Source organism: Salarias fasciatus, chromosome 18 (assembly GCF_902148845.1).
Source record: "Salarias fasciatus chromosome 18, fSalaFa1.1, whole genome shotgun sequence".
Classification (NCBI taxonomy): domain Eukaryota; kingdom Metazoa; phylum Chordata; class Actinopteri; order Blenniiformes; family Blenniidae; genus Salarias; species Salarias fasciatus.
The window spans coordinates 26,452,163-26,594,719 of record NC_043762.1 but is presented as its reverse complement, the minus strand read 5'-3'; the positions used below and the strand labels follow the sequence as shown (position 1 = coordinate 26,594,719).

At 44.3% G+C, this 142,557-nt stretch overlaps 5 protein-coding genes, 1 long non-coding RNA gene and 1 pseudogene across 8 annotated transcripts; 3 read left to right on the top strand and 4 right to left on the bottom strand.

Moving 5' to 3' along the window:
- LOC115406128 (GREB1-like protein) overlaps positions 1-15,005 on the bottom strand; it is a 20,928-nt pseudogene extending 5,923 nt beyond the window's left edge.
- A 33,662-nt stretch (positions 15,006-48,667) lies between these two features.
- Positions 48,668-84,939, top strand: LOC115404998 (rho-associated protein kinase 1-like). 3 transcript variants are annotated; one of them, XM_030114383.1, is made up of 33 exons: positions 48,668-49,521; positions 65,140-65,221; positions 68,870-68,970; positions 69,090-69,227; positions 69,305-69,480; positions 70,456-70,540; positions 70,627-70,771; positions 70,857-70,995; positions 71,702-71,793; positions 73,228-73,387; positions 73,503-73,575; positions 73,654-73,742; positions 73,858-73,906; positions 74,081-74,216; positions 74,876-74,967; positions 75,037-75,283; positions 75,363-75,469; positions 75,574-75,724; positions 76,440-76,600; positions 76,686-76,870; positions 77,333-77,402; positions 77,474-77,577; positions 77,692-77,857; positions 77,969-78,062; positions 78,139-78,227; positions 78,306-78,497; positions 78,626-78,791; positions 81,204-81,274; positions 81,353-81,441; positions 81,525-81,603; positions 81,699-81,960; positions 82,059-82,266; positions 83,589-84,939. In XM_030114383.1, exons 1-33 carry the CDS (start codon positions 49,429-49,431, stop codon positions 83,590-83,592), a joined length of 4,095 nt encoding a protein of 1,364 aa, XP_029970243.1. In that variant the 5' UTR covers positions 48,668-49,428; the 3' UTR covers positions 83,593-84,939. The 3 variants fall into 3 exon arrangements, with proteins under 3 accessions (XP_029970243.1, XP_029970241.1, XP_029970242.1); XM_030114381.1 differs by having other exon boundaries at positions 83,215-84,939; XM_030114382.1 differs by having other exon boundaries at positions 83,095-84,939.
- A 2,257-nt stretch (positions 84,940-87,196) lies between these two features.
- LOC115405000 (ubiquitin carboxyl-terminal hydrolase 14-like) lies at positions 87,197-92,517 on the top strand. Its single transcript, XM_030114386.1, has 16 exons — positions 87,197-87,366; positions 88,131-88,276; positions 88,990-89,022; positions 89,110-89,214; positions 89,374-89,477; positions 89,553-89,611; positions 89,696-89,826; positions 89,913-89,993; positions 90,093-90,169; positions 90,723-90,837; positions 90,913-90,978; positions 91,057-91,149; positions 91,232-91,360; positions 91,451-91,511; positions 91,892-91,999; positions 92,079-92,517. Exons 1-16 carry the CDS (start codon positions 87,351-87,353, stop codon positions 92,222-92,224), a joined length of 1,470 nt encoding a protein of 489 aa, XP_029970246.1. The 5' UTR covers positions 87,197-87,350; the 3' UTR covers positions 92,225-92,517.
- A 170-nt stretch (positions 92,518-92,687) lies between these two features.
- On the bottom strand, positions 92,688-96,811 carry LOC115404999 (THO complex subunit 1-like). Its single transcript, XM_030114385.1, has 21 exons — positions 96,702-96,811; positions 96,417-96,490; positions 96,266-96,326; positions 96,119-96,188; positions 95,879-95,997; positions 95,747-95,795; positions 95,576-95,671; positions 95,397-95,479; positions 95,253-95,326; positions 95,068-95,176; positions 94,855-94,989; positions 94,601-94,701; positions 94,452-94,518; positions 94,259-94,309; positions 94,080-94,150; positions 93,904-93,999; positions 93,742-93,807; positions 93,572-93,655; positions 93,335-93,482; positions 93,164-93,248; positions 92,688-93,078 (listed from the first exon to the last, which is right to left on the bottom strand). Exons 1-21 carry the CDS (start codon positions 96,747-96,749, stop codon positions 92,801-92,803), a joined length of 1,965 nt encoding a protein of 654 aa, XP_029970245.1. The 5' UTR covers positions 96,750-96,811; the 3' UTR covers positions 92,688-92,800.
- On the top strand, positions 96,766-99,568 carry LOC115405001 (uncharacterized). The gene is made up of 3 exons (XR_003933407.1): positions 96,766-96,896; positions 97,470-97,630; positions 99,070-99,568. It is a non-coding gene; the product is annotated as an uncharacterized LOC115405001 (long non-coding RNA).
- Positions 99,569-107,689: 8,121 nt separating this feature from the next.
- Positions 107,690-111,152, bottom strand: LOC115405397 (aquaporin-1-like). The gene is made up of 4 exons (XM_030114964.1): positions 110,798-111,152; positions 110,551-110,709; positions 108,196-108,276; positions 107,690-108,118 (listed from the first exon to the last, which is right to left on the bottom strand). The coding sequence occupies exons 1-4, from the start codon at positions 111,149-111,151 to the stop codon at positions 107,924-107,926; spliced, it is 789 nt and encodes a 262-aa protein (XP_029970824.1). The 5' UTR covers position 111,152; the 3' UTR covers positions 107,690-107,923.
- A 7,869-nt stretch (positions 111,153-119,021) lies between these two features.
- Positions 119,022-121,121, bottom strand: LOC115405398 (aquaporin FA-CHIP-like). The gene is made up of 4 exons (XM_030114965.1): positions 120,636-121,121; positions 119,986-120,147; positions 119,824-119,904; positions 119,022-119,628 (listed from the first exon to the last, which is right to left on the bottom strand). Exons 1-4 carry the CDS (start codon positions 120,996-120,998, stop codon positions 119,449-119,451), a joined length of 786 nt encoding a protein of 261 aa, XP_029970825.1. The 5' UTR covers positions 120,999-121,121; the 3' UTR covers positions 119,022-119,448.
- Between the last annotated feature and the right edge of the window lie 21,436 nt (positions 121,122-142,557).

Genomic DNA, 142,557 nt, shown 5'->3' with positions numbered 1-142,557 from the left:
GCAGCAGGACAGTATTATACGGTGTGGTGAATTGTTGCACAGTGTATTCTAGTAAGGTGCCGCATGGTGTCGTCGGTTTGCTTTAAAGTTAATACTTTGTATTAATTCTTGTGTTCACTTTTCCTTCTGATCAAGCTGATTTCAAAAAGTAAAAAAGTAAAATCAGCATCAAGCAGACACTGATACCAAGCATGACTTGTCGCTTCTGAGCTAAACTGAGTGAATAAAAATAGGAATATGTTGAAAATGTATAAAGAGCTTCAATTTCAGCATGAAAGTTAGACATTTGAAACTGAATGTATTTAACCTGCACAACAGTTTGACCCTAAACTGTCAGAGTGGGCTGACTGTTGGACAGTAGCACAGTCAAACACACCTGATCCTGTCCTCTAATATGTCTCTACTGTAGTCTGAAGGTAAAGAAACGGCACTGTCTGACTCAGGGAACCACAATACACCCCACTCGACCTGCTGTGACTTCTTGTTTGACCAGAGTGGGTCACTAGCATCCAGTCTGTCTTCACATTAAATCACTCAATGTGTGCAGCATGTCTTTATATTTGGACTAAAGACACACCGGGTGGCTGGTTGGATTTCTACAAGTGTTTGAAACACAGGTGTGATTGTTGTTTCTACACAGCACGTCTGTGTAGAATCCACAAGAACTCAGGAGGATCGAGTTTCTTCGCATGAATATTTCACTCCCTGACGAGGCAAGGCGTCTCCCGTGTCTGCGGTCTCCCGTGTCGCTCACCCTGAGGAGGCTGGTGAAGTTCTTGGGCAGGCTGAGCTCGGAGGCGGGGCTTCCCAGCAGCACGGCGAAACACAGCTGGAGGCCCAGCTTGTCCCGCACGTCCTCCAGCCGCTCGCGGGCCAGCATGGCCAGCTGCAGCGAGGGGACGCGCACCAGCAGCATGTGTCCGCGGCCCCGCGAGCCCTCCCGGCCCGGCGCGCTGATCAGGTCCTCCACCATGGCCAGGGTCTCCGGGGTGATGTGGTCCCTCAGGGACGGGGACGAGGTCAGGGCCATCATGGCCTCGGTGTACTGCTGGATCAGCAGGTAGCTGCGGATCACCATGCTGTGCAGGTGGGGGTGTCTGGGTGGGGGGAGGAGGCGGAGGGTGGGAGAGTTCAAACCCCTGGAGGACTCTGTCCGGTGCAGTGGCGGGAAAGCGGACCCTCACCTCTCCAGCAGAGTGTGCACCATCTTCTCGAAGGCGTCGTCACAGCGCAGGATGGGGCTGGCCACGCCCCACTGCAGGGAGCTGCTGTAGTCCCTCAGGCCGAAGTACACCAGCTCCTGAGGAGACTGCTCCCCCTGCTGGACACCACGCACACACACAGACACACATTCAGGTGGAAAACTGGAACTAGGCCACTTGCAGCTGCATTACTGCACTCTGCACGGAGTGGAGCAGGCAGCAACTAGAAACACAACTCTTTGCTCCATTTTAAATGTATTAAATTCAAAAACCCGCTAACAATATAGTAGCAACAATGCATATTACTTGTCCTCAATTTGACCCCTATGCCATCTACTTTACAGATTTTGGATAATTTAACTGCACAAAAACTGCAATAAAATATGTTATTTTGACACGATACTCAATCTACACTTATTATTACATTTCTGGCTGCAGTTACTACCCTTCAAAAGGATTTCTAATACTGCTTAATAGGAATTACCAGCAAACAGTGTCATAACTTATAAAAACTATTTTCAAAATGTGACTACACCTAAGGGAAGTCATCTCATTGGCTTTATTATCTCTAAAACTGCTAAAGAAAAATGCTGTTTACAGGCATTATTTGCTGTAGTGATTAAATTTTCATATGATTTCTACTGCTACTCTAATTACAAAAATACACAGCAAGTTGGTATAATAATTAAGTTGACAAAAATCTCTATTTTCAATTCTCCAATGGGCATTTTATATGTTATTACATAATTGGCTTTGTTACATCTAAAATGGGAAAAAAAAGGGTTAAAAGCAGATATTACATTATTGGCTGTGATTATTACTCTTCCAACAGATTTGCAATGCTACCTTAATAAAGGAATAACCAGAAAATAATACATTCACTCATGAAATTGGCTGTATTGTTATTTAAGGTGTAATGTCAGCAAGTGCCCAGCAGGTGGAGTAGCACCACCACACACTGTGTGCTGCCAGTCATTCTGAACCCAAACATAAGAATAAGAAAAAATAAAAACCCCAGCCTCCCAGCAAAGCTTTTCTGCCGTTTTAACTCTTCTTGTTTAGACCTTGAAGGTGATGTTTGGTTTGACAGGAACGATATTTTAGGATCTTTAGGCCTCAAAACATGTTGAACTGAAAACTAACAGCACAGCTTAGAGAGCTGGATATAATCTTTTGTTGCATTTGCAGCTTAAGTCGAATTTAAGAACTTTAATTACAAATTGCTGACATTTTATTGTCCATTATAAGTCATTTTAATAGTTTTAAGCACTCTCAGATATTTAGAAATTGAAGCGACGTTAGCCATTATGCTAAATGTGGGCCTTTGTTCACCTCATTTGAGGATTTTAGCAATGTTGTTTTAGCAATTTCAGGAATTTTCTTGTTCTTAGCTGCTTAGACCAATTTTATTTAAGTTGAGGAGCAGCCCGACTTCATTTTGAGTGGATTGGACCGGTGAAATAACGCCATAATAATATTCAAATTGTAAAAGTTTTCTATGTTGTGGGAAAGAGTAGACATGAAGAAAATGTCTCACTACACTAATACCATCAAAAATGACTACAATTTCAACATGAAGCCAATTTAAATGCAACCTTCTAGTGGAAAATACAGTGAAATGTTTTAGAAACATCTCCTACAGCTGTTGCATTTTGGGTGTTTTTCCAAACTCACCCTGACAGCATGGCTTTGAGGCTAATGCTAGTTTGCTAGCTTTCATGGCAGCATCAGCAACATAACAGCTATCGAGCAAACCAGTTCACTGTTGAAAGAAAACCTCGTCTTTTCCTCTAAGATGTTTCTCTTTTCATTTATTTTGATTCATTCGAGCTGCGAGGCAGCAGTGAAGGAAAACATTCTGAAAAGGTTTATTTCCACCTGGGTTTGTTCAGGATGCCGCACTCACCAGACTGTCGGCGGGGCGGCCAGTGCACCTCGTTGTGCGCGCTGATGCGCGGACTGGCGGCTCTGCAGCGTGTACGGGAAGCAGCTGACCTGCAGCACCAGCAGGTTCATGGCCTCCAGGACCTCCTGGCAGTTGACCACGCGGTCGGCCAGACCCTGCAGCTCGCCGTGGCACACGGAGCCCGACAGAGCGCTGAGCACAAGCGGGACAGAGTGTTTAAAGATGTTTACAGAAATTACAAGGTTGGAGGAGACTGCCTTGACTGCCCAGTGGGCCGCGGGTCAACCTCAAGATAAAGTGGAAAACAGGAAGGCTTCTCAGTCATGTAAAGCAAAGCAAACAGCAGTTTCTGCTTTATTTAAATGTAGAATCTCCTCCAGGATCGCTGCGACCCGAGAGTGGAGAAAAATAAAAAACAACCTTGTGCCGTCTGGTCTAAATTCAGCCGTTATTTCAGTCAAGGTTCCAGATTGTGGTTTTTTTTTTATCTGGCAGCTGTCGCGCTGCGTCCGCACGGAGGACACGGAGACGTCCGCAGTCTAAACAACAACACCTCGCGGAGGTTGCCGGCTCGATTCCCCCCTCCGATTCCCCCCCTCTCACCTGGTCAGGTCGACGTGCGAGTTGTCGTGGATGAGGACGAACAGCGTGTAGGGGTTCTGCTTGACCTTCTTCATGAAGGCCTCCATCCTGGCGTGGACGTCGGCGTCCAGACGCACCACGTACTTGTCCGACTTCTGCTGGGCCGCCGCCGCGTCTTCGTTCCCCAGGTCCACGAGGACTCCTGAAGCGAGAGCACGGCGGGTGAGCGGAGGTGGACGGGCGGGGGGGTCACTTCACGCCGCGGTCCTCTACCTGACTGCCGGATGCGCTGTGCCGTCTGGTGCACTAGGACGGTGGGAGGGCGGGACCAGAACCAGGAAGTCCACCTTGCAGAAGCGCCCCAGGTCCAGGTTCTGGGTCCCCGAGTCGGCGATGGAGCACACCTGAGAGAGGAGGCTGCGAGCCACATTGAGCTGGGCCGGGTAGATCTGGAAGACCTTACTGAAAACCTCTGCAGCGGGAAAAACGGAAAGACCGAACGGAATCTCTCAACGTACAGCAGAAGATCTGATAATGACTCCAGCATATGGTCTGTCCCTAATCCAACTAGCTCCAATCACTGTTTGAGATTTTTACTATAGATTTTTACAAACTTGAATAGACTTAATTCACCACCTGGTGGTAAACAGTGGTATTACATGATAATTACATTTTAGCTGCAAATTTCAACATATATCAAACTCTTCTCTTCCCACATATAATTTTAGTTTGTAGCTAATTCAATGAGATTCTCCATAATCAACTATTTCTGATTGATTTCTGAAAGATCCACGTGAGTCTGTTTGAGCAGCCTTTCACCTGAAATTGAAAAGTCTGTTCTGGGAGCAAACAGAGGAGTCGGCCGGTTCGGGGGCGATCTAACCTGCGTCCGAGGGTTGTGACATGCTGGCGGCCTCCTGCGAGTGGATGTGGTCAGTGACATCGACCTGAAAGGGCTGGATGACCTGTCCTTTCCGTCTGCGCTGGTACCGCGTCAGCTGCTTGTCCAGATTGTCCCCTGGAAACCACCAGTCACCGTCGTTACACACACGCACACGCACGCGCACGCGCGCGCGCACACACACACACACACACACACACACACACACACACTGATGCAAGCAGAGGCAGCTGGGCGCGGATCGGATCTCAACATACTTCATTTTAAAGACCAGATCGGGTTATTACGGTCCAATTCGTGTGCTTTCAGCAGAACGCACCGCAAAATATGTCGGGACAGTTTAGATGCTGCTGAGATACAACCGGACATTCGTCAACAGAATTATAATGAATTTGATGCTTGTGTCAAAAAAGATGGGACAGCAGACGCTCACTCGGTAGGAACTGATTTTTGTGAAAATATCGACTTCGTCATCAGGCATACCCTCCTCCACAGCAAACAAAAAACCTTCACTCTGAAGGGTATTAGACAATATTTTACCAGACAGTAACAATGCTGGCAGTTTCGCACCCAGACTCTTCCACTATGAAGCCTTTCTGGTAAATACTTGCAGAATTAGTTCCTAAAATAAACACAAGTTTGTCTGAAACCTGGATTCCAGCATCTTTTCCTCGAAAACCTGTAAATGACTCATGGAGATGTTCCAGTTGTGACAGTAAAACCTGTGTTGTGTTTTATGTAGTACTTTTGCATGCATATGTAAATATTTAACTGTTTTCTAAATGTCCTTTTGTGACTAAAATAAGCAACTTTAAATGGTTCATCCAGTTTTAACTGACTTCCACTCACTGTATTTTCCAATCATCGCACCATTCAGATCCCCTCTGAAGCACCATCTGTCTTTGACGCCAGATTGGATGAGCTCCGATTCCCCCCAGAAGAGGAGATAACGCCGTGGACCTACCCAGAGACGTGGTTTTGAAGTGAGACGCCAACACACTGACTTTCCCGGTGATCAGCTCGTAGCTGATCTCCTTCAGGAACTCGTTGGTGGTCAGCATGCCTTCGGCTAGAGCCCGGGCCTGGTATTTCCCTGCATCGGACGGGGAGGTTCGGACCGTTACTCTCAGTGTGACGCATATTTGGCAGACTTGGATCAGAGCGCCGAACCCACCCAGAACCAGAACGCAGAACTCGTTGCCGTTCATCTTGGAGGCACATATGATGACCACGTAGGTGGGCAGGCACTGCTGGTGCTGGGGCCCCTCGCTGAGGGAGCGCAGCGAGTCGAAGATGCCCTCGCCCAGCGTGTTGTGGGTGACCACCACCTGCACGCTGCCGCCGGAGACGCTGGCCTCCAGGCGGGCCAGCCAGGGCAGCTGGGCGGGGGTGATGGCGGGGCCGCCGGGGCAGCACAGCATGGCCTTCAGGGCGATCTGCTCCAGCTCCTCCCTCAAGGGTATCTGCTCCGAGCCTGCGGGGAGACACCGGAAACCTCAAACGCTCTGCCAAACAAACGGCAGATAAGCCCGGGCCCTGTTTTTTCCAGGAGAGGATTCAGTGTTTGGACAAGTCAGCGCCGCCTCACGGTCATCCACCCCGCCCCGCTACGATAACGGCACGCGACAGCGCGCACGGCGGCTCACCCAGACGCGCCAGATACTGCAGCGTGAGCAGGATCATGGTCTCCACGCTCAGCAGCTGGCTGCTGCTCAGGCCCAGACTCTCCAGGGTCTTGTCGGTCAGCTGGCTGCTCTTATAGCAGCTGACCAGCAGGGGGCTCACCACGATGTCGCCCACGTTCCCGTAGAAGTACGGTAAAGTGCCGTGCCCTAAAAAAACCAGAGGAGAGGGTAGTGTTACTTTGTAAACTGAAATTTAAAAAAATGTATCCAAACAGAAGGTCCAAAAAGAGAAAGAACACTGTTATTTGGCAGCGCTAATCCAGAAACATTCACAACAACAGGAAGTTTGAGAAGGTCGTACCGATGAGGATGACGGGCGGACGCCAGCCGAGGCCAGCAGGTTGTCGGGGACGATGACCGTCTCCCCGGGGACGATGGGCTGAGGCTGGATGACGCCCCCTGCTGGCGGCTGAGGGGAGGACACCAACACGGAGCCTGCACACATCACAGTCAGGAAATTAAGAAAATAAATAAAGAAAGAAAGAAAAACCCACCGGAGTGGCGTTTGAAGCTCCTGCAGCGCTCTCATGTAAACCAACAGTTATTTGTAACGTAGGAAAAACTGCAGCTGCATGACGCGGCAGGAATTTTCTGTCATCATCCGATTTAGAAAGAAAAAAAAAAATCATTTCTTCGCTGCTGTGTCCGTCTACGTCTCCATGGAGACGGCGAGTGAATCATCCCTGACAACCGTCAGGGACGGAGGTAAACAATGTGTGGTGATGAAGGAAACACAGACACACACACACACACACACTAACCTGGAGAGCAGACGATGGGACGGATGGCGGGCACGGGGACGGCGGTGGGAGGGACGGGTACCAGGGCGCTGGGGTGCCAGCTCCGGTGACGCTTCTTCGGAGGCCCCGAGTTCATCGCAGAGGCCACTGAGGACCACACACACACACACACACACACACACACACACACACACACACACACACTGTTACGGTGGGGAGGAGAGGGAAGCGCCAGTTGCTCGAGGAGGGCGGCTCTCACCCGGACTGTCTCCCAGCTCCGCAGAGCGAAACGCCGCCGCCTGGGCGGCCAGCGACATGTGGGACGGACTCAGCAGCGGAGGACAGCCGTCCGCGGCCAGACCGTTGGCCGGCCCGTTCACCCTGAGAGCCGTGGGCACTGAGACACACACAGAGGTTACAAACGCTACACTGAAAGATTGTAGATATTATAACACGAAACATGTGATATCCCATCATCACTAACATACCTCAATACTGTCTAATCTAAGCTTTTCCAGCATCATGTTGTCCTGCAGCATTAATTTCACACATAAGACACATCTTGAAATGCACATTTCATTCAATTTGCATTCAAATTTTCTCAGTTATATAGAACCGTATGCCACCGCTGCTGTGATCCAGCCGGGTGTGTAAACCCTCACTGAGTAATCTGATTAGTGAGGAATAAAAACATTTCCTGCAACGATAAATTACGACGCGTCGGTACGGCGGCCGATCGATCCCCCTCCTGCGTGTGAGCGGATATTTTCCTAAGACGGCGCGACTGCAATACACTAAAATATCGAGCGTCATGCGTAGCCTCTGCCTGTCAATATCACAACCTTGTAAAGAGGCTAATGGATGGCGAGGCCTTAAAAAGTCATTACAGCCATTCTTCTTTGGGTATTGATCGCTCTGTGTGTGTGTGTGTGAATGTGTGTGTGTGTGTGTGTGTGTGTGTGTGTGTGTGTGTGTGTGTGTGTGTGTGTGAACAGTGGAAGCAGAGGTTAATCTCAGCTGCCTTATTCTGAATCATGCGCGCACACACACACTCACAAAACTGTAGCTAGGCAACCTCCTTCCTGATGGGGTCAAGGCTGTTTTAAGAGTCACTTGGAAAGTGTGGCAGCCTGGGTGTGTGCAGGCGGCTCCTCCCTCCTCACCTATCGGCAGAGTCTTGCTCCCCGGCGTGGAGGCCAGAGGTTTGAGGAAGCTGATGTCTCGGCCGAGGTCCTGACCGCCGAAGAAGACGCCGGGCGCCTGCGTCGACCTGGTGGGCGGAGAGTCTGGAAGTGGAAACGAAGCGGCCGACGTCAGGCAAACGCACCGTCACCTCTCTGCTGCCGTTTTCTTTGACGTTTTCACCGTTCTGTTGGTGGTTTGGTGGTTCTCAGTTCATCGCGACTTTAATTAACCAGATGTTTTTTACTCACTGGGGAGTTAAAATGACAGCAGGAGCTTGGACATCGCCGTCTCTTCTCATCTCGATCGCAGATCCAGCTCAGAGAGCTGCACGGCTGTGGTTCAAGTACCGGTCCATACTCGGAAAATTACCCATACAGACAACCCGTCGCTATGGCAACAGCATAAGACATGAGCCCAGGCCGCTGCGGTGGGATAAATGAAGTGTTTTCCTCTAACTGGACGTACCGCGGCCATGCGATCCATCTGACAGTCAGAATATTGAGTTTTGGAACAAACGTCTTTCCTCTGAGGGAGAGACGGTCTGGGCCGGACTAAAGACAGCTTTATGAGTTAGAAATAACTCCACATTTACTGTTTTTTGTCTGAATACAAAGGGATTTGAGTACATTCAGAAATTCTACATGGAATTTCACATTTTTCCACCTTTATTTTGCTTTATTGTGCTTGATATTTTCTATATTTTTGCTCTCAGACTGTTTTTTCTGTATAATCAACACATTTTTTTTTTTTACCAGTAAAAGTGTTTTAACTGTTGAAATATGAGCTGATCTGACTCGACTTTAGACGCCGGGAAAAGGTCGTGATGGGGAGTGTGATGGGAGTCACCTGACAGTGAGAAGGGGGAGGAGCTGTGCGCGCCGGCGCCGGTGCCGCCGTTCTCTTTGCTGCTCAGGGAGGAGAAGGGGCTGGGCTTGGAGGTGGAGGTGGACGCGCCGCCGGGGAACGGCCGGGTTTTACCGTCTGGCGGCGCCGGGAGGGGGAGAGAGAGCACAGTGAGAGGAGGTGATGGCGGCAGAGCAGGATGAGGAGGAGGAGGAGGAGGAGGAGCTTCCGGTCTCACCTTTCCAGCAGATGAGCGGCCCTTTGCACAGAGCACCCTGAGCGTTCTTCACCAGGTAGTACTTTAAGTGCTTCTGCTTCTTGGGCTGGGTGGATAACTTCAGGTTGATGTGGTTGGAAAACTCGGTGAAGTATCTGAAGCCCTTCTCGCCACAGCCCACGCAGTTTCCTGAAAAACCTGTCGAGATGGAAGCAGGCGATGTTTTCATTTTGTGTTCGTTTCATTTTGTGTGGATCGTTGCCGCCGCGGCGAAATCGCTCTGACCTAAAAGTGCATTCTTCCCGTTCTCGTCAGGCAAAAAGCGGCGGTCCACGGCGCACACCAGGATGTGCTCGGGGACGCTCGGGGACTTGGCGCCCACCAGCTCGAAGCCCGCGGGGACTTCGATGCTCTCTGTTGCTATGGAGACCAGACGCAGGTCCTTTCCGGCCTGGCAGAACCCTGAGAGGAAAAAAAACATCATCATCATCTTCTGATCCGATCAGACGGCCTGAATCCAGAAAGACGAGCGGACGGGTCCGGTTACCGTCCAGCGTGCAGCAGCCGTCCGGGGCGGGCGCCTGCAGGTACGGCAGCGGCGGGCTGCTGCTGTCCAGCTCGTCGTCGTCCTCCAGCTCCTCCGGGTCGTTGGAGGAGTGGCCGTTGGTCAGCTCGGTTCCCGGGGGGTCGGCGCCGTGCGGCGCCGCCTCGGCCTTCGGCTTCACGTCTGCCGGACACCAACACAAGCGTCTCAACGACCCTCAATGTGATCACGGGTTATTTGTCCGAATTGTTCTTTTTTTCTTTTTTAACTTGACCACTTTAATCTCAACGCGTTCCGGTAAAAACCAGGCGGGCTGCAGTTCCCCCACCTTCCATGCCGGCGGGGTAGGAGTCGGGCTCCAGGTAGAGCTGGGTGAAGATGGGCTGAGGGTCTCCGCTGCTGGAGCGCAGCGACGCCTCAATGGAGTTATGGAGAGCCTCTTCGAATCGAGCAGACTTCAGCTGGCCGGCGTACGAATTCCCCATTTTCTGCTGGACAGAAGAAAAACCACACTGTTATGATTTATCATCATCTTTAATCATCTCCTTAAATATAAAAGTTGACAGGCCTTCAAGATTTATTTGCATGTAATAACTTCTCTGAAATCATGTTATTCTGCTACTGTTGGCTGGATGCGGCTGGTTTAGTCTTGGACCCCGGTTTGATTCCTGATCGCAGCAGAAAGTTGCTTTCTGACACTGCAGTGAGCGATATGAGCTACTGGACTGGATGATGGTTTATCACCATGTTCTGAGTCACACCGTGTTACCGGCAACACACAGTCCTCGTAGTGACACGGGTGTGTTTTATTGGAGTATAAACACACGGTGAAGTGGTTTATTTATGCAGCAGGAAGGATCCAGGCCCATTCACGCCACGGAAATCACGCAGAAATCCTAAGCAGTTCCAGAAAGTTGTGTTTCAACTCGTTTACACGCAGCATTTTTGGAAAAGTTCCACCTTGGAGCCGCTTTCAACAGACACAGAAACGGAGTCGTACTCTGATCTGCAGCTTTTCCAAAGGAAACTTCGTTAAGACATAATTTCCTGTAACGGTTTGATAAATGAAAGCTCTGCAGGACTTCAAACTCTCCAGTCATCAACACCAATAAGGAGGCAATCTCTAGTTCTAGGATACATTCAAAAAATAAAGATAAAAAATGGAGAGGGAACCTCAGGATAAAGCATAAAGAGGGGACAACATGCAGATTAAAAACAAATCAGGAAGTGACATAATAAAAGAATGAAAATACAAATAGCTGTGCTAAAATATTACAACTGGAGAGTTAGAATAAAAGTTCACACAAAAAAAGGCAATAATATCTATGCGAGTTACATCAATACGCAAAACTATATGTCACATATCAATGTTCATACAAAAAAGCCTAATTCAAACGAAACGTTTCACTCTGTCCTCAGAGCATCAGGTTCAGAGGTGATTTAAGGACGCCTCAGACTCACAGATTAATGACCGCTGATAAAAGAAAGTCAGTAGGACCACTGAGACATTTATAAGCTCATAAAATAAATGCTACAGGTGATATGGATATACAGCCACACCAGTCGTGTGAGGGGAAGTCTGGTGGCTGTAAACACTGATAAATACTGACTTAGTGACTTAGTCCACATCATTATTCCCCACATTTTAACAGAGGAACACCTCACTGCACCTTGATGTGTGCTTACAGGTCAAATTATTAAACATATTTGAAAAAAAAAACCTTCTTTTCCTTATAATATGAGCTTTGAATGAAAACATTTATCCAGGTGAAGTGAATCAAAACTCTGTAACTGAAAATATAATAACCAACAATGTTCTTGTAATGAACAGTGCTCTTTGTCTTGCCCCTAATTCAGACCTGCTTTGTTCTTTTTTTCTTGATTTTCGTTCTTTTGCTGAACAGCTGCGTGCATGAAAACTAAATCTATCATAGTTCAGTCAGTGGCTAATGATACCAAAATAATTAAGCCGCAATGTTTGGTTTCAAAAAACTTTTGACCATAAAAAAGCTGGAATATGTTTTTACAATGCAATAAGTGTATATAAACACAATTTGTAAATGTTGGAACTACACTGACATTGTAATAATCTTTGGCAACTACCACTAAATCCAGCTCTCAAAATGCACATTACAATAAAACGTACAGTTATCGTCATTCATTTTAATGTATTTTCTTTATCAATTTTGCCCGATTATCAAAAGCTGCTCAACATTTTTTTAATAACTATTGTTTCTCGAAGAGAAAACTTGAAAAGTAAAATCACTGAGGAATGAAAAAAGACCTCCGTCCTAAAGACCCCCAGGTTTAGTTATTCCTTTCCTCCTGCAGCTCTGCAGTGGCGCCCAGAGGAGGAAAACCCTCACATTTGTGCGAGCGAGAGCCACAAACTCACATGTGGACTTTGGCAGAGTCTGTTGCTTTAATACAATCAAGCAGATGTTTGGTTTACACACACACACACACACACACACACACACACACGTACACACACACTTTGTCTATGTCAGTCACAACATGGGGGCCAAGGTCAGTCACTCTTTAACTGCTCATCTTTGTTTCTTTCTATCTGTAATGTAGAGGGACTCTGCCTGCTTTTTGCCCCCTCCTCTCTCTCTCCTGCCCCCTCAGAGACATCTGCTGAGGTCGGCCCGGACCCCGGTGGCAGGTGGCAGCTGGATCGGGGGGGGGGGGGGGGGGGCTTCAGGCATGTGGCCTGAATGAAGAGTTAAAAAAGAAGCAGCAGCAGCAGCAGCCGTGTGCGATGGCCGACGTCTGCATTCAGTCCTCAGAACAGACGCACACTTCCACTCCCTTCCTATCAGCCCCGCAACACATCTGTGTTCAAAGCCCAGGCGGCGCTGGGGAAAACAAAGCAGCGGCGGCGGCAGCGGGCCGCTCTACCGCTTCACCATTTGTCCTTGGACGACTCGCTGCCGGGTGTTGTGGTCAACGCCACTGCAGCCGGGTTAAAGGCCTCAGCTGTGCAGGAACCGCGACGGCTCGCAGCTGCCGCCCGACGCCCGGATCCGCCGCCACCGCAAGCTTCAATGTAATAATTCAGCTCATCGCAAACTTTCCTAATCTTTGTCCAACTCCACACGACAGCACCGAAATGAATTTATCAATAATTCATTCAGAGAAAGATGATAAAAGGTAAATATAATTTTGTTACAGACAAAATAAGCCTCATTTTCAGCTCCAACTTTAACTATTTTAGAAAATAAACTTAAGCAACAGTGAGCGGACAGTGCTGCAGGTATATCCTAGAAGTTACCCGGCCAGCTCGCTGCAAGGATCTGGAAATTTTGGAGCAAATGAGGCACTGTGATGATTTTCCATCAAATAAAAATTGGCTTTAATTATCTGAAAAGAAGAAAAAACAGAGAAAAAAAGTTCTCATATAAAACCGAGGTTGGATTCATGTATTCTTATTGCTACTATTTAGAAATACTCAAAAGATTTCAGAGATTTTGAAATAATTTTATGCATCATGGCTTTTTTAGCCTTGTTAGCAGTTCAGCTGTTTATTGCATTTCCTCATATTTAGGAGCAGTTTAAGCAATACAAGCAAATGTTTCTTTTTCTTGAATTTGTATTAATCGTTTTAGTTTGAACCTTTTTTCCTGTTTAAGTTTTCTTTATTTGGTAGTTTCAGCTGTTTTATCTATTTTCAGAAATTCTACCCTGGCTGGAGAGTCAATGTGGCTCCAGACCCCTGAACGAGGTCCAAGCCTACGATCTAGTACCACTATCTACCACTAGGTGGTATATTGAGTCGGAAGAGCATAGGATACTACACTTAAATTATTCAATATAACTAATCAGATTAAGTAAATATTTACCTTTCATTGTGTCCTGTGCAGCGTCATTACCACTTTGAGAACACATCATACCTTTTAAAGATCAAACGGTGCTCTTTATGTATCGACTCTGGAGATGTTCAGCATGGTACTTTAGCTAGCTTTGTCATTTTGGATTCAGTAAGTCAGCTCCGTGTATGATTACTGAGTTTTTAACACTCTTTGTATATCTCCGTCTCTGTTATGTCTGCGAAGCTAGCTAGCATTCTGAATGAAACTAAGAAAAAGGCATTGGCTACTTGTGCTAAATTTAAAGAAAACTGCATAAAACACCTGAGTAGACAACAGTAGTATTGTAGTAGTATTTGATTCTTCTGAGATCAAAAACTAAAAACTTTTAGGATTCAAAACACTGACTATACAGTTGTAGCATGTTTTCTGTGCTCTTATTCCAGTTTTCTCTCAAGGTTCTGCTATGCTTGCGAGCTAAATACCATTTTAAATGAAACCAGAAACCCGACAGAAGGTTAAACTGCAACTGCAAGCAACATTGAACAACTATGCAATAATGACTCGTCACCCAACGTTCAGATGTGACACAGCTTACATCTAACTACTGTATATTTAAAGGTGTACATTGGTTAATAACAGAAATTAATAGCACATCCACTAATGGCACTTGGTTTGAATCATGGATTCTCCACACACAAACCCTCGATCTAACTTTTTTAACTCGTCAGACTGAATCTGGAGCTGCGTTTTGCCTCGCAGGGCTCCGCTGGCCCGAGCCTGAACAGGTTCCAGCCCCTGTGTTTACTTAACAACCTTCCTGGGTGAAGAATCTAACCAACTCAGACAAAAGACAAGATTAACAGCGCCTGACTTTGCTGTCGCAGAGATAAGCAGCTTAGGAGAACCGGGCTTCAGTGTTTCTCGGTTAACTAATGGAGGAAAGGTGGCTGCAGGGGCGACCGGAGGGCGCCCCGGGGCATCTGTACGGCGCTGCCGCCTGCTCCTCCGGGAAGTGGAAAGGAGGCTCCGGAGGCCTCCGTCAGGGCGCAGCACATCCGTCATCGAACTGACACCCACCTTTTACCACCTGCGCTACTGAAAACAAAGTGCGGCGGAGGCGGAGGTCGGCTAACGGATGTTTCTCAGGTGAGGCTCAGGTGGGGTGTTTGGGGTCAGTCTGACGGACGACCAAACGTAACGAAACGACACCGCTGGGAAGAAACAGTTTAACCTAAAGACCCGTCAGCTCCTGGGTGGCACCAACAGAGGGTCTCAATCAGCCAGTGGCTGGAGAACATGAGAAGACCGACCGAGGCCGGATCTCAGCCCTTCATGAAGACACGTCACTTTACAGTTGGGCCACTTACATTGTTGAAGTGTTCCCAGGCGTGAAGGGCTTGTTGGCCACTGCTACATGCTGGGTTGCTACCACACAGCGGAAACTCTGAGCCAAGGCATGTCACTGTGTGGCTTCAACACCTGGGAAGACGGGGACAGAAAGACCTCTCATTAGCTCAGCACGTCTCAGGCTTTGAATTTATCACCACTGTCCTAGTTTTTTTGTCCTAGATTAATCACGAAAATCGACTTTCCAGAACCAAATCGATGATACCTGCTTGGATTTTGGTTCCATAGCTACTTGGCTTGGCTCAGGCACCAACTGACAACATACTTGGAGCTACTCAAATTTTGTCATAATATCAATTTAAACAATATAAACGTCACAATGAAAGATGACAAAGCCTTGACAAATTACTACTATTCCATCCACTGTGGATTCACTCTACATATTCAAAGCAATGACTTTAAATATGAAACAAAGTGCAATTATTTGCGAAAGATTCCAAATAATTGTGAATTTAAAAATGTTATCGTTTGGTTCCAGTCCTTAATGAAGGGTCAAGTGAAAGAGCACTGTTACTTAGAAGGACGCACCCCAGAGACAAGATATTCACACGTTCTATGGAAGAGTTTTTTTTGCAAATGACGTTGCAATACTCGACATTATCAGTTTTTCCTGATATCTTGCAGCAAGGAAAACCAAACCTGTTAAAATTAAGCTTTACACACATAACAGCTTTTAGGAAAACCAGTGTTTGTGATTAGAAGAAAGTCAGAAAAATTTGCCTACAAGAACTTCCATAGATTCATTTTTGTGACAGTGCTGTTGCTCATACAGCTCAGGTTTATCGCCGATGACTGCGGAAAAACTACCAATTAGAGAAAAGTTAGAACGAAAAAAATAAATGCCATAAATACCATAAACATGGGAAACTAATACACTTTGTACCAAAAGCCTAGAAACTGTAGCTGTAGTTGTAATAATTTTGACTTTTGCTGTTTCTCATAGCAGTGAAACGCTGCAGCATTTAGACATTTAGAAAAACTCAACGGCCGGATTTGATGGTTAACTTACTTTACTACCAATAACATAAGTCACTATCGATTACCGATTGCATCTGCCGTTCAGTTTAAAGTCTGAGTGAGGTGTTGTGTAATCTACTCCCAATGAAACACTGCGACCCCTAATGGACAAATCAGGAACTACTTTCATTTAAAAAAAAAAAATCGATTTTTTTTAAAGACTTTTATACTTTGAAAAGTCAAATCAGAATAAAGAAATAAAAGCAACAAAGGCTTAAAAAACTAAATTGCTAAAACCACTAACAAATGAAACTAAAAATAAAAAACCCCCCAAGCTTATAAAATGGTCATGAGAACTGTTGGTGAAAGAAGCATAGCACCTCAAAAATCACTAAAATAACTAAAATGTAACTTCAAAAATCTACGAGAAATGGCAAAAAAACAAAAGAAGAAAATGTCTTCAAGTCTAAATCATAGTAACGCATAAATACTCCAGAAGATGCAGTCTTTGTATCAATACACACAACTTTACCGGCTGCTATCTTGATTTTAAATGTTATTTTGTGGCTCAAGACTAATTTTATGGGTTTGAATTTTCAAAAACAGCTCTTGTGAGCATGTGGGTTACAAACTCTCACAATAACGTCCACATTAGACGACATATCAGAGGGAACGGTAATTCACTGTTACCGTCTCTTCCATCCAGACATCACACTGAAACGTCACCATGTGACTCGCTGTGATATAACAGAAGCAAACCCCCCACACCCACCCAGCTTCAAAAACACACAGAGGGGCAACGATCCCGCTCCTCCTGCACCGTGTGGCTGATCCGGGGTCCAAGTCCTCCGGACAGCCAGTGTACATAAGACCAGTTCAACCTGAATCCTCGCACTGTGAATCATTAGCGGAGAGCTCAAAAACATCAATATGGGGCACAAACGTGTGCTCGCTCAACTGGGTCATGTTTTCCTCTCAAACCTCTCAAATCAATCACTACATCGCACCATACTTCGTTTCATCGGGTTCTGGCCACCGTCTCCTCCGGTGTCCGTGCCGAGGCTCTCCCAGGCCGCCGATCGGCCGGAGAGCACAGGCCTGAAACATTTTGATGGTTATCTGGTGGCGGAGGGGAGGTGACACAGAAGGAGAGGCAGATGGCTCTGGAGATGGAGATGAAGGAGCCATAAATCTAGACGGCAATACAAGCCGAGCCCGAGGTGCTTAATGAGGTCCTGTTTTTCCAGCGGCGAGGCGGGAGGGAGCGTCAGGGCAGGTTTGGCCTGGCTCTGAACGGGAACTTCACCTCGCTGGAGGTGAAGATTAAAGTACATTTCAAGCAAATGCTGCTATTTTAATCTTGTTTTAACTGAATACTGCAGGGTTTACCTTCCACAAAGAAAAAACTGTTTCAACTGTTTGAAAGGAGGGAAAAAAAATCTTTATGTAAATGATGGAAAAAGCAAAAAAAAAAAAAAAAAAAAAAAAAAAACCCAAATCCCATGGTCCTAAACTAGCTGCCCAAGCTGCCCAAGAGGGTCCATCACCTCATAAAGTCAGAAAACCTTCATTTTTTCAGAGAAGAAAATGAATGTTTTTAATAGTTAACTGGAGACAGCACAGTTTTACAGCATAAAAGAAAAGTTAAAATGAAAAATGCTGAATTAAAGCTTGTATAGTCACTGTGTTTGCAGAGGAAGCATGTTGCTAAAGTTCTTATTTGCACTAAAACAACAACAAAAAAAACTCTTAAAGCTGTCCAAAAATGTGAATTAAAATCAAGTTTGGGACTAAATGAAGATCAGATTCAAAATGAGCTCAGTTTGTAAAGGAATACTTATTTTTTTTTAGTCATAGTAAAAGTTTAATATAAATGCATTTCGGTGGACTTCTGAATTGAGGAGACATATGTGCAGTAAAACGAGGTTTCAGATCATATATGCAGCCATTAGCTGGTTGCATATGTCCTTCTTTGGGCGAGATAATGAGAGTTTTGAGCCGGCCTCCCTTTGTTTCTGCATAATTACGTTACAGGGTTTACAATAGAGGGGCAGAGGCAGGATTTGGCTTATCTGCAACCTGAGGCTTGGGAGCATTGTCATTCAGCACATGCTTCATATCAAAGTCAGATCAGCCAGAAAAACTGGAGTTTCTCTCTCTCTCTCCCTCTCTTTTTTTTTTTAAAGATAAACCAAATGAACAGGCTCACGACTTCTGGGTAAACCTGTGGTATTTACATAAAAATGAAGCAATCCAACTAAAGCAACCAGCTTTTTAGCTGAATGTGCAATTCTGACTAAAAAACAAGTTGAGATTAAACATGCTCAATTATCAAAAAGGCTCCACAAACAAGTAAATAAAGGGTTTTTTGCTTTATTAATTCTTTTTTTTTAATTTTGATGGTGTTTTTTTCCCTCTATCTCTTCACCCTTCATGGGAAAAGTGGCCATATTTATTTATTCTTCTGCATTTGCCTCTTTCAAACTTCATCAAACTGTTTTATCAAACACGGACAAAGGTGCTGTAGCTCATGTTTTCCTTCTGTTTTTTGAGTAAAATACGTTTCCCTGTCTTATTTAACTTGAATATATACTAAAGTAGACATAATGAGTACACATGAAAGTAGTGCAGGTTTACAAACACGCTGTTAGAAGGTCATAATCGGGCCATTTGTTTAAAAATAATAGATTACATAACAGGAGAGTGGTGCTAAACAATCTAAAAAAACAATAGTGGGAGAAATTTGTTGAGAAAATCTTTTGGTTTAGAGATTTATCACAATAAAAGAGAAGAAATGTGATTTCATTCCGTTTCACGTATAAAAGTAGTTACAGCTGCAGGTATTGGATAATCTGTAATAAAGGGCTGATGTTCAGCTTTTTTTTTTTTTGTTTGCTGATGTCAGTTAAAAAAATGCCAAGTCACTAATGCAAACATCTTGAGGCAGATATTCTTCTATTTAAAACCTGGGTCACAGTTGAAAAGTTAATTCGGCCATTCCAGAGGAAAAAGGTCAACCTAAAAGAAGCCAGTCTTTCATTAATCCAAGTCATAAGGATTCAAATGCACCACAAATGTAGCCGCAAAGTCAAATAACCGGATGAACATCTGGGTATAATAACACTCTCAGATGATCTGTGATTGGGATCGAAACCCACTCAAAGTAATTAAATGATCATTTTTTGATAGAAACTGACTGAAGTTGAAGCATTAAGTTAAGACTACTGAGTCAAATCGACTTTTTTCACTCTAAAATGTCATTATTAGTTTGTTGGACTTTAATGTAGTTCGCAAAAACCCAGTATTTTAATGAATTAAAGTAAAACACAGCATTTATTCTGCTCAGCAGCAGAACATGTCGTCACTTCTACACTGTTTCGAGGAATCTTTCATCGTCCTGTTCGATACAGCTAAACTGTCCACAGTCAGGTCAGTGTTGATGTGTGAAGCTCGTCGGTTTAATCTGAGCATTTCGAGGCGGTCAAGTGCCGAATCAGCAACTTCTCATGTTGACAGGGAGCCTGAATTTTTCCTGGGGAGGGGGGGCTGAAAATCGTGGTTTTCGCTGCACTTAAAGGTCAATATCGGAGCGTTAAGACGCAGGAAGAGGGCCGGGCACACTCCTCAACATTAGGAAACACACTGCCTCATCACACATGCAGGAGAAAAGACAGGGGGGTGCTGGGGTGGGGGTGGGGGGGGGGGGTGGGGGGGGGGGCAAATGAAGGAAACGCAGACAAACATCTTGGTAAATGAGGTGCTAAAAGCCTGTATCATTAAAGCTGCAGCTGGGTGGGGGGGGTGGAGGTGGGAGGGGGGGACGCAATCACACTCTCCTGTACCTTCATGGCTCCTCCAGCAGCTGATGGGAACCGTCAAACCCCCCCCCCCTTCCAAAAAAGAATAAATAATAATCCCGGTAAATCCCAGATCTCACAGCGAGCCCATGGTTTTAGAAAGTTAGATCCTTGGAGGTGAGGAAGCGGGAGGCTGCTGGCGGTCCACGGCGTCAGTCCTCACTGGTGGTCATGATCCTCTACGGACAAGGAGTGGGAATCCCACTGTCTGCCCCCTCGGCTCAGCACAAACCCTGCCTCCCTCGCTCTCCCTCCCTCTCTCTCTCTCCCTCTCTCTCTCTTTCTCACTCACATGCAAACAAACACACACCCAGACCCCTCCCCCTTCCCCCTGTGCCATTTGCCGAGCGGAGGGAGGGAATCCACCGGGGGCTCATTCATCTCGGCCCTGCTGACCCCCTGTGGTGACAGATGCTCTTGGAGGAGGAGGAGGAGGAGGCGAAACAAAGACGAGGAGCCCACATCGTGCACCGCTGCCACGCGTGACCTTCCACGGCACGTCAAAGGCGCCCCGCCGCGGGCACGGCGCGGCGTGGAAGCTTTCCATTTCTCCTCCGAACCACAGGAATGAGGAGGAGGAGGAGGAGGAGGAAGAATCAGAACTTTCTCTCTGCTTCTCTCGGCCACACCCGACTTTTTATTGGGGGGCCAATTGAGAGAATCAGGCAAAATGGGGACAAGAATGTCAGGTCAGCTCCAGCATTTTGTCTCTGCAGCTTTACCCGGGGTTGACCCCGCTCTCCGCCGCTGTCTTTTTTTTTTTTTTTTTTTTTTACTCCCGCTATAAATACCAGGGGCTCATCTGGTCAGAATAAATAAACGGAGATGCACCGCAAATCAACGGGAGCTGGCAGATGTTGGGGATTATGTGTCATGATGGGCCGCTGATCAGCGCCGGCACCTCGTGGAGAAGGAGTCCACAGTAAAGGAGATAACGAAGGCAATAGAAGACAAATCAGCCCACTTCTTATCTGCAGCCTTTAAACCGTCACACACATTTTAGAAAAACGAAAAAGTTTCATGGCGAAAACACTTCAGGAGGTAAAGTTTGATCATTAAACACAGACAAAAAAAAAACAAAACAAATTTGTCATCAAAGAAAAAATGTCTGGGCTCATGACATTTACTCTACTTTAACACAAGTTTCTTCTCATTTTTTGTAACTTTTAAGCTTAAGATTGCAAATAATAAAACAAAACATTTTTAATTCATGCATCTAAATCAGTTTGAATTCAATTATTAAAAAAAAAGATTTTTAAAAAACCCAGTGCATTTGAAGTCGCCCTCATATACTGTTGTTTCACAGTGAGGACGATAGTTTGAGTCTATATCGGCATTTATTTATGAAGTTTGCATGTTAATCCTGTGCTTGCAGGTATTTTTTGTTCTCGTTGTTGCTGTCCAAAACATGCCTGAAAGTAAGTTTAACTAAAACCATTTGATTCCCTTGAATCATAGAATAACTAAAACTATTAAAGCATCAGCAATGGTAACGTCACGATAAAGCTGCTCCATGTTAAGTTTACAGAATAAATTAACATCTTTACATAACTTCAAGTTTCTGATGCTGGTTGATCAGAAAACAAGATTTAAAATTCCAATTTTTTCTTACTTCAATGTTAAAACGTAAAAAAAGTAACATTTTATAAGCAAAATATTCAAGAATCTGATTTATTTCTAAACTTTTCTCTTCAGCAACAACATGCTTGATGAATAAATTCATACTCATGTATAATTAGACATCTTTTAAACCTTTTTTTAAACATGATCCAACTCACTATGAACAGAGCTGCCTTTGACCTCCCACAGGTTAAATATTCTGATGCCCCATTAGGACTTTTACGTCTGTTTTCCTGCAAACTCATTAAAGTGAGGAAACGCTACCAAGAATTTGTCAAGCAAACACCAGCTCCGGACGAACAAAGAGAGAAGAGACGCTCCGTGTTTACCGCCGGCTTCTAATGGCTCTGGATTTAATCCTCAAGTTCCCCTCTGCAATATGGGCCCTTATCCAGACCCAGTTAGGTCATTATGTAACAAAAACAGTCAGGAATTTGTAAATATTCTCATATACAAGCCTCAGAAAGGAATTAAGCTTTAATTAAATCAAGCAGTATCAATCACATTTGTCCAAATTTTGCAGGGATCGATTAAAAGCGGAAGGTTGGGACACTAAGACCTAACTGCATGTAAAGTTTTGGGCTCATCATATAAAATAAAGTCTTGTTACTGTAGCATACCTTCATACTAAAGAGCCAGAGGGCAACTTAAACAAATCTCACTATTTATAAGCAGAAATCTGACAATGTGGACGTTGAATTGTTGAGAATCAAAACCTAAATCAAGGACTTGAAGACATGATGAGTATTTCTCACATAAGTGACTGACAGCATGACCAGGGAGCACGTTTTGGGTTTTTTTTCCTCTTAAAGGTCAAGGAACTTAATGAAATAATGTGAAATGATGACACAGAGTGATATTTCTGATCGAATTACATGGAAGGTCTGTCCGTCGGAGCGTCTTGCTCCAGCGAGCCGTGTGACTGCACGGCGCTCCAGTTCATTACCACAGACAGTTGTTTTAATCGGTCTGAGCGCAGCTCCTTCGCACCTCCTCTCCAATGGTTATACGGCGGCACATCCAGCGCCGCCGGGCGCCGTAAAAGAAAAGCCAGCGGGGCCAATCGGGGCCCTCCGCTAGCCCTCACGGGCATCGGGGGCATTCGTCTAAACACTGGGCTTTGAGTGCGACTGTGAAGCTGCTTCCACATGTGGAGGATATTACCTGAGGGCTGCTAAGATTAGGCTTGACTGACTGTAGTGATCTGCTGGAGCAAATAATAATTAAAAAAAATCTTTACAATGATCTGTTTGATAGCCACAAGTTCAACTGAGGGGGGGGGGGTAAAGAGCCGCCGGCGTGATTTATGTGTCAGCCCCTGACTTTGACGAGGCCCGTCTTAAATGGCCCATTTAAAGAAATGCAGATAATGAGTAAACCCGGGATTCTCTTCGGCCTCAAAGGACACTAAGCAGAAAAACAAAAGGAGCGGGGATTGAATGCCGGCCCGCCCCTCAGCCCATCCTTCACCGCTGCATTGAGCTCCGGTGGGGACAAAGGGGAAGTGTCCCTGCCACTGCCACCTGAGGAAAGACGGGTCACGTGACCAGCAGCGGCGGGGGGAGGGGGAAGATCTTGGGCTTGAAGGGTGGCTGGTGGCGTTGGGTGGGGGAAGTTCTTCAGGAGTCCCGGAGGAGCTCCACAGCTTTGTCTTAGCTGACTCAGCAGCTGACGACCACATGATGGTTTTTCTTTTAGAGCCGCTTTGAGTGACCTAAACCTGCCTCCATCCTCCCAGCGATGAACCAGCAACTCTCACACCGCTTCGCATTACTTCCCACATGAAAATGATGGCACTTCAGGTTACAACATCCACTTTTTTTTTGTTTTATTTTTGCAATTTTGGAAGTCAATCCCCTCCAGTTAAGCTGGCTTTGTGTTTGTCGAAATAAAAACTGGATTTCTTCCACAAGAACATGATTGGACAACACTGTAGCTGTACATACAAACCATTAATGCCGTGTGAGAAAAGTCAACTCCTGTTTTGTTTTAGCTGTTTGACTCTTTGAAAACATCACTGGAAATGAGAGACGATTCAGGAGTACGAAGTATACATTCACTAAAGTTTACTACACCATCATCTGCATAAAGGAAGACTTGTTTCTTTATGTGCACAGAGGGACAGCAAAAATACAACTCAGTGTTTATGCCTTACTGTTTTCTGTGGGCAGGCACATGACATTGGATTTTTTAAGAAACCTTCTGGTGCAAAAAGCTGTAAAATGTCCAAACAAAATGCCTCTTGCAGCTGTTGCATTATGCATGCTTTATGGCTTTCACAGCAGCATCACCGCTGATATCCTTGCTTGGGTCTCAGTGTTGTTTTGTCTGCTACTCATAAGATGTCTGTTCAATTTTTTTTTTTTTTTTTTTCAAAATCAATATTTTCTCTGAATTTTTACCATTTCTTTGGTGGTGTGTTGGGCTGGATTGGAGCTTTTTGTGGGCTGGGTGTTGCCCACAGGCCTTATGTTTGACGCCCCCCCTGCCTTACACATGTCATGTCTACTTTCAACCTGCTGCTTTTAAAATACTTTTAAGGTCTTGTGCCGTTTTCTGGCCTGACGGTGGGGACGGGAGTCCTCTGATCAGATCAGAGTCCTCTGAGTATCAAATGAGAAGGAAGTGCAGCAACCGAGGTGCCAATCAGCACGTTGCATGAAAACAAAAAAACGACTTTCCGGCAGCTCAACTGTCAAAAAACCAAAACAAGAAGGCAAAATCGCCCCCATGTGAAAGTTCCCGTGTTTCCTGCTGGCAACACGCGGACGATTCGACGCCGGCGGCGTGAGGATCGGCGCTGCCGTTCACTGTCAGGGTGGCAGTCCACCGCTCTAATTTCCTTATAAAAAGCCCCTGCAACCTTCTCCCGAGGCCCCTCCTCCCGCGGCTCGGGGGTTACCTGCTGGGCCCTGAAGTGCAAATCGCTGCTAGTGAGGATAGCAGATGAGCTAAGGTCATTCGTGGCTTTCCAGTGAGCCAAACAAACAAAGGCAAACATTCCAGTTGAATGCCATTGCTGAAGTCAGCAGCAACAGGGAGAAAGAGACAGAGCGGGGCTCAGTGGAGATAATAGCCCCAAGGTAGTTCTGTGTGTGTGTGTGTGTGTGTGCGTGCGTGCGTGTGTGTGTGTGTGTGTGTGTGTGTGTGTGTGTGTGTGTGTGTGTGTGTGTGTGTGTGTGTGTGTGTGTGTGTGTGTGTGTGTTGCAGAAGATTATCTGTGGAACTATAAACCAGGGTGAAGCGGGGTTTAAAGCCTGGTGTGACCAGAGGGGACGGGGGCAGGGTCTGGGCTCTGGGGAGAGGTGGACAAAAGGAGCATTTGGGCAGATGAAGAAGTCATCATCATTAAGCCACTGGAGGTTTACTGTCCAGTTATAAAACTCATTTCAAAATTAGGGCTGAGGGAGTGGGGGGCATGTGAAAGGCCTGCGAGGGGTTTTTAGGGGAGATGGAGGAACCCCGCGAAGAACTGAGGAGCTAATTCATTAAGGAGGAGGCGGTGGAGGTGGGGGCGAGCGGCCTTTGTGTTAACGCCGGCCTGATTGGAGCGGTGACCTTGCCCACACACTGCAGCCCGGAGGATGAGTTTAAGGGCAAGGCATTTAACCTTAAACTGGATCCGAGCCACGGACAAAGGCCGGCGTCGTTGAACGGCAAAGGGCCGGCCGGGCGGAGAAGTGGTGCGGCACAAATGGAAAACAAGCTCGGTTAAAAGGAGCCGCTTCACCACAACAGCTGCTGCTGCTGCTTCTGGAAATCTGAAAAATTCTCCAATACTGTGACTCACGTTGCTGGGTTAGATAGTCTCTCTATTCGTCAATAGAAGAGAAAATCATCCGCAATCACTCAGAACTGAACTGGAAATCCAAAAATGGAAGCAGAGACAAGTGGATGGTTCAATGTCACACAACACGTAATTCATCACTTTTAATAATTAGCTTCATTTAAGTAAAAAAATGCACAGTGTAAGTATATTAAGACGAAATGAAAATGTTCATGTAATTTAAAAATGAACAGCATTGTGAAGATGAAACAGTGGTTTACTTACTGTATGTGCCACGTACACATCAACGTTTAAGTGAAAACGCGTCGTTTTTGCGTTTGTGTTTCAGAAAAGTTTCACATTCACACGGCAGCATTTGAAAACGATGCCCGTTTACACGGAAACTGCAGAAAGACTGAGTCAGACTGTTTTCAAAAAGTTCTGTTTTCATTATTTCCATGGGATCAGAAGATTTTCAAAAAGATCCTCTTTCTTCCATTTAGACAGACACAACCCGAGCATTTTCAAAAAGTTCCACCTTGAGTCTTTTTTTTTTTTTTTAATCACAAAGCCAGTGAGCCTTCAAAAAATGTGATTTTTTCCAATGTACATGAAGCTGGGGTCTTTGTATATTTCAAAAAATTGTGATCATCACCCTTTCCATAGGGTGTTTTGTGTTTTCAAAAAGTTCCACCACGTCAGTCGTTCTGAAAAAGTTGGGTTTTCAGTGGATCCGCAGACCGTTATTGCGTAAATGGACACAAAAAAACACAGAAAGTCTTCAGTTTTCACTTGAAAATGAGGTGTAAATCAAGCATTAACTTAAAAATATAAAGAGTGAAAGCCAAAAGGAAGCGGAAGATTCTAAAAAAAATCGAGAATAAACAACTTTTTAACTATGTCAATAAACACATTTTTTAATGAAAAAACGGCAAAAGCCTGTGATTACAGTGCAAATAAAATGTAGATTTATGGTATAAAAACAATCTGCTAAAACAATTCTACTGTATTCAACCCAACACAAACCCCGATCTGACCCAGATCTCACTTTAACCCACATCACCAGGATTAAAAAATAAATAAAATCCCCACATCTTAAATAACATGGCAACACACCAAACATGCCAAAGTGACAGGATGAATGAATGAAAGTGAAGGACAACTGACGCTTTACAATGCCGTTCATGGCTGTGTCATAAAGCCGGAGGCCTGTCAGTGAACCCCATCTGCATTTTACAACGCCGCCGGGTTGAACGCCAGTTCACCCGAACCGGGACAACGGTGGGAGAGGCCGTCGGTCCTTAATGCATTTATGGACGTATTCAGGGGAAGCCATATTGAAAGATACAACGGTGAGTTCTATTTCATACAGTAAAGCTGTCAGCGGCGGCGGTCAACCCGCGGTCAATGCTAAAGGGCGAGAGGACGGGCGCAGGAGCTTCGAAAAGCTCAGGGGTTTCTATGAAAGTGGGGATTTCTGGATGAAATGATGCAGTTTTTCATAAATACAGAGCCTCCACCCTCCATCACGGCTCTCCTCGAACATGTGGCCCACACCTAATGGCTCGTCCCAGAGCAGATCTTTGATGCTGCCTGACCAGGCCTTGTCCCGGCCATAAACCGTTGTTTAGACAGCCCTATTTGTTATGGGGTGTAAAAGGAGAGCCATGGATCACGTTGAAAGGGGCCAGCACTATCAAAACATTTGCTCTTATCAGATGACAAAGCCAGCAAAAGGGGGTCAGGTTCCAGTCCCAGGAGCTGGCCCCGGTGGGCCGTCAGCCCCCCCGCCAGCCTCCGCTCCACGTCAGGCTGAAGGTACGACGCTGATGGGAATCTCCGCAGATAATCGCAGGAGTAGCCATAAAAACTCGAGTGTTGGTGGAGATTTTGGGCCAGCAGTTGGTTTTTTTGGAGGTTATAAACAGTTTTCTCGTGGAAATCCATTCAACAGGTTTGCATTCAGCACTTTTTAAGCACTAGATATAAACAGTGGTCGCCAACAACCATTTAAATGTCAGTGAAGACGCTCTCTGGCTGTTATAAATACATAAGTCATCATATTTCCATCCACATTTTCCAACTTTGGCCATTTTTGATCAGGTCCTGAGACAGTATAGATTGTTTTCAGTGCAGCTGAAGCTTTTTAACAGACATGATTGTAATTCAACTACATAGTAAAAAGGCAGGACTGAGAATGGCACGGCCACCCGGAGACATTATGAGCAAAATACTGTTATTGTAAAACTATATATTTCATCTCCGTTTCCTTCATTTCTCATTTAGTCTGTTTCTTAATCAAATTTTATTTTTCAAAATGTGAGTCCTCTAGTTTAATTCTGTATGTTTATCTCTCTTTGACATCTTTTTTCCCATCAATTGGCGATTTTTGTTAAAATGTTGAACAGAAATTATGCTTGAATATACAAAACAATGTGCTAATTAGATGTAACTGAACAGACATTTATGTATGTTAGTTTGAATATTTCCCACTGTAATTCAATAATTGATTTTTGTACAGGTATTCAGATGGGTTTTCAAAGAAAATAACTTTATAACACAGATAACTTCATTTTTCTTTCTCCCAAAATGTCAAATCAACCCAAATTATAACATTTTCTCATGTTAATCTGTGCAAACAGAGCCGCCGCCAGGTCAAACGGATCTATTTAAATACTGATTTTGACATTTCAGATGGTGTTTATGGCGCGGCGCTGATGATTTAATCAATCCGAAGGCGGATTCATTATTTGAGCGCGTGCAGCGGAGAAGTGAATGAAGCCGCCATGTTTTGACACTGTAGCATCCGTTCCTGCTGCCGGGTCACGCTGACCTGAACAGTATGTGTGCAGCACAAACACTGCAGGCGCTGAGCAAACACACTTTCCATTTGCATGCTCATTACACTAAATAAACCGACTGGCTTCTCCAAAAGTCTTTGGATTGGGCTGATTTGAGGAGCAGGAACAGGAGAGATCATTCAAACGAGGAGAAGCTTATTAAGATTTCAAAACAACTTTCTCAAGTTTTTCTTTTTTTTTGTGAATGAGTTTAATGGATTTCCTTTATTAAATAATGCATTTTATTTGAATTACACAAGGTTACAATAGTTTTCTATCACATAATCAGACTCCTCTTGAATCAAAGTCATGTTTAATTGAGTGAAAATATTCTTTATTTAAGTAGCATATGTTTTTGGGGGGATTTAGCCATCGGCTATTGTTTATCTACATGCATCAAGACAAGAAGTATGGTTTCTCTAGCTTCTTCTCTGGGGGAGATTATCGTTCAAAAAGTTCCACTTTGGCAGCCATTTTATAAAAACTGTGGTTACAGTGGCTCCCAGCACCGTTGTCGTGTAAACGGACTCCCAAAACACAACGACAGTTTTTCATTTCCCCTTGAAGACGGTGCTGTGTGAACGGTGTCTGAAAATGATCAATGTTGACAAAGACCTGGCAGAAATGCTGAAAACTAAACTGTAGTTTTGAGAAAGGTCAAATTTTAAATAGTTTCGTTGATAATTAGAATACAGTAAAACACTTTGATACTAAACCTCCGCACTGTGAAAGATTCTTGTCTCACTCGACTTGATTCTGAGCAATAATTTAACGGCAGCCTCTTTTCTATTTGACCTCAGTTCCTCTTGCTGATGTGATTCGGAGACACGCAGTGAGAAGCTCTACACCCGAACCAGAAGTCACCCATTAACCAACAGCACATCAATCTTCAACTACTGCTGCCTTTATCGCTTTCTTTCTCCAAAAACTTCAACCTTCTGCTTTCGGCCGTTTCTCTGACACAGTAGATTACTGAACCTCTTTTTTTTCTTTTTTTTTATTTGCTGCATTTGTTCGAATGTTTCAGACGTTTCACTGACAGGGATAACATTTCTGAGGGAAAGCATGAAGGGACGAGCTATCTGCTCAGTTAATTTCTGCCACGCGAGGGTCCCGGCCACTCGTGGAGAGGAGCCAACAAAGGGCGCTGTTGTGTTTATCAGGCGTCCGCAGAGAGATCCACCTTCCACAATGGGGCCCTCTCCTTTCTTTTCCTCCCTGAAAAAGACCTCAGCCACCTTGAATCCATTTGAGTGACAGCGTGACAAAGAGGCCTCTCAGTGTCCTGACGGAGGGGCCTCCTCCTCTTTCCCCTCCAAACTTCCTCACCGGGCGATCAGCTGTATCCATCATGCCCCTCTTCCTGACCTCAGGCGGCGCTGCTGCATCAGCAGTACACCCCCCCTCCTCCCAGATTATTATTAAGCGGCGGGTTGCCCTCGGTGACAGGGCCCACACTTAAATCCCATCAGTCGTCCTTACAGCAGCGGCGGCCACGGCATCAGCAGGACTCTTTTTGTCTTAGCGGGACAAAAGGGGGATGCAGAGGCAGGCTTTGTTGGGGGGGGGGGGCTTGACCCCACACACAAACCTCACCCAGGAGAACAAGTGACAGTAAAGCCATTCAGGGCTGTCACCACTTCATCCTACACTGATCCTCGCCGGCAATCAAACACTCCACTGAGCAGCAGATGTGGCGGCTTCAGAGGAGATCCGGGACAAAGAGGAGCGCCGAGGGCACGAGGAGGGTTAATACAGCTGCAATTATCCAAAGGAATCGGAGGAAAGACGAGACATCGCACGCCGAAACTGGACAACTTTGACACATTCAACACAACCGTGCTCAGAAAGAGGTCACAAACCTGACCGAGCGTCTCAAACAGGTACAATCGCAAATAAAGTCACTGTTCTCAGAAAACAGGAAAACAATAGCAAATTCTGCAATGTGCCGTCACATTCCACTCAACCGTTTGAACTCTGACCTGCACAGGAAGCTGGCTGCTCGCTGAGTTAGCCACATTATTTCACATCATTTCTACCTCACTCGCACAGGAAAGATAAATCAGAGATTTAGAGGAAGGAAACACAAAGGCTGGAACTGCCAGCGTCTCTGAAATGTTACAGGAAATGGTTCCTGTTATTTTGTAATTGAAACACGAAGCTGAGATTCTCCTGACAGACAAAATGAGAAATGCTGGACCGCCAAACGCTCCGGAGCACAAGCCGTCATTAAATCTTTAAAAAGGAGGGATGCATTTTACGATCAGGCTCAGAGGTTCCTGTTTGATATATTCGCAGCTCAGGCAGACGGACATGAGCGAGAGTGTTTTCTGAGCCGCTTCAGACCTTCTGGGAGAGCTCAGTTCACTCACCGAGATGCTCTCCTCTCTCGAAGTTTGATGATTTACAGGAAGGAAACTGAATCAAACACTGTTTTGTTTGAGCCGATAATCCTGATGGTATGAAAGAAACTGCTGCTTGTAAAGTAATTACCCAAATCTCATTGTGAGAACAGCGAGTCAAACTTTCTTTGATACGATTCTATTTACCGATTGCCTGTTTTTATCTCTGACAGTACTCGAATTGTGAAAAGAGACGAGAGAGAGAGATAGAGAGAGAGTGAGAGAGAGAGTGACCTCTCCTGCCACAAAGGAACGCCGAGTCCTCTCAGCACAGACTCGGGTTTTGGTCACCGTAGCCTTGAACAAGCCACGACAGCCTATGGAAGAGGCTCGTGCTACCTTTGAACCGCTTCCCCCACAGTCCTGGCAGCATCCGAGCACTCTGACCTTGTGCCTCAGTACGAAGACAAAGACAGTGAGCGTCCTGTTTGTGCATGTGAGAGCGGGAGGAGGATGCTTCTGAGGGCGGATTAATAGAAAAGCTCTGAACGAATACTGGAAAATCTCTGCTTTTGTCCGCTGAACAGTCCTCGGAGTCAAAGAAGGCTCAGAAATGGTTATTCCTGTCATGAACAGACGCTGAAAATGCTGTAAAAACTGAAGGGATAACCACATTGGATCATATCATAAGACTAACTGAACGGTTGATTACTTATTAACCGGTTAATTATGCCAGCCGTGGATCGGCATCAAAGAGACATTTTATAAGACGTTTACAGTTTGTTCAAGGTGGGAACGCTGCGTTCCTCCTTGTTCTGGGTAAAAGGTACAAACACTGAAAGCAGGGCGTTATTGCTCTGCCACTCACACAGCGGGCACGGAGCTGAGTCCACTTCAGCCTCAAGCACCCGATTCCAGAAAACCAACGCACAATCCAAACTCTCACGCCATGTCAGGACTCTGGAGGTTTGGCCACATCTGGGTCTGAGAGGAGGGTCTTTTTCACTGTGGGTGGGACAAAAAAAAAACTGCTGCAAACTGTGAAGACTTGTTTATTATTGGCCACTTTCTGTTACTTGTACCATCGGCTCGGAATCTCTTTTGCTTGATTCTTCTGGGCAAACATCGACAAGGCGCGAGGAAAGTTCCGCGACACGATAACGTCCCAGTCCCCGCTGCTACGCTGAGTTGGACTGAGATGTGGAGATTGTGAAGGTTACTGCAGTACAGGGAACTGATCCTCATGTTTGCTCTGTGACCTGGTGACCTTATCCTGCTAGAAGGAGCGTCAGAAGACGAAGGTGGTCACGAGCGCAACTTTCCTCGGCCTGTATGCACCGGCAAACTTCTGATGCCAAGACTGCCTCTATAATCGTGAGACCATGATGGATCTGGACAAGATGGTGTTTCAACAATGCTGAGCAACCAGGGTGCAACCGCATCTCCTCACAGGATCACTCCAGCAGCTGTAGCCTGAAGGGTTGATATGACACGCATGCACATGCACATTGTACATGAAAACACACACACGTGTGCGCTGACCAAGCTTCTGTTGATGTTTTTACGCTGTAGCACAACAGTCATTGTATGAACAGGGTAATCAATAATCATAACAGCTAAGAGAAAACAGTCGTACTCGACCCGACATGCCAGACCACTAAGCTGCCTCCAGACAGTCATTAGCATCGTGCAGTCTGTGGCACAGCACACACTGTCCTCTTTAAAGAGCACACGTTAAGCTGCAGACAGACATTTCTGGCTGCAGGTACTGTTCCGCTGGAATTGGCATCTGTGCACGGGTGGGGTGGGGGGGTGGGGGTGGGGGGTGGGGGGGGTTGCAGCAGTACACCCTGTGAGAACACACTGTTCTACAACAGTGCTGCGCAAGACGGGAATCTCAGCTGGATCCTCTCCAGGCTTCAATGGCAAGAATGAGGATATATCATGACTAAGTGCTCTCCGCGGAGCCACGTCCACACTTTACTCTTTATGAGCTCATATCGCTGTAATGGACTCCATAAAAATCCAATGGATTGATTTGGGGAGGGATGAAAAAAAAAAAAGAAAACAAAAAGACAAGGCACAGTGCTGTGTACACCTCATGCCACCGTCCCGCCGCGATAAGGCTCCAGATGTGACCTCATTTGTTTGGCGAGAGTTCAGCTCAGGGGAAGTGGAAGGCTGTAACGCCTCCTTCACCTTGACATGTCGTCACCCCCCCCACAGGGAGTCCCGCCGCGACCCTTTAACTCCGCTCTGGACACGCTTCCTGACGGACGACTTGAGGACTTGGCCAGATAACTTCAATCCGTTTCTGTCAGGGGGCTCTTTCAACTTTGATCTGGTGGGGGGGTGGGGGGTGGCAGCGGAGGTCCGAAATGCGCCTTCTTATCACAGAAGCCTCTAGAAAAAAGTATTTCCTAATGGTGCCATTGAGACAGACGGACCGGGTTCAGAGTGTGTTTGGTTAGAGATCCCGCGGCGACAGATAAGGAACACGGCCTGCGAGGCAGAATAACAGATAACAGGACTCGAGGAAGTGCCATCCACTGAGTGGGAATACCTTTCATACACACACAAACAAAATCAGCATCTTGAGCCTGAATCCTGACAAAGAGCAGGATGTTCAGAGCTGTCTTCTTGGCTGTACTCCTACGAGCTGCGAGTCCGACCTTCCTGACTGCTAGTTCCTTTCATCCATCACAAAAACAACACATTCTAGGACAGAGAGAAAGAAAAAGCATTCCTTGGCTTGAAAGAATCTCATCCTCAAGGCTTCTGCTTTTTCCTTTCCTCCAGAGCAAAGCACAAACGCCTACAATCCCCCCAAAACCCAGGGACACGTCTGATGCCTCACAGTCGAGCGAAGTAATTAATCACCTCGGACGTCTTGAAGAAACTGAGTCAACCTCAAACTATTTACAACCTTTTAAACAGACTTCAGCTAACTAAGAAACTGAACAGCTTTATGGTGGTCAATTTAGACCGGAAAGTTGAGAAAAACTTAGTTTGATGAACAAGATACTGTGTATTTTAGTTAGTGTAGTCTTCACAACAGTATAAACAGAAGACCCAATGACTGACCTGGCTCACTCAGCAAAAATTAAACAGATTGCTGAATAAACTTATTCTTTTCGGGGTGGACATCTATGTTTTGAAAAAACTGTATGATGTGAAGTTGATTCTTTTTCCTTTTTTTTTTTAATCTGCCTTGAGTTAAACTAGCTAAGGTGATTATTAGCTAGATAGCACAAAGATGCCCCCAAACCCAACAATTAAAGGAATACTCCGAAGATTTTGGACCCACACCCTATCCCGATCATTTACAAAGTGAGATAAGCTCATAAATACCTTTTTGTGTCCGTTCGTCTAGTGGCTGGATCACAGCTGTTAGCATCGTAGTTAGCTTAGCTCAACTGCGGGAGGTGAAGAGGAGACAGAGCCGGACTGACGAAAGTGGACAAAATACTCCTTCCAGTGGTCCAGGGGACGGCGTATTAGCACGTGAAGTAAATCCGAATGGTTATAAAACATTTTAAAAGACATGTTTTCTTTTCAATCCGTTAAAATAACATTTTGATACACACAGATCTGCACAAACATAGTGCTCCGCAGAAGGATATACCGGCGCACAGCAGCTGAGTCTATGGCTTCTACTGCTGTGCTCCGGTATATCCTTCCGTGGACCACTGCGCATAGATAGGGATAGAGCGTGGGTCCAAAATCTTCGGAGTATTATTTTAAGCCAATATTTGATTAATTGAAACCTGGAAACTTTTTCTAGTTTAACTTTAATCAATTACACCAATCATTTTAGGTCCTGATCGACATAAACACAATGACATTTGGTGATTTTTTTTTAATCTGATCTTAAAGGTAGTACAGTTTTAATCAATGCTGAGAGCACGATTTCTTGAACCGCTTCTGCCACCATCTTCTTCTCTGGAAGAAATGGTTGATGGTGGATCACAGCACTGTCACCTAGTGGCTGCGAGAAGAAGTTCATTTAAGTTAAAGAAATACACTAAAAAGCACTCAGAGGGCAGACCTCTGCCAAACAGCTCAGTTTCTTTTCACAGTAACCCAGCTACCCGTAACTTTCTGTTAACTTAGGCCTGTGCGGTATACCGGTTTGTTCTGAATACCGGCTTTTATTTTCGTCATGATATGAATTTTTCATATACCGTAATACCGGTGAACAGCCCAAACAACGTCCGGAACGTGCGCGGCGGTAAAGTGTTTCAGCAGGGACCCATTTCACTGCTGCACACCGACAACACAGCGTGTTGTTGGCTGCCGGCGAGAGCTCTCAAAGTGAAGCACGCGCTGTTTACCCAGAGGAACTAATACCAAAAAGACGAGCCACGTCTGTGGTTTGGAAGTTTTTCGGCTTTAAAAGGTCGGACGTGGATCAAACAACTATCTTCTGCAAATGCTGTCCAGCAGAAGTGTTAGCCGGCGGTGCTAACACTAGCAATTAGCTTCACCACCTTAGCCGAAAACATGTTTTAGAGTACCAGGAATGTCATAAACTAAGATCCACAGCCTCCACATCTACAGCTCAATCTGCAGCAGCAGTCAGACGTCCATTCAAGATGCGTTCCCTAACGGGACTGCATATGAGAAAAAAAAAAAAGCGGCAGGTCGAGATAACGATCGCAATCACGCAATCTGGACATGAAAAAAAACGTGATACAGTCCTTATGACAGTAAAATGGGCTTTTAAAGCCAATCAACTGCAGTAATTACTTTCTTATTAGAGGAAAATGTGCGTAACAACACTCTTGCACGAAAAAAAAATACCGTCAAATACCGTGAAACCGGTATGAATAAAAAAAAAACCGAGATATGAAATTTTTGCCATACCGCCCAGCCCTATGTTAACTAATTGAACGTTAACAGTTTGAGGCCCTCTTCACACAGCGCTGTGGAGAGCAATGTGCTGCAAACATTAACAATGTCGAGCACACCGACGCGGGATTGCTGCTGTGGTGACTCTCAGCTAGAAAACTATCAAGTCCCCGGAGAACCTGCGAGAACCTGCACTGGGAGTCACGACACCGAAAGACAAACACTGCAGCCATGGTGTGCATACACAGCAGCAGTGTTCGTGCCATTTCAGAAAAACTGTGTTTTCCCCTGTTTACACGGCGACGGGGTCACAGCAACTTGGAAAAGTTCCATGAAAAGGAAACTGATGGCAGTAATACAGAAATATAACACATTTCACCTGTTCACTATCAGCCTCAAATCATGACACAATTTACTCAAACTAATGCAGCGATGCAACCAAAGGAAATCCAGATAAATACAATGCCGGCCCTCCCTGTGCTGCAGGTGAAACTAGGATATAACAGCTGATGGTGGGGGGCTTTGAGGAGGAAGCCCCTCCTCCAGTGGAGGGATCAATGCACATAAATGGAAGAGGTCACAGACCTTTGACATGTCCTTTCAGCCGGGGGAGGGGCACGGCCTTTTGTGAGATTGCCTTTAATGATCCCATTGTCGAGCGTGCCATACGCCTCCATACAGTACTTACAGTTCGGGGAAATATTTCTCCTCGGGCGGCCCGCTCTCCCACCTCGGTGTCCGGCCACTAATCCCAGCACGCTCCGGTTTGGATTCGTAAAAGAAAGGAGGAAATCATCGGCCAGCATCTCCCTCGCCGTCTGCATCCAGCTGCCTCGTCTTCCTCTTCATCACTCCCACATGTGTGTAAACCCTTTTCTCCCATCTCTCCTCCTCCTTCTCCACCTCCTTCTCCTTCTCCTCCTCCTCCAACCTTATCTGGACTTTCTCTCCCTCTTATTTCAATGCAACAACTTCTAGCACACAGACGTTCGGTCATTACAGGGGAAAGGTGGACGTCTTCGACATGGAAACTGTAACGACTAGGCAGCGAGAAGGAAGATAACAGACCGTTAGATCAGCATGTCTGGTGATTGAACACACACACACACACACACACACACACACACACACACACACACACACACACACACTCATACATTAAACTCCCTGCTCCCTGTGAATATACTATTTCATTTTACACTCAGTTTCTCTCAGTGAACACTGTGTTCTGGCCTTTCTGACCCGTCGGTGAAAAAAAGACAGGTTTAAAGTTTCACTGCTGAGACGTTTTTGGCTGATTTGCAATAAACCGTGCTGACAGATTAGAAAATATAATCCACTGCAGCCAAAGACAACCCGTTCAACTTAGGCTGAATACTTCTGTTGCTCAAAGGCATGTTTACCGTGAACCAGACGACAATGTGAGACAAAACCGGAGGAGAACTTCTTCCGAAATGAAGAGGAGTGAAAAAGAAATGATGCTTTGCCTCATCAAAACACATGATTTAGACCCAAATCTAATCAACAAGTAATGAAAACCAGTTGAAATGATGAAATAAGCTCCAGTACAGAGTGTACCGGGTCCAATGAGGTTCGTATAAAAACAGATTCACAGTGAAACCCTCTCACAGGGTTTTACAGCCCTTTTTATGTCTTGTTTACATGAGAGTGATCTGCTGGAAACTGAATCATTTTTCAGAGTTATTTTTACAAGAGCTACTCATGAAACAGCAACATTTTGGTGATAATCACTGATTCCATGTCAGGCCACTAGTTGAGGCGGTGATTCTTTGAATGCAAACAGCAACACAGGCGTTGTTTACAGAGCAGTGCTTTCAAATGAAAATGGGAAACTTTTGTAGCAATTTTTGGGAGATAAAAACAGACCTCCAAAAGACTGAAAACTCCCTCCCACAGTATTACTTTAATAAGGCCTGATGTCTCAATCCAATGCTCCAGTCTTACTCTTCTGTCCATCAAATGAGAAAGAGCTAAAATAATTACTCAATACGTTCCAAGGCCAACCTGCATGCCACAGCGTACCCTGTGGCGGGCTGGTTTTGACCCACAGGACCCATGTTTGAAGGTGATCAATACGTAAATATCATGTTTCCAGCTGGTTGAAGACACGACACAAACTGAACGCGACTCCATTGGCAATCAATCGCTACGCCTGCCTTTCTTTCTGTTATGACACCAAATACACTTCGGCTTGCCCCTACAGACGGCAACACAGACAGATCTGCTCCCTCACTGGCTCCAAACATGGAGCCTGTTCCCCTTTGACCCCCCAATCAGCTCTATTTGTCTTCATATCTTGATCATACGGTTACTCGAATTCTTCTAAGTCTAGGTTGTTAGAAGAGTCCTTGAAAATCTGATTCTTCAGGGAATTTACTTGCTTACTTACGAAGTAGTTAAGGTTTGTGCAAGGTTAATAAACCACCAGTTTCTTCAATTGTGAAAGCCAGAAAAACACATGACAACAATGGCCATGTGAGTGAGAAAAGAGTCATTGTGTTCTAATGCCACTGGCATGCATATCCATCGATACAACACAAACGGCAGCACGTTTCTCTAAAGCCATCATGGACCTTTCCAAGTTCTGCATCAAGGGTGTATGTGCCTCCAGGCAGTTCATCACAAAAACACTTGAGTGCCGAGTTGCTGAAGGATCTGTTGTGAAACTGTATTAGCAGAGCGAGCTACTCCTGTTTTATGACCTTTTCTCTCAGACTCCTCAACTTGGTCCATTTTCAGCAGCAACCAGCAAAGTGAAGGAACCAACTGGAAAAACAGAGTCCTGGAAATAACGGTCTGGATTTGCTTTGTGTCTCGATAGCACCAGAGTGACGTGGTACCATGAATTAGTCCTAAACATGAGGTTGAATTTCAGCTGTGGATCTCAGCGGATTCTTAACGCCATAAGAAACTCAGGCCATATCCCCATGAAAAAGTCGATTCATGTTACTGCATCGTTTTCGGGTGTATGAGCAACTGTCTTGGCTTGCACCCTCTGCCAGAAGACATTTTATTTTCAAAAGTATTTATCTTGTACTCAACTGTACTCAACATTGTCCTAGGCTTTACTTCTTATTGTCTCATGCTAGCTGTTGCCAAAGCTGTCCGTCCCTGGGAGAGGGATCCCTCCATACTGTGGTTCTCCCCAAGATTTCTTCTTTTCCCACTGGGTTTTTGGAGTTTTTTCTTGCCGGATGTGAGGGTCTAAGGCGGTGGTTGCTTCGTTTTGTCTCGTTACTGTAAATATTGACATATTACCATTATGCTTATTCACTGTTTTTATTTTTACCGACCAATGTAACATCTTGAAGCCCTCTGAGGCAACTGTTGTTGTGATACTGGGCTATACAAAAATAAATTGATTGATTGATTGATTGATCTTAATTTTCCCTACTATTTAAAGCAATATCTAGTGCTCTATAACTCCCAGCATAACTTACGTCACGATGAACAAATGTTCTTTATTGTTCCGAGAGTTAAGCGTGAAGTAGGTAAACACGCATTCTGTGTTCGGGCCCCTGATGACTGGAACAATCTTCCTGTATCTATTCGTTCTGTAACTTCATTAACTTCATTCCGTAGTGCTCTATTCACACGTCTTCAAACTACTTGCCATTGTTTCTAGTTTGCTCGAACGGCCATAAATGACTTCCACTGATCTTTAAGTTTTGTTGTAAACACTTTGCTTTGTACGACCATAAACGAACTTGGCCATGTGATTTTGTTATTTTGTTGTAATTACTTCGCTTTGTACGACCATTTTTGTTGATTTAAATTTTTGGTGTGATGTTGTGTTTTGACTATGTTTGACTATGTTGTGCTGACTTTGATGGGTGGAGAGAGGTGAACATTCAGAGCTGGTTTGTGTGTATGTGTGTGCGTGTGCTGTTTCGTTTTTGCTTATTGTCTCTTATTATTTTTTTTTATTTCTATTTTTTCCTTTTATTTGGTTTTGTTTGTCTTTTCTTATTATTTATGTGTATATACTTCATCTTTTCATATCTATATTTAATTTTGCTATCTTTTATTCTGCTACGCGACTCTGCTCTTTATGCTGTTATGAATCTGAGGATCCCCTCGAAAACGAGATAATTTATCTCAAGGGGTTATTCCTCGTAATAAAGAACTGTTAATAAAGAACTGTTAATGATCACCCACACAGTGCAGCGTTTTAGGAGACATAAGACATTTCCAGTAAAAATGATTAAAAATGTTTCCATTTGTCACCTGGTGTGGAAGAGATGTTTCCTGTCAACAATCTGTCTTCTCCATCAACAATGTGAGCGTTTATGTGTGACTTTTAATTCCTCTTTAAATCCAAATAACAGTAAACACCTGAAATCTTTATTGGGAATTAAGTTCCGGATATTCTGTGTTGCTGTTTTTGAATGACCTTCTAAACGCCTGAAAACTTTGTTCGGAGTCGAGTTTAAATCCGAATAAACCGGCTGGTGTCTTCTGGTAAAGAAGCGGAATTCTACGTAAATTAGGCCTGACTTGATTCCGGTCCTTCTGCGCATGCTTGTCCGTCACGATGACGCAATATTCCAAGATGGCGGCGCGCCAGAAAGTAAGAGAGAAAAATCGTTGCAAAACCGCTTTGTTTACTTCTGGGAGATGTCAGTACACCACAGCCACCCCCTGTCCAATCAGAGCGCTTCACAGCCCCCAGCGTTAAAGAGGTTTTAGGTTTTGTCTTTTTTTGAGGCTGTCAGTGAAAGCCTCAATAGGAAACCTTCTAGAATCTACAGCCGAGTCGCTGAACCGTCCCGCTCGCAGAGAGTGGGTGTGAAAGTTCCAGAAATCTGAGATCGGGCCTGCAGCCTTTCTTAAATGGGTAAAATGGTTTGTAACCACCGTGCTAGATTTCCCCTGAGAAACAACACAGCAGAATCCTCATGTGCCCCAAATTACAGCCAGAATACAAGCGGAGAAAATAAATCCACCTGGTGAAAATTGCCTCATGCGGGATGCGAGGCAGTCAACGAGTCGCAGCCCCGCCGAGCTTTTCCATGACTCAAATGTCAGGCTGCATTTTTAGAGCACCTCTCTGCCTCCAATCAGAGAGGCAGCAGAGCGAGTTGTAATGATAACAAGATGAGAGGTTGACAAAATAGTCCCAAAAAAGGCAGATTATTACTGCAATTGGGTCATCTTTTGAGGGTGGAGGAAAATGTGCTGCGGCTAACCAAATTTCTCACCGTGGAGAGCTGAAATGAGCATTGCGGTGTTGGAAGGGGGAGTGGTCTCTGCTCAGCTGTGTGCGAAAATCTAGGGAGGCATCGCAAACGGAGAGAAAAGGCACAATTAATTAGTACCTTATTAATTTCCTGGAACAAATCACTGACTGTGTGACTCCACACAGACAAAAAGGAAAACACGGGGTGCTTTTGGCAATGAATGAAGACAATCCTTAATATTACTCTGTGAAACACTGGCATTGAGACAAAAATGACTCCATTCACTGAAAACCACATCATGAAATCGTCTTTCCACCCAAAACCACCCAAAACCCTGCAATATTCTATCAGGCCTGTAGGGGCGCTGCAGCACCAACACAGAAATACACCACAAATACGAGAAGCATGGACACGTGAAACTCAACACACACATAATGTAAACTAGAGACGTGCGAGCAATTGAAATGTATTTCCACTAACTGTACATGGACAGCACACCAATTAATTAAACAATATAAACACATCTCTGTGTGGACGAAGCCGAGCATCAAATACGCTTCATGCCAAATATGCAGATGAACATGGATGAGACCTTGGTTCAGCCTTCTGCCTCCATGTGTAACTTGGTACGTCTAAAAGACGCTCACAGTGTGTAGTGAACAGAGTAATACCACTGATGAACTCTAGGGGCGGCGTGTGCAGGAAAACACCAGAAAAAGGAACAAATAGAAGACAACAGAAATACTCATCAATTTAAAGGAAGACTGTGTGAATGTGTGTGGATAGTAGACCTGCAGTGGAGACACACCTTAGATCGAGTCAAGACCAAGACCAAGACTTTAAGGAGCAGAGACCGAGTCGAGTCTAAGACCCAGAAATTGTGGTCTCAGGACTGGTCTCAAGGCAACAGTTTAGAAACGTCTTTTCTCGCAAAGCTGAAAACAAAAAGCAACAAATTATCCCGCCAGAGCAGATTTCAAATACTTGAAGGAACAAAAATGCATATATCAACAGATTTGGAGCAGTTTAGTTTAGTTAAGGTTAGAAATGTTGTCCTGCGTGGAACCAACATCGTACACCGCCCTCTAGTGGAGGGATAACAAGCACACCAATGAAAAGAATGCGTAACATTTAAATTTAAAACCCAAGGAGCAATTACTGTTCTTAAAATGCTGTCAGCTATGTCAGATTCTGATCAATCACACTAAATATAAAGCTGAACAGTAAGTTTGTTTTCAATGCTCAATGTGAAAAGCTTGTTGCAGACAGTATTTTAAAAAAACAGGGGAATTTTCAGTACAACTTTAGAGTTTTCACAGCGGCATTAAAGCCACATGCAGGGTTTTTTTATTTTTTAAACAGAGGAGAAACGGGTTTGGGGAAAAGAAAGACGTCACCTTCAAGGCTACAGGGAGCAAACCTGTCGGAGGGTGCAGAGGGCAGCCTGACGGGGTCTTTACTTATCTCCTCCCAGATTAGCTCCCAATTGTTCACCAGGAACAAAGACAGACAGTGAGGAAACCAGCTCCCCCCCCCCCCCCCCCACCATCACCACCTCCACCTCCTCCACAGGCCAGATGGTCAGCGAGCGGAGCCCCCACCCCTCCGTCGCTCTGACCCCTCCGGCCCTCAGCCTCTCGGACAGGGCTGCGCATGTCAGTGGGCGAGGCGGGCCACCCAGCCAATACACACTCCAGCAGTCACATGAAACCTGCCCTCATGCTGGACACACCAATTTTAGAGACGTCTCCAGAGACACGGACTTACCCTCACTTTCATACTTACTACGGTCCAATATTATTATTTTGTTTAAGGGGTAAACTGAGTGGGGTTTCGTTTCCTTTTTTTTTTTTTTTTTGAGTGGGGTCCTTCTTATGAATTCACTCAATTGAAATTGAAGTTACGAAACTTTATGATTTATTAAAATATATTTTACAATAAAATAAAAAAAGTAAGTTTTTTTCCATAATAAAATTAATTAAAAAAATAATTTCTTTCCTGATGAAAATAATTACATTTTTTTTAAGTTTTATTCTTAATCAAATTAATTACTAAAAAAATCTCATTTATGTCTTCATGAAATTCTTGAGATTTAAATAATTTCTTATTTTTAATTTTTTTTTTTTTTTAATATTTGGAGTGAAGCAATAAACCCATAATTGACAATTCAATTTCTTATTTATTCTCTATGGAAGAACATCTTTTAAATAGTCAATTGAATTTTCAAACATTTTTAAAAGTCAGAATCCAGACAAAAAGCCTGAATTCAGAGAGGAAAGTAACAATTTCTTTTATTGTTAAGTTAATGTGAGACGTTTGGCTTCAAATTATTTTAATCCTAATCATCACAATTTTGCACCAACAAATGAAAATCTGTTTTTTGTCTCTCTTTCTCCACAGCATTCAACCTTTTTCAGGAGATTTTTTTTAGGACTATTAAGCTGTGTAAAGCAATGTTTTCAATATAACGACATTCATAGAAACAAAATGTGCACAAAAATAATCTACTCCAAAAATATCCACATGAGACCACCATGAAGAGCGCTTCTAAACATCTGGTGAAATGCTCAGGGATTTCGCGATGTGCATGCAATCCTCATCAGCTCTAACGGCATTCTGGAAGTACAGAAAAGTGTTAGCGGAGACGCGAGGAATGCAACCTTTGGGGCGTGGATCAAGAGGAAGGGTTAGTTAGGTCAGGTATTCCAGACGGTCTGGTTTGTAATTACACGATGACGAACCGGGGAATACATCTTCTGCTCTCTCTTATCTGATACGGCTTTATCTGGACAGCAGGCCTGAGGCAGCTGTCGAGCTTTCTGCACGGAAACTTACGAAAACTTTAAAAAGACAAGTGAAAGTTAAAAATTCACTTTCAGATAACTGTGATTAAGCATCATTTGTGGGTACTTGCTCTTAACACAATATAAGCTGAACGCGACGTAATGTGATATGACTTTTGATAAATAGATAAAAGTTTGAGTATTTGGTGCTAATGTCTGTGAGCTTTAAGAATTGCACTTCTAAATCAGATGTGCTTTCCTGTGCATGGACACATAAGTCATTGCAGTTCTTCCAGTTTTGCTCTACAAATCTTGACACAAAAGAATAATAGTTTTGAGAGAAAGAGCAGATGTGTAGTTATGATCTTGAATGGTTTTCCACATCTATAATAAAAAGTGGATCTTCATCCAATCCGGGGGTTCAAGGCACTCAGTGAGGTCTTTGTTTGGATATATTTAGTGCCTATTGTGCACCAGCATTGTCAGCATGCAGGGTAGTGAAAGGAACTTAATAAGGTGCATTTACCGAGGTTCTGTTGACGTGACAATGCTTCTCAGTGAAAACAGAAAACTTTCATTACGTTTTGGTTGTCTGTTCACGCGACAACAGTGCTCTGACCCACTCAAGATGCAACTTTTTGAAAACGCTTCGACTAGTTAGATGTTAAATAAACCTTAATAAATTCTGTTGGACGCTTGTAATTTGGTGACAGCCACCAAATGAATCATGCTGACACAACATATTCAGATAAAGGCCACGCTGCAAAACGGCTCATTTTAAGTTGGTGAAGAGGCTTTAAGTAATTTTATCATGAACACCCAGCAATGTTTTTAATTTCATTTTGATTTTGCACAAGCCAGAAATTACCCAAATTGTTTGGCTAAAAAACTGCTCAAACGCAAAAACAAAAAACAAAAAAAAAAAGAAAAGAAAGGAAGACTAGTAGTAATACATAACAGGGTCCAGTCACTGCTTTGGTACATTAGGTACAAGAGAAAGAACACTGTTATTTGGAAGGAAACACAAAAAGACATCAGCAACATAAGGCTCCACATCGTATTTAACACAGATGATAGATTTCATTACTGCACATACTGTCCAACACTCATCTGGTTGAAACAAGTGACTACAAAGCGTCTGACTTAAAATATTATTTCAGGTGCAAAAGGTTTCCAAACGTGAGACACGAGGCTCGTTAATTACTGCTGGTATAATACTGCAGGCAGCTGTTTGAACGCTGCTATTCATCAGTCAGTCCTGTTTTTGACCCCGGTGGTTTTCTTTCTAACTCGGAGGAGCTTCATGGCGATATAGATTCACTCACCTGTGGAGCGCAGCCGTGGCAGCGGAGCGTCCTGACAGCCGGCTGAGCATGACCCCCGTGGGATGAAGCGAGCTGAACCGAGCTGAGCCGAGCGGAGCCGAGCTGGACCGAGTCGAGCGCGTCAGCCGGCTCCTTCCCTTTGATCAGCGCGGGCACGTGACGGACGCAGCGACGCACGAGGAGGAGAGGTGATCGGACATGGCCACGACGTCCCGAACGCTTTGACTGTGGAGCCGGAGTCCCTGCCTCCTCCTCCTCCTCCTCCTCCTCTTCCTCCTCCTCTTCCTCCTCCTCCTCCTCTTCCTCCTCCTCCTCCTCTTCCTCCTCCGGTGATGCCGCTCCAGCTGATGGGGTTGTGACGTCACGCCGTGACGTTGCGTCCCGTTTGTTTGGCGGAAGTTCACGAAACACGAACAGACGCATGAACACGCACGCACATAGACACGAACGCGTGCGCACAAGCACACGCAAACATGCACACAAAGACAGACACATAAATACATGCAGCGACTAACAAACAGAAATAGACAGTAACAGAGACATGCACACACAAAACACAGACATTTCCCAGAATTCCCTGGTCAGCAGCAGTAAAAAGACACTTTGGATACAAGAACAGGCTGCACTGAAGCCGAGCTGGATGTACAAGTTATTAAAACAGGCCTAAATGCTTTAAAAACAACAGTAAAACACCGGCTATTCCTACATTTCACGTCCATGTTGACAACTGGACTCAAGGTCCTGGGAGCTGCTCCCAGTTTACTTCGGGATGCCGGCCAAAAGGAAGCTGCTCTTTTATTACAGCTCAAATGTGGACATGAGACGCAGCTGTTACAAAGCAAGTCGACTGACTACAAGCAGCTTTTCATGTGAGATGGTGTATGTGAAGCCTCCCAGCTGATAAACAGGGAATTTTCTGAGTTCCCAACAACTGGGCAGGAACACAGAAAATCTCCTCACAGAAAGACCAAATGTCTGGACTGCAAAAGGGAATTCACTTCATGTGAGATAAGTACTCCACAACATCTTAAAGAGGGCTATTTATGAGTTCCAGAAAGCAATCCAAAGTCCAAAATCAAAGAGATGCAGTTGAATTCAATGAGAGAATTGTCATCTTACCATCAACACAACTCAACGTCAACTTCTTTTTTGTACAGTTTTATATTTTTAGTAAATCACTATTGTTCAAGTTTCCATCAGTTCTTGAATAACACAATATTCCAGCTACATATGGATGTTTATTTCTACTCCTTTGGTGACTGTAAGGAAACAATGAAACACTTTGTTTTTGTGAGTGAGCCCTGCAAAGTTTTGTGTATGCTTCACAGTTTTTGTGTGTGTCATAACATTTGTGTGTACACAGACAGTATACACCTGGGGTGTCAAACATGAGCCTTATGGGCTGGTTGAGGCTCCAGTTTGGCCAAACCACCAAGGAAATTGTTAAAAAAAGGGGAAAGAAATTTGATTGTTTCCTTTTTTTTGTGAAAATACATTTGAATCGCTGATAGAATAGAATAGAATAGAATAGAATAGAATAGAATATTTATCTTACCATGGAGAAATGTAGTTACAGAGGCTCGTAGAACACACAGGGCGGTGCAAAAAAGTGATGAAATGTGCAAATACAGAATAATAACAAGTGGTGCAAATCTTAAGAAGAATAAGAAACCATAAAAGGAGAAAAGATCTAACTTTATATACAACATGAATCTTAAAATACAACAGGAACTATAATATATAAACAATAAGAACAAATATGTTTTAGTGCAGCAGAATGAGTCGTATAATAAAGTGTCCATGATTGCTGATGGGAGTTAAGTGACAATGCTTGCAGGATATTATAATGTTCCGGCTTATTGCTCATATTCTATACAGTAGAGTTGTACAGTCTGACAGTGGTGGGGATGAAGGACCTGCAGAGGCTACCATAGAGCCATAAAAGGCCCTGGGCAGAGGTCTGCACACTCCCAAGGACCTCAGACCAGTCCAGTTTACTGTTGAGGTGAACACCCAGGTACTGGAAACTGTCCACTGTTTCAATGTCTTCCCCTTGGATGTTCACCGGTAGGTGAACATCCTGAAGTCGATGTCCTGAAGTCGACCGCCATCTCCTTCGTCTTGCTGGTGTTCAAGCACAGGTGGTTGCGCTCACATCAGTTTGCAAAGTCAATGGTGAGCGATCAGTGCTCCAGCTGGTTCCCCCACAATGGCAGAGTCATCGGAGAACTTCTGGAGGTGGCAGATACTCTGTGTCGCATTGACAAAAAAAAGTTTTAAAGATTAATTTTAATGTTTATTATGACACTTATCTACTGGTCCAAGCCATCCAAGATGAAATTAGGCTGTATGTGGCCCCTGAACTGAAATGTTTTTGACACCCCTGGTTTATAAGCCTGCAGCTATACCAACATCTAATTCTTCATCTTACCTCCAGGGGGCACCACAATGCCTCCATCTCCTCCTCATCCACTGTTACATCCACCATGTCTACATCTGATGCCTTCCTTTAATCCCCCTTCATCTCCATCCCCAACCCTCTATGTCCAATACACCCACTCTCTCCTTTCAGCCCATATTCAGAATGACAGTGAGAAAGGCTGCTGTCTGTGGGAGTTTGGAAAAAAAATGGGAAAAAAGCCAAGTTCTGTGACATTCCACCATTTTTTTAAATTATAATGATCAAATTATATTTGACATTTGTCTTATTTTAGTTTTTAAATTTCAACCTGTTGAGGATCCTTATTTCCACATTGCCAAAAGCTCTCTCAATATGTTGTAAAAGGGCGCCCTCTGTTGGAGAGTGATCGCCACTCAATTCTTTTTATCGTTGCATTTTGGTTTTAATGTTCAGCGTTAATAATTAAAAATAAAAAAATAACAGCATTGAAAAGAAAAATCTCATTGCTCACCTCTCATTTTTCCATAAGTAAAGAACACAGTAAATACATATACTCATAGATGGTTTGTAGTGATAAACACTGAGAAAGATGTTTATTTCTCAACATAAGGTTTGTAAAGGTTTACATAAATTTAATGGAGAATTTTCAGCAGGATAGATAGTAAGGATTTTCACTCCAGAAATATGTGTGTTCCATAAGGAGCTTTATGTTTTCAATGAGACATAGAGTGAATGAAAAAGGAATAGGTACTACTCAGCAGAGTGATATATTCATTACTTGTAAATAATAACAGGAGTGGGAAAATAATTTTACCAAAGGCAAAATAGAAAACAGTAGAATAGAATATCTTAAAATAAAAAACCTTTAAACAGAATAGAATAAAAATTAAAAAGAACTTAACCGAAAATAAAACAAAACAATTGAGTTAAATAGTGTTTTAAAAAAGCAAAAACATTTCAAAGTGACGTGTTTCAGAAGTAACATGTTACAGAAGTAATGTATTGTGGTAGTAATGCGCTGCAGAAATAACATCCTGTTTCAGTGACATGCTGTAGAGTGATATTCAACGTATGTGTTTCAGAAGTAACATGTGGCTTCAGTAGCATGCAGCTATGGTAACATAGTGCAGGAGAAATTTGCGGTTTCAAGTAAGGTGCCACTTCGATAATGTGTTTCAGTAATGCTCAGTCGGTAATGTGCTTCAGGAATAACAGTGCAGATTCAGTGTAGTGTTTCAGAAATAATGGGTTGTCAAAGTAACATGGTGCAGAAGTAACGTGCTGCTTCAGTAAAGTGTTTCAGAAGTAAACTGTTAGAAAAGAAGCTTGTGGCTGCAGCAATGTGTTTCAGAAGTAATGTGGCTTCAGTAACATGTTGAAGAAGTACAGCTTCAGCAATGTGCTGCTTCAGTCATGTGCAGCTGTAGTTGAAGTAACATGTGGGATCACTCAGTAACATGCTGCAGCAGCTGCAGAAGCAACATGTTGCTTCAGTAACTTGTTTCAGAAGTAACGTGGTGCAGTAGCAGGCCTCATCTAGAACATGTTTCAGAAATAACATGTTGCAAACGTCACATTGTCCTTTAGTAACGCGGTGTAATAGTAACGCGCTCCTTCATGCGGCCTCCTCTGCAGACTGCTTGCACCGTGTGGTCTGCGCATGCGCAGTGGCGCCGTGCCGAGCAGCCTCTCCGGGGTGTTTGAACAGGAAGGCGGACATGTTGGCCAGGCTGTGGGAGAAAACCAGGCTCCGTCTGCGATTGTTTTCCGAAAGCTGAAGCCCACGTCGAAGAGCCCCGAGCCGTACGCGCCCAGACCGGCATTCGCAGCGGCAGCGGAGCGGGCGGACCGTCCACGGTGGATGACAGCGGCCGGGACGCAGCGGGTGGACCGCCGTTTGACGCTGCACACACTCCGCGGTTAGACGCACCGAAATTTGGAAGAAGCAGAAGTTTTTTCCCCCCTCCTCGTCACTTCTACTTTTTTTCCTCGAGCTGTCAGATTCATTTTGTCGTCCTGCGGGCACGGACATGGGAGCGGGCCTGGACTAGCGACCCGGCCACGATCCTCGCTTTTAGAACCGAGCCGTTTGCGTTTTAACTTGCCTTTTGTTCGGATGCAGACACATTTTTAAGCCCTGATCCTCAGCGGCATCCCACGGAGGCTCTCTTAATCTGTCCGCCGCGTTTATCTCTGCCCCGCAAGTTGTTCTCCTCTCTCGCACGGGTTGAAAAGACCCCTGAAAATGCGGCTGTGCTGCGTTGGCTGCAGTTTGAACCCCTCCTTGGCCTGCGAGAGCTCCGGGAGAAAGATGAATTTAGTTTGAAGAGGTGGAAAGTTCTGAAGAAGAAAAGACCATTAGGCTAGCTGGCTAGCTAGCTAGCTGTCTAGCGGCTATCGGCTAGCTAGCTGTTTTTGTTCATAAAAACAACACCAAGACTGAGTTTGACAGCCAAAAATGACCGCCAGGGAAAGTATGGAGGCTCGATTTGAAAAAATCGATGCCATGCTGAAGGATCCGAAGTCGGAAATAAACACGGATTGTCTCCTGGTAAGTTTTTTCTTTTCTTTTTTTTTATTAGCTTGCTAGCTTGCTAACGCAACCAGCACCGAGAGGCAGCCATTCGGGCTCAATCTGCTCCTCCTCGGACCTGAAGTCTTTCGCACACTTTGGGCTCTGATCACACTAAAGAAATGCTGTCACCGACGCTGCCAGACCACTTTCATCCACAGTTTCTTAGGTTTTAAACTGCAGAATGAAACTTGTTTGCGTCGTGTCAAATAGGTGTGAGACTTCTCTCCAAAACAATGAAGCTGCAAGGTAGGAAAGTTTCAGTACAAGTTCGTGCCAATGCTGCAGAATTAGATTGACAGTTGGCAGCCACTTTGCGGCTTACAGTCACACATGATTGATGTGTTCATGTGTAACAATTGAAATCTGATGACTTTACAAGTGCCACGTACAGGGCTCTATCAATGCAGTGTTCTAGTGGTATCATTAGGAAGTGAGTGTGTAGCTGTACTGTTTTGTCTAGATTTACTTATCTAAGCCTCTCATGAAGCCACACTCCTCCTCCTCCCAGCCTGCTCCAACCTGCAGGCCTTGGGCTGCATCTCTACACCTGTTGGCAGGATCCCCCCCCCCCCCCCCCCCCCGAGTCGCTGTTCCCCCAGATGGGGAGCAAGAGGTGATGTGTTTCCCCTGCCTGTCTGAGGGGACAGGCAGGGGACTGCTCCTGCCACGCGCTCAAACCCTCCAGCAACACTTTGCCTGGGTTTTTATTACACAGCAGCAGTCCCAGGAACTGAGTCATCATGCCAGCGGGGATGATGTTGTGGTGGTGGTGTCACAGGGTTTGTTGACATGTGAAGCATTGACGGACACCATTCAGAAGAAGTTTATGTCATGAATACAATTCAAGTTCAGGAAAACTTGCCCAGTATGATCCCATCTTGTTGATCGTGGTTTGTATTTGCTGGCGTGACTGAGCAGAAGGCTTGTGGTTCAGGATCTTGATGTACAATCTCCATGTGGAAAATAACCCCCCCTCCCCCCAAGGAAATTGTTTGGTTTTCTTGAAGTTATCTCCACGTCAAACCTGGCAAAGTTCTGATACACTGAATCATCAATCAGTGCGTGAAATGAACTTTTTTGTGATTCTATCATGCAGCTGTTCAATTTCATGAATTCCCATAATCTTGTTATATATGAACTTCCTGAGTTTAGCTGGGTTTTTTTTTTTCTATTCAGTATCATTTTTTCAGTGCATCGTTTTTGATTTGTGCGAGAGATTTTCAAACATTTTCTCAGTAATCTGAAACCAGTCACTCCTCTGCGAGGACAGAACGCTCTGCGAGCAGTGTGGATTTCAGGCAACTGCCAATTGGTGCAGATCCCATCATCTTTAGAGTGTTGGAAGCTAATTAAAGTCTCTGAAAACCCTCAGTGTTGGCCATCAGGGAGAGATTGCACTCATTTGACCTGCAGCTAGACACCTAGCAGTGGTTGGACGCTTGTGGGATTTATTGCCCCGTTAGGTGGCAGACAACACAAGAATCCATTAACTTTGCAGACCTACTGATCTTCGTACTCGCTGGTTCTGGTGTTGCGATCTAAGGGAATAGCTTCAGGCTTATTGGTGTATTCACCTTTGCACAGGAGTCTTTACCTGACTGGTTGGTTCATGAGGCTGTTTGAGAGAGGCTGCCAGGAAAGCTCTGTCTTTGTTGAAAAGGGAGGTTTGCCCTTAAAACTACATCAACACACCAGCTTGCAAACTTTGGTCCCATTTAACGCATAGTTTCCTCCTTTTTATTAGTGTCTTGTTTGAAAGGCAACATTTTGTAAACAGTCTCTGCACCAAAATTATAGAAATTGGTAGTTGTGGCCTAGTGCAGGGGTCTGCAACCTGTGGCTCTTTACTTTCTCCCTATTCGTTCTCTGAAACATTCTGAAAACTAAATGTAGCACAGTATCGTTCTATCTTTTTTTATTACTTTATTTGCCTACCTGGCTTATTTTCAAAATGATTCCTAGCTATATTGGTTAAAAATGTCTACAAATGGACAAAGTTGCTATTAAAAAGGAATGAATAGGCTGAAAAGGTTAGAACTACTGAAAATGACAGCAAAGCAAAAACTATAAAATGTTTCGTGAATTGTACTTGATCAAGGGTGTCTGGCCTAGTGGTAAGAAAAGTGCACTTGTGATTTGAAGTTCCTAGGTTCAAATCCAGCTGCAGACAGGGTGTCACAGGTTACCTCTGATCCTCATTAGCTTCCTGGAGTACCTCAATGTGGAGAAGTATGGATAGGTTGTCTGTTGGTTGTTTTAATAATGAACTATACATTACAAACATTAATGACAACTAGTACCCTGACAGTTGTACCGATGATCAAGCTATTTTGATATTTACTACGGCTGTTGTGCGCATGCGGAGGTTGAAGAGTCAGATCGTTTTCAGGAAGTCCCACCTTGGAAGCTGTGTTCAAAAAGTTGTTTTCAGTGGCTCTGCAGTGTAAACAGACACCCAAAACACAATAAAAGGTTTTACAATGCATCGTGATGTAGACGTCACTGGTTCTGAATCAATGCAGCGACAGAGCATTGATTGATTGATTATAATGCAGTAATACTGTGTCTTGATTTTTGACAGTTTATTTTAGGTTTACTGCACTATATTAATTCCATTTTATTTCTGTGTTGGTATAAATACAGTTGTCTTGTTGTAATTTTCAAAATTAAAAACAGTTCATATTTTTGAATCCAATGGAATCGTTGAGAAGACAATCATAATCAAACCGTGAGACCAGTGAAGATGCACAGCCCCACTGATCTTCATTCTGTTAGCTGATCTAATGCCTCAACATGCTGTTTTTGGTTTCGATCCTCATCCTCCAGCTATAATGGGTCCGTTTGGTAAAAGCAGAGGATAGAAACACAGCAGTGTCATATGGGTCTAACAAATCAATCAAAATCTTTCAGATAAATTCTTGCAACTTGATTGCACAGCATCTTAAACAGTATATCCCAGTTGAATCTTATTCGATATGTATTTCCTTGCGCCCACGATAAAGTGGTGCTATTTTGTCCAGTTGGATTATTCAAGATGAGTTGGAATTGATGCTTGAAGAAGTTTGGTGTGTGTGACCTTCATCAGTATCACAGAAAGAGCCTATTAAACCTACCTAAAAGAAGAAAAAGGTGCATGCACGCTGCATGTTAATGGCAAAAAGCTGCAGGGATCGTTCCTCCCTTGAGCAGCAGTAGCAGCAGCAACACACAAGGGTGTTGTTCCTATTTTTTTCCCTTCTCCCCCCTTCTCTCTCGTTCTCTCTCCTGCAATTTTTTTCCCCCCTCAGATCAATGAATGGAGGCTTTTTTTTTTTTTTTTTTGCCGGGACTTTCTGCGCACACCAATCCAACTCCACCCACAGCTTAATAAAATTCCGCGCTAATCAAATAACCTCTTGTGTTCGGCCCGGCCTGCAGCGTCGCCCGATCGCGTCCTGCCCGGAGCGAGCAGGCGGCAGCGCCGCGCCGCGCAGCGGCGTTCAGACAGCTCTGAGGTAGCTGGGTGTGGGCTCCCGCTCTCTTACCCATAAACCAAAATTATGTGGACTGGAGACTCATGTTTCTGAGGGCTGTGAATCAGGACATTTAACTCATAAAGCAGCCGGCAGCACGCTCGACGATGACTAATCGCTTCCATCAGAATGCACAATGCCAGCCTTTCTGTACCTGCAGCTGCCCTCTGTCGGGGTCCCTCTCTCTCTCTTTTTTTAATTTGGTGACGGTGACACTTGGCCCACTGCTCCAGACCTCGACATGCATATCTGCTCGCTGTTTTCCCAACCTTATCTTCGCCCCTCGAAATAAACCGCGCTCGGAGTAAAGAGGGTGTTATCGGAATGGACCGTCCCCACACAGGATTCCTGACACGGCCCATTTGAGATTTACCCTTGTGTGTGGAGGCCTGTGGCCACCCCGGGATCAAGTCATTGGTGCTCATTGCCCGCCTCTAAAGTCCTCTGACTTTATAGTGGTTGAGCATCTTCATCTCCCAGTTAATGGCAATGCTTTGATCCATAGGTTGGGACTTGTTTTGCTGGCTTGCTCTCTGTTGGAGATGTGTGAAGGCTTCCTTGATCACTCTTTGTTCTTCCATCGCATTCATCTCTTATTTGGACTGTAATAAGAGTAATTAAAGGCAACAATGAGGCCAATAATCCAGGTTTGTGGAGCTGCTGGTTCATGTTCGGATGGATCTTACCGTAAAGTCATTAATATCAGAGGTTTCCAACCTGTGGTCCAGGATCCCCCATGGGGGGTCCTGAGGCTTGGACCCAATTACATCAAGAGTAAGATATTTTCCGGTTTCAGACCTGAGAAACTATCCATTGATGTTATTCTGAATCCCAGTGTGAATAGAACACAAAATTGAATAGCCAATAATATTTTAAATAAAATAGAAAGATTTAGAATGAAATATAATCACTTAAAATAGAAGACAACCGTTCAGTTTGTAATTGTGAAAAAGTGCCAACCAGTTGAAAATAGAATGAAACTGAGTAGAATAATAAAAAGTAGTGTGAATTTAGTAGTGGCGAATAGGTGTTTTAGAAAATGGGATGATAGAATATTGTAACATAGAACTGTTCAAGAGTTGTTCAATGGACACGCTTTGCCTCCTCTAATAGTCTATTTGAGATGTAAACATGTCAAATGATGAAGAATATGACATAAAATCATTTGTGAAGCTGTTATTAGTTCTTCTCTATTCGATAACATGAAAAAAAAATCTCAAGTCAGATTAGTTATGCTTGACTTTATTGTTCCTGAATAGATGCAGAAATGACTTTTCATCCCACACATCAGTGCTGGTAGCTTGAAGGGTTTTCTCTGGGAACTTTCTGGAAAACCGTGAAGTTTCATATTACTTTATCACAGTAGAATAAACTTTTCACTGCATATTGTAATCACTTCTTCTTTGACTAATTCCAGTTAAGGTGGACATGTGCTCATGTTTTCTTCCCAGAAGAACACTGACATCACATCACACGTTAAAATTGATTTTGCCATTTCATATGTATTATGAATTTATAGTATTTCACCTCAGTATATCGTATTTGACTGAACTTTTCAAGATATGACACAACTATTTCTGCAATTTTTAGACATCCTGCACAATTTTAGGTAAACATGCAGTAATGTTTGTAATTTATTGTCACAGTGACTTTTGCAGTAAATAATACTCAGAAGTAAATGATCTTAACGTCTTGGTAGTTTGAGATTTGTTCTTAGTTATAATAACACTCTCTTGCCCTAATTTTGTACCAGCTGTGACTAAAGTCTTAAAAAAAGTTACTGATTGATTCAATTTATTTTTGATAACTTACCTGTTCGCATCACGATAAGTTTTCATGATAAGTAAGTTTTTAATCACAACAGTCACCTTCTATTTCATTTTCATCATGGTGAAACACGAGAAAGTTGGTGTTGCACAGTGTGTTGGAAGTTAGCATTTCACGGCTCAAGACTTTATATTCCTGATTTTCAGTGGAAGCATGTCTTCCAGGATCATTGTTGTGATGAGCTGTTATTCTCACTTTGGGATCACAGAGTCTCTGGGCAGACGATATCAAACAGCAGCAACTGTCCTGTATCTGAATATTTGACTTCATAAGACATCTGAAGGAACGAAAGCGTCACTCTTGATGGATAAATACTTCTCTATTCCCTTGCATAGCCGATAAGCCACGGCCCAGCCTGAAGAAGTTGACTGAGTTGTCCTGCCGGCGTTGAGTGCCTGCTCTCATCTCAGTGACCTTTGCCTTCGGTGGACAAACATTACCTGTGAGGTGGTGTGTGTGTGCTGATAAAGCAGCTTTTGTTTGTGCCTTTTTCACCACATACTTACAAATCTGCAGTTTCATGACTGGTCATGATTGCTAATTATTTACCCAAGACTTTTTTCACCCAAGACATAATCAATACTACTGACTTGTGCTACAAGTTGAACAGTCTTTGGTTCTTTGTAGAATTTGCAGCAGTGGACCGAGGCTGAGGTCTAGAGCTTCCTGACACTGTGGTCTGCAACCAAATCATTTGCATGTCTTCTTCAGTGAAAAGCTGCAGTAATGAATGACATTCTGTGCCACGATTGATGCCACTGTCTGCGTTTTCCTTATCCAATTGAAAATGCTATAAAAGATCTGCCAACTTTTCCCTGGAAGTGAATGATAACTCCAGATGGGTCCACTAGCACTGTGTCATTTTCTCTTTAATTTTTGTGTCTACAAAACCCAAGGAAAAAGTCTCGAAATGCTACTTCAATAGATCCCTCAGCCTCACAGTGTGGTCTGGATGCTGAAGCTCATCGTCATATATATTTAACATTGTCATCCTATGAGTCTGACTGGACTCTTGGCTCTGCTTTTGGCCTCTGAGCTGTATGTTTGACACTCCCGATTGAGTGTTTAGGTAGATAAGTAAGAAGTATGTAGATAAGTAAGAAGCTTTAAATATCCAGGAAGCCAGCGTGGAGACTGAAACACAAGAGTGTCGTGCTCCACGCTTCTGGTGCCGGTCTGGACCGCAGCTGTCTGATGGATTTTTGATGCAGACCAGTGAAAACATCATTACAGTAATCCCAACCCTAATTCCGTGATGGCTGAAACCCTTTATAATTCTGTTCTTTGAGTGAATGGTGTGTAACATAAAAATGTAAACTTCTAGAAACGTGGTGGCAGCGGCAGAGGTTCTGGTCAGCATTTGATCCATCGTGAACGTCAGCAGGGTTCAGGCCTGTCAGTTGTAAACTGCTCCCCTCAGCTTTTCAGTTAAGGGAACAACAGTGGGCCCGGGCTGTTTGTAGCCCCCACATTCCCTCCCCCGGCTGATTATGTGCAGGAATGCATACCGAAATGATCCCTCCTTTTTAATTATGAAACGTTTCTCCCACCTCCCCCTTGTTTGGTTCAAGCCGGGTCTCTGGGATGTCCATCACCTTTACTTTCAATGTAGGTAGCTCTGGCTAACCAGAGGCTTTTTGTTTTCACATGATCTTTTTTTGAATGTATGTAGTAGGGCAGGGGTGCCCACACTTTCTCTGCTTGTCAGCTACTTAAAAAAAAAATAAAATAAAACCCCAGTTCATCTGGTATCATCTGGTACACACTAAAAACCAAACTAATAAAAACTAAGCATTTGTGTGAGCAGGCACAAATTAACTGTTTTTTCCAGTCTTAAATTACATTCTTGGACTTTCATTTCCTGAAATAACCTCCCAAATATGAATCAGGCAAGTTTAATAATAGCAGATTCACATTTATTCTGCTTCATTCAGACTTAATAAGTTCTTAGTAATTCATAAGTTGCAAACAGTGTCATCTATCATAATTACTTTATATCGATGGTGGCCTCTACTGTGACTAACAGCAACCACCCCTACAGTAAGACTGCACAGTATATGGCACATCTATCGTTATCATATCAATTAGAAATGGAATCAAACATGTGACGAGCTAAAATTGGTGGAATAAAATCATGCATCACAATGCAAATAGAAAGAAATTTGAATTTAACAAATAATAAGGATTCAGTCACAATTTGACTGAAAATGTATTTTATTAAAAAAAAATCATGTTGGTGACTTTGAATCGTTACATCTCTGATCATTATGTGAATCTGTTTATCACCATACTGACAGAAACTGCAGTCTGTTATGTTCCCATGCAATACTCAACATTATTGAATATTACATATTATTATCATACAGTTCTAATTCAGAGGATTAAATTGTCAACACAACATGTGTTTATCAGTAAATACCATGATTTCGTCTGCTGTTTTCTGCATCTAGGAAATCATAGGTTCCCAAATATCGGTTCCTCACTATTGCTGTGTGATTCTGATGGCAGTGAGAAGTTCATGTTCGGAATGTGTGACATGTGGGTGAATCTTCTCTCTGATTGGACGGTCCTACTGTGGAAGTGGTAGTTGCCACTGTAATGACTAGTATTACCAGCCAAGGTCCATTTCTGTGCGTTTTTTTGTAGTTTTAAACGATATAGATGTCGTACGCAGTCATGGGTCTGAGAAGCATGGCCAATCCTCTCAGCAGTGACAGGATGGGAATGAAGCGCTTTTAAAAGGGGAAAAATCTCCAATGTCTTGGTTCTTCTGCTTGAGAATCCTGCCGAAGCATGTGAGCGCTCTCCTCTGTTGGGAGTAACCCAATTATATTTTCACATGAAAGCGTTTGTGACAGTGATTTCCACTCACTGGGACCTGGTAAGAAAGTGTCATGCCCCTGTTTTCCCACCTTCTGAGCTCACTGTCGCTGCAGCTTAGCCAGCAGACCAGTTAGATATGCACTCTTTCGAGGTAAGTGGCATCTCCTGTCAGCGGATATTAATGTAAGGCCAAAAAAAAAAAAAAAACCCCACTTGAGTGAAAGTTTGAGCGCTGGCCTGTGGGAGTGAACACTCGGAGACTCGTTTCTTTGAAGAAGCTTTGTGCGATCACATGCTGTGTTGGCGGCCTGCAGTGGGACCTGCCTTTATTTGCCATCCGCCAAGCAGCTGCTCACATGTGCAAAGCATACTTGAGTCGACGAAGTGGCAGAGGGCGAGAAAAGAAAGGAAAGAAAAAGCAAGCGGGAAGCGAGGCTGGTCCGCATGTCCCGCGCCGGCATGCAGAAGGGGGATGATGTGGCTAAGTCTCTCATGGAAATTGTAACTCAGGCTTTTAATGTCTGGAAAAGAGCTTGCACCGTGTGCGGATTTCTCTCCCCCCGAAGCGTAATTCAGAGGAAAGGGGAGAAATAATTGCCGTATGTAATGTCAACCACCAGCTTCGTGCGTCTTCTGTGACTTGTGCCACATTTCTTTTCATTAATATGGTGATCAGATGGTTTTTTAAATAGTAATATTCGGTAATCCCAGGGATGTGTCGCCCTCTGGCTTGAGCAGCCTCAGCAGAAATGGAATAACGGGGAGCTGTGCAAGTTTTGCGAGCTCCGCTTTGTCTCTGTTTTTCTCTATCTCAGTATATCTCTCTCTATCTGGTTGTGGACAGTCAGTCGACTCTCCACGCTGTTGAATAGCCTCTGCGCAGAATGTGGTTCATCGTCATCTTTCAGACATAAACCAGAGCTTTCTTTAAATAGATGTGGTCCGGAGTGCGTCATATGTTTCCCCAACATCTGTAAATGATAATTAAGGAAACGCATGCCAGGTACATTAATGCACCCTCATGCCGTCACGTTTGTTGGGCTTTGAACTGTGCACTGATGACTAGCTGGATACTTCCTGTCGTCTTTAGCCTACAAGACATATCATTCATAACTTGCACAAAGAATTTCACATATTGATCCATCAAACCGTGAGATATTTGTGTACTTTGCTTCAGTCCGTCTTTACTGTTTTCAGAAGTGAAAATAATTTTTTCTATTTTATATACTATGCTGCCGACAATCACAACAATCTGAGGTGCTGTTTACACTGCGTTTCAAGTGGAAATGCATAGTTTTTGCATTTCTAGTGTTATAACACCTTTGAAACTATCTGCCTTGCTAAAAGCTCTTTTTATCCTCACTGATGTCGCTGATCTTTTGGTTAAGCCCAGGAGTTGTCAAATGTACTGCTTGCTTTTTGTTTTCTTTTTTTTAAGCAGCACACAGCCTGATGTCACTGTGGGATATCTTTCCTGACTGAAATTGAAATGCACGCGTCTTTCAGGAGTAAGGATGTACGGAGACAAAATTCAAAATGTATATCATGATTCTTGTTTTTTTTTTTTTTTTTTTTTTTTTTGAATTCTTTAAGAATAGTTGAGATATTTTCCTATTATGATCAAAAATTACTCAAAGACTCCTGTTTAATTTTGAGGTTCTATAACAAAAAAAAGCACTGTCTTCAGTTATTTCCTTGAAACTGAAAATGGCTCCATAAAGGAATATCAGCATATCTCCATTCTCAGGCAGAAGCTGAAACCTCTGAACATTTACATTGTCCCCTGTGGTTGTAAAAACCCTTTCGCTCAGACTTTTTCATTCTTGTCCGCTGTGACTTGGGAAAACCAAGACGCTGCCATAACGCCGATTCAAAACGGTGCGGTGCATCCGCAGGAGTAACTCCTTGACTTGCCGCTGCCATGTTTGTTTGAAGTCTGTGCCTGCTGTTCTCAGGGTCATGGAAGCAATGTCGTCGAATAAGCGGAGTCAAACACAAATACCCTCCCTCTACTGTTTAAAAAGTATATCCCGATACAAATGTTGCTGTATCGACTTAAATCCTCCTTTAACTGTGTCGATTTTTACCTGAATCGGAGGCATGATTCATATTCCTATGTTGTTTCAGTTTCAACAGGTGGTCTACGTGCCTTTCCATTGATTTTTCACTGATGCGGGAATGTTTCAGCTTTTTTGGAAAGTCTCTGGCCTCAGAAGCAGCCTGAAAATGATGAACTCTTGGAAATTTCCGTGCTTTGAGACGTGCGGTGAAAAGGCTAATCTCGACATTGGCTGTGAATTAGGAGCTAAGAAAGGGCTTTGTCAGTGGTCTTGTTTCATCGGCCTCACGTGAGCACAGGCAGCTTTTTGAATGATCCACTGTGGTGCTTCTGCCTGATCCGGTTTTATTATGACTCACCGTTTCTTTCACCGCAGATTTCTCATCCGATGTGATTGTGTTCAAGCAAATCAAAATTTCCGTTATGATAGTAATCAAGACTCACTTGAATCTCTCTTTGCTGCGGGTAGATCATTCTGATGTGAGTTTTCCTTCCATGTCATTTTATCTGACATTTATGCAGTTTTTGTAGCGAAATGAAGACGGAAAGTAACTGAAAATGTCGAATGGTGTCCCTATAAATCCTGAAAATTTGAACAGCTTTCAAAAATGTTGCTTCACCCAAGTTTGTTTTGAAATTGCAACACTAAAGAAACACAGTGTGATCAGGACAAGACAAGACAAGGATGTGCAGTAAGGATCACTTGACCCCAACAAGGGAGACGTAATAGGAATTGGAATGAGCCCTCATGGATCAAACTTTTCTGATGCTTTTTCATACTGGTCAGGCTTTCTCTCATATTGTTCGTGTCCTTAAAAATCAGAGGTGTCAAATAAAGTTTAGCTCAGGGGCCTCATGCAGCCCAGTCTCATTTTGAGTTGGCGGACTGACAAAATAGTGACAAATCTAACAATTTGTGTGGTGTCTTTGTGGGCTGGATTGGAGCCTCTTATGGGACTGGTTTTGGCCCACGGACCTTATGTTTGACAGCCCTGATTTGAACAGTTTCTGTACCGGGTGTGATTTTCGCTCTTTCAACAGATTTGCAAAATGAAAGTCAGTCATTTGTTGTTTCCTAGATACAAATAAAAAAATCGAGTTTTAATTCGCTCATTTAAAGGAGTCATATTATGCAAAATTCACTTTAAACAGGTGTCTTTACAGTCGTATCACCTCCCAGAGCCTCTGTATGAGCCCCCAGAAGTGAAAAATTCAGTCACCTCCCTCAATTGTGCACTCCACTTTCAAGGAAATACACACTCAAACAGGCAATTCTGAAATCTTACTTTTGTCTTCGTCAACAAGAGGAACACCAATTCCCCCCTGAAGAGGATCCAGCCTTTGGGGGGCCCCCGGATAAGTGGTTATAGTAGTATGTGTTGCCGTAGCCTCATTAAGACGTTCAAATTTGAAAATGGTCTTTTTCTTCCTTGTCTGGCTACCCCACATTTTTGAAAATGAAACTGAAACTTAAGCTGAAACAGTTGAGGGGACGTGCCTCTGACTGTGCCCCCCTCATTTGTGAGAGAGTGGTAGTGGCCAGATGCGTTCAAGAGCATCCCGGAAAGAAGGCTGTGAAAATCAGGCTGTTCAGAGGAGGGCTCCTCAGAGCCACTTTTTAGACCGCTCAAACTCCGAACATAGGATGAATTTGGGGCAAACAAACTTATATGCTATGTTTTTGGGCTTCTGTGACCTATATGACGTGACTGAAAAATAGCATAATAGGTCCTCTTTAAGAGATGCATGTCATGTTTCAAAAGAGTAGAAAGTTTCAATCGCACTTGTTTTCTGAGGAAATGCTTGTTTCCAGGTTGTTTCTGTGCCATGCTACCTTGTTGGCTGTGTGTCCCGTGGGAGATCATGTTGCTCTGGATGTGACTCTGGTCCGACAGGTTCACTCACTCCATTATGCTGCTGGAATCAATTCCAATCCATTTAGCAATTAAGCTGCTGGCATCTTGGAATTGTTTCCTTCTTGTACCTGCCTCGTTTTGTTATGTCTCCGCATGCGGGCCGACATGCTCTCTGACTTAGCTTTTTGTTTTTTCCTCTATTTGTTCTCCTATTGGACGGCCCAGCCTTCCAACACGCCGGCCCCAACCGCTGAGCGCTGATTGGAAATAAAGCTTACTCTGTGACTCTTCCACTCAAGGATGGATTTTTTTTTCTAAACCCCCCCCCCCCCCCCCCCCCCCCCCCTTCACTTTTTGTTGAGAACTTGTTTGGCCACATACCTAAAATAGCTCTCTGACGTGTACAGTCCTGTTAAGGAATGTTACTGTGGCTGTCCAGAGCTCTCTGTGGCAGGAAGTTATGCAAACGTGCATTGCTGAGCACAGAGCCTTGTGATTAGGGTCCTGAAGGACTCGGTTCTTTGGCTTTTTCTTTTTTTTTTTTTTTTTTTCCACTGTAGGCTGGGGCTGGATACTCGATGGCCAACAAGGCCCCCTTTTTTCTCACAGCCTCTGACAGTCAGGCTAGTGTAAATATCCCCTCATGAAGTTTTTAAACCTTTTCCAATGATGGCTCGGCGTTTCAATCCCAGCCTTCCTGCAGTCATTTCCAATGCTCTGCTCCCGATGAACAGCAAGGTCTTCCTACAGACTGTCCTCCACCTGCCTCCCTCCCTTTACCTCCATCCTCCTTGGTTTCAGCCTCTCGGGGGAGTAATGGCCCGACCTCCTCTGAAGCAGCAGAGTTACTCTAATTCTGAACTGCTGATTCACCGTGTGCCATCAAAAAAAAGAGCATTGGTTTCTTTTCTAAAAGGGCAGCTCAAGATGCTCACATTTAACATCTGGGTCACGCCTGCCAAAAGGGACGGAGCAACCAATGCGGGTGTTGAAGTGTTTGTGTGCCCAGCTTGTTTCAGACCATCTGGATTATGGAAGATTAGATTAAAGCCACACAGTGGCACTTCTGCTGCCGGCGAGCTGGAAGGCGGCATGGCTGCTATACATGCCGCAGCTCCCGTAATTCCACTACTGGAGCTAAATTTTAAAAGGATCATGATGCCTTAAGCTTCTTAGAAAATCTGGCACGATTGTTCTCTGCCTTGTTTTCACACAGGCGGTTGAAGTTCCTGCAGCAAAGTCGTAAAACTGTCAAAACAAAAGTGTTTGTGTTCCATAGTATCGATGTTCCTGGAAATGTCTCTGTTGACCCCACTCAGGCTCCACATCGTTTTTGCATTTTCATTTCAGAAAAGATTACACGGCAACATTTTGGAGTCAGAAGCACAGTACTCCTGACATTCACATGTTGTGTCTCAGTGTATTCACACTCAACCTATGTATATTTCTGTTGCCAGGTAGTGAGGGTGTGGATGTTTAATCGTTTAGCCAGCAGGTCTCGTGCCTCCCTTTTGCATACATATGGATTAGTTTCTTTTAAATAAAACAAGATCTCATTGTACCCAGCAAGGATCGCACTGTAAAACGTGTATCTTCTCCACCTCCTCCCAACGTGATCACGTATGTGAAGCTTTTTTAGATCTGTGCCTTTCATCAGCTTCACCATAAAAAGTGTGTCAGTTGCCATTTGACAGATGCATGAAATGAGATCTTTACTTCCTGTGTTTCTGTGCTTTGGTCGGTACAATTAAATTTCCATCTTTTTTAAAAGCTGCCCAAAAAGTTACCATGATTGAAATCTTCTGCAGAATTGCAAACGGAAGAATTCCTGTGAAAATGGGTCAGTCTTTGACATTGTTTAGGTGATGCTGTCCTTGCATGTAGGTTTTAATAGGGGCCTTACCTCAGCTTTCTTCAGATTGACAAAACAACATTTCTGTAGTGTCACGCTGACCTGTGTTGGACTGTTAACATTTAGGTCACTGAAGTTTACAAGTAGTGTCACGTTTGTCATGGAAAATGGAATTTCTTCAAATCTTCATTGTGCATCTTGTTGTTTAACTTTACTATGAACCGATCAGGGCATGATTTCATCAGATGTGATTTTGCTTTGGTTTGAGTTTTTGATCAGACACAGAAAGGCCCAACAACCCTCACCGCTGCACCACCGTTGAGCCCCAGTCACATGTCTGCAGCGCCAGGAAGAGAAAATGAGGTGTTTGACTGCAGTGTGAAATGTTCCTTTTAGAAATGCACTGACAGTAATCTGTTCCGATTCTAATGTGCTGGCAGAAAAAGGTGATGACTCGGAGAAAGCAGAGCTTCAGCTGCTGCTGGAGATGAGATGTGACTAAAAAGAACTGAAACTGGGAATTCATGGCTTTGTAGATGATTTCACTACAGTTGTTCATATTTCAGTTACATTTCAAGAAAAAAACTATTTTAAACCCTTGCTGATGTTGATGGATGAATAACAGGAATAAGCTCCCTCCAGCACGCCCTCTCTGCCTTCTCTACTGAACTGGATGACAGTTCACTAAAAATATCGATATTGATCGGTAAAAAGTTTGATAGAAAAACAGTTTCCCCTCCTTTTGCACTACAGCCTGTCATGTAGCTTTATATCAGTCACGACTTCCTCCCAACCCAGTCACAAACGCTCACCTCGCCCCGCCCTGTCAAGCCACAACAGAGGACATGTGCAAAAGATGTGACAGTAGAGGAAACTGTCCTGAAGAAGGTTTCAGTCATTCACCAGCAAGGCAGGGTTTTGTGCTCTGAGTAGTGTTAATCACAGTCTGAGGGGGCCGTACTGTGTTTATATCACAGCAGTCACTGGCCCGACGCTCCAGGTGTGGCTGAAATACTGTTAGTGGTTAAGTAAAGGTTAAGTAAAGAGTTGCATTTGAATTTACTGTTTGTGTGTTCTTTATTAAAAGTAGGTCATTAAATAATAGCGTAAAATGGCCAGGACTGCACCTAAAATATGTATTTTTAATTAGCTGATAATTATTGATTATCGATATTGAGCAATATAATAAAAAAAAAAAACAATCAGTATGCTTTTTTTGTGTATCATCCATCCCTAATGTCTTCCCCCTCTGCCCAATCAAAGTTTTGGCCCAGCACGGGCAACGTGAACAAGATTCAACCTTCCTTTAAATTAATCAGAGAACACTGAATGCTTTGGATATCTTGGGTCGTTACAGTGAACTGAAAGGAGAGTTGTCAGATGCACTGGGAAATGAACCATTTCAGTGTGAAAATAAAACATGATTAAATGAGTCAATATTTGTCCTGTAATTAATTGAAATTACTGTCTTGAAGTCCTGGTTCTGATCTCTTCTACACCCCTTCTAACATCCCAGTCTCATTCCACGGTGATCAGTGTCATTTCGTCCAGTTGTTGTTAATGCACGGGCATTTTTGAAACGGTTCTCAAATGGGTTTCCAGCTCTGTGTGTGGTTTGCTTCTCCCGTGTGACCCTGGCTTCATTTCCTCCTCCTCTCCCTGCAGGACGGCTTGGATGCGCTGGTGTACGACCTTGACTTCCCTGCCCTGAGGAAAAACAAGAGCATTGATAACTTTCTGAGCAGATGTAAGTACCCCGCTCTCCTGGACGCTCCCGCTGCAGCGGCGCTCCCTCGGTGTCCTTCACTTGAACCATTTGCAGAACCCCCTTCAGCGCGGCCGCGATGAGCCCCGGCTCAGAGGAGAGGGTTGTTTTTGGGTCAGCGCCTCGATGCGGGCCCGAACACACAATAGGTGTCTGCTGCTCAGTGTCCCCAACAAAGGGGCTTTCATAAATGGCTGGTGACCCACATGATGCTTATCAAGGTTGGCTTTTCTCTCTCTCTCTCTTTTTTAACCAGACCAGGCAACCCCCACAACATACATCAGGCACAACAAAGAAGCATCAATCCGGTCCTGATAGTGAGGCTGAATCCATCTCCTTCAACAGATCTGAGTGTCAACATCAGATTCTGTATGATGACACTTCTGCACAATACCAATTCAGTGTGTGTTGGTAGAAAGCTGAAAATTGCAATTTAACTTCATGTCTTTAAACGATGGTGAATATCTGTCGTTTGAGGGCAGGAGTGACTAAAATCATGGGAAACAGTGCTCAGTTGATCGTAGTTGTTTGGATGGTAGGTGTTATAAGAGGACCTGATAAGATTAGCTTTTCTGAATTGAAGCTTAGGAATCAAACCTGATTTATATTTTTGTATATTTTATGATAATATTTTCTATATATAATAAAATATTTTTTTTCATTTATATGTACCCTCTTTTGCATGACTGAAATCACAGCAGTTAATTAAGATATTACACCCCCCCCCCTTTTAAAAGTAGCTTTTCATTAATTGTTTGCTCTGGTGTAGCTTAAAACATTAAGTTTTATAGTGTCTGTATGTCTGTAGGTTTAAATATTAGCCCGAAGCAGATTTTGTAGCCTGATTATGGCATTTTGTACTTCAGGTGCAGTAACACACATGCGTACACACTCAGACAAATGTATGCTTCTCTCAGACTCTCAAGACAGAACCATTAACATGTTCCTTTCAAAGTTAAATGCATAAATTTGTTGCATTTTGAGAGCAAAATCAGTAAATAACTTTGAGTTGGGTCTTAGAAATTTCATGTTTTGACTTTTTGAATCCCTACTCAGCACTGAATTTAATGATTTCAAGTGAAAACGGAGAACTTTTGTTGCGTTGTGTGCTTTAAATTACCTGACAGCAGTGCTTGGAGAAACTGAAGAGAACTTTTTGAAGAATTCTCAGACGTTTTCTCCTGGTAAATTGAAGAAAACAAAAGTTTTCTGAAAACGCTGCTGCTGTATGACATGTATGTTTGGCTTCATGCCGATGAAAACGTTGAACTAAATACCGGTAGTTGAAATTGGACCTTTCGCTCATCGCACGATGGGAAGTGTTGAACAAAAAGGATCAAATACACTTCAAGTTTTTTTTTTTTTCATGGTTTGAAAGTGAAGCATTGTTGATAGACTGTTCATTAATGCTTGGGTACATGTGTGCTGCCTTTCATGAGTTAATGGTGTGAACCAAGTATTTCAGGCATCTCTGAACATAACCGTGCCAGAGTTTACTGAAAGTGAAACCAGTTTGCATTGAACTGCTGAGATCAAACTGGATCACCTCAGACCAGACTGATGATTTGATGACAGCAGCTGTGCTTTGGCTGATGGTCGTGTATCGAGTGTTAAAGTCTTGAACCACCTTTCTTTACATTCTTAACAGGAGGCAAAACCTGTGCATTAGTTAAAGAGAACTAAAATCCAGTGTTTGCTGCTAGAAACCTTCAGGCAAGAACTGCCATTATGCATCTCCTCAATTACTCTTGGTGCTGAACTTCAGTGCAAATCGCTGACCGACATGGACTAATGGACCTGCTATCCACTGAGACGCTGGTCTTCAGTGGCGTGCGCTGCCCCCGGGCTTCTTTACTCACAATCCCCTCCTTGCATTTTTGTGCATCGCACCACTATCGAATCAGCTGATCGCTGTGCGACATGTATGGTGACACCTAATGGAAGGAGTCCTCCAAACTCACACAGTGCGGCCTCTGTAAGAGAACACAAAATCACGTTTGTTCCGTTTAATATCTTTCTGGAGGACTGTGATTGTGATCCCATGCTCCGTGCGGGTGAGTCACTCAGTGAGCATTTTAATATTTCAGATGAAGCTTTTTTAAAGCTTCTCCATTTGAACTCATGTGCTCCCTGTCTTTTGTGACCCGTGTGAATTGGAAATGATCTTCCCCAATCGAACAAGTATGACCAAATTTGGCTGAATAGAGGGATTGCGTTTCCCCAAGGGCAGCTGGAATTATTACATCAGCTGGAGGACTTTTCTCTTTGAGCAACCAAGTATCCTTCAATCCTCCCAAACCAGTTAGTTTACACGACAGCGTTTCTGAGCGAACGCAGAAAATGTCCGCTGCAATTTGGGCGTCCGTTTGCATTACAATTCAATTCAGCTTTATTTATATAGCGCCAAATACAACAGCAGTCGCTTCTAGACACTTTTACAGAGAAAACCCAGCAGTTCCACGTGAGCAAGCAGAGAGTGGAAAGGAAAAAATCGAAAAAAAGAAAGAAAAAAATAAAAGTAAAACCTATTATGAAGAAAGGACATCTTAGAAAGAAATGTCTACTATTATCAACAACACCAACTTATGGCCAAACATGCTACATCACCTTTGTTTTTTAGCGTTTCTGGCGTCTCCGCGGAAACGGCCCTTACTTTCCGAACGTTGTCGTGTAAATTAAGGAACGATATATCGGGCCAATATTTGAGTTTTTTACTTGTATCGGCACTGTAACAGTCTATCCCGAGTGTAAATGTGAAACTTTGCTGCAACAAGAATGCAAAAATATTTTACTTGATTACTTCATGCAAACAGGTTCTGAATTACTACTTTCTCCGTTCTCCTTCTCTTAAACAAGCAGCTTGATGAACCGACTGCTCTGAATTTCAATATGATAATGGAATAAAGAAACTCCACAGACTTTCTTTTACTGCAGTGTCAACAGGATAAGAACAAGCCCAAAGAATCTTTTATTAAGAAAATAGCTTGCACATATCAGCTCCAACCACTGTTATAAATAAATGGCATGAATTTGACTGAAATGCCTCAATCTTTCTTTCAATTTGCAATGAACACCGGTGATTTTGAATACAATACACTGTATATCTAACATAACATGTGTTGTTTAAACTGTGATATAGAGAGTTTTCCAGATTGTTTATGTTCTCATGTGTAACCTCCATCAAAGAGCTCCGTATTCTATATCGTGTCAACATTTTAAGACTGCAGAAAATGACTCCAGTGTGTGCAGAGATCAGGCTGAACTCACACACCTACTTAGAGAAAAGAAAAACTGAATCTGCACAGCAGTACTCTCTTCAAACTGACACACAAAGGCAAGCACGCTTTATTTGAACAGCACATTTCAGCAAAGCGGTTTTTACCTAAACCAACACGAGCATAGTGACAAATGAAGAAGAAGCAAAGAGAACAGCAAAGTTTATTAAAACAAAGCACGCACAGATGCATTATTAAACATTTGAAAGAAATCAGATTTGGAGCCATGCTGCAGGCTTCTGGGAGACAGTTCCAGATTTTTGCAGAATAAAAACTGACAGCAGCGTCTGAAAGTAGATCTGATCTTCAGAGTAGAGGCTGCCACTGTTAACACTCGCTCTCCGTTTCTCACCAGATAAAGAAACAATCAGCAAAATTCGCGATCTGCGGATGAAAGCGGAGGACTATGAGGTGGTCAAAGTCATCGGGAGGGGCGCGTTCGGAGAGGTGCAGCTGGTAAGGATGTCATTTCTGTCTTTTGAACTGTGCAGAGATCCTGAAGTTTCTAGGAAAAGCTTGAAAACAAAAGGTGTCGATGAAGACTGTGTGAAACAGCTGGCGTTCTCCTTTTGCAGGTGCGACACAAAGCCACATGCAAAGTATACGCCATGAAGCTGCTGAGCAAGTTCGAGATGATCAAGAGGTCGGACTCGGCTTTCTTCTGGGAGGAGAGGGACATCATGGCGTTTGCCAACAGCTCGTGGGTGGTGCAGGTACCGCGCCTCATCCACCAGCCCGGCGCGTTGCTTCCATTTGGAGCGATGTTCTAACACTCTTTCCTCTTCCGCAGCTCTTTTTCGCTTTCCAAGACGACCGCTACCTCTACATGGTGATGGAGTACATGCCCGGCGGCGACTTGGTCAACCTGATGAGCAACTACGACGTCCCAGAGAAGTGGGCGCGGTTTTACACAGCGGAGGTGGTGCTGGCTCTGGACGGGATCCACTCCATGGGATTCATTCACAGGTGAGCCTCTTCTCTTCCAGGTTCTCTGTGATGAATGACAGCACGATATTATTATTCCTGATCATCGCCGTGTTTTTGTCCTGTGGATTTTATTTATTTATTTATTTTTTAAATCATATCAGAGGACGTTTGACAGTAATTACTGATGTTAGATTATTTCCCCCTGACTCTTGATCATTGAGTGTGCGTTTGTCAAACGTGACGTGATCATATATCCACAGGCAGACGGTGTCTTTGTTCCTCTGACATCTGCTCTGTTGCGGCCATGTACGGTGTCATGTTTAATGAATGAAGGGAAACACAATCCGGTGACATGAAAAAAAGAATACTTCCTAAACTTTAAGCGTACTTTGAAAAGACTTCCAGTGTGTTAGAGTACATTTTGAAGCACTGCCTGATTTCCTTGACTTTTAAACTAAAGTTACGAATGTTATTAAAGAAATAAAGATTGTTTACATTGACTTAGGAGGTTTTTTTTCAATGATTCCCTTTATTCTGAATTATCTTCAATATAGATTGTGCTCTAGAAATGTCAGTTCAGTTGAGTTTGTTTTACGCAACATTTCCAAGAGACAATGCAAGACAACATTTTTCATCTTTCACAACATTTTGAAAAAAGCTTCAACTCCGTCTCTGTGGAAACGGGAGACAATGCAACTTTTTTGGAGCGCATTTAAATAGCAGCTGCCTTAAATGATTGTGTTGAATGCAGTTCCACATAGATAAGTTTAATTCTGATCTAAACTGAAGTGTTTAATCTGTTTTTTTGGCCAATTTCAATCCATTCATGATATTTCCAAGCAACTTTCTATACACTGATTTTACAAGTCAAATAAATCAGCCGTTTCCCTTCATTTTGCAGTGAAGGGTTGTAAAATGAGTCTTTTTGCCGGACTCCAGCCGTCCCTCTGATGTCCTCCCTGGTCTGTTATATATGGGTATATCTTTACTAACGCTGACTTGCTGTCTCCTCAGGGACGTGAAGCCTGATAACATGTTGCTGGACAAAGCAGGGCACCTCAAGCTGGCAGATTTTGGGACGTGCATGAAGATGAATAAGGTACCGCCTTCCACCCTGCCTCCGTGCTAATGCGCTCTCGCCGCAGCGCGCCGCAGGTGTGAGTGACGCTTGTGGAACTCTTCCAGGACGGCATGGTACGATGCGACACGGCTGTAGGGACTCCGGACTACATTTCGCCCGAGGTACTGAAATCTCAAGGAGGAGACGGATATTACGGCAGAGAGTGCGACTGGTGGTCGGTGGGAGTGTTCCTGTACGAAATGCTCGTCGGTGAGTCTCGATTCCAGACACTTCACAGAAAGTTCGGTGGCTGCAGGTGGCACGTCTGACTCATCCGTTCTGGTCCCGCACGCAGGCGACACTCCTTTCTATGCGGACTCTCTGGTGGGGACCTACAGCAAAATCATGAATCACAAGAACGCCCTGACGTTCCCCGATGACAGCGACATCTCCAACGACGCCAAGAACCTCATCTGCGCTTTCCTGACGGACAGGTGAGCTGAAAACAGAGCGGGCAGCGTCCCCAAATCCCCGGCAGCGCTTCCAGAGAGAGACGGTTAGATAAACCCTGCTTTCTGATGAAAAACAACACCGAGTGTTGAAGCGGAGGAACTCGTTTGAAACTGCCAGGACAGCTCATTCCTGGCTGTAATTTCAGCTCATTAGGAAAATAGTAGCCAAGTCAATCAGAAGGTTGTAGGTTTGATTCCCTAACTTTCAAATTGTTACGCTGAGATGCTCTTGGCTGTAGTTTTCAGTCAAAAGGCAACAGTTGGTTGTACAGCTGTTTAGAATTGTCCTAGAGGTATAAAGAAGAACAAAAAGATATGTTACCATGGCAACTACTTCCTCAATTTCAGTAGTTTAAAGAACGTCAAGAAGCTTCAATGCTGCACTTAGTTGATTTTCACCAATGTTCATTCAAAACTCTCTGTTTTAGATTTTCACAGATTGTTTTTCAAGCAATACAGAGGAGAGCCGTGCTCACCTTCTTTTTTTTTTACCAGGCAGTTTCTTGAGATCAAATTTCCTGTTTACGAGAGAAGAATTAATTGTTAAACAAGCAAATAAAAGAGAAAATCCCAGATTCAACCCTGTAACGCTCACAAATAGCTTGACGCCATTTCAGGGGAAATGTCTAACTGGCCCAGTTTGCCTTCCGTGGAGACGCTAATGTAACGTCTCCCCCGCCTTCTCCAGGGAAGTTCGACTGGGCCGTAACGGTGTGGATGAAATCAAGAGGCATCCCTTCTTCAAGAACGACCAGTGGACCTGGGAGAACATCAGAGAGAGTAAGAGGCTCCCCATTCCTCCCGTCTGCTCGCCACCGCGCAGCCTCTGATCCTGTTTTCCATTTGACCTACTGCGGACAGTTGCAGGAAATTCTTGTAGACGAGCCATTCATTCGGCATCCTCTCCAGGACCCAGCGCGATTCCTGCCCCGGAGTAATAACCGGGCCAACAATGGGATGTAGTTCTAGCGCTTAATGCACTGAGACGGAGATTTGGACGTGTGTGTGGAGGAATCCGGGCGCTCCAGTCAGCTCCCCGGTGTCTTCCCTCTTAATGCTCCAGCAGGCACTCCGGAGTCAGCACTTCTGTGTTGGCCTCCTCGCGTGGTTTCACAGGCGGATCAGCCCTGCAAGCTGGCTGCTCTCCCTCCTTTTAAAATAGAGTCGTCATCCAGATAAACTCCAAATACTCGCCGTGTAACCGATCGCCAAAGTAATCTTCCTCCACATGCGGCCTGAAGGAAAATGTGTCAAAACCAGAGGAGAGCTGAACAAACCGCAAAGATCAGACTTCAGGGATCACATCCTGGACTTGGATTTCAGCGGGACCAGTCAATAATTACATGAGAATATAGAAATAACTACAACTCTAAATCTCTTTATTTTAATTGTTTGTCATGATATATGTGTACAGTAACTTTTTTTGCAACTATAATTTATTTTTTAACATTTATAGCTGTTTAGTCAAAATGTTCCATTACTTCCTAATAACATACAAATCAAACAGCTTAGTCAGCACTGAATGAATGAGTTTACACACATGAACTAAAGCCGTATATTTTACCTGTGAAGCGTTTCTCTATTTGCACTAATCTGTTTCGAAGTGCACGGAGAGGCGTGGCTGGAAAGCAGCCGTCAGGCGACTGGCTGGGATGAAACATGAAGCATTCTCGAACGCTAATGTCACATTTGTCACCTGGATCCCACAGTCTGCGGCTCAGTAGCTGCTTCAGCGGGTTTTTTTCCTCAGTTATTTCAGCGAACCTTCGCTGTGCGGTGCCAGCAGGACGGCCGCTCAGTTTATCAGCTCCTAATATGAAGCCAGTGAAAAGAAGCTGGAACAGGAGTAACGTGACGGAGTGTGTACGAGTGTGTGTGTTGGATTTCAGCAGCCTGGCAGAGACATTCTGCACCAGCTGGAGACAATCCAGGGATGTTTTGTTCAGAAATGTGAAAGGGAATTGCAAAAATCCGGCTGCGATGACACAAAGGCATGATCATCATTTCCCTTTCAGCATGTGACACAACTCATCTGAGCACTGGAATATTTCCCATGTGAAACAAGCATCAATAGGTCAGGGTGTGAGTGTGTGTGTGAGTGTGTGTGTGTGTGCACTGTGTATTTGACTCTGAAGGTCCTGCTGCTGGCTAAGGTTCTATATACTGTGATAATATGATGTGTCAGTTGAACCGGCTGCTCTGTGCCTCCTGCAGCGGCTGCCCCCGTCGTGCCCGAGCTGAGCAGCGACATCGACACCAGCAACTTCGACGACATCGAAGAAGACCGGGGCGAGGAGGAGACCTTCCCCATCCCCAAGGCCTTTGTGGGAAACCAGCTTCCCTTCGTGGGCTTCACCTACTACAGCAACCAGCAGTGAGCCCGCCGCGTTTCGATTGACAGAATCAAGCAGATTGAAGCGACGTCATGTTGAAATTTTCTAGCTCTGCGTTGGTTTCTGAGGTTCAGAGTTGAAATGTTGTTTTTCCAGCCTCTTGCGCGGCTCCTCCTCCACGAAGAGCAGCGACAAGCGCAGCAGCTCCACAAAAGAAGACAAGAGTCACGTGAGTAGAAACCCTCTGAGGTTGGAGTGTAACGCGCCTGGCCTCCACCTCGTCTGATTCAATCAAATGTGTGTTCAGCTGGAGAACATGCAGAAGCGGATCTACCAGCTGGAGGAGCAGCTCCACAGCGAGATGCAGCTGAAGGACGAGTTGGAACAGAAATGCAGGTATGGGATCAGACACTCCTGAAGGTGGAACCCATGATGGTTCAAATTAAACCCACTGAAAGTGAAGCAGTCGAACTGTCCAGTAATCTGAGTACTCTCGTTCTGTTTTCTTCAGGACGTCCAACACCAAAATCGAAAAGATCATGAAAGAACTGGACGAAGAGGTTTGAATCTTTCCGCTCCTTATCGTTCTTTCGGCAGCGTTCAGATTGTGGATAACGCGGCGTGACGTCGCCGAGAGGCGAGAGAAGTCGAATGAATGAGTGCTTGAACATGTGCGGCGAGACCGCGGCCGGGTTCGCTCCACATCACAGCCGCTGCGCTGCTTCTCGCCACAGGCAAACCTACGGAAGAGCGCCGAGGGCAGCATGTCTCTGCTGGAGAAAGACAAGATCATGCTGCAGCACAGATTCACCGAGTACCAAAGAAAAGCCGACCAGGAGGCGGAGAAGAGGCGCAACCTGGAGAACGAGGGTAACCGAGCGCCGCCGGCGTGCGATTTAGGACGGTTACACAGCGATAGCTGGAGCGAGGCTGCAGAGGCAGCCGGCGGACCAGCGGGGCTGAGCTGCTCCGTAACGCGCCCTTCCTCTCGACATCATCAGATCTGGGCCGGTCATGTGTTTTCAAATGGATTTACTGGTCGTCCTGGTGGGAGTTCCAGCTCCCTGCGCTCCGACTTCTCCAAGGAAATCACACACTGTCTCTCTGACGTTTTTAATGGCCGACTGCAGGATTGAGCTGCATGTGACTACAGCACGGCGGTCCAGACCGGCAGCTTCCTGCTGCAGATGCAGTTTTCTGCCATTAGAAACTTAGATGACCCTTCAACACCCCTGGCTTAAACTTGATAGTTTTGTGACATAACAAGATTAAATTCTGACTCATTTATTACTAAAAAAAAATAGAAAAATGTTGTAGCCATTGATTCGCAAACCTCCCAAATGATTAATTTCTAATAGAAGGAATTAAGTTTGCAGCAAAAGCCTCAGTTTGAGTGAAACTGAGAGAAATGAATCTTTTATTTTTTCCAGTAACAATAACGAAAACTTGGCTTTTTCAGAGACCTTTTTATTTATTAATTTACTACTATAAAGAAATCGCTCAATTAATGCCTTTTTTTGTGTGTTCAGTGTCAACTTTGAAGGAGCAGCTTGAAGACATGAAGAAAATCAGCCAGAATTCACAAGCTTCCAACGATAAGATCGCCCAGCTGCAGAGTCAGGTACGTCTCGGACGGATCCCGCGACGCCGGCGAGGGCACCGCCGCCTGAACCCGTGTCTCCGCCCACAGCTGGAGGAGGCCAACGACCTGCTGCGGGCCGAGTCGGACACGGCCGCCCGGCTGCGCAAAAGCCACACGGAGATGTCCAAGTCCATGAGCCAGCTGGAGAGCCTGAACCGCGAGCTGCAGGAGAGGAGCCGGGCGGCGGACGGGGAGAAGGCGCAGCTGGAGAAGGAGCTGGTGCACCTGCAGAGCAGCCTGGACTCGGAGCGCCGGAACTACAGCCAGGGCTCCGAGGAGATGCGGGAGCTGCAGGGTGAGACGCCGGGGCCGTTTTGGGAAATGGCGCTGAATTTATTTTCTGATTCTGACGGGCTTTGTCCTCCTCTCCTCAGCGAGAATGGCCGGGCTGCAAGAGGACAACAAGAACTTGAAGCTCGGCCTCTCCAAGGTGGAAACAGAGCGGAAGCAGTCGCAGGAGAGGAGCAACCACCTGGAGAAGGTACAGCCAGTCACACAGTGTGACCTCTGGTGAAAAATGAGCAAGCATTGCCCCTCTCGCCCTCATAAATCCTCGGTTCCGCGTCGCATTTTTTCCCCCCGCAGGAGAAGAACAACCTGGAGATCGACCTGAACTACAAGCTGAAGACGCTGCAGCAGCGTCTGGAGCAGGAGCAGACCGAGCACCGAGTGACGCGGGCGCAGCTCACCGACAAATACGAGTCCATCGAGGAAGCCAAGTCGGCTGCCATGACTGGTACGTCGGCGGTGTGTCGGAGCACGCCCTGCCCTCAGAGCCCCCCCAGCGTGCTGCGTTCAGCTTCAGACTGCAGTATAAGTAATATGATGGAAAACATTAGGAACTCTTCTGTTCAAACCAAAGATAAAGACTTGCTGAAATCATTTGCAGTATCTAAGAAACTTGTCCTTCCCTGTTTTGATGAGCTCTGCTCTGATAAACTTTCCATTTCCTTTACTCCTCGCTTCATTTTCTTCAGTTTCTTCCTCATTTTTTTTTTTTTTTTTTTTTTATGTTCTTCTCGCCGGTTTTTTGATATCTGGTGAGAAGCCACCTCCAGGTGCCAGTGAGGAATTCCGAGAGTGCGAGCCAGCTGGCGAGCGTGTCGGGACGTTTCCTCTTTGCATATTAAAGCTGCACCGAGTGGCAGAATGATTGACTGTCCAGGTGATGTGTCACCTCCAGCAGCCTCTCAGGCAAAACCGCGCAGCTCGCTTTAAAAGGCATCTGGCGTCTATTTTAAGAAAACTTGAAACATTCTTGATAGATTTTTTTCGTATTGATTTACGGCGTGTGATTTATAGAGATCTTGCTCACAGTGGGGCATGATGATGCCGCCTCCATGCCTCACTGTGAGAATGATGTTTTCCGACCGTGCATCCTGCTGAACGGAAGCCTTTAATGTGGTCAAAAGAATGTGGAACTGTAAAGAAACGCCTTCGTTCTCCCGCAGCGGTCCAGCAGAAGATGTCGGAGGAGAACGGCGCGCGGATGAGAGCGGAGAGCCGGGTGGTGGAGGTGGAGAAGCAGTGCTCCATGTTGGAGTTCGACCTCAAGCAGTCGGTGCAGAAGATGGAGCAGCTGATGAAGCAGAAGGAGCGTCTGGAGGACGAGGTACGTGCGGGCGGCGGCGGCGGCGTGCGGGCAGCACGCTCTCCCGGCTCCCCGAGAGTCACGCGCCGCGTTTCCCCCCCAACAGGTGAAGAGTCTGCGGATACAGATGGAGCAGGAGCTGAGCAAGCGCCTCCTGGCCCAGAACGACCTGAAGAGCCGCACGCAGGACGTGGACCGCCTCAGGTGTTCGGAGAAGCAGCTCAAGCAGGAGATCAACACGGCGCTGGAGAGCAAGCGCTCGCTGGAGTTCCAATTAGCACAACTGACCAAGTGAGGACCGCGCAGAACACACACCGGGACGGATCACACTCTTACACCAACACACGATGCTAATGTGCACTTACCGGTTCTCCTGCTCCGCTCACACCGACTCTGCTGTTACTGCTCCGGTTATTAACTCTCTTTAAAAAGTCACGGCATAAATTGCTCTTTAATAGCCTGCTTTCCCCCCCTCCCCGAACATTATTCCAGATTAGTGTTACTTCTCCAAATCTGCTCTGAGACAGTGTTTACACCACAGGATTAGGATTTATTCTCAGTCCAGCGCCAGCCACTTGATTGCTAATCCTGCAGCCGGCTCCTTCGGGGAGCCGACTCGGACACAAGCACGTTGTTTTGCTCGCAGAGGTGTTGTGCTGAAGCACTTCAGCCCTGCGCAGTGTGAAGTTTGCTGGATTAGAAGGAATGGAAAAGAAAAAGGAAGGATCTAAAGCTGCTTTGCTTTGTTCACAGACAATACAGAGGCAATGAGGGACAGATGAGGGAACTTCAAGACCAGCTTGAGGCCGAACAGTATTTTTCTGTAAGTATGAACGCAGTAAGTTTGAACGCTGTGAAAAGAACCGGCTGATGCATTTGTTTCTGCTTCCTCAGACGCTTTACAAAACTCAGGTCAAGGAACTAAAAGAGGAGATCGAGGAAAAGAACCGGCAGCTCCAAGAAGCTCATAAAAAGGTGCAGGACTTGTGCAGTGAAAGGTGAGGAAATACGGTTTTGAAGACGAGTGCAACACTGAACATTTGTCGTCTCATAAAGATTTATATGCGGGAAAAAAACCCAGAAATCCAACAGCGTTTCTCTCCTGTGCGAAGGGACTCGCTGTCTGCCCAGCTGGATCTCACTGTAACCAAGGCTGAGTCGGAGCAGCTCGCCCGGGCGCTCCAGGAGGAGCAGTACTTTGAGCTCAGCCAGGAGAACAAGAAGGCGTTGACCAGGCACAAGCAGGAGATGGGAGAGAAGGAGGCTATTATTGCACGAGTGAGTACAGCCCAAAATATCCTCTGGCGACACAAACCCGGTTTCAGAGGAAGTTTTGAGCCTCGTCTGTGTTCGGTGTCCCTCACTGACGGTCGTCTGATTCCTCTGCAGCTCGAGGAATCCAATAAAACTCTGACCAAAGACGTGGAGACCCTCAGCAAAGAGCACAGCGAGTTAAACGAGAAGCTCCAGACTCAGGAGGAAGGTGCGCTCCTTTTCTTCACCTCCACGGCACACAAGTGCTTTAAAAGTGAGACCGCTGAGACCCATTTGTCTTTCAGAGTACGCAGCTCAGAAAGAGGAGATCACGAATACAATCAAGGCCAACTACGAGAAGGTCCTCAACACAGAGCGCACGTTAAAGACCCAGGTAACGGCCCGGACCGTCCGATCGCTCCTGTCCCCCCGAGCGGGCGATAAACCCGTCTTCCAATCTCGCTCCCGCCAGGCGGTGAACAAGCTGGCCGAGATCATGAATCGCAAAGACATGAAGCTGGACCAGAAGAAGAAGGGCAGCACGGCCGACCTGCGCAAGAAGGAGAAGGAGAACCGCAAACTGCAGCTGGAGCTCAACCAGGAGAAGGACAAGTTCAACCACATGGCCATCAAGTACCAGAACCAGCTGAGCGAGATGCAGGCGGTGGGTTTAACGCCTCAGACAGCACACTTCTAAATCCAAAGTGAAATAGAAGTTTGCTCCAGCCTGTGAAGTGTGAGGCATCTGTCCGTGGCCTGAGCGTAAATGTCCGCGCCGTCTCGCCCTCGCAGCAACTGGCCGAGGAGTCCACGTACCGCAACGAGCTGCAGATGCAGCTGGACAGCAAGGAGAGCGACATCGAGCAGCTGCGGGAGAAGCTCAACGACCTGCAGCAGCGCATGGACAACTCCAGCCTGACCAGCCTGCAGACGGACGAGACGGACAGCAACATCGCCGGTAAGAGCTCGGCTGGAAACGGCTGGAAACGGCTGCCCAGCGGCTTTACAAAAAGGTCCTAGAACTCATTATACGTGAGGTTTGTTTTCATTTTACTTTGTTGGAGCATTTAGTGTATGATTTATAGCAGAGGAGGAATAAATGCTAAAGCATTAGGATTCCTAAAAAAATACTTTCTGGAGCAGATTGTGAATCAACCTAATCCAGGGGTGTTCAACCCGCGGCTCCGGAGCCACACGGGAGAACTTCAGCTTCTCTGTAGCTTCTCCATATAGCTTTCAGAAGATGTGATGCAAATAAACATGTTTTCATTTATTTCTTTTGAATTCTGCATAAGTTTATATTTTCAGAAATAGTGTAGTGCAGTTTTTTGGGGCGGAAAAGAAAACAATAAAAAAGGAAAAGGGAAAAGAGAAAAATAGAATGAAGGGAAAATTAAAAGAAAAGGAAAAAAGGTTGAATAGAAAGAAAAGGAGAGGAAAAAGTGAATAAATAGCAAGTGCGGCTGAAACTGCTCTCACAGGAAACACAGTGGCTTTAAATACAGAAAGAGGCTAAAATAACCAAGATATATATATAATGGATAAAGCGGCAAAATCCATGAAAAGAAATCCCCAAAAATGGCTACAATGGCTGAAAATAATAAAACATCTAAGTTATAGCTTTGACACACCGTAAATGCAACCTCAGTTTTTTAAGCATAGCTTTGTTTTTCAGCTGTTTATCTTCATATCGGATCATCAACATGTTTTATGGCTCCAGTCAGTTTTTATTTGGTGGAGAATCATGAAAACGTTGCCGACCTGTGAGGCCCGAGCAGCAGAGCTGTGGTTCTCCCACGTGTTGAAGCGGCTCCGAGCCCGCCGCACAATGCCTGGAGTCCTGCTCAGAACAACAGGAGGACAGCAGACGTGCTGCTCCGGGTTGTGGTCCGGGTCTCCAGAAAAGCCAGGAATTCAGCACAAACAGCCACTTTTAGATCTCCGCTGCTCCGAAACGACTGCGAGACGAGTTTCAGCTCGTATTCGTCCCAGTTGCAGGGTTATCCTCACTCTGATGTGCTTCTTTTGCGTTGTTGCTCCTCCTGTTAACGTCTGCAAAGTCCTGAAAGTCAAACAGATGTGATGATCAGTTTAATGTTCCGGTTCTTGTTCATGTGTCCATGGTTAAACGGTTGTTTCTCTATCTCCCTCATGTCCAGCTGCCCTTCTTATCTTTGTAACTTCCATTCCTTTTCCTCTGTGAGTAACTGAGCAGACCAGCCCCCCTCTCTCCCGCCCGGCCTGCGCTGCTGCAGCTGTTGTGTGTTTGTGGGATTTTGGGTTTTTCTTGTTTTTGGACCCTCTGATTTTCTTTCCTTTTAGCTGGTGGTGTGACAGTAGCCAGTGGGTTTGGAGCGTTCTAAAACTGGCCGAAATGGTTAAAATGAGGATAAATGACACATCTGGTAGTGAATTACCATGAAGTCCAAACCCCGATCAGATTTACCGCAAAAATTGAGAAGGGTCGCTACAGCAGGATACAGTCACATCAACATGAATTAGAAAATGCACAATGTGAACACCGAATCTACTGCAGGAATTCCGTAGTTATTTCACAACTCCAAAAGCTACTGCGTGAGTTGAAAAGCTGCTACATCGAAAGTCATTATTATATTATTATGCAAAAGTTACAGCGTGAATAGAAAAATCAGTGGATGATTGGTGAAGCCAGGAACAGGAGCAGGAGCCCGACTGTTCCCGCCCTGCGTGAGCCTCCCGGGCCTCCGTACCAGACACTCAACACCTCAGGATGTAACCGACCCCCGACCCTTCAGGCTGACCCCTGACGTCTTCACACTCAGTACCTCGGTGTCTCTGTTGGCATGTTGACCAGCGGTTGTGCTGCTTGGACACAGACCCCTCCTCACAGTCAGCCCCGTTAGCCCCCCTCCCCTCCCCTCCCCCCCACCACCTGCGTCTGTTTCCTCAGCTCACCGATCCTCTTCAGCTTGTGTTGTTGCAGCTGCATGACCTTGCACTGATAATCCGTGGCACCTAACGGCCAGAGCTACCCTGCAGTGCACACGTTTGTGTCTTGTGGAAGGAGTGAGTGATCAGACTAATTGAATAATTGCTGCAAAGGCGAACAGAAACGTACCTCCAGCTCGAGGCGCTCGGTTTCCCGCGCCTGGACTCCTCCCGGTGCACGGGATCCTTTCAGTCACCGACTCCACGACACTCATCCCAACACTGGCTGACCTCTGACGAGCTCATCTGGTGTTTGAAAACTATCTGTTTCACGATTTAGTTGATTTTATTTTTTTCCTCCCACTCCCCGACTTGAGTTTAAATGCTGCATGGCCTTTTCCAAACGTCAGCGAAACGCCGCGAACAGGTCGTCACTGGATGTTTGTCCGTTCCTGCATTTCAGAGTCTCGACTGGAGGGATGGCTGTCGATTCCTAACCGTGCCAACATCAAGAGATATGGCTGGAAGAAGCAGGTGAGAGCCGGGAAGGTTTCCCTGCAGCGTTCAGACCGCGGGAAACCTGAAGCCCTGACCCTCTGCCTCTCTGTCCAGTACGTGGTGGTGAGCAGCAAGAAGATCCTCTTCTACAACGACGAGCAGGACAAGGAGCAATCAAACCCGTCAATGGTACTAGATATCGAGTAAGTGTCTCCGGCTCAGTGTTGAAATGGGAAGCTGACGTTCTGAGATCCAGACGCTGACACCTGCGCTCGTTGCGTTGCAGTAAACTGTTCCACGTGAGACCAGTCACGCAGGGAGACGTGTACCGAGCCGAGACGGAGGAGATTCCCCGGATATTCCAGGTACGAGCCTGTCCTCGCTCCTCGAGCTTTCTCTTTTCTCTCTGTTTTTTTAATCTGTAGTCACAATCGAGAATCCCCCACCCCCTCCAATTCAGATCCTGTATGCCAACGAGGGCGAGTGCCGGAAGGAGGCGGACATGGAGAGCGTCCCGCAGGGCGACAAGACCAACTGCCTCCCGCACAAAGGCCACGAGTTCATCCCCACGCTCTACCACTTCCCCTCCAACTGCGAGGCCTGCTCCAAGCCGCTGTGGCACGTCTTCAAGCCGCCGCCGGCCCTGGAGTGCCGCCGCTGCCACTTCAAGTGCCACAAGGACCACCTCGACAAGAAGGAGGAATTCATCGCTCCTTGCAAAGGTCAGGCGCCGATCACACCGCGTCGTTTTTTCCGTTTTCCTTTCAGGGAATGAAGAAAAACGACGAGATTATGTCCTGACCTTCCTCCTCCCCCGCAGTAAACTACGACGTGACCTCTGCCCGCGACATGCTGCTGCTGGCCCTCACCCAGGACGAGCAGAAGAAGTGGATCGGACACCTGGGGAAGAAGATCCCCAAGACCCCGCCGTCGACGTTCTCCAGAGCCTCGCCTCGCTCCATGTCCACCCGCTCCGGCCCCAACCAGTCCTTCCGGAAAAACCCCAAAAGCAACACGGGGAAGCTGAGGTAACCGCACCACTCCCACCCGGTTCCACCAGGTCCAGTTATTTCTCCGTGGAACGTTTGACGATCTGGGTTCAAGTTTCTGATCTTTCTCACATCATGAAGTCAAAACAGTAAAAAACCAAAAAAAAAAACAGGAATATTTTGATGCCATTAGGAATTTTGTGGGTTTTTTTAGAGATAATCTGGAGCTATTGTGATTTAGAGTTTAATCTAATTTTATTTTGAGCATTTCTTTTATACACTCCATTTGAAGCTCTGTGGTGCCACCTAGAGGAGGCCGCGACCCACACTTTGAGAACCACTGCATCAAACTAAAATCACTCCATGACTATAGAAATGAATTGTGTTCATATGAGGGTAGAAAAAAGTCATTTTTAAGACAAAAAATGTATCTTATAATTCATTTTTTGTTTCTTTTAAAAATTTGTCCACTTCTATCCTGAAAATGTTACCACTATAATTAAGAAAAATGTCCAAAATTTAGTTTTTAATAAAAAAAAAAATAGTGAGATTTGTTAGCTGAAAAAGTCACTTTTTAAAACAAGGAAAAATTTATCTTGATTTAAAGAAATTGGAAAAATATTTTTTTCATGAATTAAAAATTGTCATAAAACAGCAAAACATTTTATTAATAATTAAAAAAATGATATTTTCCCAATTAAATTGTATTTATATATTTAAAAAAACAATTTTTTCTTTTGAAATTCATCCTTCAAAGTATGATCTGTTTATTAAAAAGAATATTGAAACTGATCAATTTCATGATCAATTCTCAAGTTGTTATTTAAACCGTCTGCATCTTGTCTTCCCTCCTCTGTCAACCCACAGCGTTAGAATCAGAACATGATCCGGGTCAGGGGCCCCGCTGTGGCGCTGTGGTGCAGTGTAGTGTGGTCCAGGCGCCGTCACGTGACCTGCTGTCTGTCTCCTGTCTCATTGTTGTTGTAGCCGAGCGCAGTCCAGCCTCCAGGCAGCAGACACAACATCCAGCACTTGTTGACAGGAACGTCTTCAGCCTTTTTCTCTCCCCCGTCTATTTATTAACGTGTCGCCGGGTGTTTCTAACTCAGAGACGTTTCCTGTCGGCTTGGTCGTTGGTTGGTTGGTTCTTGGTTTCTTCTCTCCAACTGGGTTGTTGTTGTGTTTTTTTTTTTTTTTTTCCCTCCCTCCTAATCGGCACTAATTAGTTGTGACTAATATAAAAACATCACGTTGAGGTTTTTGTTTCCTCCCCCACGGAGCGGTGCAGCCGCTCTGCTGCGTCACTAACCAGGTAAAGACGTCTCTTTTCACTGGACTCTGTCTTCTGCTCTGTCTTTCAGCTAACCATCTCAACCAATGGGGATTTTTTTTTTTTTTTTTTTTGTATTCTTTCCTCTTCCTCAACCCCAAAAACAAACAAAAAAAAAAAAATTAAAAAATGGAAAGCCTGTATCGCAAAAGTTCCTAAAAGATGTGTACATTCGACCAGCTGGGCGATCACAGGCGTCACGGACATTCGTGATATATAAAGAAAAACAAAAAGCATGACGTTCCCTCATCTCGCCCCGCCGCCGTGCGCCCGGCGGACTCGCAGCTCTCCATTCGCACCCCAGGGCAGCCAGCGGAGGAAGAGGAGGGCCCGGTGAAGGGGCGAGGGGGGTGAAAGTGGACTCAGCCCGATGCCTTGGTGTCATATCCTCCGGCCTGTTTGCCTTCGTTCTTCTCACTCTGCGGGTCACTTATCAGGTTTTGGGATGAAAGTATTACCGCGTTGTTGTTTTGTTTTTTTCTCTTGAGTATCGAGCGAGGAGCATGCAAGATCATCATTCAAATCTATGCATTATTTTTATTCTAATTATTTTTATTGCTCCAAGCCATAAGGAGAAAGATTCCATTGTAATGGCATATAGGAGTTCTAATGGATCTTTTTTTTCTTCTGTTTATTTGGTACATTGTCTCTGTATTGTATTGTTTTTTGTTTTTTTGTTTTTTTTTTTTGTAATGTATTGCCTTACATTGATTCATAGAGAAATGGTTCAAAAAAGGAAAACATTAAGTTAACAATTGTAAAACTGCACTGTTTGACTTGACTGTAAATTATTTGTTAGAAGACTAAACAGGTGTAGCATTTGGCCCACCTAGTGCCTTAACGTTTGGATTTTGATTTTACTGCCATATCTGCTTCTTCTTCTCTTTTTCCTTCCAAAAAAACCAGACAAATCTTAACTCTTCCATTTGTTTTTGTTTTTGTTTTTTTTTAAAGAAAATCACCACCTGTTGTGGTTTTATCTGAACTTTTCTTCTCTGGTTTGAGTATATAAAATATATATTAGATTACCTCTTTACGGACACATTGCAATGGAGAGTGTGTCGAAATGAAAGTGGCCCCCTCCCTCCTCCCTCCCCCGAACACTTTGCTTCATATCGTATTGTCCCGTTAAAGCAAAGCCCTCCTCACAGTGTACATAAAGAGAGAGACACGAGGATTATGGATTACCTCCACAGTCTTTTTTTTTTTTTTTTTTTTATCATTATTTGTGACTTTTGTTTTTTTGTTCGGTTAAAAACAAAAAGAAAAAAAAGCACTGGAACTACGATCTACTCTTGTCTTGGATAATTTGCATGGTAAAAACTGCATTGGAGTCCGCACTGATGGATATGTCAATAAACATATCTTTATCGTTCATCCTACACCCACTTGAAGCTTCTCCTTGCTGCCTCTGTGGTTTCCTCCTCTGCAGTGAACCACACTTCTCGTCCCTCCACAGGAATCCGAAGTATTCTCTTGTCTCGTTTGGGTTTGATCGTCAGAATTGAGCAGGGTTTGTGTTTTCACGAGGAACCGGGAAGACGGAAACTTGTCGTCAGATTCGGATCTTCCTACGAGGAAAGTGGGAAAGTTTGGTGACCTTCGAGAATGTGTGCATCTACAGGATGCTTTTTAATGCTATTTCAAATTTTACCATGAAAATAGACGTTTTTGATAACCTGCTAGACAAAAGTAGCCAAATAAAATGTCAAGAGCAGAAAAACACAGAGCATGAAGCTAGCACGGCATATACACACTTAACTTTTAAGTATGTTTCAACTATTGACCGAAACTTGACTGTATACTGCATTTATGCAGTTTTAAGAAGTGCAGAGAGTTTGAGAAGATATGTACGGTATTTTCATAATCACAATCAAATTATATACTCGTGCATAGTTTTAGTATGGGTCCTAGTACAGAGCCCTGTGGAACTCCATAAAATTTAGACTGAGATTTTGGTTTTTTCCATTTAAAAGTGATAAATACTGTGTGATCCTTAAGAGAAATCATACCAGAGCCACCAGAACTACTCTTTTGAAAGCAGTGACTAAACTGGTTTCTAATTCAGTGAAAATGTCCAAACAAAAACTTCCAAACTTTTTTTAAGCTCTGTTAGAAGAGTGAAATCAATGATTTATGTTGGAGGAAGATGAAATAGCGCCGTTTGATGGCATCCAGGGTGTGAAGAAAGTACAACTCCACTCTTTTGAACCAATAATGAGAGTAATTTCACAATTTATTGAGAATCAACTTGGATTCGGGGTCATTTTATAAGAAATGAAAGGATTTTAAAAAAATATCTGCAGACACATTAAATGCGTTATTGTCACAGGGAAGATAAAATAATGCATTCATTGTTCTAAATATTGGTGATTATTGATTACAGCTAATAAAAACTCTCTACTGAAAGGTTCTGTCCACTCAGTGCCTGTTCAGGGCTCCATTTGTGTGAATTCCCACATCGCTGTGGTGGAGGACACCAGCCTGCTGAGGTGCTCCTCCTGTGGCCGTAGAAGCAGCTACTGGTGGTTTTATTGAAATCAGGATGGCAATAAAGCTCGTGAGCAGCGTGAAGCATGAAGAGCTCTAAAATGTTCCTGGTAGATGGTTCTTTGACTTTGGACCAACCCCAGCAGATCACATGATCCTCACTGACCACAGCTGGGATTCTGGGCCTCTCCACTCTTCCTCCAGACTCTGGACCTGGGTTGACACACACCATCGACAGACTCAGGAATGGGACGATGCAGCTGCTGTGACACCATGAATCTACAGCATCGGGCCTTTTTGCTGTATGTGAAGTTTGTGAGATATTGGATTTTGGGTTTTCATTAGCTGTAAGTGATCATTATCAAGATTTAAAACATCAGCCTGTGTGGAATAAATCTGTAGGACATATCAGGTGTCACTTTTTGAATTGAATTACTGAAAGAAATTAAATTCTTAATATTTAGACACACACACACACACACGAATCAGCCTGTATTAGACTGAGATACTATTGATTCTACTCATGTTCATTTGTGATTCTGTATGTCTGTTTATGTGGGTGTTTGATTCTATCAGTATATGTCTAGAGCCATATACGTGGCAGGCCGACTGTCTCACAGCTCTATGTGTTTATGTCAATATTGGCTTAAGTGAATGTCCAGGCTGCTCGGTGTTTCTTGTTCTATGTTTGTACGTCTATGATTGTATGTATTTCTGGTGCTTTGTGTTTGTCACTGAATCTCTCTCTCTCTCTCTCTCTCTCTCTCTCTCTCTCTCTCTCTCTCTCTCTCTCTCTCTCTCTCTTTCTCTCTCTCTCTCTCTGTGTGTGTGTGTGTGTGTGTGTGTGTGTGTGTGTGTGTGTGCGTGTGTGTGTGTGTGTGTGTGGCTCCTGTTGTCACCTGCTCTATGTATGTACATCCACGATTCTGTGTCCGTTTGTGTGGTTCTACGTGTGTATGTTTACCTCTATGTACATATGTCTTGTTCTATGCTTGTATATCTGGTTCTGTGTGTCTATGAACTTGGTGCTGCGCGTGTATGTCTACGGTTCTATGTGTGTGTGTCTACGGTTCTATGTGTGTGTGTCTACGGTTCTATGTGTGTGTGTGTCTACGGTTCTATGTGTGTGTGTCTACGGTTCTATGTGTGTGTGTCTACGGCTGCAGGCCGGCTGCTGGATGTCAGAGCTCGTGTTGTTGCAGCGTCATTCTGTTTGAATGAAGTTTAGCTTGAAGCTAACGAAGGAAGCTAACTCTGAAAACTGGACGAAACACGGAGCTGAGAAGCCAAACGGTCTCCAAACATGCCGGTGTTTACAGGTAGAGTCCGCCGATAACACACCGGAGCCACGCTCCTGCAGCAGAATAGTGAAGGCTGTGGGAAACATTATTTTAGCTTGTTAGCTTAGCTGCACTAGCGTGACATGCTGTTAGCTCCAGCTCAGTGGAAGTGAGATAGTTTTTTTAAATTTGGGCTGATGTAGCAGCTTTTTAAAGGCAGAAAAAAATGTAATATTATACAATTGACTTTGATGTGTGTGCAGTAAAAGTGTCGCTGTTTATCTTAGATGTTTACAGGAAGTGGTGGTCACCGGCTATGCTAACAGCAGCTAGTTGGGAGCTACATTAGCAGTGTCATGAGTTAGTGATGTTTCAGTAAGATCTGTAAAGATTATTAATCCTATCATATATTCTGCGTGTCGGGTCCGTATCTGCCTAAGTAGCCTTAATAAAGGTGCATTTAAATGCCCGAGCTTTCTCTTTCCACCTCAGGTAGCATTGCTAACACAACTAGCCAGATCGCATGTTTTCATGTGTTTCTACTAAATGTAAACATCTGGAACATGTGAGCTCTGCAGTAGTCTTACAGGACATTCACAGAAAGGACACACCATCTGTCCACCTTCCCATAAGAGGCAGTTTTGATGTGTCAGCCTGTAGTTGCTGAGCTTCTTCTCTCCTGTTGCTAACGAGATGCTGTGTCATCCACACTGGAAGCAGGAGTTCAGGGGGTGGGGGGGCATGGGTGTCCCGGGGTGGACAGAGCTGGACATGAGGGTCTCACGCTGCTCTGTCTCCTCCAGTCAATGTGAAATGGGGCAAAGAGAAGTTTGATGCAGTGGAGCTGAACACCGAGGAGCCCCCCATGGTGTTCAAGGCTCAGCTGTTCGCCCTGACAGGAGTCCAGCCGGACAGACAGAAGGTCATGGTGAAGGGAGGCACTCTCAAGGTAAACGCATGTCCTTTACATACGTGTGTGTTGGATCTCTCCAGGTACCACGGGTCAAGCTCATGTTCATGAGACAAATGTGTGTGTCTGCCTAGTGATTCCCCGGACCTGTTCAGAGTGTCTCCTTATGGGTTCATTCATGTAGAACAGTGATAAACACACATATAAGCTCAGAATAATATATTTATGCTTGTTGCACCGCTTTAACAGCACTTTCAACACAAAGTTTTGACATGTAAACAAGATATAAGGCCTCGTTTACGCGATAATGTTCTAGGTGAAAACAGGTCTTTTTGCATTTGTTTTAGAGTTTTGCGTTTACACAGCAATGTTCTGAACACGATGTTTGTCTAAATGGAAACAGCAGAAACTCTGAAAACAACGTAGTTTTCATGAGGTCTCGGGTTTTTGCTGTTGGTTGTTTGTGTAATGAAACTACACTCACATAGAATAACAGACTATAAACAGGAAGAAACGGTAACATTCGTATGGACAAACGAAAACCCAGATTGTTACGGTGACTGTCGGCTGTGAAACGACCAGGTCCAGGAGAATCTGGACTGCGAGTCATGAGACTCTGGAGGGAACATTGTTCTTATTGTCCATCTGCTGAGCATGTGACGAAGAACTGTTTACTACGGCGGTGTGAACGGGCCTCAGTCTCTTCTTCTTCTCCAGTTTTGGAACCTGATGAGTGTTTGTTGTCTTTACAGGACGACGAGTGGGGGAACATCAAACTGAAGAACGTGAGTATGGATCAGACAGTGAGCAGCAGCGTCCGGTCAGTGAGCGCCGATCCAGAACCTGACCTGTGCTCATCCTCTTCCTCTCAGGGAATGACCCTGCTGATGATGGGCTCGGCCGAGGCGCTGCCCGAGGAGCCCGCCGTGCGGCCAATGTTTGTGGAGGACATGACGGAGGAGCAGCTGGCCTCGGCGGTGAGAAACCTCACACTGTTGAAGCTCTTTTTAAAGACTGCAGAAAGATTTGACTGAGTGACATTAAGGAACATGAATAGATTCAAACTGAATGATTGAATGGCTGTCATAGGAGAACGTTAGCGTTAGCTCCATGCTAACCCCTTCCTGCCCCCTCAGATGGAGCTGCCGTGCGGTTTGACGAACTTGGGGAACACGTGCTACATGAACGCCACCGTGCAGTGTCTACGCTCCGTACCTGAGCTGAAGACGGCTCTCAAGAGGTCGGTTCGGGCCAGAGGATGGGCGCCTGGTTCAGTCCCCTGGTCTGACCTCTGACCCCGTGTCTCCCTCTGCAGGTATTCGGGTGCTCTGCGCTCCTCAGGAGCCAACGCTCCGTCCCAGTACATCACAGCAGGTAAGAAACAGTCGACTCGTCTGTCGCTGCTGTCGGTAGTAAACCAGGAGAGTTCAATAATCAGCTGGGATCTCCGCCAATCAGCTCTGAGGGATTTATACGAGACGATGGACAAGACGTCGTCCAGCCTGCCTCCCATCATCCTGCTGCAGTTCCTCCACATGGCCTTCCCACAGTTCGCCGAGAAAGGGGAGCAGGGCCAGTACCTGCAGCAGGTCAGACAGCTTCCTCCTCCTCCTCCTCCTCCTCCTCCTCCTCTTCATCACGGGGAGCAGCAGTTCAACCCGTTTCTCTCCCTCAGGATGCCAACGAGTGCTGGCTGCAGATGATGAGAGTTCTGCAGCAGAAGCTGGAGCCTTTAGAGCCGGAGGCGGCCATGGAGGTAACGCTCCTTTCTCCTCTGGGAGCGTTTGTCTGTAAAACCTGAAGCCAGCAAACGAGACGTGTTTTTATTCATTTTATTATTTCCTCCTCCCTGCAGACCGGCTCAGAGACCGGTGCCGCCGCCTCCAAGAAGAACTTCATCGATCAGTATTTCGGCGTAGAATTTGAGACTTCGTATCCTTTGCGAGGACGTCGTCTCACATTTAGCTTTTTGTAACGACTGAAGTTTTAATCTGAAAGAGAAGCCAGATGATTGAACCATATTTATGAGACTGTAAGTCGCACCTGAGTTTAATTCACATTAAGAAAACGAGGAAAAATGAAATGTAAGTTCAGATAGAACTGCAGCTGCTGCACAACCTGTAGCTCTGGAAATGGAATTATAAATTGAAAGCTTGTATTGTCGTTGAATAATGTGCAATGGAAGAGCTGCTCTTCTCACAGTGCAGGATAACAGTCGGTCCACTGATGTTTGACTTGTTTGTGTTTGTGTGGTTTGTGATGTGCAGAATGTGTTTGAATCATTGATTGTGTGGATTTAAAGCAGTGGTTTCTCAGCTGCTCTCTGGTACAGTGACATCTAGTGGTTCCAGGTGGTATATACAGCTATATTTCCATATATACATTGCATCACCAGCCAAATGGATAAAAAAAAGTAACCTATAGTCTGGTTTCTTCGCACGCTGATGCATCAGACCTGTCATTTCCTTTAACTCGCCGTGCCCAGCATGAAATGCTCGGAGTCGGAGGAAGAGGAGCCAATCAAAGGCAAGGAGAGCCAGCTGCAGCTCAGCTGCTTCATCAGCCAGGAGGTGAAATACCTGGCGACAGGCCTGAGGCTGGTACGTACCCACTCTCTAGCAGAAATCCAGAATGAAATGAGCGAGTTAGTGGCCTGACGGCGTCTTCCTCTGCAGAGACTGCAGGAAGAAATCACAAAGATGTCTCCGACGCTGGAGAGGAACGCTCTCTACATCAAATCTGTGAGTCCTCCTCCTCCTCTTCCTCTTGGTGTCCTTTTAAACGTTTCACCCGACTGAGGCTTCTCCTCCTCCTCCCAGTCGAAGCTGAGCCGGCTCCCCGCCTACCTGACCGTTCAGATGGTGCGCTTCTTCTACAAGGAGAAGGAGTCTGTCAACGCCAAAGTCCTCAAGGTGCCGACTCAGACCGGATTCAGTGAAACCCAGCGCCTTCTCTGCTCCGCTCACTTGTCCTTCTTGTTCCCCTCCTGGACAGGATGTGAAGTTCCCGCTCATGCTGGACGTGTACGAGCTGTGCACGGCCGAGCTGCAGGAGAAGATGCTCCCCGTCAGGTCCAAGTTCAAAGAGATGGAGGACAAGAAGCTGGAGAAGCAGCAGCAGAAGGTTCCCGCAGACCCCGCCGCTTCGTCACACAGGATTGAATTTCTTACATCCAGCTTCCTCTCTGAGCATCTTTTTGATTTTCTGTTTCAGTTGGTGAAGAAGCCAGACGCAGCAAAAGAAGTGAACTACGAGCCTTTCTCATTCCCAGATGGTACGATCTCCAGCATCCAAAGAAAGACCTGCACTCCTCCACTTCTGTTCTTTTTCTCAGTGTTGGTTATTTTTCCTGATAAAGCTGGTATCGTTTCATTTAAATACACATTTTAATACTTCTCTCCTGTAATGGAGATTCAATACATCATTTAAAAATAATCTGAATATTACTATAAAACAGTTAAATAACAGAGTATAAGGATGGCGCATGTGAGGTGAGAAATGAACTATTTTCATTTTCACAAGTATTTTAGTTTTTGTTTGAATTGATGAAATCTACAGTTACTGTATTTTCCAGTTTACTGCGCAGCAGCAGCAGGAGCTCTTTCTTTTGGCCGTGAGACGCCGCAGCATCACGACTCTCGCCTCTCTCCTCAGATCTGGGCTCCAACAACAGCGGCTACTACGAGCTGCAGGCGGTGCTCACACACCAGGGCCGCTCCAGCTCGTCCGGACACTACGTGGGATGGGTGAAGAGGAAAGAAGGTCAGGCACAGTACACTCCGGCGTTTAAACCCTCTGCGTTGCTGCTGAGGTTAAATCCCTCCCCCTCCTCCCCTTCCAGACGAGTGGGTGAAGTTCGACGACGACAAGGTGAGCCTGGTGTCCCCGGAGGACATCCTGCGGCTGTCCGGAGGAGGAGACTGGCACATAGCGTACGTCCTGCTGTACGGCCCCCGGCGGCTGGAGATCCTCCAAGAGGACCAGTAACTCCGGGCGGGGGGAGGGGCGGAGCGGGGCGACAACATCCGACACACATGTACAAACGGCCATTTCCAAGCACTGTCTGCAAACACGTGCAATATAACCCATGTCTTTAAGATTTGTTTTTTTTTTTTTTTTTTCTTTTTGTAAACGGTGTTAAGTCCTGGGGGGGTGTGGGGGGGTCGTCTCTGGACCGGACCCTCGGGAGAGAGCTTTCTACACATTGTATATTTTTCAGATCCTTTTGAGGTGCTCATATCATCACCATTAAGCCGCCGTTTCTCCCGAACCGTGTAATGAGTTGCAGAGGGGAGGGGGGGGGGAGTGTCTGCTGCCGTCACTCTCAGGTTCCTTCACCTGGTGTTCTTTCTTCGGGGGAGGGGTGGAAGGGGAGACGGACGTGTCAAATAAAGACTTGAGCTTCAACTGAGACGAGAAAAGAAAAGTCCTCGTTCTTCATTTTGTATCCAAACAAACATTTATTGGAGCTTCTACAGTGAAAAAGTGAAATCTAACCTACAAAAACAGTCTTCATGGTTTTGGTCTGTAAACTGGGGCGGGGGGGGGGGGGCGGGTTGGTCGTTACGCCTCGCTGAGGCCGTCGGCGATGTGCGAGAACCCGGCGGCGTTGAGCGCGCCGACCAGGCTCTCCACGGTGGCCTGCGAGGCCTCGCGGTCCTGCCAGGCCACCAGCAGCAGCTTGGCCTGCATGTCCGGGTCCTCGCTGTCCGTCTCGATCTCGCGCACCTCCGCCGCCTTCACCTCCAGGTGCGCCGCCAGCGCCTTCCACTGCGCGCCCAGCCTGGACGCCACCTCGTCCATCTGCTGGTTGGTGACCGGCTTGCTCTGGATGCTCGGGCCTGGCGGGGGAGGGGCGGGGACAGAGTCAGAGGACAATCGAGGACAAATCTGAAAAGTTCAATCTGACTGAGGCGTCTGACTCACTGTCGTTGCTCTCTTTGAGCAGATTGTCTCCGTTATCGTCGTCGTCTTCCTCCCCGGTCTTGATCTCCTCAGACGGGATGTCCTTCTACACACACACACACACACGTCACGCTGTAGTGTTTTCTGTAGTGCAGCTCTTGCTGAGTCGGCGGCGGCGGCTGATTTCCTCACCGGCAGCTCTTTGGCCAGCTTGCTGACCATGGTGTCCAGGTAGTCGGCCAGGCTCTTGAACTTCTGGTTGGTGGGCTGGAAGAAGTGCGGACTCCTCCTGGACAGCAGCCTCAGCGCCCGCCAGCCGTAGTTGGGGTTCCGCACCACCCTGCCAACGTTCGGGACGGTTGTCACACTCGCAGGTTGGGAGAAGAGTTTCGGACGAGACACGGTGGCGTGTGTGTCGTGTTTCCTTACTTGTACTCGTCCTCCACCATGTTGGCGGGGTCGGCCTGCTCGATGGCCTCGGCGAAGAACTCGTCCAACGCTGGCATGAACTCCCTGGAAGAGCGAGAGAATCTGAGGTGTGGCGGCTGGCTTCTCTGAAACCGTCCTCTGACCTGGACGGGACTCTGGACTCCACTGACCGGCTGTCCGATTTGCAGGCCTCCATGTTGTCCTGGTTCAGGTTCCACAGTCGAGTCAACTCGTCACTGACGGAAGAGGAAACGATCAAGTTTGTTTGGATGATCAGGAAAAAGATGAAGAAAAACATAAAGGTCATTTAAAGTGACTTTTCCTCAACCTACTTTCCCATGAAGATCTTGCGGTCGGGCCCTTTTCCCAGGAAGTCTTCTGGAGCTTGTCTTTTCCTGGAGGGTCTTTTCGGTTTGTCGTCCACCGTTCTGTCGAGGAGGAAGAAGAATTAAACACGTTAAGTTCTCAAACGCTGCTGGGAAAAGCGAGGAGGAGAACCCGCCTCTACCTTTCTTTGACGAAGCTCGGACAGCCCTCGTTCTTCCAGGAGTTCCAGTTTTCCTCTGTGGTGAGGATGTGCTGCCAACCACAACGGTTCAGGAGTTAGAGGAGCAGAGTGGCACGTTTCAAGTTTCAGCTCCATGAAGCGTTCAGAAAAACGTAGAGAAAACTCCAACTAATTCTCACCTCCACCATGGTGGCAAACTTGTCTCCATCAGGTGGAGTTTCTCTCAGCAGCTGTGAGAGAAGAGGAAAGCTTCACCGCCATGTTTTCAAAACACATTCTGAACTCCTTCAAAATCAAAGAATCTCGGCACAAACGAGAACCAGAGAGTGTGAAGCGAGTTAGAGACTTAGCAGCAGGTGTTTTCATTCGGACCTGATACACCAGCTTGGTGGTCTCTTCGATCCAGGCCGTCTGGTCGTCGTTCAGGATGCTGCTGGAGCTGCAACGGGAGGCGGAGTGAGATCTCACGTCACAGCAGTGGCGATGAGGTTCCCTCCCCTCCCTTTCTGTCGCAGGCTCACCTTTTGAACTTGACCTGGCCCTTCAGGTACTGGAAGAGGATGAGGTACTGCAGCAGGATGTGCCGCCTGAAGTTACTGTCGCTGAGCTGCAGGTCCATGAGCTGCAGGGAGAGAGAGAGAGAGAGAGAGAGAGGACAGATAGAGACGGGTCAGAACACAAGCTGGACTGATCATACAGAAAACTGCTCCAGCACAAAGCCAAACATCCCAAACATTTTGTGAACAGTGTATAAACAAACAGATGAGGTTTGAACCTTTTCGCTTGTGAGGAACTTTGCAAAGTAAACGTGTTCTCCGCTGGACGCTCGCAGCTCCTCCAGCTTCCTCTTGGAAGCCTGCATGTCGTCCAGCTTGAAGCTCTTGAAGACGGCCAGGGTCTCATCAGAGTACTGCAGGAGGGGGGAGGGGAGAGAAGAGGGTCAGCCGAGCCCCGACGCCCCCCGTCTTGGTGTCTGGAGAGAACTCACCTTGAGGAACGTCATCCAGGAGAACTTATCGTAGCACTGCACCGGGTTCCTGAAGTAGTCCTGCAGGGTCCAGAACTTTCTGTAGAGGTTGTAGTCGATGGGGATGGAGCTGAAAACAGGTCAGATCAGACAGATTAATCTGATGTTTTCTCACTTGCTTTACATTTACAGTACACTGAACCCACCACGTTGCAGGAGCGTCGTCCTCCCCCATCTCTCCTTCCTCCACCTCCATCCCATCCTCCTTCTCTTCAGTGTGCTGGGAACAGTAGACTCATGTCAAGCTTGCAAATCGGGGATTAAAAATTGCTCTCATGTGTGTGTTTTACCTTCTGTCCCAGAGTGCTGTCCTGTTCACTTTTGTTGAACACTGTTATGTTGTCCAGGTTAAACTGGCTCTGGAGGTTGAGTCCTGGACAAAAAAAAAAGTAAAAGCCACAAATGAACCAAACCTGCAGAGAAATGCTCCGTCATACTCAAAACAACCACACAGAAGATAAAAACACACCTGATTTTTCAGACAGAGGGAAGAGGCGTGCCAGGAAAAGCTGGATCCTCCCACAGAAGACGGTGTTCTGAGATTTGGAAAGTCTCCTCAGGAGATCTGCAGACAGCAATCTGGATCACAAACTGCAACTGAACAGTCTCCTGCACCATGAGAACCAGGAAAAGTCTTTACCGTTACACATCCTCAGCAGATAGTTCTTCCCCGCGGTGTAAAACGAGCTCTGGAACAACAACAAAACAGTTTGCAGTGATAAAACTGTTCAAAACGTAGACATGCATTCACCGACAACTACAGGTAACGTACAGATTTCCAGGTGGCAACGTTTTCCTCTACGAAAGAGAAGATTCTGTCACACTGGTCCAGAGGGAGGCAGTCCAGGACGTCTCCCAGCAGGACGAAGGGGACGGTGGCAGAGCAGATACCTGCAACGGTTCAGAGAGTTCAGCTTCATGCTGGAGGCTGTGAGGTCTAACAGGAAACACACTATATCTAATAACTAAAGACAGAGGGCAAAGTCGCCAGTGTCTCTATGGGGATGCATACCGTCCGTAACTGCATCTATGCTCAGGTAGATGAGAGACAGGTAGTCCCCACAGCTGGCCTTCTGCTCCACCTGCACACAGTTCAAGTCAGTCTGACAGAGTCAGGCTAATTCAAACCACACAGTGGCGAAAAACAGTGATTTCTTACGATCTGATCACCGAGGAATCCCCTCAGAGCCTGATCCAGAGTGGTCTTCTTCTCCTGCTCACTGTGACACACAGAGGAAAACACCACAGGTCACTACACCTTCACTACACCTTCACTACACAATACTACACGCAACACGGAGCTGACTTACTTTCCCGGGATCTGGTTAAAAACATCGATGAGTGGTCTGCTGGATTTAGCGGAGAGGGCATGTCGGGCGGAAGCCTAAAGGAGAGAAGAGAGAAAGAGGAAAATAAATAAAAGAAACGGTTGTGTTAGCTTGTTAGCTTAGCATCACTCGTTGAACGTCATGCATCCAAATTCAATACGAGCTATAACTTCCACCGACCGACGTGCTGAAAACCACCGAGATTAAAATTACTCCATATCAACATGTGAGGTTCAGATAAAGGGATAAAAAAAAAGATTTTCATACCGTAAATTTGTCTTTAGCGTCAGTAAATTGAAATGCAGAAAACGACATCTTTCCGCTCTCTCAAGGGGGACCGAAGGCAGCGGCGAACCGGTCCGTCACAGAAATACAACCCCACTGCTGGAAGGTTCCGGGGTCGTTCAAAATATGAAACCAAAAGAAAGAATATACAATTGCGTTGGATATTTGAAACCTCCGGTGAGACAGCTTTTATAGACGGAAACAGCGTTTTAAAGTCACACCAACAGGAGCATCCACATTTTATTTCCCTTAAGAAAAAAAAAAAACTTCATGTTGTCTGTAATTGTTAATGACGGGGAATAATTTAGCTTCAGCCTAATTTAGTTGTAGCTTGAATAAGTTTCAGTCTTTGTAGGTATGTCTTTAAAGGGTCATTTTTAATGCATAATATATGGTTTTTCCATGCTCTGATTATAGTTTGTATTTAGAATATATAATATTTTTAATGTGTTTTCAATAACTTAACCCAAGTAGTACTTTGGAATAAATTCCATGTGTGGGAGTTAGGAAAAAACAACAAAAAACAAACAAACAAACAAAAAAGTGGAATTATATGTGCATGTTAACAGTCCACTGTTTCATATACATTCATTTTCATTCTCCATAAGTTAACATAATGTTACACTTAACTGAAATGAACTTAAATGAAACTAAAATACCCTCTTGATGTCTGTTAAAGTACACTCGATGTTGTATCACTTTGTTGGAAGTAAAATGGATGTGCCAACAATTTATTTGTATTTCTTTCAGTCGAAAACAACAACAGTCACTGAAGTCATGGTTCAGGTCATTTCCAGCTGTCATGGGGTTAAAGCAGCATCTCAGGACTGGTAAGTTCTTCTGCTGGAGAATCCAGGAGAATAGAGATTCCAGATCAATCGGAGGCCAGAAAGAACATGATCTGATCTCAGGTGAGCCAATGCAAAAACTGCACAGCAACTCTTACAAATCCAAATGCGTCATCTTGTTTCTGTCAAAGTGTCCATGGGAAGGAAATTACCTGCTTTATGAGTGAAATCATTTTAAACATGCAGTATCAGTGTGTGTTTTTACATTATAAGGTCTTGGAAACCAAATTCCACCAGAGAGTGGCAGTGCAGCACCTCCTATGTTCCTCTGCAATCAGCTGCAGATGAGTTGCACACCACAGATACGGTTTTACTTTACTAGTTTAAAGGTACAACTTAAGAATCCACCATATCAAACCTTCAAAAGAAGATTTATTTAAATACTAAAGAATCCTGAAGGATATCCCAGAAATCCTGTTAAATTTTCTTTGATGAGATACTCTTCTCACTGGATTTATAAAGACTCTTCCTTGTATAACAACATACAATATTACACCAACATTATAACTTCCTGCACATTTACTGTCACTATATTGATTATCCTTTAACTTGTGTGTCTGATATTGATGTTTCATTACATGTCATGGAGACCAACTCTTTGAATCACATTGTGACAATGGAATTACAATAAAGTAACAGTGTCCATTATTATTGACTTATTTAGAATGATTTGATTCTGTGACGTGCAGATCAATGCTAACTGATCAATGCTTCTGATACATGTGAAGATAGAATTCCATGTTAAGTTATCAGAGTTTTTGTTTTGATCAAAATGAAAAGACAGCCCACTATTTGGATCACATTTCTTGGAAGTTATCAGAACTAATTATTCTTACATGTGTGATTAGTGAAGTTAAGATGACTGTATGAACGACCCACACATAAAAGATCTTCATTATTAGCTTAACAAGTAAACAAGACTTAAAGAACTTTATGACTGAGTGTTCAGATGATGGTTGTCCATGAAGAGTAAAGTTGGAATTAAGTCTTTTTATTTGCTCTAAATTGAAAAAAAAAAAAAAAAAACCACCTTTAACTCATGTCTTTGACGTCATGAGCTTCATATTAAACTTACACGTTAAACTTATGTGCAAAATATTTCCATCAGTGATTCCAGAGTGTTTCTGAAATCCTCCCTAAAGTTGATGCTTGAAGGTGGAAAGAAGTGGAAACTGAAAGTTGTTGGTTTCGGGTTGGGTTGGAGTGAAAGTTTGACGATGAGAGGAACAAGCTGTGAAATATGTCTTTGGTTATTATTCATAAATTTATACAAAAATATAGACATTTATGAAGCAATAACAGATAGAATGTGTAGAAGTTTAAACTTTCTGAGCAGAGGTGCGGCTGACTCTTGAGATCATTCTTAATAAATCTTGATTAAGTTTTAAAGGATGTGAGGAAACTCAGATGATATCGCAGTTTGTGAGGTCTGAACATATTGAACTATGGTGACATTAGACGTGACTTATTGACTAAATGTGATCTGATTCTTTTAACGCCAGAGGACGTCATCACTCTGCTCGACGTGGTTTCCAGACAACAGCCTCTCATCAACTGAAACACAAAGATTCTGCACAAGAAACTTGCCACTGTGTCACTGATGAAGCTTCAACTGAAAATTCCAGAAGAATGAGTTGTGTTCCAGTTTCTATTTGGCTCGGTCACACTTGAATGAGGAAGAAGGAAATGTGTCAAACATAAGTGGTTTAATCGATCCCACTGTCATAATCACTGCAGTAAAACACTGGACGAGGTCACGTGCAATAAATGTCAAGATCTAGATGTTCCTGTGCACGTCGTGACTGACAAACTGTCTCTAGTGCGTGCGTGAGTGTGTGTGTGTGTGTGCGTGAGACAGGATAACTATGAAATCCGCCCTTTCCTGGTGATAATCCCAGTAGTCTTTTTATATCTGCCTGACACAACAATTCAAACTATTTCATCAGTCTCACTCTGTGGATTCTTTTTTCATGATTAAAAAATCTCCCTGCTTTTCTTTTCTCTTTCTTCATTTCTTTTTTTTTCAACACTCATTAACCAGGTGATGTTTGCTGCATGTGTCCTTCCTCTGGTTGAGCGCTAACTGGCCTCAGGTCGCTCTCCAGCGGCGCTGCTTATGAGTGGACCTCACAGAGGTCACAGCAGTCAGGAGTGTGAGTGTGTGCGTGCGTGTGTGTGTGTGTGTGTGTGCGTGTGTGTGTGGGCACATTTCCGTGTGTTGTAAGGATACAATTGAAACTGCAGCCACTGGATTTTTGTCTTTGATAGGATCTCCTGTTCAACAATGTGACATTAGACCCAGCGAGGCGTTTCAACCTGACGTCAATCATTAAAGGTGGAATCCAACTAATATCACACGCAACTGCACCACGGCCGCACGACGTAAACATAGAGCACATGTTCTTTAAAAGTCTGATTTGAACAAGCCTTGGTCTTGTGGGTCCCACATGTGGCCTTTTAAATGTAATAACACCAGTAATGGAATAACTCACTAATCCAGATAAATTATTCAAGACAATTATTATAAAATTTTCAGCTGATGATGAAATGGTCAAATCACTGCAGCGGATGAAGTAAAAGTACAAAACAACTTGTTTTTTGGCAGTTTGTTATAAAAGAAATAGCTGTACCGAGTTGCATAATCCCTTAATGTGCAGCAAGTTTTCAGTATGGTTGTAAATTTATTTTAATATTTATCACATTACTGGCTTCAATGCATATTAAACGATTAAATTGATTGGGTTTCTGGCTTTTAATACATTATTGTTGTGTGGACACCTTGACAAGAGCTGGTAGTCCTCAGACTAGATAAAAAAAACAGTGAATTTTAATTTATTGATTTACCGCTCTCAAAATAAAAGGAAGTTTGATAATATATTTTGTACCACAAGACTGTGTGATGAGAAAATTTTGAAGTAATTAACAGTAAATCTTTGAACCTCTGCCTTACTATCAAAAAATACTTATTTAATATTGAAATCTTCTAATACCACATTGTAACACAAGATGGTGTAGCAAGTCAGTGCTTTTAAAAGTTTGCTTTTCAAATAAAGCACTCAATCTTATGATGTATCAACTGGAATAAGCACATGAGCCAACTGTGCACATCCTGATATAATAATTTATATCACAAGATAATCTGACACTTTTTCAGTTTTACGTAATAAAAAATAAACTAATATTTATTAGCAGATTCTTGTAATACCACAATGAACCACAAGATGGTGTCTGGAGTCAGTATTTTTAAAACGTTTCCAAAACAACAGTGTTCAGAGGATTCACTGTAGCATGAAATATGTCAAGATAAAGTGCTAAATTCAGTCGATGCAGCAGAAGATTGTGTTTTTAAGATTATTTTTGAATATGTTAGAAAATGTAGAAATGTTGTAGCTCAGTGCTTCATCACCATGCAGGCTTCAAACACAATAAATAACCTAAATATAAAGGACTTTCAGTTTTTTCCTGCACTGTAATTTAGTAATTTTGTGTATTTGAATTCGGAGGCGTCGTCTTGACTCAGAGTTTAGTAGAAACAATCCGAAGCAGCTGAAATCAGACGACGACAGGCGGGACTTTGAAATAAATGGCCGTATATCTCAGGGCGGTGGCGGGCTGACGTGTGGAATCCGTCTTCAGCTCTTGCAGGGTTCACGTGCGCCGTGCAGCCGGCCTCGGCGGGGGTCGTGACCCCTGAGGCGCTGGGAGCAGCGACCCGCTGCCCCGCCGTTTATGGCCGCCATCTGTCTGCTGATGCTGCTGGAAACCCGTGAAGAAGAAGTAGGCCGGCGGCGAGCGCTTCCGCCGCCGCCGTTAAACACGGGAAGTCAGAAGTGTGTGGCTGAGCACTTTCTGAGCGACACCTCACGTCGTCACGCGGCCCCGAGCGCCCCCCCCCCCCGCCCCCCACATCTCCCTCCGACACTCGGCTCGCTGGACGTTTGCCAGAAAAGGGAGTGAGAAGCTCTTGAGTGGCAGATAAGACGCCAGCGCCTGTCAGTCAGTCCGGGAAGGTTAATGTTCAGGTTAAAGACCTGCAGGAAGGTGTCAGATACTCCAGTGTTTTCACACTCGACTAACCGCAGCGCAGCCTGAAGACGTGGCTGTAAATCCTCTGAATGTCGCGTTTCTGCAACATGAAGAGGAGGAAACAGAGCAAAAACACTCCGAATTATCAGACGACTCAACAAGGCGCTCAGTTACAACACTTTAAATACAAGCTTTTTCATTTGACGTGAGGCTCCAGTACAAGCAACATTTCAAAGAATTTTTTTAGTTTTCTTGAAAGCTGTGAAAGCTCATGCTGTCAGGGTGATTTTATAAAACATACAGAATTCAAGAGAAGTTTTTTGGAAATTTCACTGAATTTTGCACCAGAAGATTTATGCTGAGACGGCAGTCATTTTCCATTTTAACTGGAAAGTAAGACATAATACAAAAGTAATGAAGACATTATAGCAAATTCTGCATCAAGGTGACTCGGAGTAGAAAAATTATATATTAGAACTGTGAGTGTTCCTCAGATTTGGTTTGTTTGTTGTGTCTGTGCGGTGCTGCAGTGGTTAGCTCTCTGAATGGCACCTCAGAAGGTCCCCGGTTCATGTGCAGGCCTGTTGAGTTACCATGCAGAGTTTGCATGTTCTCCCTGTGTCTATATAAACATGAAGTCAATATGTGACTTTAGATTGTCTGTTAATGCGACTTTCAGTGTTTTCCCTGCCAAGCTGAAAACAGGAAAACATGTTTTTTCTGAGATCTTCATATCAGTCTTCAGGTCCATCTCTAGAAATGTATATTAATTGTATTTTATTTTTAGAATGTTATTTATTTTGCATCCAGCACTCTGGATCCCTGTAGTTGTTTTCAATAAAGATAGAATTTATTATTTACTCATCTCTTATTGCATTCTTTTAGTATTTTTGATGAATTCTAATTTGCAAATTATATATATATATATTTTTTTTTTAATTGAGGTGTTGTAGTATTTTGTGACAGTTTTTTTTTTTCTTTTAGTTTATGATCCACATGATCCATCCATCTTGAGTGGGCTGGACCGATAAAATAGCTTCATAAAAACCTTTTACATGATGAAAATGTCCACAGTTTTTCAAAAACTAACATTTCCTGTGGAAAGTGACTCCAGTCTCACTACTTTTTTTTTAATTTGTTTTTGTGGTTCGGCTGGATTGGAGCCTCTTTTGGCCCATGGGCCTTATGTTTAAACACCCTTATGTGACATGTACGCGTAAACTTCAATTACAAACAATTTATGTGAAAGCTAAACTAAAGCTAAAATGAACCCTTTTAATAGTTTTCTGTTGTTTTTTCAGATTAACCTTGAATTAATTTAACCTGAAAACTCTGAATATTCTTTTAAGAAATGAAGATTTCTGGTTTCTGTGGCCGTGTTCATGTCAGAACTACTGAAATATGATTTATTTATAGATTTAGTCAATGACAAGTCTGTGTTCTGTTAAACCAGTCTGCGATGTTTTCACTGTGTCTGTTAAACATTAAGAAACGGAACATTTGAACAAGTTTCCAGTGAGAAACGCTGGTGTAATGATAACCTGGAGGGATTTTGTGGGGGTGAGAGGTTATATTTATCCCTCTGAAATCGGATGAAACTGGGTCGGGTCTCACTTCCCATTGATTTATTTTGCCTAAACACTCCCCGGTGCCAGCTTCTGGAAGCCAGCGCGCTCAACGCGGGAGCCAAAATAATTTGATGGACGCTCGGACAAAAAAGAGACGGCCGAGGGGCGACAAAAAGAGCATTGTCTGTGTGGAAGGGAACCCAGTCCAAAACAAGAGGGCCAACACAATGCCGTGACCCTGGAGGTTAAACACACAAAGGAAGGAGCGCTCAGATGGCCGCCCGGCCGCATCTGACCATTAAGAAAGAAGCGTAAATCCATCAGCCTGCGTCTTGATTTCAAAGTGCAGAACCGTTTTATGATTGAACGCACGGCCAGAGGTGTGGTTCCAGGAGAGAAAGATCCAGGAACCTCTGTTATAGACTGCATTCTGAATACTAGTAAAAAAAAAAAAAAAATGAATAAGCTATTATGCTCACATACATCACAAAAAGTTATTCCCACATGTAATCCAGAAGCATAATTCTCCACTTTTGACCAATATATGTGTTAGAGGGATGTCTAAATGTCATTTATTGAGAAAAACTACAGAAAAGTAACCAAGTAAATTCAATTTTGAAGTTTTATTGTCTGAAAAAAATCACATTTTTGGAAATTTATTCATTTTATTCTATACCAGGATGCTGAAGACGACTCATCCCAATATATGTGCAACTCAGGAGCTTTTCTGACAATTTATTTTAAGTCTTTAATCTTTTTTTTTTAGGCGTTATATTTGATCATGGTAGGTATATAAAACAATCCGCACAGGATGAAGCCCCAGCGTTTCCAGAAAGTTGTGTTTGCACCTGTTCACACGGAGACAGAGTCGAAGTGTTTTCAAAAAGTTCCACCTTGGCAGCCGTTTGAAAAAAAAAAAAGGTGTTTAGAGTGACTGCGATCACCATTGTCCTGTAAACAGACATCCAAAATGTTAGGAAAGTTTTGCATTTTCATTTGAAAACGTTGCATAAACAGGAACTTAAACTCAACACACAGGCCTTTTCTCACACTGCGCTGCAGCTTTTAGTTCATGGTTTCAGAATGAACGATGGTTCTACGGTTGTTTGAGAGTCTTGAGGAGGATTTTAATTAGGAATCAATGGCATTTTCTATTTATTTCGTATAGTTGTCATACAAGACCATCATCCACAAACATCACGCTAATCTATGTTATATTGACTTAAATAAAGCAAAATCTATCGTCCATTGAGTTCCCTTTGAAATCTACCACCATCAACTGCCTGTGACGACACTGCAAAGCGTTAAGGAACCGCAGCCGGAGAGGCAGGAAACATAAAGTGACAGTGGTGTATCAGCGGCGTGGCGGAGTCCGTCCTGCCGACTCAGCAGAACGCTCTCGCACAGACATCAGCAGTAAAACTGACAAAACGGGCGTTTCAGGCCCCGTTTGTTTTAATGGCCGAACATCTGCAGACAACAATAACAACGCCGGGTTGAGAAACACATTGTTGCCGAGCTGCGAGGCTGCGGGGCGAGCAATCATGTTTGACTATCTGAGCACGGCGGGGCTCGGTCAATGCCAGGAGGACGTTAATGGCTCGGCCGCATTGTACCAACCGTCAGCTCGGCCCGAGGAGGGATGTTGGTATAAGCTGGGTTTCCTGGCCTCGGCATCCTCGTTCGATTGGAAGGAAATCTCTCTGCTATAGTTACTGAAACACGCTGGACCGCCTCCAGCTCTGTGGGAACACTTTCCAGACAAAAGAGGCCTTTTCTGGTCCAGCGTGAACGAGGAACGACGGCCCGAAGGCGTTCGGTGGGTCAGAACGGGACCGGAGGGATCGGTACTCCGAGCAAAACCTTCAGTGAAAGAAACCGTCAAACATACATGTTTGCTTTTTCATTACACAGACTTAGCACCACTGTACTCTCTCTCAGCTGTAGAGCTACTCCGTCTGGGAGGAAAACATCGTTCTTACTGTCCATCTACTGAGCATGTGCAGAACAACTGCTTGTTTGCGACCCGAGTGTTTTCAGAAAGCTGCGTCTCCAGTGACTCCGAGCACTGTTGTCACGTGAACAGGCTGTCAAAATTCAACAGAAGTTCTCCGTTTTCACTTGAAAACTTGTTCGTGTGAACAGGGTGGGTGTTACTGCTGCATCAATATATAAAATCAGAGGGTTCTCTTGTCACCAAATTACAGCTCTGAATCAATCAATCAACCAACCATTCTCTATCCATTTCATATAATTAACAAGCAACACAAAGTGCTTGATAGGAAAACCCTCCAAATATACATAAATGCACACAATTAAACACACACACACACTTTCACCACTCTCGGTATGATCGATTGACCGATTCTCTGAGTACTGGTACGCTGAACCGGTGTGAGTCTGAGCTGTGTGTGAAAGTCATGGTTGTGTTAGTCAGACTTGCTGAACTTTAGTCTGATGGTTGAAGCTTGTTTTCGGAGGTCACTCTGACTTATTTTTTACCTCTGAACAGTTGTGAGTTTGTGTTTAGGTAGTACCCTTGGTCCAATCCAGCACGGCTCATTAAGGCCTCATTAGGACTCCATGAAGGGTCGACTGTTTGAGTTTAAAAAGCCCACAATTCCACAAGAGCAAGCAGGAGAGGTGGAGGAGAGGAAAAGCTTCCTTTAACTAGGAAGAAACCTGCAGGACCGGGCTGGTCTAAGTTCTGCGGGTTCTATTCACTTCCACAAACGCTCATTTGGGCGATAAATTCACTTTGCCCTCTGAATCCCTGCCGCCCTTCAGTGAATTTCCTTCGTGCCTGACCGTGCCTCAGTAAGAACGAAATGTGCACGTCGTGACATTATTTGGGACGTGCGGTTAATGATCAGCGGAACGCGGCGATCCTGCCCGCTGCTCTCAATAACCTTGGCTGGGATTGCTTTCTGTTGGTGGTTATTCAATGATTAGCCCGGGGTGTCACACATTCATGTGCCATAAAAGTGCGCCGCGGCCGTGTGCGTCGACGGAGAAAAGGACATTCTTGTGACATGGCCAAACAGGAAATCTCCACTCCAGCTACATCTCGCCTCGGAGGGTTTAAAGCCACTTCACGCAATTACCTGATCCGCATCCTCGTGTTATTTTCACCGCAGTACAAAGAGAACTTTGGGACTGTGGCCAAAAATCACCAGAAGAATAATACACACAGTTCAGCATACATTTAGAAAAAAGTAAAGTCAAGGTCGTGTAGGTTAAAATATACTATATTCTGCAGAATGGACGGCATAAACAAGGATGTGGTGACCCCACAGTGAACTTTTAAGACGAAAACACAAAGGGCTGAGAAAAGCACGTCCAGTATCAGACATCCCATACGTGACAGGAGCCACAACAGAGAAAATATGAGAACTTTATTTTTATAGAAACTCCAAAATAAGTGAACAGCATAAATGCCAGCAGAAAACTGAAGAATTGTGACAAGATGAGAGCAAGGCATTGGTGAAAATAAACTAGCCAGTAAATTAATACAAACTAAGAAATGAGTAAAAAGTGATCAGTTTTGAAATATCGATATTTGAAGAAATTAATTAAAAGGAAAAAATGTATATAAAAACAGTTTTATGATTTCATGTTCTCATAAGAATGAATGTCACACAAGTAATGATGCAACGACACGCAATGCTAAAAATAAAAGTCACAGGTTGTCTGTTTGCAGAAAGTTACGAGGGAACAGTTCAGTTACAAAATTTCAGTCGACCATAATTCGAATCAGCTGCTCAGAATGTAACTTCGGTTGAAGATGTGAGGTGAGGTTTGGAGCGTGACTTTAGGCCCCGTTTCTGTGACAACGCTTCCAGTGAAAACAGTTTTTTGTATTTTCGTTTCGTGTTTAATGGCAACATTTTGAACATACTGCAATGCGCAGCAGCGTTTCGGAAAAGTTGTGTTTTCCCACCGTTTCCATGGAGACTTGAGTTAGAATATTTCTAAAAAGTTCCACCGTGGGAGTCACTTTCCAAAAGTTGTGTTTTCAGTGGCTCTTGGACCTCTTGGTTTTTGGTCAATCTGCTGCTGGAGTAGATTTAATTGTGACGCAGAAGAGATTTCCCCCTCATTTCCCATACATTTTGATAACAGGTATGTGGTATTGTATTCAGTTGCAAGTTTGCTTTGGCACTGATGCAGTTTCAGTAAGTATTTTTGATTTCTATCAATCCACTCCTCACTCCAGAAGATGTTCCCTGGTTAGAACCGCATCTTTGGAGTTTGCTTGTTGATGAATATCAATCCAGATTAAATTAAACAGTGATTGAAACAATGATTTTGGGGTTTTTCTCTGTAAAAGTGCCTGAAATGTTCTCTTCTCTACTCTAATGTTTCCATTTTAACTGGAAAATAAGACGTAATGCATAAGTCATTAAGTAATTACAGCAAATTGTGCATCAAGGTGGCTCAGAATAGAAAAATGATACATCAGTACTGTGAGTCTTCTTTGAATTTGGTTTATTAATTTTGTCTCAGAAACACTGACAGTTAACAGGAGTGGAAACACTGCTAATAATGAAGCTGAATAAAGCACAAAGTATAAGAGTGTGTCATCTGCGTAAAGCCAATGCAGAATATCTTGGAAAGACTGAAGACAAAGGAAAATCAAAGAGGATATAAACTTCAAAGAGGACATAAACGGCCTGTCAGGTTAAATATTATCAGGTATGACTGAGGAAACTATTCAAAATGCAGTATTTATTGTGATCTGCTGTTAAAACAGATCAATCATTCACTGTTTGGGCCAGTGACTCGGCCCCGGCCTGCTGTCTTCCTCCGCAGACGCTTCCATCAAGTTGTTTCTGTCTTCGGGGCCGTTGAGGAGGACGCTGGCGCGGGAGCGCAGGTTACGAGCTTGTGGAAAAATCATGAAATCGTAGATGAGAGAGGCCGCCATGCCGCCGCACAACGGCGCCAGCCAGTACACCTGCAAGGAGGTCAGATACGCTCAGACGTGTCTTTAAAAAGTAAATAAAATAAAAGGCATTTTAACTTCGACCGTACCCAGTGGTCTTTCATTTTTCCTTGGATCAAAGCTGGTCCAAAGGAGCGAGCGGGGTTGATGCCACAGCCGGTGAAACTGATCTGAAAGTGTCACATGGCGGGAAATTCAAACCTTACAGGCAAAGAAATACATGCAGGACCACATTTGGCCCATGGACCTTATGTTGGAAACCAGATTTAACGTAACCGCTTCCTGCAGATATAGCTTAATTTCGTCAAATAAAAAAATAGTATTAATTATCAAGTTTCCTTATAAACTCAGAAAACACTGTCATTTTGGATCACTGTATAAAATCATGCATTAATTTATAATATAAAACAATATCTGACGATTACATCAATTTACACTAATATATACTCTGTATGGTACATCACATATTTAAAAGTGAATTCAGTAGCTTGTATAATCAATTTTAGGGAGTTTCATGGGGCACAATACCCTCAGTTTTATTCCAGATCCAGTGAATGTGTTTGAATGGGTTTTATAAAAAACTGCACTGCAATACTTTCAACTTGTGTGTTCCTATTTTAACTCCAGCTGACGTGATGTGAAAGGAAAGCACAGCCAGTTTCTTAAAGTTGTATTTTCAGTCAGAAGTTACATTATTTTATTGCTCATAGCATTTCTACAAATGCAAACTGCACAAAAATCACAAAGGTAATATGTGCATTTTCTTAACATTTTACATTAGAGTGAAATAACACATATATACTGTTGCGCATGAAGCACATTATCTTTCATCAATCACTGAGAAAATAATATGAAAATGCAATCTGCAGTTAAAACGTCGTCATAAACAAACAAAAATGAATAAAACATGAAAATACTAAACGTGTGCAAGACAATTTTTACAAAGAAAATATGATTTTTAAAGCAAAGACTTTGTAGGGAGCAGCATCTTTTGGAAATATTAATCAAGTAACTTGACTTTATCCAAAAATACAATGCTGGCTGAAGGGGAATGAGTCTGATCCAGAGTGTGAAAGTGTGTGAAAGTGGCGATAGCAGCAGCAGCAGCAGCTGCTGCTTAGTGTGATGTGCCACACCCACTTCCTGAAGTGCGAGAACACACACGTTCACACACACACAAACACACACACACACACACACACACACACACACACACACAGTGTGATGATGTAACACCCGTCTCTCATGTAGTCAAGTTCTCTGACAGTGACAGTAACAGTGATGACAGTGTGTAGAAGACATTTTCATGTTCAGTCTCAACTATTTCACATCGATTCTGTTAAACCTTTAAATAATCTTATAAAACATAAAATAAAATAATAGGTTTTTCACTTTTGGTTAGTGAAAACACAAGATCTAAAACCTTGGTCTGAACTATTATTATTATTATTATTATTATTATTATTATTATTATTATTATTATTATTACCATCATCATCATCATCATCATCATTATTATTAATATTATTATTATTATTATTATTATTATTATTAATATTATTATTATTATTGGTAGTAGTAGTAGTTTTAGTGATTTTTTAAAAATGCAATCATTTTTTTCTGAATTTTGTATGACATAGATAACCAGCCAAAGACTTCGTCCTCGCCACTAATTAAAAATATTTTCAAACATTTATTACAAATTACATATATTTTTGATCCCTCTGTATCATATTAGGATTAAAAAAGTTGTTGGAGCTAATTTAACTTTTCTTATAAATTTAGATTTTTACTTTTCATAGAAGTAGATTATTTTAGTTTCTTTACTTTGTGTATTTTGTGGTGCTGTAGGAACTGACTGGCTTTCAGTTTCACATTTTAACAAACCTTTGACCATCTTGAACTTGATCTACACACAATTCGTGACATAGAAGACTTGAAAACTTGAATCTTACGTCTTTTATCTCGTACAGACCAGAAAAACTGCACTGACACCACGAAGGTTCAAGTATCAAATACAAAATATATACAACTATACAATGAAAATTAGGTATATATGAATATACATATATGAAACTATGAATAAAAAGATCAAATATCTATGAATGAGAACTTTATCTATGCGGTACCGTGCTTCAACCAGCTAAGGTAGTTTTTCGCTTTGCAGCCACTGAATGGAGAGCAGGACTTCAGAGATCTGATGATGTGTGGAGAAAACTGTTACTTAGTCATTATTTGTCACCTTTTTGAGGAAATCCACAGGCGATCCCTTCATTTTGATATTAAAATAATTCAGACCTTGTTGCTGCATTATAGTGTTTAATCTTTGAGCAGAAGACTGAAATAAAAGGGTAACTTAGAAAGGATAAGGGACATATTTTAATTGTTCTTTATTTTTTTTAAGAAGAACAGCGGTTGGATGGATTGCATTGTGATCAACTTACTGCAGCGAAGTGACCGAGTCCCACCGAGAGCCCGATGGCGAGCGGCGCCGACCCCCTCACGTCGCTCCGTCGCTGATCGGTCACTGCGATCACACACAGCACCAGCTGCAGGGTGGCGAAGAACTCGATGATGAAGCCCGCTCCCACTCCGACATTCAGCTGCGAACAACAGGAAGAAATGAGACGTTAGGCTTCATTCATGACTCTGACGCCGTGTGTTTCGGGGGTTTTCCCTCAGGACTCTTGCCTGGTTGACTCCCAGAGCCTCTCCGGGTTTATATGAATTCACGATGACGCTGGCCGTGACGGCTCCCACCATCTGAGCCAGGATGTAGCAAACGCAGCGCACCGCGCTGATCTGGCAGCTGAACATGAGGCCCAGCGTGACCGCCGGGTTGAGGTGGGCGCCGCTGACGTGCCCCAAGCTCTGCGCCAGCGTGGCGATGGCGAGCGCGAAGGCCAGAGACACCTTCAGCTCCAGGGCCGTCCCAGGCTGGCCTCCCCCGACGATGGTGGACAGACCGGCGAAGATGAAGAGCAGCATGCCCACGAACTCAGCAGCCACCGCCCTCCAGAAGAGCATGGTTCGTACCTCCCTCATCTTCAAGACGCCTCTGATGTGTCAAAACCAACATGTGGGTGCTTCGCTTTTTATAGCGTGGAGTAGAGGGAGGAGAGAGAAGACCAAACAGGAAAAGAGCTCCAGAGCACATGAAGATATTTCATTAGAAACACCATTGATTTGTCTTTCAACTTTTTGAAATTTGAAATATGAAAAATGAGACGGTAAAAGTTAGTGGTTCAATACAAGTTGAACACTGAGAAAACACAGTCATCAGCAAACGTGAGAACACCAAAACATGTTTCTGATCCTTTTAACTGTGGCTGCCTGAACTCATTATTGATCCAGGAAGTCAAAGCAGGAACAAACCAGAGCAGCACTATCCAGACCTATTAGAATCTTTTACATCCTGGAGGAGAGTAAACGAAGGTAATGAAGGAACACTGAAAGTAACCAAGTTCTCAACCATAGGTGAGGACTGTTTAGTTGAAGATAACTGTGACGGCAGCAGATCAAGGATGATTTTCCTCAGCTACTGCGCAGTAGCCATAGTAAATACTTCATCACATGTTAGATAGTTTTAGAGCTGAGACTCATCCAACAGCAATCCAGCTTCACCATCTGTCCATACAAATGTCCGTGTACCGTCTATTGTTGTCTGTTTATAGCGTATTGTGTGTGTGTGTGGTTTTAGGCGACAGGTTTAAGGCCTGTTTTCTGAGTTTGAAAGATTCTCAGTCCTCGCACTGTTGATCACCTGCGATGATCTACAGGTGTGTGCAGGGCAGGCGTTAAAAGCCAGGACCGCACCCCTCCCCCTCTCTCTCAATCATTCTCTCCCACAGGTCCGGATCAGAGCATGACGTCTGCAGCTGAAACCTCCTTTGACTTACTTTCAGTTGAGCTGTTTTATCAGTAATCAACTGGAGCAGTCTTCAAGGGTTCTTTATTGGGTTACGGTTACAAGGAGGAAGGGGTCGAGCAGACAGTCCTGGGGGAGCCACTACCGAGAGTGACGGGGGAGGAGATGTTTCCTCACACTCTGTGGCCCATGGGTAAGGAAGTCCAGGACCCAGTTTCAGAGGGAGGGGCTCGGCCCCAGTGCTGCTGGTTTGTTTGGAAGAGAAAACGGACGTGTGAGATGTTACTCTCCAGGTGGGCGAGGGCCGTGTGAACCAAACAGCATCATGGGTGGAGCGGTTCTTCCCGTAGAGGGTCCACGGTGACGTGGATGGCCTCTTTCATGTGGCCCATAACCAGCCTCTCCAAGCGCTTGAGGACTATCATCCTGTGTTACTCACCCCATGAAAGGAAGAGTTCCCTCACCTTTCTGGCTGCATGTCAGCGTTTTAAGCTGCTCAAGGTGATTTATCGCAAATCCATTGTATCGGCTCAAGATGGAGAAACCATCTGGCAAATTAATGATTGGGAAAACAGAGGAAATTTTTGGTGGACTCTCCAGGGCGAGGTAGCGCTCAGGTACAGACAGCCCGACTGCCAGGGGTGGAAATCCAAATCCACTGCCAGAACTTGAATTTACAGGAGAAAAAAAGACTTCCGTTGGCGTCTCATCTCAGGTAATGGTGATGAGGGGGATTTTCTCTGCTGTAGCGACAGACGAGGTGTGATCTGAGAGGGTGGAACTCACATATAGCTTCCAGGAATTTTACTAGCAACTTGGGGAATTTAGGTAGTTTTTCTTTCAAGCATTTAATTACACTCTTTAGTTTACGCTGTGGAGGTTAAGAAAGAGGAGACAGACGAGTGAGTGGATCTTTATTTTGCCTCACACAGACTGATACTCATACTTTATTGAACCCCGACATAATGCACCACTCTACGTCCCCAAACCCCGCCCCTTAACGGGAGGTCAACAAAAGGAAGTCAACACACACATAAAATACCACGGTTTAGGTTTAGGGCTGCCTTTAACCATAACCATTTTCATGGTTATGCGGCTGATGGATTGCTCTCAGCTGAGGCCTCCGTCCTCTAATTGAGCCTGTCCTGAGGACTGACCTTGCACTAAGGTCACCTCGAATGGTTTTCCTGTCTTTCATTGTCGTGGGATTGAAAACAACATCAGCCAGTTTGTCACTGTTGAGGAAACGGGACCCTTTGAGTTCAGCAGAAGGAAGCCAGCCTCCCTCTCTGGGTATCTGCGGGGCGAGCTGACAGCTTTCAGAGGTTCTGCACGTCTTGTACGTTTAAGGATGAAACAACCATCAACACCCATCCACCTTTTTTGGGCTTGTTTTTCAAATTGGACAGATACAGTTACATTTCTAAATGTGTAGTGTTTCAACCGTTTCCCTGTGAACAAACATCTTTTACAAAATATTGCTGTTCAAATTAGAAGCTTTTCAGTATTCCAGTACTTACCAAAAGCTTTACACTTAGATAATTTCTACAACTGAGAGCGACTGACTTTATTCAACTGATTATTATACAGTAGGTTAACTCTGTTTCACAATTTACTTTTATTTTTGTATTTTTTTAGTGGATTTACTTAAATAATCACCCATGATGTTTTGACTGGTGTTTCTTCCTTTTTTTTTTTTTTTAATTTGTCAGAACAACATGAGAAATCAACAAACTGGTTTGAAGTCGGGGGCCACGAGAAGCCCATTTGAACCTCTGGTAGTGTTTTTTCTTTTGTTTCAGTCAAATAATTATTTTTTTTAAAAATCTCATATGTTGTTACACAACATAAAGAGTTTAAAAAAAATTTCACTTTTAGGCTATTTGCATCATAAAAATGCAACGAATTATTCAAATTACTTTTTTTTAATGTTATATTCATTTTATTTTAGCACTTGATATCTTGTAGGTCGGATTAGACCCTCTGGTGGCCTGATTTTGGCCCACAGGTCGCATCTTTCACACCCCGGATTGACTCACTCCACCACCTTGTGGTAGATGTTGGCATTACACTGAATTGGGTATATCGTTATGAATACAGTTGTTTGTTTACATTCTGCAGATGATCTAGAATTAACTTTGTAAGTTTTCAACTAAACTAAATAAATCTGTGCCATCGCGCTTCCTCCTCATCTATTAGCTGTGTTTTGATCTTTTGCTTGATTGTAGCCAGCTAACCCACTGATGTAAAAACTGATGTTACGCCACAGAAAAGGCACACAGAACATTCTTTTAAAGGTAAAATTAGCACATAATAAATTCACACTATTAAAAGGTTCCAGATATATTTCATGCCAACAGGATGTAGTGAGAGGAAGATAATGAGAAATTTAAAAAAAACAAAGTGTCGAAATAACAGCTGATAGCGGGGACCGAGGCCAGGAAGAGTCTGCCGGCTGTCAGCCTGACGCTCGTACTTCATTTGTTGCAGATCACTTCTTAATCTGTTGGCTCAAGCATATCTCGGACTGTACTTCCTCTTCTGAAACTCCACCTCCACCTCAGGAGGTGGAGGTCGTCTTGTTTAGGAGCATAAATACTGAACATATACACTGCTAGTGAAATGGAACGTTTATACACTGCACTTCCTGTTCTCTGCTTCTGGTTTATCTGTGCTTCTTCTCTCTGTCAATAATTCACGAGTCCGTTTCTTCTAAGATAACACGACACTGTGTGAAGAAAGAACATGCAAACTCCTCACAGGAAGGCTTCCAGCCGGGGTTTTTCTTGCAGACCACTCTAACTGCTGCACCGCCCCCTGCCGTGTGGGGGCCTCATCATGTGAGGATCCTCCAGTCTGCCCCTGATCTTCCACCTCACGGCTTTCAGATATAAATAGAGTAAAAGACGATCTTCCAGAGAGGAGGATTCACTCTGCTGACCGTCGGGCCAGTCGGACCTCAGCCCGGCTGGGAGATCAGAGGACGAAGACAGACGGTTCAACCAGGCAGAAATAGAAGCAGGTCACGTATGTAATGGATGTTAATCTGTTCAGTGGAGTTAAGTGCTGTTTTCAGACATCAAAGGTTTTCAACTGCGGCGGCTTGAAGCAGGTGAAAGCATGAAGTCATGATAGGCTGTGTAAACAGCAGCTCCAGAGAAGAGATTACATCAAAAGCAATCAGAGGTGTGATCACAGCTCCCACAAACATCGTGCACTTTATCTTTAATTGAAAATGCCACATTTTTGTAGGTATGAATATTAGAAAAGTGACATTTTTAATCAAAGGGGGTGAATTGTTCAATCTTTACATGATTAGATATGAAACATTCTTACTAGTAAGTGTTCACATTAGTAATTAAATGGCCAAATTAATTACTAATGGCTCTTCTATTGAAAAACATTTCTTTTGGACGTTTTATTCTATAATTTCTGTAAATTTGCACTTTTTTGCCAAAAAGCAGCCACACAACATGATGCTGCCTCCACCGTGCTGCATCGTTAAAATGATGTTCTTGAGTTTGCAAGCTTCAGCCATGTCTCCTCTGTTCTGTGCGAATTAATGGTAGAGTGTGAGTGTGAGTGTGAGGGTGAGGGTGAGGGTGAGGGTGAGTGTGAGGGTGAGTGTGAGTGTGAGTGTGAGTGTGAGGGTGAGTGTGTGTGTGGTGCATACTGTTTGATGGTGCGGTTTTTATTCTTTTTGTTTTTATGACTGTTTTTAATGTTCAGCACTTTGCGTTGTTTTTATTAATATGAAAAGTGCTATATAAATAAAATCTGATTTGATTTGATTTGATTTGATTCAGCTTTTTTTCCCTCCAAATATGTTCATGTTCATTGTGATGAAATAGTTGAAAAGCGTTTTATAGAGTCACAGAGAAAGTCAGGTCATTATTACAGTATACAGTGTCACTCTGCTTTGCTGTCACTGATCATCACAAATATCCGCAGAACATTGCAAAACCCTTACATTCTTCCAATGTGTGGTATTGGAATATTGTTTTAATTTTTAACCAGTCAATGAACCTCATTTGAATTGAATTGAATTATTTTGCACATCCTGTCTATCTCAATGATTAAATCATGTGGTAGTTCAGCGTCTTCTGGAGAAACCTGGCCCGGATCCTGGATAACTCCTGGCTAATAATTGCAGGTTGTCGCCCTGCAGCTTATGAATCCTGTGCACAAAACACAGTATCTTGAAGGTTTTTTTCGCCCAAGTTTAAACCCTTGCAAAGCACCGAGTCAGCATTACTCGGGGTATTTAACGACGCCCTCCTGGTAAACGATTCCGGTGACTAAGTGGTTCCTGCTCTGCTGCATTTGACACCGTGGATCACAAGATGTCGATGTCGATGTCCCGACTGCGGCACCTGGTCAGCATCAGTGGTCCTGCGCTCCAGTGGATCAGGTCCGACCTGACCAACAGAGCAGTGTGTGTTTGCATCGCCTCTGAATCCTCACCCACTCCTCTGTCTTATGGGGTTCCACAGGGCTCAGTCTCAGGGCCACCGCTCTTCTCACTGTATTTATTGCCTTGAGGAAGAAAGAGGCCTTCTTGCCTTCTCGTTAACTCCTTTATTCCGATGCCTGGATGACGTTTAAGCCTGGATGGCCTTGAACTTTTTAAAGTTTAATTATAGAAAAACAGAGATGCTAGTGTTTGGCCCCGGTGGCTCCTGTAAACCTCCGCCTACTGATTGGTCCTCTTGGCTCCATACGTGAAGCAGACAGCTGTAAACTAGGTTTTTAAAAACGGTTAGAGATTTTAAACTGGATTCACAGATAAGCGCAGTGGTTACATCGTAATTCTTCCATTTCAGAAAGTTGACTAAAGTGAGGCCAATTCTTGCACGTCAGCAGTTTTAGACAGTAATCCACAGTTTTATTACATCTGGGCTGGATTACTGTCTAGCTGTTTATGGTGGAATCAGCCAGTCGTCCCTCACGTCTCCAGTTGGTCCAAATCGCTGCAGCCTGGTTACCAGCTGGAGCACATCCTCCCCTCACCGTCCACTCTTTACAGACATCTTAAAACACATCTTTATTCCTTGGCTTTAAACTCAGTCTGAGACTCTGCTCCTGTTTTTATTGTTTTATCAGGGCCTTTTATCGTTTTTCTTTTTCTTATTGAATTTTATCTCACACTTTATGTTTTTATGATGATGCGCAGCACTCTGTGCCAACTGTAGTTGTTTTAGAGCGCTTTAGAAAAAAAGTTGAGTTGATCTGAAGACTAAGAGTTTTATCTCTTTGCTAATAAGCGGGACAGTCACTACAGATACACAGAAGCATGGCTCTGAAACATCCCTCACGCACACGAGCAATGTGTTTCAGGAACTCCTAACATTTTTCTGCAAGCTGTTGACGATGTTTAAGACCGTTGGTGCAATCCTGTGGACGGAATCATCAGTGAGACGCACGGAGGAGGGAGACCAGGTGCGTAGGAGTGGGCCGGGAGCCGGGTCGTGTGAATGGAAGTGGCGGGAAGGGCCGAGGTGACGGCGGGGTCGGAGGGTGTGACAGGATGCGGACTGACAGGAGAATCGGTCAATGGAAAAACAGGTTGCTTCCTACGTGACTGTGGCTTCTAGATGGAAAAGAAAAAGAAAGAAAAAAAAAAGACAGAAAAGAAAACGAAGGAAGCCCGGCCCTTTTTCAGAGGCGGGGCGGCTAAAAAAAATAAAACAAATTAGAGTCTTTAAAGGATTTAAAATCACAATCCATTGACACTGGGAAAGGAAGAGTTGTATAAATCCTGTAAATAACTGAATTATATTTTAAATTCTCTCTAATATCCTCCCCCGTTATCTCCATGCAGAGGTGCTGCTGTCATGTCTTATCTCCCTGAAGATGGACGCAGTGTGATGGATCACCATCTGGAATTCTTCCTGGGTGCATTAGTAGAACTGGAATGTGAGCAGATTAATGCCGAATAATATTTACAGGTTGTGGAGCAACACATGCTTCCATCCAGACCGGTATATTTGCGGTAAATGCTTTCCCAACTCTGTTTTCTTTTAGAAAGTCAGTGTCCAGCTCCGTTCTGCTGTCCAGATCTCACACCGGTTTACAGGAGGTCGGTTTGAACGGAAACGCTGCTCGGAGTCACTGAAAAAGAAAATGCTCCAACTTGGTCCCTGTGGAAACGGAGGAAAACGTGTCTTTTCCGAAACGCCGCTGTTTCTCATGCGCTCCACGGCCGCAGTAAACAGTTCCTCTGCAGAGGCACCATAAAGCGGTGGACAGCCTGAGAGACGTGCCTTATAAAGAATAACCCTCTGTTTGGTTCGTTCTGGACGTTATGTAACGATACGACGGCTAAATTGTCCCGTTTACAGTCATCTTCTTTCACAAGGTCACGAAAAAAATCATTCAACATGTTGTAATATGAAAAAAAAAGTGATAAAGATTTGTTACTTTTTAGTAGATGGAAATTCTAAATGAGTGTGGCACTCAAAATGGTTTTTGTTTCCAGATTCCAGGAGTATCAAAAAAAAAAAAAAAAAAAAACCTGTTAGTAATCAAATTTTTGTACATTTTCACCATTTCACGTGTCATTTATTTTAGTTTAATTCCAATCAAAAAAATAAAAACTTAATTTTTATCTGACAAAGTTCACCGTTTCGGAGGTTAATTAATAGAACAATGTCATTTTGAATGGAATGTGGTGCTTTGTTAAAACTTCACTTCAAGAGACGTGGATAATAATAAATAATAAATATTCTGTCTGCAAATAAGCAGTTGAAAGGTCAATTCAAGCTTTTCATTGAAAAAACCTGAACCTTTACTGACATTGTACTGTATCTATTCTGCACATTGCCAAAACAGCAGCTGCACCATGTGTTCAAAATCTGACCTGTGTAATGAAGTTTAACTATTTATGAGATAGGAAATGTTGATTATTTTAATCTATTAGTGTAAAAAATCGGCTCACACTGTTTCAGTTTGCATATCTAAGCATTGCAGTGAAGCTCATGATGGGTTTGCATTGGTTACGTAACAAATATTGACAGGTAATAACAGCAAAAACAGTAAAAAGCAGCGTGATTTAACACCAAGTGTTTTATTTAAAAAAGAGTGTGCACACAATACATTATCCATCTGAAATATAAAGTGATAGAAGTACATACAAAAAAAATGGCTCAACATAGAATACTGATGAGGAAATAAAAAACATTTCAGCTCACTGCCCTGTCAAGTCCTTCACACTCAGCTCAGCACTTGATCGGCAGTTTGGGTAGAAAGTTTGTCCCTGGTCAAACAAAAGGAGTGAATCAGAATGAAATGCGACTAAAGTGCTCCCGACGACCAGAATCCTTACTCAGAAGCAGCACAGACAATGCCGACAACCTAGACAAAACATAAGAGCTTCATATATCTCTTTAATTTGTATTTTTTTTTTGTTTTTTTGTTTTTTTGTTTTTTTTACAGAGTATTGTTATATATATACAATGGCGTTCGGGCGGAGGCTCTATTTCGACGTCATCTCCACGGTCGTGGCCTCGTTGCCGCCGTTGACGTCGTAGTCGCCCACCGGGCCGCTGACCAGCACCTTCATGCGCTCGGGGAAGTCGTCGAACTTCGGGGAGAGCAGGAAGTCGTAGATGAGCGCCGCCGCCACGCCGCCGCACATGGGGCCGACCCAGTAGACCTGCGGAGGATCGGTCCAGGCTCAATGCACAACCGGAGGAATGCTATCACTGATTAACCGCCCGAGGAGGGCAGACGTTCGCTGGAGTTATTGAATTATTTAAGCTTGACATATGATCTGACGTGGGGGGGGGGGGGGGGGGGGGGGGGGGCGGCAATGTGAGGTATGTGGAGAACGCTCCTCCGTATGACTTACCCAGTGGTCCTTAAAATCCTTCATGATCAAAGCGGGGCCGAAGGAGCGGGCGGGATTGATGCCGCAGCCCGTGTAGCTGATCTGCAGAGCCAGAGCAAGAGAACACCTTCAGCCGCACAGCTCCTGTTTTCACACCTCGACAGACGCAACGCCGCCACTCACAGCTGCCAGGTGTCCCAGGCAGACCGACAGGCCGATGGCCAGCGGCGCCGAGCCGGTGACGTCACGCCGCCGTTTATCAGTGACCGCGATGACACACAGCACCAGCTGGAAGGTGGCCAGCAGCTCGATGCCCACGCCTTGGCTGGCAGTGACGCCGTTGAGCTGGAGCCAAGAAAACAACAACAACAACAACAAAAGTTAAGTCGAGTCAAGACGGCGAGTTTCCCTGTCCCAGAGGACAGCGCCGGCTCTGGCGCTGGCTCTGGCGCCCCTGGAAGTGTTGACAAGCAATTCGGCCGAGATAAGAAGGGCCACAACTGCCTGCCTGTTGACTTCTGCTGCGTGGAAGCCCTCTGAGCGACAGTTATCAGGTCCCAGCAGCGTGCGACGCTCCGGCAGAGATAGCCGGGGTCACCCGGGGACAGAACCCTGCTGCAGTCGTCCTCAACACTTTACCACCGGCTGAAGCTGACGCGTGCATTTCTTTTTTCCCCACTTCTTTGCAGACTCCTGCAGCAGCAATGCTTCGATCATGTTTCATCACTATTTAATCATAAGCAGTGACAGAATGTCCGAGAGCAGCCGCGGCAAGGCCGGAGTCACGCCTCCCCCTCACGCTCGCACACCGGACACGGCAGGGTTCTACTCACGGCGTTGAGCCCCAGGTCGGCGTTGCCGTCCGGCCGCGTCCCGTACACGATGCCGCTGGCCAGCGCCGAGCCCAGCATCTGGGCCACGATGTACATGACGGCCTTGAAGACGCTGATCTGGCAGCTGGCGAGCATCCCCAGGGTGACGGCGGGGTTCAGGTGGGCGCCGCTGATGTGGCCCAAGGCCTGCGCCAGCGTGGCGATGGACAGTCCGAAGGCCAGAGACACCTTCACCTCCTGGTCCGGCTTTGTGTTGTTGGGGTTCCCGATGGCGGTGGAGATGCTGAGGAAGATGAAGAGGGTCATGCCCACCAGCTCGGCCAGCACGGCCCTCCAGAAGTCCTTGCTCTTGAACTCCCTCATGGTGTTTTCTTCTCCTCTAGTTCAGCGGCCGGTGCTCTGGGTCTGAGCTGATCCCTCAGCAAAACGCCTGCCCAGTGTGTATCGCTGTGCGTGTGCGTGTATGTGTGTGTGTGTGTGTTCGTACTCTCAAAACAACAGCAACAGGCTGCATATATAAGGCCCTGGCTGATAATGGTCAGTGGGCGGGCTCAAGAGAAAACTGAAAGAGAGAGGGCCACACTGAATTAATGAGAAATCCCACAGACTGGTCGCTCACATCCCTCCCTCCCTCTTCCTCCTCCTCCTCCTCCTCCTCCTCCTCCTGCTCCAGCCTCTCGCCTCCCTCTGCAATACTTTCTGCTCTTTGGACTTTACAGAGCAGGCTGCTGAAAAGCTGCATTCAAGGCTATATTTCCTCCAAACAAACAACGAGTTCTTTTCATCTAAAATTGTCATGATTTTTAAACTTTTCTGAGATTATTTTTCACAGGAGAGACCGTTTTAATACTTCGAAATGACAAATCTGTGATCGGTGTACAGAGGAAATCCAGACGACTCTCCATTAGTGATTTCAGGTCCCCCCTCCCTCCATCAGAGCAGCTTTTCAGTCTTCAGGACCACCCAATCCACATCTCACGTGCCAGCGACGAGACGAGCCAATGAGAGGGAACGAGAGGAACCACCCAGAACCGAGCCCTCGAACACACCAGCTGCAGCCAAACGCCGGTCCCTACTACACAGATGAAGGTTATCACAGCTGCAGAAATGTAAAGAATTGTACGAAAAAGGAGGAAGAGTGTAATTCATTAACTGAGAGTGTGTTCTCTTGATGACTGTCAGATACGCTGCTGAGTGAAACATCAACTCTGTGAACCGCGCTGCCCGCCGCACCTGGCTCACCATTCAGGGACACCGAGGGAAAAAAAAAAAAAAACAGCAGCTCCAAGTTTCAACCAGGAGGCAGAGAGGGGAACTTTACAGAACACACACATCCCACATTCTTAATTTCGCATAATGTCACACTTATTCCAGTTTGTTTCATGATGAAAACACAGAAAGGAAAAAGTTTAAAATGAGATCATTAGTGTGACAAAGTGACTCCAGTCCGGGGGCCTCACGGGGGCCACGGGGACGCTGGGGGTTCCTGAAGAACCTCTAAGAACGAGTTTACACAACAGTTTTCAAGTGAAAATGCAAACATTTCACTGCGTTTTGCGTTTCCCTTTACGCAACAGCAGTGCTGGGAGTCACTGAAAACACAACTTTTTGAAAATGCTCCGACTCCTTCTCCACGTAAACGAAGCGAACGCAACTTTCATGAAACTCTGCTGCGTTACTGCATCTGCATGTGCACCACGGCTGTGACCAATAGTTATTCTGCACGTGCATGAGTAGAGAGACGGCAACAACAGTAGCCTCCAGGATAGTATTGTTCTCTGCATGTGCATATGTGTGTGTGTGTGTGTGTGTGTGTGTGTGTGTGTGTGTGTGTGTGTGTGTGCTTGTGTTTGCTTCACATGTTCCTACAGATTGGCCAGTTCAGCACCTGAACTCTTTTACAGGGGACTTGTGCTGTAAATTATAGTGAAGAAACTAAAAGGAAACATTGATTGTTTATCATTATTATTAAATTCACTTGGAATTATCCCACTAGACAAAATCATAAATGGATAATTAAGTCAAAACTGAGAAAAATTCAAAACTAATCGGAACAACAGTTTTTTCATGAAAGAATGTACAAATCACATTCATGATACGGATGAATACATCATATGACTATTAATCTTTACATGATTAATATATATGTTATTAGCATTAGCACCTTACACATATCTGTGTTGTTCCACTCAGACATTATTATAGCACTGATTTCATAACGGAATACCTGAGATGTAAGTAAATCAACCAAGGCTGTTCCAGTTCATCCCACTCAAATATTTTTATTGTGTTGTTTTGTGTAGGATTTTTTTGTACTTTGCTAATGTTTTACAGAGGATCTCCTTTTATTGATACACAGTTTTATTGTTGTCCTGAATTACCGTTGTAAGTACACGCACAAAGTACATTTCTAATGAGTGTGTTTGTTCTGGAAGTGTATCTTTACATTTGATCTCACTTAATGAGTCCTGGGAGGAAGGAACAGCTGCACGTTTGCTCCAGGATGAATTTACCACTGGTGACTCAACATCAGATACTTTTCTGAAACGTTATCCTAAAAGTTGTTCAAAATGAATTTCTTTTTGTTCGTCATCCAAACATTATCAATCCAGCTCATTAAATTCGTGCCATCTGCCATTAAGGTATTTTCATAGTGTTTGAGAATTTACATATATATTTAATATGAAGGGGATGATTAATAGTGGTCCTAAAACAGAGCCTTGTGGAACCCCACATTTAAGATCTCTGAGTTTATGTTGTTAGTGGGTTCTAATACATATTGAGGTTGTTTTTTTTTTGTTTTTTTTAAATAATTTGCTTGCCAAGAAACTAATTTTTGGCCATCTCATTATAGTTTTTGCAACAATAAGTCATGATCAACAGTGTCAAAATCTTTTTTAATCATAATTATGGACATTGTTATTTAGAAATCAGCTGGTACTTAAGTGACCCTGGTTGTTCGGAATCATCCATACATACAATATATCGATAAAGTCAGTCAGTTATTTACTTAATTATATCTATCCTAATTTTATATACCAATTGTTTTTACTTTTTCTTGAATGGTTGGCTTTGTATTTTCCTATTTTTCTTTCCACGTTCTTTTTGCTGCTGCAACCCTGCAATTTCCCCACGCGGGACAAATAAAGGACTTTCAATTCAATTCAGTTCAGTTCAATTCAATTCAATTCAATTCAATTCAATTCAATTCAATTCAATTCAATTCAATTCAATTCAATTCAATTCAATTCAAAGTCTTTCTGGAACTTGAGAAAGCCTAGAAAGGAGGACGTGACAATAACCAGCTTCAAACATCAGGATTGCTGTTTCATTCTTGTTGGGAAAACGTGATTAATATGTTTCACCACACAGTCTGCTGACGATGGCAATATCCTTTCACTAGAGGAATTTGTGACAGTCATGTCAACTTTTACTCCCTGGGTGTGTCACCTCTCCTAAAGGCTGCATGATTAGGGAACAAGTGAATAAACTAATGACGTTTAAAAATGAACAAAAATAACAAAAAAGCTATTGTGAAAACCCCTGACTTGGATTCGTCACTTCAGTTTTTGCTGGAAATGTTGCGCAACATCTGTGATCTGCGTCTGTGGCATTAAACAGGAAGTGATGGTCGCACATTCGCAGTAGCTGAATATAATAGAGGTACATGAACTTTTCACCAAAAAAAATCCTACCTTACGCTCAGATCTCTGTACCTACGTCCCTCCAGTCTGCCTTGCTTCCAAAAAACAAAAGAACAGGATGTAGATAAGAGCCATTTGTCAGCAATAAATGATGCCACATCCCTTGGAGTCCCGCACTGTTTGATTTGGACGTATGGAAATATATTGTAGTAGCCAGCATACGCCTATATTTATGTCTCTATGCGTGATGACAGAAGTCTTTTATACAGAACCTCCTTTTCAGCATGAGCTCAGAATATCAGGAGGTCCCATAAAGCAACTCAAGACTATATTCTTATCCATCAACTAAGTTAACTGAACATTGATGCTGTTTCTTTGTGAATGATTGCTTAAAACAAAAAAATCTAAACTTGATATTTTTGTTTTAATGGAATATTTTGAATGTTTTCTGAGGGAACATGTTGTTCCAGGTCACAGTGCTGATGTTCATCATATTGTATATTAATGGCTTTTTTTTATTGCCTTATGTGAGCAATAAGTCCTGTGACGGGCGTGGCCTGATGATGAGGTTGAGAAACAGAAGCTCTAAATGATAAATGAAGCGCCGGGGACTGAATGGACGGAGTGTTCATGTGGCGTACCGTGGAAAAGAGACAGAGTGTCTCACCGAACCCTGTACGACAGTCTGTGGTGGATCGTGACCCGTCCAGGGTGTACGAGCCTTCACTCACTGGGAGCTGGAGTGCTGCAGAGTAGCTGTGAGTTTACTCCAGTAGCCCAATAAGCAATGCCTTGTGGGTAATCAGCAACAGTTCAGTGTCGTTTAAGCTCAATATGCAGAGCAAATTCAGTCCAGTGTTATTTATTTCTGAATTCTATTGATGGTACTGCCACAGAGGAAAACCCAACAATCCCACATGAAGCAGAGCTGGTTCGGATTAAACCTTTACAGAAACTCACTCAGAGGTTGGTTTTTTTGTTTCTTGCACTGGTTGGAAGGAGTCAAAGAACTTTGTGGAATTTACCAAACTCTGCAGCGCTCTTGATAAAACATGCAGCTAATGTGAAGAAAGGTATTTCTGTGGTTCAGCGAGTCTCTGGAGGTTCTGAAGGGAGACCTGAAGTCAAGGCCATGATCGCGGCTCACTCAGTGGTCCAGGACCGTGACGCTCCTCCAGTCGGCGCTGTGTTCGGACCACAGCAGAAAATCGTTATTTACAGATTTTTTTCTTTTCACATTTTGAACTATAAGATTCCGCCTCGTTTTGTAAAAATTTAACTTTCTGTTTATCTGAAAAGCTTCCTGTAACATTTGAGGAATGCGTGTTCACTAGTGAAACGCCTATCGGTTGCTTTGACACACTTTCAAAATAAATCCCAGGGAAGTGTTCCAAAAACACAACAATGTAGAACTGGGGAATAAACTTCAAAACTCTTAGTATTTTAATGTTATTTTTTGCCATCAAGCTTGTTGGGGGTTCCCTTTAAACGGACATGATTTATTTCTTGTTTCTAGGACATTTTTTTTGCTGCCTTGCTTTTACTTCATGTGCTTTATCTTTTATCTTATCTGACTTTATCTCGTTGTTCCTCGATCTCTGTAGAATCTCCTTGTTTCTGATCAGTTTATGCCAGGTAACCTTCAGGATTTTGAGCAGGCTCCTCTGGCGGGAGGCGTCTACCTGCTGCTCGGTCCCGGCAGGGAGTTTCTCTGCATCGTGCTCCACAGAGGCGCAGAGCTGGAGTCAACTGGTGGAACGACTGGAGCGCTTCGGTTCGCTCAGGTGAGTTTAGTCTCTCTCTCCTGACATGAAACTGTTTTAATGTCGTGGCGTCGCTGTGTTGAAATAGAGCAACTTCAGCTCAGGTCACATCAGTCAGAGGGAGGAAGATGCTGTATATCTCTGTGCTTTAGGATTTATGTTTAAACAAAGCTTCTCTGTTTTTGGAAAATATTTTTTTTCCTTTTTGCATTTCATAAGTAAATCTATCTACATAAATTATATGATGTAATGAGATATAATGAAGTGAAACGACAATCATTTATCACAGTTAAGTATTTTTAAATTATCTTAAAAATATTTAGGAAACAATGGATGGAAATGCACATCTTATATTCTGCACTTATTGTGTTCAGTGGTTCCAGGAAACTCAAGTTCATTGTTATAATGAACGACTCTCGACTATAAACCTACCAAGTCCAGGAGAGTCTGGACGGGGAGACGTGACCCTCTGGAGGAAAACACTGATGCTATTGTCATTTTAATTGTTCATGTGCAGAAGAATTATTTCCTCCAGCCGTGGTGTGGTGAGCAGCAGCAGCATTTGATGACAGAGTGTGACAGTTTTCAAAAAGTTCTGTTTTCAGCGTGGCTGTTGTGTAAATGGACTCCCAAAGCACAAATGTTCACTTTTCACTTAAAGATGTTGTCGTGTAAACGGGTCTCTATGTGATCTTTTTAATTTTTTGCTTTTTATTTTGAGCATATGGAGCATTCGGCCTGAAATTGAGGTTTGTGGTTCTTCAGAGTTCTCGTCTCTCACAGCATCAGTCAGCCTCTTCCTCCTCCCACACCGTGTTTTCCCTGCGCGTCACGCAGGAGGTGCACGAGCGACCGGGCTCATTCTCTGAGAGCCTGCCAGGAGGAAAACACGCTGGTGGTTGAACAAACAGACCCATGGGGTCAAAGGTCGAGGAGCGGAGACAACAGAGCGGTCCGGCGACCCGCGAAACCGCCTGTGACAGATAGGAACTCATTTTACTAATTGCTCAAACTTATCTAATTACGGCTTGGTCGCGAGGTATTTTTCAGCAGGAAGGAGCGAGTGCGAAGAGGGAAACGAGCACGGCGCTCCTGCGTCACCGTTTATCCCCAATACACACGTTTTCCTGAAAAGAAGGAGTCATCGGCGACGGGCAGCTTCCTTCAGAGGCCTCGATGAAACCCGTTCGACAGAAACAGTCACGTGACGGCAGGTCGCGGCGGCAGCTCAGCCCAGAAAAACTCACAAATACTCACCAGGCATCAGAACAAGCCAGAGATGCTTCACTCACTCCATGGTTTCCTCCTCATTCTCCCACTGATTTCATGACTTCTTTCAACTGTAGTGCCACAAAAAAAAAAAACTCCCCAATGTCCCGATGTTGTTGGAGAGGACAGGTGAATTATGACATTCCAGAAATTTCCTGCTTCCTGTGCGTCACTTTTATTTGTTTATAAGATATCCAAGGTGTAATGTTTGGTGTGGCGTCTCAGGAATAGAAGCATTTGCAGATCTAATGGGCCTTTAATGGTTTTTGGCTTATCTGACTTCCCCAGTGGGGGTTTAATTAGCGAGTTATAAGGAGAAACTGTTTATTTTTGCTGCAGCCATCATAGGATATCCTCTAATTCTACATGTGTCTCATTGCTGAAGAACAGCAGGTATTATTTTTGCGCCCCTGTGCGCCGTTTATCTTCTTGGCAGCGGTTCAGTGTGGGATGTTCTGCAGCGCAGCCTTGCCGACGTGTTAATAGTTTTCAGTTTAGATGAATGACTGAATTACACCAGCTGCATAATATTATGAAACATGAAAAGAAACCCAAACAAACCTGAGTACACTGATGTGAAAAACCGTAGCAACCGTATGAGATGTAAAAATATCAAGAGGCAAAGTAACGTCTGTCAACATGAGAATGTTTTCAAGTGGAAATGAAAAAGTTTTGTTGCATTCGGATGTCTGTTTACATGACAACGCTGCGCCGAGCCACTAAAACGCGACTTTATGAAAACGCTGCAACTCTGTCTCTGAAGGAACGGCAGAAAAGACAATTTTTCTGAAACGCTGCTACTGTTTATGTGCACCGTGGTAGATAATTTATTTCCAGGTATCCGTTGGTCAGATGGATCATCATGTGGAAGAATCCTGAATGTCTTCAGGGTCAGTGAGGCTGTTATCAGTGTGAAGGTGTGAAGGTTGGAGGTGACAGTACAACTGGAATGACTGTGCAACTGTTTATGGACCAGAACATCCCAAAACCAAGACTGCGGGTCTGAAACCAAATCAAGACCAAGGGCTCTAACTTCGCTGACTGCGCCGAATCCGCCCGCTGTCAGCGGAGGGCAGAGTGCGCCGTCGGCGGATAAAGTCAACGGGGCGTGTCCAGAAAATTGTCCCAATTTCGTGAACCAGGCGCAGTCACGCCTCCATCCCGCCCACCGGCGCAGGTGGCGCAAGAGAGAGGAGAGAAAGTGGGTTTAACCCAGCTGAGCGCAATTTGACCAATCAAATGAACACCTCTCCTTTTTTTCAAAGAAGGACACTGCTACATTAACATGATGAAATACATTTTATTTCCTGGCCTCAATACTAAACCATAGTGAAGCAACAATGTATATGACTGCATTTTGAAATAAATAATCTCTTGTAGAGCTTGGGGAGCCAGACAAATGAAATAAAAATGCAGACACCCTGCATTTAGCGGCTACATACAGACTTTGTAGGGAAAGGGAAAATCTGTTTTTATTTGTGTGCATCATAACTCTTAAAGATACATTTGGGAAAGCACAAAGAATTACAGGTGCCAATCACTCAGCGCAGCTGCACAGCGGAGCTGGGTGAGTCTACTTAGGACTGCTGGTTCAGTTGTCATCAGATCGATGTCCTCTGAAATGATTCCCTATAATTCCTATCACACACATGGCATTCCGGCCATCCCAGACGAAGGATAATCATTTATGAGAGAATGGTGGCGACATCTGCTATCTGCTCCGTCCTCCACTCTGCTTCACGTGTTGCCAGCATTCTTACCCCCCTCCAAAGGCCACTATGGTCAGCCAGGCTGTCATATGCAGTGTTTTTGCGCAGGAGCACACCAACAGGTTGCTTTTCTGTAATCTAATGCATTAGAAATTAAGGTAAAGAAACAAAATATTAAATCAAGTGGATCAGCAAAACGTCTGCCTCATATCTGCTTTATTAATGCCTAAAATCAGGTTTTAAAATGTATTGAACTTTTTACAGTGCGCATTTGCGCAGCGTACCTCTCATTCACACTCCGCGCACTCGTTTCCCTGATACACACGCACACACACGCCAACACACACAAAATAGTTGTATTATTAACTGTCAATAATAATCAAGAACATATTAAAATTAGTAAAATAAGTCTCCCCGGTTGCGCACCAGGACGGACACCTTCCCACACCGACCCGTCCTCACCCTGCTCATTTTATTCTGGGACTGCAGGCTCAACAGGACAAAGGTATTTATTCAGAAAATATGTTCGTTCTAAAATTAATTTTTGGAAACGAAAAATACATGGTTTGCTGTACTTTAATGGAGGATATAATATTTTACCTGAATCTGTAACTGGCACATCTGGAGACGCTGCAGTGCCCCTGCTGTCAATACCGTGTTCACTGTTGTGCTCAGATTTATTACATTAGTTTAAATAATAATAATAATAATAATAATAATTTTACACCATTTTATGTTATTATTATTTAGTTGTAAACTGACAGCAGCCTACAGTAATTCTCTACCTGGAGGTGACGCGTGAGCGCTTCCATGCGCCACTGCAGGTTCTACGCTGGACTGTACAGCAGCTGGAGGTCGGTCGGGTATTTTTGGGGCAGCAGCATTATATTTGTTTCGCTGTTTGTCCCGCGACTGTTCTGACTCTGATTCAGAACATTCCTCCTCTTCACTCCAGTCAAGATCGCTGATGTCCGACACGTCTCCGCCATCCGATTCCCCCTCACTGACCTCCTGTATCATTGCTAAAGCTTCTTCCACCTTATATCTCTTATTTATGCCTGTTTTTACTATCTTTCTTTTGGGATTTGCTTGATATTTTTGGTCATCTGTCTGATTGTCTGCTGTCAGAGCTAGCCCCCTGTTCAGATGCGCGCATGAACCAAAACAAATCAATCACAGAAGAAAAAAAAGCCCCGTGAAGTGCATCATTTTAATCAGTCTAATAATAATAATAATAATAATAATAATAATAATAATAATAATAAATAAATAAATAAATAAATAAATAAATAATAAGTCTCACAGACCACTGTTGGCCTTTGGAGGTATAAATGCTTTGTAATATTATCTGTGTTATTGTTAGGACCTTATTTGCTTCAGAAAAACATACAAGACACATATTTAGGAAAAGTCAAAGAATTAGAGGACAGGGGAATTATTTTTAACAGATTTATTTGAATTCTAAAAACCCAAATGGTCTGTCAGATTGTCTTGGATGTTCTAGTGCTAAAGAAGATAATAAAAACAATTATGTGGTTCATGAGTGATTGTGTGTATCTTTCATGACACTGACAAGCTGTCAGTGTCATTAGATCCTCCGCTCCCCAGCCTGCTCACACCTTCTGCACGAAACTATCACTGCGCCCAGCTGATTCTGTCGACCCCTCCCCCTGGTGCGCCGCCACGCCCATCTCGGCGCAAGTGCAGCGGACCTGCCAGACACCCTCTTCTGCGCCTGTCGAAAATAGGAATGCGCTGCCTCCGCCGCTGATCATCGCCAAGTTGCGCCGTCAATTTAGAGCCCCAAGACTAGAGCATCCTAAGACCAAGACAAAACCAAAAAATGTGATCTTGAGGCCAAGCCCACTCTTCTTGAAGTTAGCATTTCCTAAGTTTAGCATGCATTCTAACATCACACACACAGCATTTTGCTCATGAAGAAACTAGAAATAATCCAACTGCTGAGCTTCTGAGGACCAAAAAACAGGAACCTATTTCCTTCAGTGCATTAAAATACTTTAAAACTGTCTTTAAATTAGATCCAAACCTCATTACAATTATATAAAAGATTGTCCACATGTCAATAAGGACCATTATTTGACTTCTATATGACTTGCAAAACACTTTCATGTAAAATGCTTCCTTTAACCAGTTTTCAAGCTAAATGAACTGAGTGGGGGGAAAAAAAAAACACTTCACAATAGCAAAGGGTGCAAAGTATACAAGCAGCACTTATCTTAGTGTTTTACACAACATCTTAATCTTGGATTATCTGATTCTAATCATTGGGAGATCATCAGTTTGGAAAACAGTTTGAGATACCAAATGCTATCACTTTCCTGATAAAGGTGTTCGGTATAACATTCTGACTGTTTTCAGTCTTTATAACTTCTCTGAATTTGTGGATATTTTGAAAATATTGAGAGACTGAGTGTTGCTTTGCGTTCCTCCTTTCAGAGGAGGGTAGCTAAACGACTTTTCGAGCACCCTCAGATTGTTTTACAACAGTTACAACAGCATCCGAGTATCTTATCTGCAGCGGAGCTTCATAAACGGTTATGCATTAACCGCTCGGCCTTTGAAAAGCTTTTGGACGTTTCCAGACAGAGCCCAAGCCTCTCCTGGTCTCCTCGATATGTATTCCAGCAGAATGAATCATCTTCTCTGTTCACGCTCACTCTGGGAGGGCAGATTTGAAAGTCGCGGGAGGCTTTTATCCGGCGGATGAGCTCCCTCCAATTGTTAATCGTGGCCTATTTATTACTTTTGTAAAAACCTCGCCTATGCGCCCCTTATTGAGAAAACCTATACAAAACCTTTGGTGAAAGGCTTGGTCGGGGGTCCGCGGCGCCATGGCAACGGCCCCTCCATCATAGACCTCTTCCCGCTCCGGAGACCATATCATGTTTTACGCATCTCTGCGGTTGGATCACCAAGGCGACCTTCCCGCTCAGTGGATGAGCTTCGTTAGACGAGACAGCAGTCTTTTAAAACTCATCTTCGAACTGGTTGAGAAAAAAAAGACAGACGGCAGATCTGAAAGCTCGTTTTGTGGGAGAATTTACAAGGACTTCACACGCGGTAGAAAAACAATGTCCTGTTGACCCAGTCCCTTTCCCTGTTAAACCTTTTTTTCCCCTCAGATAACATTGTGTGGGGTCTTTATGGTGCAGCGCCATCCTGGACACCCGGCCGCAGCTCCGGGGGCCTGAAAGGGAGTTTATAATGTAATAAAATGTGAAGTGCCGTCTTTAAAGGACGGACTTCGTTCTGTCAACAGGATCATGCCTGGCTCCACTCGCTGGGTCTTTCCACTCCGCCCGTCAGAGGGGTGCTTTCTCCGAAACGCCGCTTGTGCTTCTTTACATCACTTGTGGGGATTCCTTTGAAGCTGCCGCGAATACTACGCGCTTAAAGGAAATCCTCTTTATTCTCTCCCTTCCTCTGTTTCCTGCATCCATTCCCGTGCCACTTCCTGGATGCTCTGCCGGCGAGATGCGGCGCGGCGCCCCAGAGCAGCAGTTTTTTGTCTTTACTTAAACTCTTGCTCTTTAGTGGACGATCTGGGTGCGACGGTCATCGTTTTGGGTCTCGTCCCATCTGTTTTTGGAGTGTTTAGGTTTCATTTCTTGGGGTGTGCGTTCGCCGTGGTGGTCCTGGCACGAGGTCGGTGTGGGATGTGATCCAATGATGTGTGATGCTTCAAGGCAGGGGTGTCAACGTCTGTTCAGTTCAGGGGCCACATAAAACACAATTTCACCTTTTTTTTCCAAAGTCAATTCAGTCAGAAAATGACTGAAAATGTCTCAATATAAGGCCAATTATGATACCTGCTTGTATAAAATACAGTGTAATGTCCAAAACTTACACACTTGGCAGCATTTAGCATGTTGACTTTGAGAGTAAAGCTCGTTTGGGTCTCAGTGCAGAACACTAACGCTATACTGTCCTGTCTTCCTGATACAGAAACTGCTTCCAATCAAAAGTCAAGTCTTGAACGGGGTGACGCTCAGCAGATCCACACTCTCTCACTGCTTCCTGCTTCCGTCGGTTCAGAGAGTCAGATAGTCTGAGAGAAAAGGACAAAGAGCAACAAACAAACAGGTGGTCTTCAGATTTATCAGGACTTATCCACCCGCTGCAGGTCAGATAGTGGGAGGAGGGGCAGTTCATGAACTTCAGGCTCTGCAGCCGGAGGTTCCTGCAGAGAGAAGGAAGAGGCATGTAGAATTCAAATGAGACAGCCAATCAGCTTCGTTAAACAGTGATAGGTCTGAGAGAAAGTTGAGAAAGCTCCAACAAACTGGACTGACAAGCCTTTAATCAACGAGGAGGCCTGTGGATTAGGTGACCTGAGGCGGTCCGATATCCACACCTCGGTCTGTCAATAATTAAGAGACACCAGTTCACCCTAAACACTGGGAGATCATGCAGCCTCGACTCCGTTCACTGCGCCTCGGTAAAACCATCAGCCTGGAGACAGACTCGCTGTTTGTTTTCATCTCCACTCGCTGGATCCAGAGTTACAACCTGCGACTCCTTCTTCTTATCTGGAGCACTTGAGCGATGCTGTCATGGTGTGAATAAATAAACCGCAGAGCTTTGTATTACTGCGAGGATTTACTGTTCATCGTATAAGGAAAATACACTCTGGACACGGGGAGGCCTCCCCTCAATTTACAGCGTAATAACTTACCTAAACAAATCAGTGCATATTTTGCCTCTGGGTGAACCGCGCAGCAGCGGTTTGAGGATTTCATCAGGACCTAATAAATAACAGTAAGTGCTGCTGCAGAGGGATCGTCCTGATTGCTTTTTTATTGTGATAAAATTACTCACTCACCCGCAACACTGACTCACATCGCTGACGCTCAGATGCAAAGAATGGAGTGCTATCAAAACATTACTGAATGAAAATGATCAAACATATTAAAAAGAATTAAATTTTCATTATTTTTCTTTACTGTAACTAGAATAGTTTTAATGCTGGAGGGCAGAATGCTGTCTGGGGGCGTCACAAATGTTTTTATCACTAAATGAAACAACTCCAAAGAGTACAAAGTGTTCAGAGTCTGATAACGATTCCAGCAATTTGTCAAAGTGTTCAGATATTTCTTAGATCTAACTGCAATAATAAAAACACTCTGAGGGAAATATGTAACGTAGGGGCGTGAAACAGATTTTACTTCAGGAGCCACAAACAGAGAGGCTTCATCTTTGTTGTGGTGCAGAATTTATATGATATGAATGTCAATATTTTTTGCAAAATTTAAATGATTGCTTCTGAAAATGATGACAAAATCAACATGAAGTCAGTTTTAATAAAACCTTCTCATGCAAAATATGGTGAAGTGTCCAGAAAATTTCTCCAATAGTGCAGTATTGTGCAGATAAATTGAGAAAAAGGAAATAAAACACAAAATCAAAGCCCAAAACATGTGTTTTTGTCTGGTTAATGCTCTATTAAACACATGCAGATTTGATATCGTGAAACACGGTGGAAGCAGCATCATGCTTTGAGGTTGCTTCAGACAACATAAAAACAAACAGGACACATTCCAAATGTCTTGCTTCCCCGTCTATCTGAGTTTATTAAGACCTCGTCTCGTGCCGGCGCTGTTTTCCTGAAGCGTTGGGGACGCCACGCCGGGTTCAGCTGATCAGACAGGGGAGGCTTCTCAGGCGTCTCAGGCTTTGTGGTGAACATTCCTCATAAACATTCCTCTCACTGACTTGGCCGATCCTCAAGCAGAATCTCTTCGGACACTCATTCCGCCTCTTGAGAGTCAAAAGTTACTCATCTGTTTGTCAATCTAAAGAAAAAAAAAAAGTTTGTCATTGACTCCCAGAGCGATGTGTTTACGCACCGTGTCGGCTCATAGAGGAGCGAGGTCGGAGGATACAGAGGTCATCCAGTCCAGCGCCTGTCAGCGGCAGCGTGCCGATGCACAGGAGAAGAGGTGTGGGTCGTGTTTATGGGGATGCGAGGCCATCTGGTTTCATACTGAGGGGGGAAACAATGAAACCAAATTAGACCGTGTCCTAGGAGACAACGGCACTGGGGCCCAGAAATAATGACAATTAAACCCACTTCCTTATCATATAGCGTGCGTCCATACGCTGCACGTGCTGGGAGGCGAGGCATTGTGTGCAGCGCTTTCTTTACGTAATCCACCAGGAACACAAACAACTCGGTGTGCTGGATCTGCGTACATGGTGCAAACAAAGATTTCAGGAGGACGGAGCGGCTGCGGCACATGTGTTGAGCAATGAGCTGGGAGGCGTCCTCACATATGTATTGTTTCAGGGAGGGTGTCAGACTCCCAACAAAACTTGAAGACTTCATTGTTGCTGTTTTGTTTTTTGCATTGAGTGCTTCCTAAACAAACTCTTGAGATGCTGAAGTCCATGAATTATCATCTCACTGAAGAGCACAGTGTGTCTTCTCCACACTGACCAGAGCAGAGATCCTGTCCAGGCGTCAGCTGCTGAACCCCAGCCCAGCCAACACGTCCGCCCTTCTGCTGGATCGCTGCTTTAATGCAGAAGGAGGTAAAATCCATCTCCCTGCTCCACTGAAAGAGATAATTGTCTCTTAAAAAGTAAAGCAGAGATGCCAACTCTTCTAATTTACTTCAGGATCGCAAGCTAAGCAGTAAATTCTGGTTGCTGTGGGACTTCTGATTTACTAAGATCCTGTATAAAAATGGAGAAATTGCACTCTCAAACAAACAGTTCTTTCAGTTCGCCCAAGTGTTGCAGCTAAAAATACAGAAAAAGGTGAAATCTCAGTTGTTCAGATGCTTGTCTGCTTGAGTTTGCCATAGAAAGGCTGAATGGAGCGTTGACGAAATGTGATTCCACTGAGCTGGACTGGAATGTTTCTGCAGATCAATCTGAATTTGGCACAAAGAAGAAAAATGCGAGAGCTCGGTATTGATCTTTTCACTTTTCATTGATCAGATCAAAAAGTCCAATCCCAGCGTGAGGAGACCAGACCGGTAACATAAAGATTAAATCATTAAATCTTTAGGTTTTTCTTTTTGGCCAGATTTGGAGCCTCTGGCGGGTGGTTTTGGTCCACGCACCTCACGTTTGACCTCCTCGATCTAACTGTTTAATTTTTAAGAGTGTCATTTTTGGTCACCTTTCATAACAGACTGCTGCTAAATTTCACTTCTCCCTTGTTTCTGTCCGTCCGGCTTCCCTCCGTCTGACCAACATGAACCTCACCAGCAGATCTATATTCTCTCTATAAAATATATCACTGACATTTACTGGAACCACTGAGTGAAAGACTGGAAAAAGAAATAAGTCTTAAAAATGCTGACATTTATGACCTTGCTCTGTAACTTTACCTAGATTTATAATTCATTACATTGAAGCTGTAAATAGTGTTTTTACTGTCTAGTCTTCTCCGTGTATATTCATTCACTGTTAAGCTTGGTAAGCACTAATATTTACTTATTTATTTTATATGTTTTTTTTTTTTTTTTGCTCATGGGATATTTTAATATTATTGATACAATAATGCTGTGAGGAATTTCAAAAAAATTAGAAACTGTTCAGAAAAAGACTCGGATGTTTAAGTAATGATATTAAATAGCCCGGAAACTGACTGGAGGAAATTAGGTTTGAGTAAAACAATATCATGTGTTCGCTATCCAAAAGAGAAACACCGGGATTTGATATATTGAAGCAAATAATCTTAAATTATATGTCAGCGGGAGTTTGGGACTGAGCACGGCCAACTGCGGCTGGAGGGCGATCGCTTTCACCTTCCACAGAGGGCATGAAAACAGGAGCCGGAGAGGAGCCACAGAGCCACGCCAGACGTGCGACGAAGCCGGTGCACAGTGTGTGAGAGTGTGTGGAAGCCCCGCTGGGAGGTGCCTTCTCTTCTGAGAAGAGAGGACAAAAGCTACGTCACTCAGAGTCTGGCAGCAGACACAGAGGAAGCTACGAGCGGCGAGGTCAGGAAGCAATGGCAGACCTGAGAGGGACTGGCCACGCAGAGATAACAGCACATCGCCGCACCGAGAAACCGCTCAGACACCTTCAGCTTCACTGGACTTGTTATTCAATCCTGAGAGAAGATAGAGAGTGACTTTGTGGAATTTGACACCTGATCACGTCTTCATCATTTCGAGAATTTCTGAGGAAGCACGGCAGTGTAAACGCCAAACATTTTTGAGACAAAGACACAAAAATTATGTTTTTTTCACCTGAAAGTTTGTCATATTATCGGGACATGAGTCTTCTTTGAATTTTATTGAGGATCTGAGTGTTTTTCACTGCATAAAGTACTATAAAACCACAAGTTGTTGATGATCAGTGACTCATAATGGAAGAGAATTTTAGCAAACGCAGTGTGAGCTTGAACACTGGTTAATGTGGTTCACATGTGGTGGACAGTCAACAATGTCTCTGCTGGTTGAACTCATCAGACTTCTTTGCTTTGTCTTGTATTTCACTAATGATATTGTCAGCATTCAGGGATGTGTTGGTCAAATAGTAAACATTTCATAGGCAGATAAAACCGCACTGGAACGAGTCTGCTGGATCTAAAACCCGGTTTTTGGTTATCATGCTTTGGATTTGCCAGAGTTTTGTGACAGCTTTAACAGAGAGATGGGTGAGTTTGGTCAGATGTGTTGAGGAATCTGCATGTATTTAACACACATTACCCATAATTCCTCTGCACAGTCGACACCAAACCTTCAGGCCAATCAAAAAGAAGGTATTGTTGGAGCTAAAATGGACAGAAAACACAAGTTTTGTGTACAAATATTGCACAGTTATGGTGATTTTACTCAGTTTACTGTGTATAAGCAGCTGAAGCAAGAGAAGATAGATTCTTTATATTGCACTATATATGTGATGAAACATCCTGCTGCTTATGTGTGCAGCCCTTACATCTGTAGCTTCATAATTATTATCTGTGCATATGGTTGTTGTACCTATTTACTTGATTTTTCTCGATCACCAACCACAACTTTCACCCTGTTCAAAACTATGGGATTTTTTTTTAAATCAGTGGATGTGTCTGTCACGATGTTTTGTGGATTAATTGTGTTTCTGTTCTGCTTTTTTTTCAGATCTCCTGTCATTAAGTGTCTTTGCAGCCGCTGTGTGTGTGTGTGTGTGTGTGTGTGTGTGTGTGTGTGTGTGTGTGTGTGGTCATTTCCTCTCTCTTTATACCATTAATAGGTGAGTTAATACAGGTATCACAGGTCATCCGAATAAATAATGGTAGGTGAAACATCCCTGAAAGCCAAGGTTCATGCAAAAATATGGCAATAAAAGTGAGATGAGTGGTGAGTGGCAGGTTCGAACGCGGGGTCAAAAGGGCATCGGCGCCGTGCTTTTCTTCTCGATGGGACTCGGAGACCTCACCCAAAGCGGCCCACAGAGGAGACAAAAGAATGCTTGGAGGAGGGAGGGTTTGGACTGATACTGAAAGTGTCAGCCAGGGTTCAGAATTCAGGCCGTAAATGTTTTAGACAGGGCTGTAGTTTGTCTTTTGGTCTCACAAAAAACGATGATCCGGGGTCACGTATGTTGAGGACTGACCACATAAAAACAGAGACGCTCCCACAGCTCGACCCCTGCGGGCTGTGGTTCCCCCTCTCTGATAGAAAGCACTGGAATTTGCATTTTGCATGTTTATAATTTAATGTGTGGTAAAGATTTGGGCTCCGTTTGACCCTTTTGTCTTTTCATTTTAGCTGCTGGAAATGAGAAAGCGCCGTTCTTTCCCTTCCCATACCCACCGGCCTCTCTGAGAGATCCTGTCTGCTCCGGCCCTCCGTGATGAACACTGCCGTCTTTGATGTGCTGAAAAATCAGCTGCTGGAACAATGTGGAGGAATGCTGGGTAACCGCGGGGTTGGACATTATCCCATGCTGTCTTCGCCAGCGGTCATGATCGATGACGGCATGTGGAGCCGCGGCCCCCCGGCTGAGGAGCAGCGGAGCGTCAGGTCCCCGTGAGGAAGTTGCCTGTTGGGATAATGGCCGGAGCATCCGCGCCACCGGGCGCCTCGAGCGCCAGTGAGCTGCTGTGTTCGGACACTCATTGTGTGTTTCGATGGCCGAGCAGATAATCGCTGAAGGCTCCATGTCCACAGCCACATGTGAAAGTCACTGCGGGTCACCTGTAATCTGCATCAGGAGCAGAGACGGAGACGTCACGTGAGGAAGGATAGATCTGTCCACAGGGGACCGACAAATGCCTCTTCCACCTGCTCTTTGCAAATAAAGGTCCCGTTTGTGCGACGATGTTCAGGTGAAAACACTTTCTTTTTGGGTTTTCGTTTCAGAAATAGTACACATTTTGAAACTGATGTCTTGTTTACACAGAAACTCTAAAAATCATGTAGTTAGCATGTTGGGCCACTAGTTGGCACTGTTATTTGTTTTAGTGCTATAAACAGTGGTGGCTGGCAAAGAGAAGACACTCGGGCTCCGCCAGAAACAGGAAAAAAATTAATAAATACAATAAACGCTAATAATAAACAATATTAAACTAGTATGTGCTTCATTTTCTATAAATAATCTGCAATAAAAGATCAGATAAACGGCTTGAGGCTCTTCGACAATAGGCCTCAGGTGTATAAACGTCAACCATGGTGAGAACACATTCATAAGGACACATGACCGAGATGAGCCTCCAGTGACCCTCCGGCACGGCGTGGCCAGGCAGCATCCTCATCTGGAGCCCTAAGCTGTTTGTTCTGATAATGCCGAGGAGTGTAGCAGCGAGATCTTCCCAGAAGGCAGAGGAACGAAAAACTGAACTCATCTTTTATTCACAATCTCACATCTTCAGCTATGATCCTAACCGCTGGCAGAGGAACAAGGTGGCGGACCAACTGATAACCGGAGAGGTGGGATGGAATCGGGGAGCGCTCCACAACCTTCTCCGGCGTCATGGAGTCTGCTGTGTTTGTTTGGGAAGTGAGTCCAAAACAGAGGTTTGTTTAAAGAGAAGAAGAAGAAGAAAAAACTTGATGTAGACCTTTTTTTCAGATCCTTTGAAGTTAATTTATGACTTTAAAACTTCAGTTTCCGGCTCGTCCCTTTGAAGTCTTAGTCTTGTATTGGTTTTGGTCTTTTCTTGGTCTTGGAAGATTCTGGACTCGGACTTGACTCAGTCTCTGCCCTTAAAGTTTCCGTCTTCTCTTGGTTTTGGGACGCTCTGGTCTTGATCTTGTCTGAATCTCAGGTCAGGTGGTCTTGGATAAAACACAAGTAATAACTGAAGGTAAAGAACGTCACATGGAGAAATGTAAGAATTCCTATCAGACGATACATTCAGAGAATGTCAATATGAGCATAATGATAGTACTGACTATATAACCATTAAAAAGCTTAATGGATGAAAATTAGCAGCTAGTTTTCATGCAACCGAACATAAAAAGGGAGTCACAGAAATTTTTTTCCCTTTTTTTTTAGTGTGGGGGTGACTACTGGATAACAATTGTTTATTACATAAGAAAAACAACAATAACACTCACATATCATAATTGCAATTACGCACTCCTCCCTCCAGCACAGACAGACAATTATATCACATTGCAAGCATTTCCTAGATGCCTGAGTGTCAGCGGCGTGTATCATTGTGTGCACAGCTGTGGAAACGGGCCAGCAGCTGATAATCAGTGGGAGGCGGACTGGGAACCGGAGCAGGGGCTGCTGGGAGTCTACCGGGCAGATGTTGGCTCCAGAGGCACAGGATCTTCTCACACGGTGGCGGTCCCCGCGGGGGCAGAAAGGACTCTCCTGTCTCCTGTTCTGTAGTAGCCGGGGCCTTATTGAGGGAAGGAAATAATCTGGGACGGCTTCCCTACATTGTATGTTATTGTTTCCCCTAGTGAGAGGGGGCCGCATTAGTCAGCAGTGAAAGATAACACACAGGGGCGCGTCTAGGTGAGTTTGTTTGCGCTCTCGAGGAATTTAAACGATTTCCATTGAAAACAGAGCGACATGGGAGGTTTGAGGGTAAAGGATTTGGAAATATAAGCTGCAGATGCAGGATTCTCGCCTCTTAATTATCCTGAGGAGCTCCCCTAACTGCTGAGTGGCGCGGTTGCATAATAAGAGGCATGTCCATTCACTTTCACTGGCACGGAGCGCTGCCAAAAGCAGACCCTGCCAGAATGGTAAGAGCAGAGGATGTCCTCTCCCCCGTTCCCCCCGACCCGGCGCAATATCGAGCTCCGGCGCTATCATAACACCGACTCCTTCAACGCTGCTTATCTCTCAGGATAGCTTCCAATCACAGGCTCGCCGCTGCTGCTGCTGCTGCTGCGCCGCCGCCGCCGCCACAGCGACCATTTTTAACACCAAGACGGATGAGTCAGTGTGGAAACACGCGCGGGTTGTTGTGCAGATCATGGGCGAGCTGTTAAAAGGCTGAATGGTGAAAGCTGTGTTAATGTTCTCCGCTTAATGACATCCTGGGCCGCTGTTCAGCTGCTCGGGCCAAGGCCCCGCCACAATACAGGCCTGTAAACTGATCAACACTTCTTTCAGGGAGCTCCGCCGTTTGCTCGCAGACCATTCGTCAGCCGCGGGGCTCTGAAAGAAGCCTCCTCGCATGGGAACCACGCTGTTTCTGAGATCTGTCAGGAGCTGGACTCCTGATCTTACACTGTTCAGAGATCCACAAAAGATGGAAGACAGTTTAAAATGTAGAAAACAGAGCACATTTCTTTCCTTTGACAATCATCTGCGCACTGATACGTTTTCATTTTTGTACAGGTTTGGTGTAAGACAGAGACACAGACATATGTGCTTGATGTAAGATTTTAGATGCTCCGGTATTTTTTTATATTTAACATCAAAAGGGTTCAATTCCACTCAGTTTTATTCACAGAGTGCCAAAATCAACAGTAATCTCAAGGCTGTTTTGTGGGGAAAAACTCAACTATTCCACTCGAACAAGCATCGGCAACAGAGGAAAGGAAAAAAATTCCCTTTAAACAGGAAGAAACCTGCCGAACCAGACTCAGAGGTGGAGGATTTACGCTGTTCTGGTTAGAGGTTAGAGGATAGAAAGGCAGAGAAGGTTAGGACAGAGAGCAAAAATCAACGAGCAGATGGTCGTAAATCCACCGGCTGCAGACACGATGGAGACACAGATCGCAAACTATCAACTGTTACATGCTTGTCAAAGGTTTGAAAAACCAAAATTACATTTGAAGGCCAAAACATTTCACATGGTTCCTTTTTACCTGATTTATCAATGCTCAAAAATCACCCTGGCTACTTTAGTACAGCCATGCTGGCTGAAGCTACAGTGAATATACAAGATGAAAATGTCTGTAACTTGAATGAAATCCCTGTTCCTCCTTTTGGTTTTGTTAATCTTTAGGTTAAAACAAACAAACAAAATCTTCTCACCTCTTCAAATAAACGCATGGGCTCAACATCTCAACATTTAACTGGAAAGGTTTTTTTAATGGGCCTTCCCCTGTATATAAAAAAAAAAAAACCAGTGGTTGGATGCACGATCTTTCCTTCGAGACACTCG

Coding starts and splice junctions, on each gene's coding strand:
- LOC115404998 (XM_030114381.1), top strand. CDS start 49,429: ATGACCGCCAGGGAAAGTATGGAGGCTCGATTTGAAAAAATCGATGCC. Junction 73,576..73,653: donor CAAAAGAAGACAAGAGTCAC/GTGAGTAGAAAC, acceptor ATGTGTGTTCAG/CTGGAGAACATGCAGAAGCG. Junction 81,275..81,352: donor GATATGGCTGGAAGAAGCAG/GTGAGAGCCGGG, acceptor CTCTCTGTCCAG/TACGTGGTGGTGAGCAGCAA.
- LOC115405000 (XM_030114386.1), top strand. Junction 89,215..89,373: donor AGGAGCAGCTGGCCTCGGCG/GTGAGAAACCTC, acceptor CTGCCCCCTCAG/ATGGAGCTGCCGTGCGGTTT. Junction 89,827..89,912: donor AGGGCCAGTACCTGCAGCAG/GTCAGACAGCTT, acceptor TCTCTCCCTCAG/GATGCCAACGAGTGCTGGCT.
- LOC115404999 (XM_030114385.1), bottom strand. CDS start 96,749: ATGTCGTTTTCTGCATTTCAATTTACTGACGCTAAAGACAAATTTACG. Junction 95,480..95,575: donor CCCTCTGTCTGAAAAATCAG/GTGTGTTTTTAT, acceptor TTTTTTGTCCAG/GACTCAACCTCCAGAGCCAG. Junction 93,249..93,334: donor AGCTGGCCAAAGAGCTGCCG/GTGAGGAAATCA, acceptor GTGTGTGTGTAG/AAGGACATCCCGTCTGAGGA.
- LOC115405397 (XM_030114964.1), bottom strand. CDS start 111,151: ATGAGGGAGGTACGAACCATGCTCTTCTGGAGGGCGGTGGCTGCTGAG. Junction 108,277..110,550: donor GACTCGGTCACTTCGCTGCA/GTAAGTTGATCA, acceptor TGACACTTTCAG/ATCAGTTTCACCGGCTGTGG. Junction 108,119..108,195: donor GAAAAATGAAAGACCACTGG/GTACGGTCGAAG, acceptor ACCTCCTTGCAG/GTGTACTGGCTGGCGCCGTT.
- LOC115405398 (XM_030114965.1), bottom strand. CDS start 120,998: ATGAGGGAGTTCAAGAGCAAGGACTTCTGGAGGGCCGTGCTGGCCGAG. Junction 120,148..120,635: donor CCGACCTGGGGCTCAACGCC/GTGAGTAGAACC, acceptor TCTTGGCTCCAG/CTCAACGGCGTCACTGCCAG. Junction 119,905..119,985: donor GCCTGGGACACCTGGCAGCT/GTGAGTGGCGGC, acceptor CTGGCTCTGCAG/ATCAGCTACACGGGCTGCGG.